Here is a 121,896-nt window from a genome sequence, read left to right as displayed (position 1 = left end):
TAGGAGGCCATTGCAATAATCCAGATGATAAAGTTGGCTTGACAAGGGTGGTAGCAGTGGAGATAGTGGGAAATGGTTAGATTCTGACAGATTGGATGTGGGTATGATGAAAGAGAAACAGAAGAGTCAGGATGACTACAGGTTTTTTTCTTAAGACCTGGAAGAATGGAGTTGTCATCTACTGAGCCAGCAAAGACTATGAAGGGACTATTTTTGGAGGAATAGGTATTAGAAGCTCAGTTTTGGACATGCCAAGTTTGCTATGGCTAGCTGAAATCCAAGTGGAGATGTCAAATAAAGAGGTGTATTATAGGATTCTGGAGTCCAGGGGAAAGTGTGTTGGAGTTATAATTCGGGAGTTATTAATGAAATGGCCAGCCTCTTTCACATTCACTATTATTGTGGGAGTGGCCAAGGAGTCATTTAATAAACATAGAGGTGAGCGTCTGCTTGGTGTGAGGCATGGCCCACAGGTTTTAGGCTTGGATCGTTGACAGGAGAGGGTGCCATTTATTCACAGAGACAGGGAACACAGGAAGAGGTGCGGTTCTGGGAGGAGGTGATTGGATCCGTGTGGGACGTGTTGCATTTGCCCTGTCTGTGGAGGTGTTCAGGAAAGAGTTGGCTTTATGGGGGCTGGAGCCCAGGGGACAAGTCTGGGCTGGAGACTTGGCATGTAGTTGGCAAGCGAAGCCATAGGAATGGTCGAGATAGGCCACGGGGAGCGTGAATCTCTCGGCTGCCGGGAATAAAGACGACACATCATCCCACATCCATTTTTTTCTCTTTCCCTTAAGCGTCTGCCGTCATCACACAAAACGCCCTAAATGGACGGCAATCAAAGAATACTTTTTATTCCCCATAGCTCCTCTTCTTTCCAAGGCAGCGAATAAAGGGAGGTGCTAAAAACCACTCCCGCCGGGGGCGAGCCCTCAAGGGCGATGACGTCACCGAAGAGGAGAGCTAGGCGGCGGCCCCGCCCCCTGGCGCTGGCAGCCAGCGCGGAGGAGTAGACTCCGGGTGGCGCTCACCCCGCGCCGGGGCGCTACGTGCCTCGCCGGTCCCGGCAGCTGCTGGCTTCAGGCCAGCTGGAGCAGGCCGCGTTCGGCCAACAAGCCCTGGGTGCGGTTGTAAACATCTTCCAGGGTGCCCGCGGCCCGGGCCAGCGCGGCCCGTGCCTCCGCCTCTTTAGTTCCCGGACAGGCCAACTCCAGCAAGCGGCCGCGACCTGGGAAGGCGAGGAATGCGAGTCGGGCGGCCTGACGGATGACCCAAGGGTGGTACGGGGCCAAAGCTGTGTCGTAGGCGTCGCTGCACTGCACACCGGCGTCCGGGCCTCCGAGCGTCCCGGTCGCCACCCGGTGGAGGCAGAGCTGGGACCACCGTAGCGCACGGTGCAGCAAAAGCATCGTTCGCGAGCCTGAGGACTTGGCCAGGTCTCGAGGGGCGATCCCGGGCGGCTCCAAAAGTCCCGCCCGCCGCTCCCAGGTCACCATGGCTGCCAGCGACGTGTAGTGCGCGGCATCTGGCCCGTGCACGCGAGCCTCCAGGGCTGTCACTTTGATGAAGGCCTCGCTTGTGGCGAAGGCGAAGATGGAGCGGAGCGGAGTTAGGAACCTGTGTGTTTGGTGGTGGGAAGAGTGAGATGGTTTGAGAAAGGGCGATGGAGCCACAAAGAGGCGGGGACTGGGTTAGGGGAGGGAGACCACTCACTTGACTAGCTCCCTCCATCCTGCCAGGTACTGCGACAATTCCACATCCCCTTCGGGGTTCAGACTGGCGCGGAACGGCCTCATCATGCGGCCCAGCATCCCCTGGGGGCCCAGACACTGAGGCTCTTCTCTCTCCGGGGCCTCCAGGGGTCCTGACTGTTGCCGAACCTGGGGAGGAAGATGTGAGGGGAAGGGGGCGGGAGCAGAGCCCCTCGCCTTCTGGGCCTCCTTGCTGGGCAGCCCAGGTGGGCTCTGAAGAAATTATTCCTAAGGTCTAGCTCGTGTCCCTCCTGCTGTACTCTCAGCTTCTGACAGAAGAGGGGAGACGAGGAGGAGGACCTGCCTTTGACCAGATCCTCAGCTTAGCTCCACTTCGCCCTGTTCAGAGTCCCAGTTGGAGCTCCAAGTCCCAGCCCTGCACCAGCGTACCTGGAAAGGCGGCAGTCCCTCGGGAATGCAGGACTGTGCTCCGGATGGGCAGCCTGAGAGGGCGCCAGGGGAGAGGCGAGGTGGAGCGGTGAGGGCTCCAGGAGGGGGCTTAGGTCCCGAGGTCCTGGATTCCTGGGTTCCTCCCAGAGCAGGTGAGGGAAGGGGCCACGCACGGAGGCTCCGAGCGCTGAGATAAAGCAGCAGCAGCGTGAAGACAGTGAGAGGAATTACACGGCAGAACCAGCGCCGCGGGACCTGCAGAGGCAGCATGACCCTCATGGCTGCTGCTGGGACCACGGCCCCCTCACCAACCGCTAGCCAGTCCTTATCCCTTCGCCTCGCCTCCAGGAGGGGAGAGAAGCCTGCGGTACTCTGAGGTGCTAAGGGTTAATAATTAACCTACTAAGCCCCCTTCCCCTCTGCCCTTTGCCCCTAAGAGCAGCATCCCGGGGGTGAGGGACTGGATGAAGAGGATTTGGGGGATTTGAGCAATGACACGTCTCTGCATTTCCCTTCCCTATATGGCCATGTTGTAGGAAGAGGCAGCCTGGGTATTGGGAAGAGAGGCTGGGGTCAGAACCAGCTCTCCCACTGAGAAACGGTGTCGGCCCTAAATTAACTCTGGGCTTGACTTCACTCACTGTAAATTGAGGCCAATAATAGGTACTTTGCAAGCCTCATGTGAAGATTAAATGATAATGTTATGTGCAAACACTGTAAATGGAAAAGCTTACCACAATTGCTCCATAAATCTTACCTATTAGGTTCAAGCGTGGGGCACCTGGGCTCCAGGGAACACTCACTTCTAAATTCTCCATTGTATCCCCAGGGGGCCTTGTCTTAACCTGGTTGCATGACTTCTCGATTAGGTACTTTACGCTTTATCCTTTTACATTTTTGCGGTTTAATGTTTGAAACTCCAGATTGGTTCCTCAATCGTTCATCAAACCAACCTTTATTAACTACTTCTGCATCCCAGGCCCTGTACTAGGCCTCAGGAAGACAAAAGTGCCCTCACAGAGTTCAAGGTCCACTGGAAAAACTTATCATCTGTTTCCCCGACTGGAATGTGAGCTCTGAGGAAGACAGGGGCCTTGTTTTTCTTTGTTGCTGCTCTATTTCCAGCACTTAGAATATCACCTGGGTCAAAATACATTATTGCTAAATAAATATATATTGAATAAGCAAAGGAATATGTATGAGGGGCAGGCAAATCAGGGGTGGTGCTCCCCAGGACAAATTTGAGCCAGGTTTTTTTGGTTTGTTTTTAGCAAATTAGGAGTCCACCTGGTGGTCATGGGGGGAAAAACATTCAGGGAAAGGATACAGGAAGCAATGGAAGAAACAGCATCTCCTGTCCGTAAACTTCTTAGAATTGTTCCTGTCTCTATGTATATTTTCTTCTAGTGGAGAAGGGGTATCCAAGATTCTCAAGGAGTCAGGATCCCAATCGCTAAGAAGACCGTTCCTAGCTGCCACAGTTCATGATTCTTGCCCTATCTCTCACTCTGATGCTCCCTCACATCCTAGAGATCCCTAGGCTGGCTTCTGACCAATCCTGTCCAGTGGGATTCCCGAGCCATCACTTCCATCCCTAGACTTGGGCTCGCCATTTCCCAGTGTTAGACCCTTTCCTGGCTTGCTGTCTGTGACCTTAGGCAAGTCACTTCCCATTTCTAAACCCCAGTTCCCTCCTCTGCAGAATGGGAAGGGTAATTCCCACCTCCTAAAATTGTTGCAATGCCTGCAAAACGCCAACTACAATTCGTGGCCTATAGTAACCCTTCAGCAGGTGATGGTTACTTCAACTTAGAGGCTCTCACCGCCCCCCTTCTGGCTCTGGGAGCCTGTTTGCCTGAGCGACAACTGGTCTGCAGGGTTCCAGGAGTGGATTGGTTTTGGGTTTCACTTAATCCGGGTAGCGTTTCCGCAATCCGAGCCTCTAGGAGAGGTGGTATAAACCTGCGTAAGGGGCCCGGGCTCACAGAGGCTGCGAGATGGAGCGGGTCGCGGGAGCCAAGTTGCTGCTGCTGCTGCTGTCGGCGACTTGCTGGGGACGTGCACGAGCAGATGGGCTGAGAGGCTACAAGTCGGTCATCGAGGTGACCAACGGAGGCCCCTGGGGCCACTGGGCCTGGCCCGAGATGTGTCCTGACGGATTCTTCGCCAGCGGGTTCTCGCTCAAGGTGTGGGCTCAGGCCTAGGTCTCGGAGGGGGGCGGAGATGAGCGGGACCCCAGAGCAGAGGTTGGCGGTCTTCTGACTCTCCTTACCCCGCCTCTTCTCGCCGCCAAGGTGGAGCCCCAGCAAGGCATTCCTGGCGACGACACAGCTCTAAACGGGATCCGGCTGCACTGCGCGCGCGGAAACGCGGAGCTCAACACGCATGTGGTGGAGTCCGAATCTGGAAGGTGGGGGTCAGGGGCCACGGATCCCCTAGGGTGGGCGTATGCCCCTTACTCTGTTACACACACACCCTCCCCGCAGGCAGGTTCCTCCACAGCTGTGGGGCAGTTTAGACCTGCGGAGTGGCTGGAAGACCTCCCCTCCGCACCTGGGAGGAGGTCAGGTGACTAGAACCAACCCACCCAGGTCGTGTGGCACCTGGCCGGGAAGTCCCGAGGGCTGGGGCAGGCTGGAGGCGGGTAGAGGGACCCGCAGAGCCAGCGAGTCTCCTCTCCCCTCACAGGTGGGGCGCGTGGAGTGGGCCGCTGTGGTGTCCCGGCGGCGGCTTCCTGGTGGCTTTCTCGCTTCGCGTGGAGGCACCCATGACCCCCGGGGACAACACGGCTGCGAACAACGTGCGCTTCCGCTGCTCCGACGGCACGGTGCTGGAGGGGCCTGGCCTGGCCTGGGGAGACTACGGAGACTGGAGTGACCCATGCCCCAAAGGCGTGTGCGGCTTGCAGACCAAGGTCGAGCGGCCTAGAGGCCTCCGCGATGACACCGCGGTTAACGACGCGCGCTTCTTCTGCTGCCAAAGTTGACGCTGCAGCCTCCCTCTCCCTGGCCCCGAGCCTAGTCCCACATCCCGCCATTAAAGCTTCTCTGTCTTGGCTTTGGTCTTGGTTGTTTCGGGGAGGGACACTGCCCTCCTTGTCTTCCTCCTCACCTCGCATTGGGCCAGGCCCAAGTTTGGGTTTGGTTTCAGGAGTCTTTCACAGACTACTGAAAGTTACGAACCCATAGTCCAGAAAAACAAACACATGCTTGCGTGCAAGCTAAGGAAGTTTCTGGCTTCCTGAGGGCGTCTGCAGACACACTGCCCCCATTCAGAGCCCTAGTTGTTTCCTTTCTCAACCACTCAGTGACCTCAGATTAAGAAACTTCTACCAAATTAGGAGATGACAATGTCATAACGCTTTAAGGCTTTTCTAGAGTTTAAGAGGCTAATATGTCTTTCCTATAGTCCTCCCTCCTCCCCTTTTTCCCCTACAAAACTCAAACAGTGGCTTTTCTCTATACTGATTCCTTTTAGGATCTTTGTTCTTGTTGTTCTCTTTGCCTGGAATCCCCAGCTTTCCAGATGGTTAGCCCATCCACCAGATTTCAGCTCCAATTTCACTTTCTCAGACTTTATCTTATTTTTATTTTTATTTATTTATATTTTTTTGAGGAAGATTAGCTCTGAGCTAACTGCTGCCAATCCTCCTATTTTTGCTGAGGAAGACTGGCCCTGAGCTCACATCCATGCCCATGTTCCTCTGCTTCATATGTGGGACGCCTACCACAGCATGGCTTGACAAGCAGTGCCATGTCCGCACCCAGGATCCGAACCCTCGAACCCAGGGCAGCCGAAGAAGAACGTGTGCACTTAACCGATGAGCCACCGGGCAGGCCCCTATCTTATTTTCAAAAGTCCCTCCATCAGTCAATGTCTATCCCATTACCAACCTGTTTTTAAAAAGTGCTTATCACCAACTGAAATAATCTATTGCCTCTTTTATTTATTTTTTAATTTTCTGAAGAAGATTAGCCCTGAGCTAACATCTGCCGCCAATCCTCCTATTTTTGCTGAGGAAGACTGGCCCTGAGCTAACATCTGTGCCCATCTTCCTCTACCTTATATGTGGGACACCTGCCACAGCATGGCTTGACAAGCGACGCATAGGTCCCTACCGGGGATCCGAACTGCCACACCCCGGGCAGCATAAGCAGAATGTGCGAACTTAACTGCTGCACCACCAGGCTGGCCCTTATTGCCTCTTTTAAAAATTGCCACTCTTTTAAAAATCTTCCACTCCTAGAATGTTAAATTCTTTGAGAGCATAGAACTTGCCTGTCTTGTTTACCGCTGTATTCCCAGGGCACACTAAGAGCTCAATTAACTATTTGTTAAGAAAATAACAAGCCGGGTGTAGGAACCCCAAACACCAGAGTTCCAGCCCCGGTGGATGCAGAGGGCGTAATCTGAGAGGCGCAAGAGAGCTCAAAACAGTTTATTCCAGGGCTGGGGCGGGCCAGGTGGGCGTCCAGGAGCGAGCAGGGCAGTCCGTGGAGCCTCAGTGAGGGGCGTCCTGCGGAAAAGAGAAAGTGAAGACACAGCCAGGAAGCAAGTAGGTTCCCTCTACAACTCCACCTCACGCCGTCCCACCTCCTTCCTGCAATCGCCACAGAAGACACCAATGGCCGCGTTCACCAGCTGCACCCCACACAGCACGATCTCCAGGCACGAGGCAGCCACCAGCAGCGAGAAGAGCGTCACATTCCAGTAGACCACACCAGGCGGCTTCTCGCACAAATCCCACTGGGTGCGGTTGAGCAGGTAGGAGCCTCTGTGGGCGGGGCAGGGTCACGTGAGAGAGGGCGAGCAGGCAGAGCGCCCCCCTCCCGGTTCCCCGCCCCGCGCACGCGCCAAGGGGAACTCGCGAAGGGCTCGTTTGGCCCACGTGGTGGAAGCACTCTCGAAGGCGAGTCCCACCGAAGTTTCCCGGTCCACGTGAGAAAGGCAGGTGAGAGAGACAGAAAATGGAGGGGCGCGAATACAGGCTAAGCCTTACAAGGTCTCTTCGAAGTGGTAGTCCCACGTGCCGTTCACTAAGCAGTAGGGTCCACTTCGGAGCCCAGTTCCCGATACCGAAAGGCAGTAGATGGCACCTAGCACCCCGAACGCCGAGCAGAAGACCGAGCGCAGCATCTGGACGCAGAGTGGAAAAAGAGGTGAGTAGGTCCCTCCGTCCCCACCTGTGGGCAGATGGCGCCTAGTTCCGCCCCTCCACATTAACCGCCCGCCTCTGGAGTCACCTTAAAAATACATTTCCCGTCAAACCTCGCGGCTTGGAGCTCTGCTAATCCTAAGACCCAGAGGCCGCGGAGGTTCATGGGGGTTGTAGTCCTCTGTGCTCAGGCCCACTGAGGCCTAAGATTTGCTGGTGGGAGGGAAAGTGAGGGGGAGCCTGGGACTCTGCCAATGAGCTCGTGTAGCTAGGAATTCTGTAGAGTGGGCCGTGGCTTTAGGCGTGGCTCTTCGATGACCTGTTCAAAGACAGATCCAGAATCCCGTCTTAATTTGGAGCTTACCCTGCAGCGGTTTCCACAGCAGCCTGCCCCACAGCAGCCCTTGCCCCCTGCCCGAACGGCTGCGATTCCTGGACACAGTACCTGGGGGAAGAGAGTCAGTGTGATAGCGAGTCGCCCCAGATCCTCTGGCCCTTACTTGCAGCAGTGCCTACCTCCTCCTGGAAGCTACCTGTGATGCCCTCATCCCTTTGGACTACAGGAAGACCTTATCTCTGTTTCTCCTGGAGCGCTGTCGGGCTCTACCTTAATGTATCCTTATTTTTTGTGCCTGCTTATCTCTGTCCAGATTGTAGCCTCCAATGTAGGGTAGGGCCCAATATCATTATGTCGCCTCTAAATCTGGGCACACAGTAGGTGCCCAACTGAAGGAGAATCAGGAGACTTGGGTTGCCTTGTGCTCACTTCATGAATTGATTTATCTCTCTGGGTCTGTTTTGTCCATTGTAAAATGAGTCTGCAAGCTCTACCTTATACAGCTGTTCTCAGGATTTAATGAAATAACAGGTTGAGCTGATGTCAAGACTGGCTCAGAGTAAATGCTCAATAACTATAAATTCCCTCAGCAGCAGGAAGGAACGGTGGTGTTGGAGTGTCTGGTGAGCTGGGATTATGGTGGAGGATAGAGGAGAATGTTAGTGAATGCTCTGATGGGCAGTGTAGGAATCCCCCAGGTACAGCCCTGATCCTCTTTGTCTTTCTTTCTCCCTATGGCCTTCCTCACAGAGCCCATCCCCTCTCAGGGCATCAGCTGCTCCCTCTAACAATAGTTGCCTCCTAAGTTGATGCCTCCGGATTCATATCTAACTGCCTGAAGGATATGTTCATTTTATTGTCTTGGTTTTAGCTCACATTCAGCCAACCTCATACTGACCTTACAATTTATTCCCCCCCAATTCATCTCCCTTTGACTTTCTTGTCTCCGTCAGTGGAAACATCTTCCAGGTCACCCAGGTTGGAAAACTTGAATCCTCTACACCCAGCAGGACCTCATGTCCTTAAGATTTTTCCTTCAATGGCTCTTGAATCCGTCAGTCCTTTCTCCTTCCCCATCGTCAATCCATAATCATCTCCCATGAAGATGATGTTCTCAACCTTCCTACTAGATTTCCATGTCTCTTGCCCTGTGCCACCCCACACTCCATCCTACATTGCTACCACCTGATTAAACTTAGCTTTCAACTGGTCTTTTCCCTGTTCAAATCCTTTAGGTTCTCCTCAAAGAGTAGCCTGTCCAGACTGAGCTCTGGGAAGCCATTCGAGGCTCTTCACTTTGGCTCCAGCTTTATCTTTGCTGCACCAGGCCAGGTTCTTTGCTCACCTCCCATCTCTAGAATTCCACAGCTGTCTTTTTTTTTAAAAGATTTTATTTTTCCTTCTTCTCACCAAAGCCCGCAGTACATAGTTGTATATTCTAGCTGTAGGTCCTTCTAGTTGTGGCATGTGGGACACCGCCTCAGCATGGCCCGACAAGTGGTACCATGTCTGTGCCCAGGATCCGATCCGGTGAAACCCCAGGCCGCCTAAGCAGAGCGTGAGAACGCAACCACTCGGCCACGGGGCTGGCCCCTCCACAGTTGTCTTGATCTTTGCCTTCCTCTGTGTAGTGTGTGGCATACACCGTACAAGCCAGCATTTTGCTCTTCTCCAGGGGAGGGGCTGAGAGTTTTAGTTCTGTTATATTATTCACAGCAACCTCACAGAAACACCTGCAGAGTTGGACAGACTTTCCACCAGACGTGTCTCTTCTCTTCCACGCCGCATGGCAGGTCTAGGACCAGTGCTGATCCCCTTGCTTAGCCTCTCTGGTTAAGTCACTTACTGGGAAGCTCCTAGACCCAAAGACACCGAGAATTTGGATTTATCTTTTAGATTTACCAATTTTGAATGATCTACCTGTTTGAGATTTTTACTTTTTTAGTCAAAGTGTTTGTTTCCTTCTGTTGTCTGAGCTTCTCTGTCTTGCTCTCTGCCATCTACTCATCTTAAGGAGAAAGAAAGGCCATTGTAAATGCAGGAGGAAACATTGAGTTTATAGCTTGAATCTGCTTACTTTTCTCCATCTCCATGGCCACTGACCTACTCCAAGCCACTATCATCTCTCCTGGACAACTGCACTGACCTCAGTCTGGTCTTCCTGCATCCACTGCTGACTTCCTGTTATCCGTTCTCTGCACAGCAGCCAGAGGGACCTTCTTAGAGCCAAAAAGATGTGGAGCGGCTAGAACTCTCATACTTAGCTGATGGGGATGAAGTTGGTATAAGAAGTTTAGAAAACTATTTGGCAATACCTGTCAGCACTGAATATTTGTACACCTTAAGAATCAGCAGTTTTGAGGGCTGGCCCCATGGCCGAGTGGTTAAGTTCGTGTGCTCTGCTTTGGTGGCCCAGGGTTTGCTGGTTTGGATCCTGGGCGCGGACGTACACGCTGCTCATCAAGCCATGCTGTGGCAGCATCCCACATAGAAGAACTAGAATGACTTACAACTAGGATATACAACTGTGGACTGAGGCTTTGGGGAGGGAAAACAAAAAGAGGAAGATTGGCAACAGATGTTAGCTCAGGGCCAATCTTCCTCACCAAAAAAAAAAAAAGAAGAAGAAAAAGAAAAAGAAGAAGAAAAAGAAAAAAGAAAAAGTATACCTTAAAAAAAAAGAATCAGAAGTTTTACTCTTCAGTATATATCCAAGAGAAATGCAAGCATATGTTTACCTAAAGACATTTAGAGGAATGTTTATAGCGGCATTATTTGTAATAAACCCAAATTGGGAATTATCAAATGTCCATCAGCAGTAGAAAGTTTAAATAAACTGTGGTATTTTCACACAATGGGATGCATAAGAAATAAAAAAACAACTGCACACAATAACATGGATGGCTCTCACAAACCTAGTGTTGAGCCAAAGAAGCCAGACACAGCAGTGTCCATACTGCACGATTCCGTGTATGTAAAGGGGGAAACAGGCAAAACTAGTCGATGGGGTAGAAGTCAAGATAGTGAGGACCCTTCTTGGTGGGGGGTAGTGCCTGGTGTGGGCGGCACGTCTGGGATTCTGGTAATGACCTGTGTCTTGATCTGGGTGCTGGGTCCCTGGGTGTGTTCACTTTGTAAAAATTCATTGAGTTGTATACTAAGGATCTGAGCACTTGTCTGTATGACTTAAATAAAGTTGGAAAAAATTTTTAAATTCAGAAAAAGGTTAAAAAGTCCTTCAGTAGTTTTCTGTTGTCCTTGTTATACAATTCGAATTCCTCCCTGTGGCTTTCTGTGCAGGCTCTGGCCTCTGCCCAGCTCAGCTCTCATCTCATGAAACCTCAGCCGCACGGCCGCCTGTCCAGTCCTCAGATGTGCGAGCCTTTTCCTGCCTCAGGCTTTGTGCTTGCCTGTCCGCCTGTCTGTAGCGCTGATTCCTTCTGTTTGTCCTTAGGGTCTCAGTTCAGACATCACCTCATCGAGGCCTTCCTTGAAAATGCTGTAAAAAGTGGCCTCCCACATTACCCGAGGAGCTCTTTATGATGGCCCCCTGCTTTGTTTTCTTGATGGTACCTACTGCTATCTGAAATCACCTTGCTCATTTATGTACTTTGTTCATTCACTGACTATTAATCGAGTGCCTGTTAATTGCAAGGCACCGATCTAGGCACCTGGCACACAGCAGCCAAAGAAACAGGCAGTCCTTGCTGTTGCAGGCTTATGTTCTTGCTTTCTTGATGCTGTGCATTTCCCCAGCGGGAACACGAGCTTTGGGGACAGCAGGGACCTCGCCTGTGCCCCTGTGGTGTAGCACAGGCTATGTGAATACATTTGAGAAAGTCTTCTTTCTCAAGAGGGGCTCTGGGCATGGAGGTGGGAGGAAGGCACTGGGAAGGGGCATGTTGGGAGGGCATTCTTAGGGGTCTCCTGGAAACATGCTGGTTAGACTGGGGGTGGTGGGTGGTTTAGGCTGCAGGATGAGTGGCATGATGCGACACCGGGTGAGTGTGTTGGCCTGGGTGGAGTGTGAATCTCAGAGAGAGCTGAGGTCAGAGGAATGGAGTAGAATCCAACAGCCACGACTCCTTGCAGGAGGGGGAGCAGTAGAAAAGATCCCAGAGAGTAAGAGGGGATTGTTGGGTAAAGCAGAAGAGGTGTGACCAGCAAAAGAGCGGCAGGTGAGACCTCTCCAACCTTCCGGAGAGGTGGGGAACCATGCCGAGTGGATCTTTTGTCTTCATCCCTTGAAGATGTTAAACCAGCTCCACCTTCCAAAAATCCCCTTAAATGGGGAGGGAGATGGAGGTTGGGGGTTAGGAAGTCCAGCAAATCTGTGTCTCCCCTTCCTCCTGACAGATCCTAGTCTCCAGAAAGGCGTGGGGACACCTTCTCTGTCATACTGACCTAGGTTCTGAGTTTATCTTTAGCGCCAAGCACAGAGTGGGCATCCAGAAATGTGGGCTGAGAGTGAATGGACATGGAGGTGGGGGAGGGTGACACCGAGCTGATCCGCGACGTCTCTCCCTGGCTCCAGACATTGCCACTGCACCCCAACCCCCATGCCCATTGTTATCTTGCCCTGATAACCTCCCACATAACCAGCTGCTCCTTCTGCATCTACCCTTCTACTGAAGTGTTCCCGGCATCTGCTCAGCAGTGGGGGCAGTGAGTGGCAGGGAGGACATACTCCCTCCCCAGAAGGGGAGCTGTTTAGAGCAGTGGGGCTCCCTTCCTTCTTGTTCCCCTCAGACATTCAGCTCAGGATGCTGGAGCTCCTCCAGGTCCTCTTCAGAGTGCTTAGTGTTTGGAGGCAGATTGGGAGGGCTCCAGGTCCCCACCACGCCACTGCCATCCCTTCCCAGGCAGCTGTCCTCTTCCCTCTCTCTCTCCCTCCATCCTATACAGAACCCCATAGAGTGGCGCCCAGACCCCTGGTTTGTGCTCCCTTGCCAGCCTTCTCACCATCAGGCCCCCACCGATGAAGCCAGCCATGAGCCAGACTTGCAAGCTGAGGTGGTTGGTCCAGGCAGTCTCCCCGTTAGGCACCAGCAGGAGGGCGTTGGCCACGATGCAGACCAGGGAAAGGGGGATGAGGGTGAGCCCCAAGAAGCGGGCGCACTTTCCCGTACACATGGTGAGGCAGTTGAGAAGGACAGGCAGTCAGTGAAAGTGAGCCCGTGGTTTCCAGGTCCAGAGGAAAACAAGCCTGGAGCAAGGAGCAAAGGTCAGGGAAGAGGTGTGGCAGAAGCAAGCAGGATCGATGATAAGGGAGAGAGGCCCGAGACTGGGCAAAGAGGAGGTGAAGTGCAGTGGAGGATGTGGTGGAGGAGGAGGGGGAGCTTGACACACAGAGGAAGTTGCCGGGGGGTCAGTGTTTCATCCTCTTGTTCTGCACTCACCTCTCTACAGCCCCTCTGTTGGCTCCTTACCTGCTCTGTGACTCAGCCAAGCCCTTAATATCTCTAAGTCTCAGTTGCCTCAGCTGTTTGAAGGGTATGGTGATGCCACTTGGCTTGTGGGCTGGTTGTGAGGATTAAATGGGACAATGTGAGAAGTATTTTGTAAACCAGGATGCACTAAGCAGAGGTATGGTGGCCTCATCGTTCCAATTAGTCCCAAAGGGAGGGTTCCTCCTGGAAAGAAACTAAGAAGATGGCAGTGGACATTTGTTGTCTTTTCATTTCTTCTTGTCACTATTTGTTTAACAAACCCATCTCTGGCTGAGGCCACCGCCTGTCTTTCAGGGTGGGCTCTGGACTGAGGCCTGACCGATTAGACTATTCCATCCTCTGACCTCAGTGTCTGATTCAGCAAGGGCCACATGGTCTAAACCAGTCTCCTGAGAATCAATTTCTGGTTTTTTATGTTGATGATCTGAGGTCAAAGAAGTTCTGTTTTTGTTGGGGTGCTGAAGTTGCTGGTGGCATATTGTCGTCACGAGGGAGGGCCTTCCTGTTGGAGAGTGAAGTCAATCCAGAGGAAAGAACAATCAAGAGATGGAGAGAGACTAAGTCCTGATGACATCTTTTGAACTTGCTGATCCAGGTCATTCCTTGGAAAGTTTTGATTTTGTAAACCAGTTTGAGTTGTGTTTCTGTCAACTGCATTGTAGAGAGTCTTTTCTGATACGGAGTTAATTCATTAAGCCCTGGATATGGACAGAACCTTGTGCTGGAGACTGTGGGCGTTCACATTTGTATGCATGAGAGCTAGATCTGGGCCTCCAAAACAAAAAGGAGAGCAAAGGCCCCAGTAGGATGTGGTAGTGCCGTGGAAGAGATGAGGGGGCAGGAAGTGCTGCAGGACTTCAGAGGCATGCGATGAGAATGTCACACAGAGTGGTATCCAGCCAGTGGCCTTGGTTGTAGCTTGTCCCAACAGCCCACTCAAACCACTACAGAGACATGGAAAATGGAGAAAACTTACCACTCAAGATGAATGCCAGAATCCGGGAGGGATTCCTACTATTTATAAGACAGAGGAGCTGGATTGAGAAAAATCTACGAAGGAATTTACCTCTTGAATCAGAGGATATCTGAAAAACAAAATACTTTGAACCTCCCCTAACTGTCTGCCTCTGACTCATAGACAATTATTGTGATAACTGATGCTTGGTTTTGCTTCTGTCGTCTTGTTTAATGCTTTAAAGATTTCCATGTTGTTTTTCATGTCTCTCTCATTAAATTTTATGCCTCTTTGCATGAGAATTTTTGCATTCTCCTGTGTTTTAGAAGGCATATTTTAAATCCTGGAAGTGGTTGCTTGTAAGTGTTGCAAAGGCATCCTTTAACTTGTCACCCTCCCTCTTTCTGAGAAGCGTCAGACTGCCTGTCATCCCTGCAGGCTCCTTTGAGGGGTTCTGTACAGACGGGTTAGCACACTGAGCTTTATAGCTTATGGCTATGTGACCATGTGATTCTGTAGTAAAAATTGAAAACTGTTTGTTCTGATTGTTCAGTCCTCTTTGCTCTTTGCTATCTCATTTTGTAGTCACTCCCACTAGAGGTAGATTGTACCTCCCATAATATGGGCACAGTGGAATGTGGGCAGGATCAACAATATCTCAGTTTGAGCCTGGGCCTTAAGAGGCATTCTCTGTTGCTGCGTGAAATCTTGTGCCCCATCACTGCCGTGGGAAGAACATGTCCAAGTTATCCCACTGGTAAAAGGAAGGCATAACATACAAGGAAAAGGCCCAGATCAGCTGACCCCAACAACCCAGACATGTATGAGTGAAATAAATGCTTATATTTGTATGTCACTCAGACTTTGTGGGCTTTTTTGTTGTACACCAATAGCTGACTGACACAGACCTCATTATCTGGGCCACAGCTGACTGATCCAGGAATGAGTTGCTGACCCAAAGGCAGACATGTAGCCAGAGACCTATGAAGTAGCTTGAGCACTCTGCCCAGCAGTGGTACCCTCTCTGCGTGATGACTGACCAGTGATGAATTCTTGGGAAACTTGACTTCAAGACAACTTGAGAGAGTCATCAGAGGGAAGAGTGGCCCAAAACTGAGAGAAATATGAAAGCAGGGAGTGAGCAAAAGTCACGAGGTAACTGAAACCACAAATAAGCAGAAGCTGTAGAATTGTGTGGAGAAGCAGTTCAGGAGGAAGAGGCACAAGGACTGGGAAGTGGAGATGGAAAATTTGGGTCCTAGGTGAAGCGGCTGACAAGAGGTTCTGCTGCGTCACCAGCAGTAATGTTGAACTGTTAGAGCAGCTTTCATGCTGAATAGTGGGCCTTCCCACTGCAGGCCTGGCGAGGGATCCAGCCATTGTCCCGAGGGACAGAGAGCGGGGCCAAGAGCAAGCCACATATCTGTGCAGAACTCCGTCAATACTGAGTCTGAGAGATGGTACTCCTTTTCAGGATAAAGAGGACAAAGAAGTCGTGTGTGGAGGGTCGTCCAGAGGTACTCATTATATTACATTTTATGCAATTCTGTATGCATGAAATAGCATTAGTAATGTTAAAAACATGGGGATTCTGAAAATTTTTCTCAAAACAAGGGAAGGGGCACATCATCCTGAAGACTGAAAGAAACAGAACTCTCGAGACATGTTTACTGGAGGATTTGGAAGGAATTTTCAGGAAGGTTTTCACTAGAATTCTCCTGGAAGTAGGAGCAGAGTACTTGAAGAAAGAAAAGGCTGAGATGACAAGGTGCCAGCATGTATCTGGGGGAGAAAACAGAGAATTGCACGGAAACTCCAAATGCACAAAGAGAACTGAAGTCTGCATCAGCAGTGCTAAAGAACAGAATGGAAGCCACAAAGCGAATGAGGGTTGCAGAGGACAAACCTGAGAAAACTCTTGAATTCACAGGCAAAGGACCAGAAGTTTAGCAAAAAGGACCTGCAATTAAAACACTGGAAGGGGAGATGATAGAGAGAACAGAGATGTCAGGTAATGTTGAGATGAACGATGAACAGAGATGTCAGAGTTGTTGGCTGCTCCCAAAGACAAGAACGGGGCTGGTGGACGTGAAAGCATCCCTGGGTGTATTAGCAGAGTGAAAGGCATACTGTACCCCAGGTAAATTATTAAAAGTGAACTGAACCTAGATTCCCCCCAAGAAAATATGTGAATTAAAAGGCTACGTAGAAAGGAACAGAAGTTGGTCTGGCCTGAGACTTCTCTGCAATATGACATTCTAGAAGACAAAGGAGCAATGTCTATAGTTAGGACAGGAAAAGAAAGCTATGACTCAATCATTGTGTATATATCCAAGTTGCTTTTTGTATGTGAAGGGCAACAGAATTGCATTTCTGAGAATGCTTGGGTTTGGAAATACCACTGTGTCTCCTTCTTCTTCTTCTCCTTTTGTTTAAAAAAAAGTGTTTTAACTCACCAAGACATGTAGTAAAATAAAAACTCCAAATTGGGGAAGTCTCGGCAAAACTCTAAATAATTTCTATAAATCTGGTTACGAAACTCAGCAGGAATTTCAACAAAAAAAATCCCTTAAGGAGAAACTATATAAATTCTAAAAATTATATTAACAGTAGTAAAGATGTCAATTATTTCTTGCCTGCCATGTCCAGAGTCCATTTTAAGGAAATATATCAGGTAACAGAAAACCCAACTTAACTGAAATGAAAAGGGAATTTATTGGTTTAGGTAATCAAAACGTCCAAAGATAGAACTAACTTTCAGGCACAATCCATGAAAGAAATAATTGATAAGCTAGGCTTCATTAAAATTAAAAACTTCTGCCCTGTTAAAGACACCATCAAAAGAATGAGAAAAGAAACCAGCCTGGGAGAAAATAGTTGCAAAGGACATATCTGATTAAAGGACTGTTATCCAAAACATACAAGAACTCTTAAACTCAAGAATAAGACAAAAGAACAACCTGATTAAAAAATTGGACAAAAGACCTGAATAGACACCTCACCAAAGAAGATGCACAGATGGGATGGCAAATGAGCATATGAAAAGATGCTCAACATCACATGTCATCAGGGAAATGCATATTTCCTTACAAAGAGGAGATATCACGACGCACCTATTAGAATGGCCAAAATCCTAAACAGTGACAACGTCAAATGCTGATGAAGATGTGGAGCGATGGGAATTCTCATTCTTTCCTGTTGGGAATGCAAAAAGGTGCAACCACTTTTGAGGAAAATTTGGCATTTTCTTATAAAACTAAACATACTCTTTCCATACGACCCAGCATGATATTTACCCAATGGAGTTGAAAACGCGTCCACACGAAAACGTGCACACGGATGTTTACGGCAGCTTTATTCTTGATTGCCAAAGCTTGGAAGCAACCAAGGTGTCCTTCAGTAAGTGAGTGGATAAATAAACTGTGGTACATTCAGGCGATATTGTTCAGCACTAAAAAGAAAGGAGCTCTCAAGTCATGAAAAGACATAGAGGAAACTTAAATGCATGTTACTAAGTGAAGGAAGCCAATCTGAAAAGGCTATACACTATTGATTCTAACTATATGACATTCTGGAAAAGGCACAACTCTGGAGACAGTAAAAAGGTCAGTGTTTGCCAGTGGTTTGGGGATGGGGAGGGATGAATAGGCAGAGCCCAGAGGGTTTTAGGACAGTGAAATTATTCTGTTTGATACTATAATGGTGGATCCGTGTCGTTATACATTTGTCGAAAGCCATAGAACGTACACCACCAAGCAGGAACCCTGATGTAAAACTATGGACTTTGGGTGATACTGATGTGTCAGTGTAGGTTCATTGATTATAACAAACATACCACTCTGGTGGGGGTTGTTGATAGTAGGGGCGGCTGTGGGTGTGTGGAGGGCAGGGGGCATATGGAACCCTTGTGCTTTCTGCTCAATTTTGCTGTGACCCTAAAACTGATTGAACAAAATAAAGTCTATTTTTTTAAAAAAGTATCCAAGTAAAGAGAGTACATCTTAAAAGTTCTCATGACAAGGAAAAAAAAAATTGTAAATACCTGAGGTGGTGGATGTTAACTAGACTAATTTTGGTAATCATTTTGCAATATATACATGTAGCAAATCATTATGCTATACACCTAAACCTACACAATGTTATATGTCAATTACATCTCAATAAAAAAAAGTCTCCAAAAGGATTACATTGTGTTTTAAAATTGAAACGGGGCAAGCCCAGTGGCACAGTGGTTAAATTCACATTTTGATGCTCAGCGGCCCGGGGTTCTCCGGTTCGGATCCCGGGTGCGGACATGGCACTTGCACTCATCAAGCCATGCTGTGGTAGGCGTCCCACATATATAAAGTAGAGGAAGATGGGCATGGATGTTAGCTCAGGGCCAGTCTTCTTCAGCAAAAAGAGGAGGATTGGCAGTAGTTAGCTCAGGGCTAATCTTCCTCAAAAAAAAAATAAGTAAAATAAAATTGAGACAAAAAGCTAATGCTGTATTTAGATAGTCATGGAAACAAAGTAGTGGGACAAAAATTTGATGTGAGTGAAGGTGTCAATTCTGTTGATACCATCTGGTAAAATAAGAAAGTGCCAGCAGTTTGGGAGAAAATCTCGGAGACAATAGGGGAGGACTCTTGAGAAATGGTGCATCACCAGTGCCCTTGATGGCACAGAGGACAGTATTGCATGGGAAAACACAGAGATTGATAACTCAGTCAGAAAGTGATTCAGGAGAATCAGACTCTGAAGAAATTTTGGAATATTTTATTTTATTTTATTTTTTATTTTATTTATTTATTTATTTTTTGAGGAAGATTAGCCCTGAGCTAACATCTGCCACCGATCCTCCTCTTTTTGTTGAGGAAGACTGACCCTGAGCTAACATCCATGCCCATCTTCCTCTACTTTTTTATATGTGGGATGCCTACTACAGCGTGATGTGCCAAGCTGTGCCATGTCTGCACCTGGGATCTGAACAGGCCACCAAAGTGGAATGTGTGTACTTAACCCCTGAGCCACCAGGCTGGGCCAGGAATATTTTCTTTTTTAATTTTTAATTTTTTTGGTGAGGAAGATTGTCCCTGAGCTAACATCTGTTGCCAATCTTCCTCTTTTTCCTTGAGGAAGATTGTCGCTGAGCTACCATCTGTGCCAATCTTCCTTTATTTTGTTTGTGGGTCGCCACCACAGCATGGCTTGGTGAGTGGTGTGTAGGTCCTCGCCTGGGATTCAAACCTGTGAACCCTGGGCCACCAAAGTGGAGCGCACGAGCTTAACCACTACACCACTGGCCAGACTCTGGAATATTTTAACCAATTTATTTTACTTCTTGTTTTCTTTTCATGTATGCACCAGAATGATTTTCTTAAAAAGGACCTAAAAAAGCTTTTAAATTAGCAAAAATTAAAAATTTTATGTTAAAAAAAGCTGCTACAAAGCAAAGGAAACCATCAACAAAATGGAAAGACAACTCACCAACTGGGAGAAAATATGTGCAAATCGTTTATCAGACAAGGGGTTGATATCCAACGTATATAAAGAACTCACACAACTCAACAAAATACCCAAACAACCCCATCAAAAAGTGGGCAGAGGATATGAACAGACATTTTTCAAAGGAAGATATACAGATGGCCAACAGGCACATGAAAAGATGTTCAACATCACTAATCATTAGGGAAATGCAAATGAAAACTACAGTGAGACATCACCTTACACCAGTCAGAATGGCTGTAATTACCAAGACCAAAAACAACAAATGTTGGAGAGGGTGTGGAGAAAAGGGAACCCTCATACACTGCTGGTGGGAATGCTAACTGGTGCAGCCACTATGGAAAACAGTATGGAGATTCCTCAAAACACTAAAAATAGAACTACCATATGACCCAGCTATCCCACTACTAGGCATCTACCCAAAGTTGAAATCAACAATCTGAAGTAACATATGCACCCCTATGTTCATTGCAGCTCTATTCACAATAGCCAAGACATGGAAACAATCCAAGTGCCCATCGATTGATAATTGGATAAAGAAGATGTGGTATATATATATACAATGGAATACTACTCAGCCATAAAAAAGACAATATAATCCTATTTGCAACAACATGGATGGACCTGGAGGGTATTATGCTTAGCGAAATAAGCCAGACTGAGAAAGACAAACACCATATGATTTCACTATGTGCAGAATATAAACAAACACATGGACAAAGAAAACAGTTCAGTGGTTACCAGGGGAATGGGGGTGGAGGGTGGCCACAGAGGGTAAAGGGGAGCACTTGTGTGGTGATAGATAAGAAATAATGTACAACTGAAATTTCACAATGATGTAAACTATTATGAATCTCAATTAAAAAAAATTTAAGTGTAGGGGCTGGCCCAGTGGCACAGCGGTTAAGTGTGCATGTTCTGCTTCTCGGCAGCCCAGGGTTCGCCAGTTCGGATCCCGGGTGCCGGAATGGCACCACTTGGCGAGAGCCATGCTGTGGTAGGCATCCCACGTATAAAGTAGAGGAAGATGGGCATAGATGTTAGTTCAGGGCCAGTCTTCCTCAGCAAAAAAGAGGAGGATTGGCAGTAGTTAGCTCAGGGCTAATCTTCCTCAAAAAAAAATAAAAATTTAAGTGTTAAGAAAGCATTGTGTTATAATTTAACTGGCAGCATTTTTTCTTAGTGGTGCATAAAATAATAGTGTGTGTTACAATTGAAGGTGTCTTAGATTCAGTGAAATTCAGTATTGAGCACTGTCTCTGTACTGGCTCACTTCTGGACCCAGGGGATACAGGACTAAGCCTGACAGACAAGGTCCCTCCGTGTAGTTTATATTATAGTTTAGGGAGACAGCCGGTAAACTAGAAATTAGAGACTATGCTAAATTATATGAAGGAAGGAAACAGGGCGATGTGATAGAGAGTGTCTGGGGCGGTAGCTGCTCTAGATTTGGTGGTTAGGGAACCAGACCCACACTTAGACCTGGGCAGGAGGGGCCCCTCCCTGGCTCTCTGCTTAGTTCAGTGCTTCTCAAACTTTAACTTCATGAAGATCTCCTGGGGATCTTGTTAAAATGGAGGTTCGGATTCAGTGGAGCTGGGGCAGGACCAGAGAGCCTGCGTTTCTACCTGGCTCCCAGGTGATGCTGATGCTCCTGTTCCAAGGACCCACTATAGGTAGCAAGGCTGTAGGGGGCCCTGCATATCACAAATACTGAAACGCAAATCCCCTTTTGGCCTTATTTTGAGGAAGATTAGTCCTGAGCTGACTACTGCCAATCCTCTTCTTTTTGCTGAGGAAGACTGGCCCTGAGCTAACATCCATGCCCATCTTTCTCTGCTTTATATGTGGGACGCCTACCTCAGCATGGCTTTTGCCAAGCGGTGCCATGTCAGCACCCAGGATCCGAACCGGTGAACCCCGGGCCACGGAGAAGCAGAACGTGTGAACTTAACCACTGTGCCACTGGGCCGGCCCCTGTGAGAAAGTTTTTGAAAGTTCAGTAACTGACTGAGAAAATGGGAATTATGAGAGAGAAATGTGTCAGCTGGAGTGGATGGGAAGCTGAGTGTGCAGGTGTGTGCGCTGTGACATGGGAGTCTGGGCCCAGAGCAGCTTCTGCTCACCCTGCCCCAGCAGTTCTGGGCTAACCCTCAGGCTTACAGGAGGCAGCCCTGGTCCAGGGAAGAATTTGGCTCCTTTAGCTTCTGGATTGTGAGGAGGTGAGCAGTCCAAGGGTGAATGTGGGCCAGGCCTTGGGCATAGCTTGATTTATACATTAGAATATTTAGACTTCCAGTATGTGGGCCTTCATTTCTGCTACTGTCCTGGGCCTTACAATGTTAGCAGTGGGCTGCAGGATATAATAATAATAATGATAACTAACAATAATAATGGCTAACCTGTATGCCAGGCTCTAAGTATTTAACATATATTAACTCCCATAATTCTCAAAACAAACCCACAAGGAATTGGAACAATTATCATCCTCCCCATTTTGCAGATGAAGCAACTGGATTCAAATCTAGGTGGTTTGGCTCCAGGGTCTGTGCTCTTGACCACGATGCTCTGTGGCCTCCACTCAGAGGGGGAAGCCTCTTGGAGCCTGAAGGACAGGGGGAGATAGTCACATGATGAGCTGGAGGCAGAGAACATTCTGGGCTGAGGGACAGGCAAAGGCTGGGGGAGAAGCATTGCATTAAGAGACCAAAGAAGGCCAGTGTGATTAGAATGAGGGGGAGGGGTCCAGGATGAGGGCAGAGAGGTAGGCAGGGGCTAGATCGTGTAGGACCTTGTGAAGAGTTTAGAAGCCTTTGGAGGATTTTAAGCAATGGAGTGACATGATTTTATTTATTCTTCAAAAGACTGTTTTGGTGGTGTCTGGAGAACGGATTGGCGAGGGGAAGGGCGGAAGCGTGGAAGCGTGGAGACCAGCGGTTAGGAGGCCCTCGCAGTAGACCAGGTGAGAAGTTTCAGAATGTAACCTGGGGCAGGGATGGGGGTTGAATGCTCTCTTAGCTTGGTAAGACCAGGGTTTTCAGCTCCTGAGAAGTAAGGTCCAAATGAGGACCAGATGGAATCTTTAGAAGAGAAATAACCTTCAGATGGTGAAGAGTGTTTGAATTCAGATTTTTCAGTAGAAACCCTGCAAATACTATAGCCCCTTGGCATTTCTCTCCTCTTCCCTCTCACAGCTGAGACTGCTGGAGACCTTGGGACCCAAGCTCACTGGTCCCCCCTCGCCCTCCACTATATGTTTGTGGGGAGTAGACACTGAGATACCAGGAAAAAAATGCATTTGGCTTCAATATTTTCAAGACCAAAGAAAGTATTGAGAATAGATTCTTCCCATAGGCAAGAATGGTGGCATTTCCTGAGAAGAAGGCACCAACTCAGCAGGGGTCAGGAAAGAATTGTAGAAAGAGGTGGAGTATTGGGAATGAGGGGCCGTCCACGGGTCATCTGCAAGCGAGTCACAATCTGGGGTGTAGGGCAAGGAACAAGCTGCTAGAGCAGGAGTTCTAGGCCTGGTGTCTCTCTCCTTTTATCCTCAGGAGAAGACATCTAAATGGAGTGGTAAAGACTGCTTAACTCCAGGGCCGGCCCGGTGGCACAGTGGTTAGATGTGCACATTCTGCTTCTCGGCAGCCCGGGATTCACTGGTTCAGATCCCCGGTGCCGACATGGCACTTCTTGGCAAGGCATGCTGTGGTAGGCGTCCCACATATAAAGTAGGGGAAGATGGGCATGGATGTTAGCTCAGGGCCAGTCTTCCTCAGCAAAAAGAGGAGGATTGGCAGCAGATGTTAGCTCAGGGCTAATCTTCCTCAAAAAAAAAAAAAATCCTTCTTAACTCCTTATACTGGGAGGCTGGCAAGGCAGAATCCTGAGCAGGGGAGGGTCACTTCCTGCTCAGTGTCACCTAAGAGGTGTCAGTCACCACATCCTTCCTAGGGACCACTAGTGGCAAGGAAGAGCTTCCAGCAGATGGCAGCCTAGCGGGGAACACGTCATGCTGGGTCCCCTCCATAGGTTTCTTTCTAGAGGGTCCTTAGAGATGCCCTGTGGGAAGATGTGAGGGGGCTTGCCACATGGTCCCCTTTTCCTTGAGTTATTTCGGGTGATGCACTCATTTGCTGGGGCCGCCATAACAAAGCAGCACAGACTAGGCGGCTTCAACAACAGAAATGTATTTCTCACAGTTCTGGAGGCCAGAAGGCTGAGATCAAGATGTCCCAGGGCTGGTTTCATCCGAGGCCTCTTACTTTGGCTTGTAGATGATGACATTCTCCCTGTGTCCTCACATGACCTTCCCTCTGCATGTGTCTCTGTCCAAATTTCCTCTTTTTATAAGGACATCGGTCATTTTGGATTAGGGCCCATGTGACGACCACCCTTTAACTTATTTAAAGACTCTATTTTCAAATAGAGTCACAATTTGAGCTACTGGGGATTAGGACATCAACCTATGAATTTCCAGGAGCCAAAGTTGAGCCCATAACAGGGGGGTAAATCTTCCTTACAACCATAAGGCCAGACTAGAACAATAATAACAATCTATGTCTGTAAACCCCTAATTTCATCAACATCCTCTGAGGAGGGGAGGAAAGGGATATGCTCACATTCTTGATTTAATTGGGCAGACTCATAGCGTGGTATTTTACTCTTGACTCCAAGTCAAGAAATACAGGTTAAGAATACTTTTGAAAATGTTAAATGGAAACATTAGAGAAATAAAAAATGGGGTATATGCCTTCCAAAGCACCAGAGAAGATAGAAAGAAGACTTAGCCCACACTGCACAAGACAAAGCATCAAGGGAGCGTAAACAACAGAAAGCGTAAAATGACTCTGCCACATATATGGCTCAAAACAATTCACGCAGATATTTTAGACTCCTCTGTGAAAAAAAGTAATGTTTTCAAATTGAGCTAGTCAGAAAAATTCTGTTAACTGGTTGCCTCAGGGTCGGGGGAACTGGGTGACGGGAGATGAGAGGAAGGGAAATTACTTTCCGCTTTTGTGAAAAGATACTTTTGTACCTTTTGAATTTTATTATTGTGTTGCCTATTCAAAATAATAAATGCATAATAAAATGAGATCATATAGTATAGTGTTTTGTTAAATAGTCATTTTATATTGATAGAGAGTATATTTATAATGATTGTATAACAGCCATAAACTCTCAGGCACTGAATCATATTGTATTGAAATATATAAAGCCAAAATAGTCAGAAATACATTGGGAAACAGTCAGAAATGTAAGAGTGGTGGGAAATTGTAACAACTCACCAGTCTTTGGCAGGTGAAATAAGAAAAAAATATACAAAGGTACAAAGGTATCGAGAATCTAGATGATAATAAGGTTGATTGATTAATTAGCCGCTCATTCAACAAATATTTATAGAATGTCTATGACGTGTGCCAGGTCCTTTGCTGGAGACGAGGAATCAGCGGTGAACGTAGTGTCTCCATCCTGGAGCATTTCAAATGTTATTTATTGAACTCTGTATCTCATAAATGGAGAACACACCTTTTTCACTGCCAATGAAACATTTACAAATATTGATAAAATATTAGGCTCTGAAAGAAATACCAAATTCCCCAAACCTGAAATTGTACTGGTCACGTTCTCCAGCCACAATGCAATAAACCAGAAATCTACAAATGTTTAAGTAACAAAACCCAACCTCTTAATAACCCCAAAACAGTCCTAAATAATGATTTGATCAATGAGACAATCCAAATTGCAAACACAGATGATTATAAACAGACAGAATGTCTCGTGGCAAAACTTGCAGAATGGGCATAGATAATACCAGACGACTGAGTATTATGATTAGCTAGGCTTGGTGCCAGAGACTCATCATACACTGTCTTATCTAATCTTCACAACAGACATGGCACAGTGCCCCTGTTGTAAAGTAGGCACTCAGTAAATGTTTGCTGAATGAGTGTATGCGGCCCAGAGAAATTAAGTAACTTGCCGGAGACTGCACAGCTGAAAGTAGTCAAGCTGGGACTTGCACTCAGGCCTGTCAGACTCAGTTCTCGTGCTTGAAGTTCCTGTGCTGTGTGATCAACATGCTTGATGACATATGCAGAGGGGAAGAGCTGATGATTTAGCTGGCTTTATCCAGAATCAGTTTTCTGAGGCTTTTTGCTCACCTGCTTGTTATTTCTCTCTTTCTTCTCTCTCTCCTTTTTTTTCTTTCGTACAACAAAGATTTATTGAGTACTTACTTCATACCAGGCATTGTTCGATGTGCTGGGGATTCAGTTGGGAGAAGCAGACAATAAACAAGTAAATGAATAAATACACAACTTTAGGTAGCGATAAGTGTTATGAAGAAAAACAAAACAAGTGAAGGAGATAGTCTAAGAGGTACTGAGGGCTGTTTTAGTTGGGGAGGTCAGGGAAGGGCTCTCTGAGGCAGTGCACTCAGGAAGGAAGGAAGGTTTGGGAGGAAGAGTGTTCCAGTGAAGGCAAGAGCAAGGCCCTGAGGAAATGACTGTGGCCTGCTGTAGGCAAGGCAAAGAATGGCCGAGTGGCTGGAGTTTGGTGAGTGAGGGAAGAGCTGGAGGGGTGATGTAGGGCCCTGACCGGTGTTGGTCATGGTCAGAGTCTGAGTGCTGTCACAGGGGTCATGGGGAAGCCCCTGGAGAGTTTGGAGCAGGGGCTTTGTGATCTGATTCAGGTTTTACTGTTACCCTTTGTTATGAGGAGAACGGACTGTAGAAGGGCAAGACGGAAGTAGGGAGACAGTGAGGAGGTTATTGCAGTTAGCCCGGGTGAGGGATGGTGGTAGCCTGGACCAGTGTGGTAAAGGTGGAGGTGATGAAGAGTGACCAGATTTGGGAGAGAGTTTGAAGATAGAGCCATTGGACTGGCTGAGGGGTTGCACGCATGGATGAACCCTAAGATTTAGACCCAGTGATGGGATGGGTGGTACCATTTATAAACATGAAGCAGCACAGGGAAGACAGTTAGTTGTGTGGGGCAGGAGTGGGAGAGTGAGCGTAGTCAGAGAAAAGAGGGTAGAGGATGGAGAGACTGGTAAGAGGAGGAGAAGCCAGCAAAAGGATCCCCTGGCAAGGTGGGAGGAGAACCAGGAGAGTGTGATGTCCTGGAGGCCAAGACAATGTTTCAAGAAGGGAGTGACAACTCTGTTAAATGCTCCTAAGAAGGTGAGTACTCACCATTGGATTTGGCAAGATTATCTCCAACAGGGTGCTTTCATTGGACTAGTGGGGATGTGAAATGGAGAAGAAGGGATGACCAGACATTTGGGGAATGCATTCAACATGACAGACCAAAAAACAACTAGAAAAAAGGAATTTGCAGGGTGTAGATATCATAAGAAGCACTGGTAGAAAGATGAGGAAGTTCTTTTCAGGCTGCTTCTCTTTTCTCTGTAAAATAAGAATTAAGATCACTAGCCGAGGATGGCAGGGTGTTGCCACTTGAGGAGAGAGGGGTATGAAGTATTATTTCAGAGAGCAGCGGAGAGAATTGAGTAGGAAAAACCATAGGATTGTTGGGCAGTGCCAAGAGCCTACTTATGATTCATCATTACAAATCCAAAGTGAGACCTGTCAGCACAGTCGTTTATCTTTAGCCGTGCTCAGCAGCTCAGGGAAAGTCTCATTGTTGGTGGAGCTTGGTTTAATCATGCTTGCAGGGCCAGCCGGGTGGCGTAGTGGCTAAGTTCGTGCACTCTGCTTTGGTGGCTCGGGGTTTGGATCCCGGGCATGGACCTAGCACTGCTCATCAAACCGTGCTGTGGCAGGTGTCCTGCACAGAAAATGGAAGAAGATGGGCACAGATGTTAAATCAGGGCCAGTCTTCCTCAAAAAAAAAAAAAAAAAAGTCATGCTTGCAGTTTTGCAAATAAGATGTAGGAAGAAGGACAAGAGAGTTGAGATGTACACAAAGGAATGATTATAGTAATGGATAATCAGATCTAAACTGGGTGAGGTGAGATGTGAAGGCTTGAAGAGGGTAATGGACAGTGAAGATGTGGACTGGTCAATGGACTAAAGAGCCCAAAGGGTTGAAGGATTGTTGAACTGAGGGGATCAGAAAGGGGACTGGAAAGATGGAGAGTGGAGAGATGTTTGAAATCAGGAGATTGGAAGTGGTGCAGTTACTGATAATGGCAGGGTTCTAGGGTTTGGCCTTTGGAGTGTGTGGCTGAGGTGGGGTGGAGGAGATTAGAGTGCAGAGGACAAGGGAACTGAGAGATTGGGGTGTTGGGTGGACTGTCTAGGTAGATATCTTAGTCTACAAGAATGAAGACATGATTAATGGTGAAGAAGTAAACATCAGCCAAATGCTTAAGTCCTCAGAGAAGTTGGCAGATGTTGGAAGATGCCTGTAACAAGGAGGGGTAATGGGTGATATATAGTCTGTTGCTGTGTGCTTCAAAGAGGCTGGGGTTTTGAAATTTTTTGGAAGCAACAACAGCGAGTTGCCTCACCTCAGAGTATGTGGAATGTGGGAGAAAAAACACCTCCCTCTTCAAAAGGTTGCGAGGGAGCAGTGGCTTTGGAGGAGAGCCAAGTTTCTATGAGAGCAAGAAGGCAAAGGGAAAACTGAGAGAAGAGGTTGACGATTGGGGGAATTTTGTCAACCTAAAGTTCCAGAAGGTCCAGTGAAAGGATTTGGGGCAGGGTGCGGGAGGGGTAGACATTGAACCCAAGAGCAGATGGACAGAGTCATTCGGGGCTAAGTCAAGGTGACAGTGGATGCCCTGGCAAGTGTGAACTTCTAGCATGGTGCCTACAATGAACAGAGGTGTAAGGCATGGTATCTCTTTGTGAAAGGTAGGATGTTAGTTTTAGTTGTCATCTCTGTCTTAGAATGGGTCTCTTAGGCAGTTTGCAATAATAATAACAACAACATATAACATCTATTGAATACTTACCGTGCTGAGAACTCTCCTAAGCACTTACATTTGTCACTTTCCTTCATCCTCACGACAATCCCGTTACTATCCCCATTTTGCAGGTGGGGAAACAGGCACAGAGAGGCTGGGTAACCTGCTCAAGGTCAGGAAACTAGTAAGTGGGAGGCTCGGATTCAAACTCAGGCTATCTGATCCCTAAATCTTGTTTTATAAAAAAATTTTAATAATATATTTTATTTAACCAAATATATTCAAAATGTCTTTTCAACATGTAATCAATATAAAAAGTTATTAATGAGACAGTTTACATTCCTTCCTTCATACTAAATCTTCAAAATCCAGTTTGCATTTTGTACTTGAGGCCCGTCTCAAGTCAGACTTGCCAAATTTTCCTGTTCAACAGCTGCAAGTGGTGAGTGGCACCATGTTCATTTTCATTCCTAAGCTGTGGCTTTCATCATATTCCATTCCATCTCCCGCTGGCGTGGTGAGATGGGCAGTATTCAGATGGGGGAGTAGTGGTCTTACCAGGAGCTCGTGGATCTATCTCTGCGGCCTTCCTTAAATCCTTCCATGTATTTCAAAGAAAACTTGACAGAGTGTTTCTGATTCTTTGTATGGCCAATCATCAAGGGAAAAATGACTTTCATGGCAAGCCTTTCGTATCTGTCCTGGGAAATTGTGTCGTTTTCCAGGAAGCAGTAGTATAGAGGTTAAAAGCGCATATTCTGGAGCCAGATTGCCTAGGTTTGTTTCCAGGCTACCCCTCTTGACCTTGGTTAAGTTACTTAACCTCCCATTGCCTCAGTTTCCTCATCTGTAAAATGGGGGAAAATAATAATACTGACTTGCAGGTTTGTCGTGAGGATCAAATTGATATAAAGTGCTTAGAACATAGTCTGGCACAGAGTAAGCGTTATATGAATATTTGCTCTTTGCGCTTTCCATCCTAGGCCAATAGAGTGTGGCTCTCAGAAGAGTTTCTCCAGGGTTCTGGATCTGCATATGCTTGGGTTCAAACCAAGTTTCTCTAAATCCATAACCCATGGCCTACCTTTCAGTAACTGATTGAACAATTAGGCAGAAAATCAGCAAGGATATAAAAGAACTCAACACCATCAACCAACAGGATGTAATCGATTCTTGTAGATGACTCCACCCAATAACAGCAGAATACACATTCTTTTCAAGCACTCGTGAAACATGTACCGAGATAGACCGTATCCTGGGCCATAAAACCGACCTCAGCACATTGAAGAGAAGTGAAATCTTACAGAGTATGTTCTCTGACCACAACAGACAGAAACTAGAAATCAATGACGAAAGATAATGGGAAAATCTCTAAACACTTGGAAACTTAAAAAACCCATGACCTCACTAGCAGGTGGGTACTAACTGAGGCCATTAATAATAACAACCTGTAGGCTGGCCCGGTGGCATAGTGGTTAAGTTCGTGTGCTCTGCTTCAGTGGCTCAGGGTTTCTGGGTTTGGATCCCTGGCATGGACGTACACGCCACTCATCAAACCATGCTGTGGCAGCATCCCACATACAAAATAGAGGAAGACTGGCACATATGTTAGCTCAGGGACAATCTTCCTCAGGCAAAAAGAAGAACATTGGCAACAGATGTTAGCTCAAGGCCAAGCTTCCTCACCAAAATAATAATAATAATAATAAAAAATAATAATAATAACAACCTGTAGCTTGCTGGCTCTTGTCTCAACTGTGTAATGCTCCCAATGTGAAAGTGACAGCTTCCAAACCTGCCAGTTATCCATGTACCACAGCCATTCTTTTGGGTTCTTTGGAGTTCTCAGTGCCCCCCAAAGCCACACTGTGTCCACTGAGAAGTAGGAGGAGCCCTTTCTGTGTGTGACTTTGTTTCCTGAGATCCAGGTGCTGTGCTGTGCTGTGCTCTTTGTGCCCCATGGCTCCTTTGGCCTCTGCCTATGGTTCCTCTCTTGTAGATGTCAGACCTTAGTCCTTAAGGCCATAGGGGTTGGGACTCACACGCCACACAGAATCATGTTGCCTTCCTCACCCCATGCTTCTACCCAAGAACCTGCAAACTGTCTTCCTCCTTCCTTGGCCAAAAATGCCATGCAAAGCATCTCAGGTAAATCAACTCCCCAGCTGCCAGGGAGGCCCACACTATCTTGGGTCCCAGTTTGGTTCCAAGCTGGGTCACTTTCTGCTTCTTTCTTCATTTATAATAGAGAAAAATTAGAAGCTGCTTAAATGTCCAAAAGTGGGCCAGGGTATGTTACATTCATAAAGTAGCTAGTGTACAGCCATCCATGAATAGAGACTGTCTAATGATGTGAAAAACTATTCATAGCATTGTTATATTAAAAAAAGAAAGCTAGTTAACATTATGTACAGTATGATAAAAGTTTGTAAAAATATGTACATTCTGCTCAAAAAAACTAAACATACCAAAATGGTGATGGTAGTTATCTCTGGGTGTTGAAATTGAAGACCACTGGAATTTTCTTTTTTGTGTTTTCTGTATTTTCTAAGTTGTCCGATTCTTGCCCCGCCAATTTGCCTCTCTCTCACTTATCTGCCCTCTCCAGTCTGCCACCACCACTCTATTGAATACAGTTGTCCCCCTCTTATCCGTGGTTTCACTTTCCACGGTTTCAGTTACCTGCTGTCAACCACGATCCAAAATATTAAATGGAAAATTTCAGAAATAGACAATTCATAAGTTTTAAATCAAGCGCCATAGTGAGTAGCATGATGAAATCTCACGCCACCTTGCTCTGTCCCACTCGGGACCTGAATCATCCCTTTGCCCAGCGTATCCATGCTGTAGTCATTACCCGCCCGGTAGTCACTTAGTGGCCATCGTCGCAGTGCTTGTGTTCCAGTCACCCTTACTTTAATTAATAGTGGCCACAAAGCACAAGAGCAGTGGTTCTGGCAATTCAGATATGCCAAAGAGAAGCCACAAAGTGTTTCCTTTAAGTGAAAAGGTGAAAAGTCTCCGTTTAATAAGGAAAGAAAAAAAATCACGTACTGAGGTTGCTAAGATCTACAATAAGTTTTATTACAGCATATTGTTTTATAATGGTTGTATTTTATTGTTAGTTGTTGTTAATCTCTTACTGTGCCTGATTTATAAATTAAACTTTATCATAGGTGTGTATGTATAGGAAAAAACATAGTATGTATAGGGTTCAGTGCTATCCGTGGTTTCAGGCATCCACTGGGGGTCTTGGAACATATCCACATGGATCAGGGGGGCTACCGTACTCTGTGTCCTTGTTGCTAAGTCCAGGGGACTCTTCTTCACTCTCATCTTACCTGGTGTAAGCAGCCCCTGACACAGCTGAGCACGTGTTCTTTGTTTCTGAGCTCTCCTGGGTTCCCTGCTGCCCTTGGAACTCTGCCTCTCCTTGCTCTGACCAGCCTTACATTTTGGCCTTCACCAGGATTCTGTTAAGGCCTCTTCTCCTTCTCTCTAGGGCTCTCACCCACTCTCCTAGTTGTATGAGTTCCATCTCACATATCCGCTGCCTGCCAGAATCTCCACCAGGAGGTCCCACAAGCATCTCCAACTTCACAAGTCCCACTCTGAATTTATTACCTTTCTCTCTCATCCTCTTCCAACTAGTCTAACTTCACTCCTCTTCTTCTTGTGTCCCCACTGCGAGCAGATGGCCATTCTTCTATCTAGTTGCCCTAACTAGGAACCAGAGGTCATCCTTCATCCCTTCAGCCGGCCCTCCCCTTGCCCTAACATCTATTCATTTGATCACCACCTGTTATTTTTACCTCCTCACGAGCCCGGGATCTCCCTGTTTCTCTCCAACATTAAGGCACCATCAGCTCTTGCCTGTATTATTACCAGAACTTCCAAACTGGTCTGTCTTCTCAGGTCTTACCCTCCCAGAGTCCGTTTTCCCCCCTAGTATAGCAGGAACATCTTTCTACAGTTCCTTTAGGAAATGCTGAGTGGCTATGACACCCTAGGCACTGTGCTAGGGCATAGTTATAAACAAGGCCGACAAGGTCTCCCGTTTTGTGGATTTTACTTTTTCGTATGTGTTGGAGGAGCAGGGGTAATAAACATACATAAATGATGGGCCAATCAAATAACTGTGATAAGTGCTCAAAGAAAATAAAAGAGTAATGTGATGGAGAGTGAGGGGGTAAGGGAGCCTCATCTCATCCTAAACTCCCACTACGTTGAACTTCTGGTAATTTTTCTCAGGGCTTTGCTTCCTTTTGCCCCAGGGCCTCTGTACATGCTGTCAGTCTTCTTTTCCTGGCTAACTCCTACTTGTCCTTCAAGTCACTGCTTAAAAGTCATTTCTTCCAGGAAGCCTTCCCTGACACCCTGAGGCTGTCTTAAATGCCTCCTCTTTGTCTCTAAGAGTCTCTAACTCTGTCATCATCACACCAATCCCATTGTACTATAATTTTCCTGTTACTCCTCTGTTTCTTTCAGGCCTCCCTCTAAGCCAGTGGCCTCCAGATGTTTTGACCATGGTCTACCGTAAGAAATGCACTTTATATCATGATGCAGCACATACATGCGTATGTTGTATATAGAAGCAAAACAATTGTTTCACACAATATTTACTCTTACTACATGCGATACGCCTAATATTTTGATTCTGTTCTATTTCATTAAAAAAAGAATGCTATTTGAGGGCCTCTAAATGGACTTTACAAGCCACACAAAATCACAAAATCACAGAAGTCCGCATTTTGAAAACCTGGCCCTAGACCAGGGGTCAGCAAACTTTTTCCATGAAGAGCCTGTTAGTAAATATTTCAGACTCTGCAGGCAGTATGCTTTCTGTCAGTAGTGCTCAAACCCTCCTGTTTGTATCACGAAGGTAGCCACAGACAACACATAAAGAAATAGTTGTCAGTCTATTTCAGTATAAATTTATGAACACTGCAATTTGAATTTCATATGATTTTTACATCATGAAATAGTCATCTTCTTTTGATTTCTTAGCTTACAGACCATACAAAACCGGCGGTGGGCTGGATTTGGCCAGAGGCCGTAGTTTACTGACCCCTGCCACAGCCTGGAAGCTTCCTGGAGGCAGGGACCACTACCTGTCTTTTTTCCCCATTGCATCTCTAACATAAAGCCTGTGTGCATTCAATCAGTATTTATTAAATTATTAAAGAGAGAAATTTATAAATTAAACATTTTTATTACAAAAGTACTATGTATTCATGGAAGAAAAATGAGCAATATAGCTAAACAAAATCAATAAACAAATCCTTAGTAATCCTATGGCTCAGAGGTAACCATATCCTTTCATATTTTTATCCAGTGGATGGCAGGAATTTAGGGAAGGGTTATTTTCCAGCCAAGGGAGTCATGCAAAGTTCTATTTCCCCGTAACCTACCAGGGACCTAGGCTTCTCTTTTATGGCTGTAGGGGATGTCCAGGGCGATATGAGGGCTTATCTTCATCTGGGGGTCCAGGAAGTCCTCCCTCCCTAAGGAAGTGATGTTTAGGTTGGAAAGGAATGTGTTGAGCAAGAAAGCAGGGAAGTTCCACAGTGAGAGAGTGTGATGTTTTCATTTAGAAGCAGCTGGCTGCAGGGTAGAGAAGGGGCAGGAAGTGGCATGAGATCAGCCTGCGGAGGCTGGCGGGGACCGCATTAAAAGGGCCTTGCCATCTAGGTCTAACTACCAGTTTTCAGGAACTAGAGGAGATAGATGAGCAAATTAAAAAACACCCTGAGGAAGTAAGCGGCCAGATCCAGACGTGAAGAACATTCGACAGGACAAATGATTCAGTTTCTCATTGAATCAGTGGCATAAAAATAAAAAAGAAAGAAAAGGGAGGGGGGTCCGTTATAGAATAAAAGAAACATGGGACACATAACAACCAAAAGCCATGTGTAGATCTGATTTATTTCTTGATTAGAACAAACCAACTGTAAGAGGCATCTTTGAGATAATTGAAGAAATTTGAATATGAACTGAGTATTATAAGATATTAAAGAATAATTGTTAATTTTATTGGGTATGATAATGGCATGGTGGTTACATTTTTAAAAAACCCGTTATTAGTTACAGATGCATATAAGTGAGATGACTGATGTCTGGGGGGCGCTTTAAAACAGTCTGGAAAAAAGCTGGGGTGTGTGATATTGTGATATAAGAAATATGTATTTGGTCTCTGTCCCAGGTTCCTGGCACAAGTGTTTCTAAAACCCTTGGCATCTCCTGCATGATAGGGGTAAGAGGAGCAGCTCTTGTTAGTGATCATAAGCCCCTTTCAACCATACCTGAGTTTATGCTAATGAAGTGACTCTTACTGGGCCCCTAGATAGCTTCTGGATTATTCCCCAGGAATAACCTTCTGTGTGTCTGGATTGTGTACAGCCATCTGTGATTGTTTAATAGGGAGCTGTGGGTCCTGTATCAACCCAAGCATGTTTTTTCACCCTGCAGCATTCAAAACCAAAGATATTACCCCTAAATTAGTCACTCTCACAATCCATTTTACTAAAGGGTCTTCAGGAAGCTGATGATACCAATCTGCAAAATGAACTCCTTCACACTCTACACCCCCTGGTTTCAGTAGTTTCTTGGTTTTGCTCTCCCCTCATGTTGACTACCTTCTTGGTGACCAGATGCTTTTGAGACTTTCTGTTGTACCTACATAACTTTTCAGTTTTTTTTTTTTTTAAAGATTAGCATCTGAGCTAACATCTGTTGCCAATATTCTTTTTTTCTTTTTTCTTCTTCTTTTCCCCAAAGCCCCCCAGTACATAGTTGTATATTCTAGTTGTAGGTCCCTCTGGTTGTGGCATGTGGGACGCCGCCTCAGCGTGGCGGGATGAGTGGTGCCATGTCCGCCCCCAGGATCTGAACCAGCGAAACCCTCGGCCGCCGAAGCGGAGCACATGAACTTAACCGCTTGGCCACGGGGCTGGCCTCAATTTTTCACTTTGTAAACAGCTTTGAGGCTAGTGGCCGAAGCTTAAACTGCCCAAAATTTGAGCTTAGTCTAGCATCAAAGTACAACCAGAACTCTTTTAAAATTTCATTTTAATATTACAGATAATAACCAAGAGATTATGTGTTTCACATTTTTCTTATTAGTTTGCATTTCCTTATACATCCAGTGAACCAACTCCCTGGGGGTTTGATCCAATTCTAAATTCCCCTGGTAACTTTTACCTTTAGTAACTGATTGCCGCACAGCTGCTGTTCCATACCATGGGTGACCACATGGCCACCCGGAATCAAAGGTTTCTCACCTGCTACCCTTTCATTCTTTCTCTTCCCAAACCACATATTTCTGTGAGCCAGGGCCAGTCTAGCAAATCTCACTTCTGACACCAACTATTAGCTGTTTATACTACCAGCACTTCTGTACCAAATTTGTGGGTTTTTTCCCCCCACACCCACCAATTCTCCAACTGAGTGTCCTGCAATTCAATTAATTCTGATACTAAATACCCAGAGTGAGCTTAATCCCACAAGTCTGTCCCCACTTCAGATGCCAATCACAAGTCCTGGGCCTCCTTTTACTTCTGACCACTGACTATAAATCAGGGGTTTCCATGACCCCTCCTCAGGTTTGATAATTTACTAAAACGGCTCACAAAACTCAGGAAAACAGTTTACTAACCACTACTGTTTATTATAAAGGATACAACTCAGGAATAGCCAAATGGAAGAGAGGCATAGGGCAAGGTATGGGGGTGGCAGGGTGGGGTGGAACTTCCATGCTCCCTCCAGGTGCACCATCCTCAGTAGCTCAGTGTATTCACCAACCCAGAAGCTCTCTGAGCCCTGGTGGCTGGGATTTTTATGGAGGTTCCAGTATGTAGGCACGACTGATTGAATCTTGGTGATTAATTCGATCTCCAGTCCCTCTGCTCTCCCCATGGGTTGAGGGTTAGGCCTGAAAGTTGCAGCCCTCTAATCACATGGTTGGTTCTTCTAGCAACCAGCCCTCACCCTGAAGTTAAATAAGGGCCCACCTAGGGTCACTTCATTAGCACAGACTCAGGTATGGTTGAAAGGGGCTTATTATGAATAACAAAAGACACTCACGAAATTCCAAGGGTTTTAGAAGCTCTTGTGCCAAGAACCAGGACAAGACCAAATATATATTTGTTATTATATCACAATATCACATAGGATAATACTAAAAAGGGAAAAATGTTGATAATTGTTGAAGCTAAGTGATGGGTACATAGAAATTTATTATGCTAAGCCTCTGGGCTTTTGTGTATATTTGGAAACTTAGATACTAAAATATTTATAATAAAAGAGAATGACAGAGAGACACCTCATAAGCCATACTAAGGAGGCTGAACTTGATTTTTAACTTTTTATTTTGAAATAATTTTAGATTTATAGATGAGTTGCAAAGATAGTAGAATGTTTCTATATACCCTTCACCCATCTTTCTTTCATGTTACATCTTAAATATCCATGGCACATTTATCAAAACTGAGAAATTAACATTGATACAATACCATTAGCTAAACCACAGACTTTATCTGGATTTCTCCAGTTTTTCCACTAATGTCCTTTTTCTGTTCCAGGATCCAATCCAGAATACTGCGTTATATTTAGTTGTCCTGTCTCCTTAGTCTCTTCCAATCTGTCACAGTGATGAGGATCAAGGCTGCCCCAGGGAGAAGCCCAAGGCTTCCTGGCCTACATACCGATCTACATCATCCTCCGGGAAGCATAGGATGTCCTGACCTGATTCGACCTGATTTGTATCCAAAGTTATAGGACCACCCAATAAGCAGACCCCACCTACACTGATGCCATTTTAATGATTTTTTTCATGATCTTTCCTTTGTCTTGTAAAGAAATAACTCACATACCTATGCCTTATAAATTTAGCCCTACCCTCAACCCATTGCAGCTCTTACTGCCCATGGGTCCTGTCCCCATGCTACTCTATGCTAGTCTCTGAATAAAAGAGCACGACTGCCAGACCTTGAGAGTCCAAGAAATCTTTCTTTCAACTCTTTGGCTCACCGAGCCCGCATCATTTCTTCTGGTGGCCCACATGGGGGTCTTGCTTCATGGGCTGGTGAGCTTAGGTTCTGGTAAGTGCCCTTTTATTCCTTGTGCCTTCCTCTTTTTCAAGGATGGATCTAAATTCACTTCTCCATCAGGAACCTTCTCGGACAGCTGTATGAATCCACATTTTCTGCCCATGGCTACTCTATGGGGCAAACCATGGCATTCAGCCTGAAGAGAATCAGTACCTTAAGCCTGAGGGTGATGAAGAATGAATTAATCCATTCCTTCCTAATCCTATCTCTAATATACAAATTTTACTTGGGCACTTGTTGACCGCTTAAGTCATTAGGGTGATCACCGATCTCCAAGACTCCCATGGAAGGTTTCTTTTCCTAAGGCTGGATTGGAATCCCTCCCTATGGCTCCTGACCACACTCTGAACTGCAGGAAAGTCCCACTCGGGACTCCAGTTTAAGGGAAGTACCAAACGCTAACCTTTGGTTGAGTATGGGAACCCTTTCTTGGGAGAACGGCTTCAGGACGCAATTGGGTAGAATGTCCCCCAGACCAGCAGAAAATTCTTCACTGTTTTTCTCTATTCTTTTATCTCTGGGACCGTGCACCAGGCACCTATTACTACCAGGCATAATAGGGAGGGTATACAAAGGATGCAATGCCAGGGGATGCCCCCATCACCCCTTGCTACAGGAACCCCACAGGAGGAACAACGGGTAGGATGCTGCCCTAGGTTCAGGGGGGATTTCAAGGTAATGGACCCTTTTCTTTCATCTCAAAGTTAGAGTTGCCATTTTGGGTTCCTTTTGAGCTTTGCAAGCAAGAAACAAAGAAATCTTTAAAGAGTCAAAGGCTCTACCCCTGGGAACCCCCACTCTGGTTTCCAGACCTGATCACACTGGTGACCCCAAGTGGGATCCCCTCTCTTGGTGGTTGACTCGTTGAGTATTTTAGACACCTACTGAGTCAGTTGTGAGGATAGGAGACCAGTGATTTATTCTGTGAACTGTCCTGCTGGTGTGGTGTGCTCTGGCACGAGAACTGTTGTGTGACCCTTATGTTGATAATCCTCAGGAAGAGGCCATGAGGGAGAGGCCTGATCTCTTCTTTTCCTTTCTTTGTCTGTTTTATTTGTCATCTCCTCTCTTGTCACCGAGTCAAGGTTAAGTTCAGGCTGGACCTGAGCAGAACCTGGACCTTCTGTAAAATCAAAAACTTAAACCTTTTGCCAGGGACTTAACTCTTAGCTCCAGTATTAGGAGCCCCGGCCCCCACCCAGCTCCAGGCCTCTGCCTCTTGCCTCCCTGGCCCACCTTGTGCTTGCTCAGGGACTAAGTGCCCGGGCTGAGTGGGACTTGACTAAATCTTTTAACTATATTGATGCCTGCAGTCCAGCTCTGCAGCCTTCTCTGGCCCGCCGTCAGTCAGACACTGGCTTTACTGCCATGGGGAATGCCCCAAGCATCCCTGGAGACTCACCCCTTGGGTGTATTTTAACTAATTGAAACTCTTTCAATTGGATGGGTTATGCTCCAGAAACTCCATCTTGGAGAAAACTTGAGGGGTTTCTCTGTGCCTTTGTGATGTAGTTGGACAGGTAGATCAACCTATAGTGTCATTTGAATTACAACCCAATTTCTGAGAAATCAAGAGCAACTGTCTTTGGAAAATCCTTGCAAGGCTGGAAAAGCAGTTCTAGGGGTGGTTCAGGTTCCACTCATTTCCCTTCTCTCAAAGAGCTTGCAAATCCTCTGGGAACTACCTAGCCCATCACTAATTCCTAAGACTGAAGGAAAAAAAAAAAAAAGGAAAAGGCCAAAAAAACGGCCATAAGAGCATCCTTGCTAAAAAATCTAGCATCTTGAGTGTCTTCCCTACAAATATTAATAAAAGTCTCAAAAGAAAATTTGGATTCAAAACTGGTGAGCTTTATATTACTGTACCTGTATACAGGTTCATGGCAGTAATTTTAAAACAGTTGCTATGGAGATTCTGTGTATGTGTACATTATATATGTGTGATATTTTACCTCCGGATGGTATGGCCAAAATCAAGAGCTCTGTTTAATTGGCCTAAAGTAAGCACTTACGTAAATTCTAAATGCAGTAGAAATTAACCCAATGACTTTCAAGTTAACGTGATGTGAATCAACCTTTGGTAAATGAAAGCTTAAGTTTGTTCGTTTGATTGAAATAGCCTTGACCTCAGAGTTGTCGGTATTTGGATATGATGCAGGCATGCAGCCTGGGTTTACTAGTGAAATAAGCTCATGTTGTCCATTAGAAATTTGTCGGCAAAATAATAACTTTAAATGATAGCTAATTTTGTCTAATGACTCATGAAGGTTTTGTGGGTAATATGAACATAATTGTTGGAAACAAATCATTTAGATAGATGAAAATGGGTAAGAGTTTGTGGGTATAATAATTATGTTTTATGGTCTGTATACTTGGGGAAAAAAACAGCTTCCAAATTCTTTTTGGTAACAATCTTGAGTTTTGCCAAGTTAAGTTAAATGATAAAAGCCTGTTGAGTATCTGGGTCATTTTTGGATAAGATGAAACACTGAGACATTATTGCTAAATGCATCTAATTCATCTTCTTTTGGCTTCTTATTGTGGAGAGGCTAAAGGATGTTTGGGTCTATTAGCAACCTGTGTTTTACTACCTTGAAGTAGCGTGTTTCCTAGAAATTATGAAAAGTGTTTAGAATGCTGATATAAAAGGTGGTTCATAATTGTTTAGTTTTTTAGTTTTTATAGGGTCTGTTAAGGGTTAAAAATTCTAATTAATATATGTAATTAAAGCTACTGGAAATTAATAAGGAAAACAGCTCTGTATTAAAGGAAAGTAAAAATGTATGTTTTCAGTAAAGAGGGTATAAAGAATGGAAGTATTTTTGTTTGTTGGGTTAAGAAAGATAAATTTGTCCTAAAGTACTAAAAGGGGAGAAAGCAAGCATGGGACAAATTCTGAATGTAAAAAGAAAGTTGTAGAAGGCTTGTAAAAGAGAAATTCAGGAAAGAATTTTATGCCTGGTCAAGTTGGCTAAGATTAAAGTAAATCCAATTAAGTAAATGAGTTTTTGTTTGTTTATTTGTTTTTCCTCAAACCCCCTAGTACATAGTTGTATATTTTCCTTGTGGGTCCTTCTAGTTGTGGCATTTGGGATCTGCCTCAGCATGTCCTGACGAGTGGAGCCGTGTCCGCACCCAGGATCTGAACCAGCGAAACCCTGGGCCACTGAAGCAGAGCGCACAAACTTAACCACTCGGCCAACGGGCCTGCCACAAGTAAATGAATTTTAATGTTAAAAATAAGCTGGTGCAAAAATTAAAATTTGGTTTTCTCTCAAAGGTTAATTTTCTTGAACTTTTGGGGCCTGCTCTAAGGCTACCTAAAAGACAGAAAATGTTTTGCTAAAATAATTTCCTATGTTCAGAAGGACTGAGGTCTCTCAAGATGTTTTGACTGTTTCTGTTGTCACTTTGAATAGATACCTGAGCATTGTTTAACAGTGAGTGTCGTTTCCTATTTGAAGAAGTGTTTTAAAATCTTTTGATATTTTTGACAAGCTTCTCCCTCAAAAGAATATTCAAATCCTGAATGAAGGCTTTCTTTTGACCTGGTAGAAGGAAGAACATATCTATGAGGATTTTCAGAGGGCCCCTGAGACTTCTCAAAGAAATTTGCTCTCTTCCTGTAAGGAGGAAAATACTAAACTAATTAGGCTTATTTAGTCTGTTAAATTACATGGGAAGCATTGTCAAATAAGTGATGATAAACTTTTTTAGGTGGTATTATGTAGGTGAATGTTATTGATATAAATGTTTTAAAATTATATAGCATTCCTAAAATTCTGATCCATCCTGGCTGTTAGCCATAATTCTAGTTATTATCTTGATGTCGCAGAAGTAGCGAAATTTCTTTGTCAGTTGCCCTTTTGAGTCTTTTGTCATTTGCAGATAGTTGCTGTTTTACTCTGATGCTTTTTCCTTTTGCAAAATATATTTCATCTTCAGAGACATTCATGAAAAGGACTCTGGCGCTTACTCTAGAGTACAGCTTCCTGATAAACTTTCAGATCGTAAAACTGAACTGGGTAAGAAATTACAGAATTCTAATGGAGAAACTGATGACTTCATAAATCTGCTAACAGAAGATTAAGATCAAGAATCGATTAAACAGGACTGTATGAACTGATAAGGGTAATTGTAATTTTTTATAACCTTTCTTTGAAATATTGTTGAGTTTTTGATGTTTTGTTTTCTTGGATTTAAGGAAATCTTTTTCTCTTTTCTCTTATGCTAACTATGACTTATAGCAATTTGGTGAAATTATACCTTTGTGATCAGAACTGAAACATTTATCTTTTTCTCCCTACCTGATCCCTCCAGAACTTGGAAACTCTTTGTGAGTGAGTATGGTTATTTCATGGCAATATAGTTATTTGCATAAGTTCAATATGAATCTGTTCTCCTTATAACAGGACACATCTGGAAACATTGGTTATCTTACCAAGGCTTTGACTGGAATGTCATATTTGAGAGAAACATACAGACTCAGATATGACAATACTGCCTTTGAGGAATAAGGTTGACTTTCTGGACTAAAGCCACTTGGAAATATTGGCCTGGTACCTTGTTTACAGAGATTCCAGCAATCTTACCTTGTAAGTAAGGAAGCTCACTTATCTGGCAGGTGCAAGGAACCTCGAAATATTTTGGGGGACTTCTAGAAGAGAGGAGTCCACCCAAATCTGTAGGTATTGCAGGCAAAATCTGATGGAAAGTCCTTGGCTTGGTTTTTCTGGCCTCGAGAGGCCTTTAAAATTCAATCTGAGATTCCTCATTAAAAAATCCAGCAAAGCAGATTTAAAAGATATGATCAATTGCTATTCTTGCTGCACTTATGTAAATACTTGGACCAAGTTGTATTGAAACTACACTTATTTTTCAAACAAGTTTATCTTAATTTGGCTATCTTTGTAAAAATGAGGGTGATTTTAGAGAGAAAAATTATGTTTCAGTAGAAGCTATAGTACACATTCATGGATATATTTCTAGCTCTTCTCTTCTACAAGATTCATGTATTACTAATCATAATGTCTCCTTGTGGCCATCCGTCTCTGATGCCTGGGAGCTCCCTGGCCACAATTAGACCTTTCCCTTCAACTCTATTGCCCAAATACTGACTAAATTTGCCTTGTCACAGGTGGATCATAAACAATGAGTTGCAAAGGTAAAGTCCCCAACCTATTAATACACACAGAATGGACTATATCAAATTTGGGACAAATATATTCGGTACATTGCTATTAGTGGTCAACTCAGTCGAAAGGCCACTCTGTGTTGGAAATAAACCAATCACACTTGTGATACGTGGCCTAATAGCACCGAACCTATGGGACAAATTCCCCATTATATGTGTTCTCATATCATAGCCTTAAAAATGCTGATTGGTTTGGGACTGACTGGGATAGATGGCTCAGCATTCATTGGTTAGCCCCTAACGGCAGTCAGTGGTTATGTGGCTCCAACTTATGGCCTTGGCTGCTGCCTGGATGGACTGGACGATGCACCCTAGGCTTCATCTTGATACAAGGTAGAACTACGTTTGCTATATCTTCTCCTGCTAACCTACCCAACCTATGACAACGCTGGACCCGTTCTGTCTTCCACTGGTATGATCACCTTGCCTCAACTTTCCTTCCCCAATTAGGAATCGAAAGTATCATCTGGCACGTGGAAGCCCTAAACAAATTTCCTATCTGATATGAGCCACCAAATTAAATCTGTGTTTGACCCTGCCTTATCCCTAAATGATTGGTTAGACTCCTGGTCAGGTCCAGGTTTCTTGACTACTATCAAAGCCATATTCATTGGGTTAATCATACTGCTTGTATATCTTATTATAATTTGTTGTCTAATTCATTGTTTGTCTTCCTCATGTCAACAAAGTTTCACCTCCTGGACCACTTCTCATCAAATGATTCTCTCATCTCCAGAGGATCTGTATACCTTGTCAGCCTTGGACTCACAACCTTCCGGTCCACTGAACTTCCTGCCTGTACCCATATGGCCCCATTTAGGGACAGCTCTACGACCTTGTACAGCTGGAAGCAGTTACAGAAGATTGACCATCATCCATATCCCCAAAAGATTTCGGGGCCAAATGGGTTCAGGGGGGATTTTATGATGAGGATCAAGGCTGCCCCAGGGAGAGAAGCCCAAGGTGTCCTGCCCTACATACTGAACTATATCATCCTCTGGGAAGCACAGGATGTCCTGACCTGATTCAGCCTAATTCATATCCAAAGTTATAGGACCATCCAATAAGCAGACCCCACCTGCACTGATGCCATTTTAATGATTTTTTTCATGATCTTTCCTTTGTCTTGTAAAGAAATAACTCACATACCTATACCTTATAAATTTAGCCCTACCCTCAACCCATTACAGCTCTTACTGCCCATGGGTCCTGTCCCCATGCTACTCCATGCTATTCTCTGAATAAAAGAACACTGCTGCCAGGCCTTGAGAGTCCAAGAAATCTTTCTTTCAACTCCTTGGCTCGCCAAGCCCACATCAACAGTGTCTTGGTCTTTCCTTGCCTTTCATGACTCGGATACTTTTGAAGAATAGTGGTCAGGCGTAGACTGTCCCACAATTTGGATTTGTCTGATGTTTTCTCATGATTAGACTGAAGTTATGGATTTCTGGGAAGAATACTACAGAGGTGATGTGGCTTTCTCATTGCATCATGTCAGGGAGCACATGATGTCAACATGACTTACTATTTCTTATTAACCTTAGTCACTTGGTTAAGGTGGTGTCTGCCAGATTTCTCTGCTATTTTTCCGATCCTATACTTAATGAGAGTCACTAAGTCCAGCCCATACTCAAGGGGACTTTAGAAGTGGAGAGTCACGGAAGGTATTTAAGCAGGTAAATTGAATGTTTTAGAAGGAATATGCTGGCTGAAATGTGGAGACTGAGGTATGGTGGAGTTTGCAGTGGGACTGGGCATAAACTGGTGGATGGGAGGGGCTTGAGGAGTCTGACTCAGCAGGAGTTGGTTCTTCATTGGATATGAGGGATGAGAGAAGGTGGACTCAAGGATGGCAGCCAGGTTTCTAACTTGGACAGTTGGGTGGCTGGGGCCTTTCACTAAACCAAGAGGTCTGTGTGCCCCTAGGAGGTTGTACGCTTCCCCTGCCCCCCCAGTGAGAAGCCACTTTCTGCTTCTTGGTCTTGGCTTGCCTTGGTGCAGGTCCCTGAGGGTTACTGGGGACGGAAAATGACTTATCGACATATACATTAGAAGAAGTTTGAGATTACCAAGGAGGGTCAGAGTCCCAAGTAAGAGTGGGTAGAGCCGTCGAGGGGCTGAGGGAAGCTGGAGGAAAAGAAATTATCTGAGTCCGTTTCTCCCTTCCCCGTTTAATGACCCAATTATGAGCGTCTGACTCAGTGGTTTCAAACAAGTAATTTTATTTACCGTTTCGTGTTCCTCCGACCGGCTACTCCCCGGCCTTGAGTATTTTCGTATTCCTTTCAGAGGCGTGCTGGGGGACGGGTGGACTGCTACCTCTCTGCCCTCATCTCCGCCGGCGGGCCCCCCGCCTAAGCTTCTTTTCTCCTCGGCGCCTTCGGGCGGGGACGGGAGGAGCGGCGGGAGTTGGGGCTGGGGGTGCGGGCCTGGGCGCAGGGCGAGCCCCGTTCCCCTGCGGGGGCTTGTAGACCAGGTGGAAGATGAAGGCGTTGCAGTACCTGAGGGGGCGTGGCCGTCAAGGGCGGGGCCAAGAGGCCGGGATTCCCAAGGGGCGGGGTTTGTGGGCCCCAAGTTCCAGGAGATGAGGCTAGATTTAGGGGCTGGCCAGGCAGAGGGAAGCGGGGTCTTTTAGGGGTAGGAGGTGGGAGAGGAGTTGGAGAGATTTTGTGAGCTGGATCTAAAGAGGGGTGTGGTGGGGTTGTCGAGACCCGCTAGTGGGGCGGTGAGTAGTGGAGGCAGAGAAGGCGGGTTGTAGGGCTGGGGCGAGGAGGGTCTCAGAAGAGCAGAGACGAGGGTCGAGGTGGGCCTTTTAGGATGCACAGCCGGAGTAAGAAGTTAAAGGTCAGGAAGGAAATAAGGAGGGTCTCTGGCCCTTACCAAGGCATGCAATTGTCACCCGCTCTGAGGCGAAACGGGGAGCGGAAGGGGTTGGGCTGTGGAGGGCTGGTGCCCCCTCCTGTGGCCACCGCCATGGTCTGGTCGTCCATCACACAGCCGTACTCGCTGCTCTCGGTGAAGAAGGCCGGCACTCGGAGGGACTGGGGGTGGGGCGGGGCCTCAGACAAACTTCAAGAGGCTCCTTCCCCTCAGGTACCTCCCGAGCCACGGGGATCCAAGACTGGGTTGAACACTGAGGACCCAGACGGACAGGGATGAGGGAGAAGCACCAGACAGACACAGAGAGGGGCAAGAGGACCCGTGGGCGCACCCCATGTCTGTGGAGCAGATGATGGCACGGAGAGACTTTCAGAAAAAGAGGAGGGGCTGAGCAGGAGGTGAAAAGTTCCTTTTTGCCTCATCCCTCACCTGTAACCGGGGCAGTGAGCTCAGCCAAGTGTCCTTGAGACCAAAGCCAGAGTTAAATCCTGCAGACCAAGGGAGAGCAGGGAGAAGCTGGTTCCTATGGTCTTCTTCTCTCCCACCTTCCCCACACTCATACTCCAGGCTCTTACCGATAACCAGGTCAGGCTTAGGCCCCTGGAGCAGGTGGTAGGGCCGGGCAGACACCTTGATCTGCAGGTCCCTGTGGCCCCCCTTCTCTTTAGTCCCAGAGTTGAGCCGTGCTGATACCCCAGGACCAGAACGGGCAGATACTTCGGGGCCATTCTGGGGAGCCAGGAGTGGGATGGAGAAACCACTGGAAGTTAGGGTACTGGCAGATGCATTAGGTAAGAGAGGGAAGAGGGATGGGGAGAGAAGAAGCGGAGGGCCCAATCAGGATGACAGCAGGATGAGAGCCCCCCTCAGCCCTCACCCTCTGCAGGGTAAAATGCTGCTGGTCACTCTCAGGGGGCAGGCCGTCACCCACAAACTGCAGCTCCAGGGCCACGTGGGGGAGCAAGACCAAGAGCTCCTGAAGGACAGAGAAGACAGATCTGGGTCCCACCCTGCGTCCACCCCCACACCCAAATGCCCAACCATCAGGCCTGGAGGGACTTACCCAAAACACCATGACAAGGTCAAACTCCTTCCCGGCCTCCACCACATGGATTTTCAGTGACTGTTTGTTCTGGATGTTGAGCTCAGGGACTGGGTGAGAAGCTAGCCATTTAAGAATACTGTCCTCCTCCCTCTTGTTCCCTACCAGCTCCCCCTCCTCCCTGCACTCCTCCCCCTGCCTTGGTTCTCCTTACAGGACTGGGGCACCAGGTGGGTGATGACGTAGTACACAGTCAGTGGGTAGGTGAGAAGCACAGCCACGGGGGAGTCCAAGCTGAGGCCCCGCCATGTGTAGTAATCCTGCCAAGAACCTGGGGAGAGTGGGTTACTGGGGACCTGACCCCAGGCCTGGACCCCAGCCCCTTCTGTCCAATAGCCCCCTTTTTCTCAGCCACCCAGACTGCTGGCCCTCCAGTCCCTGTCCCTACCCCTAGCTCTCTCAGGGCCCCTCCAGCTCACCAAAGAGGCCTCTGGGTGGATCTGGGGGCAAAGGAGGCATCAGGGCAGGCCCATCCCCCTGGAGAAGCTGGTAGGGATCTCCTGAGAGGATGAAAAGAAGAGGAGCCTGGTGTCAGGGAGACCCCGCCTGGCTCATCTGTCTCTTCCTTCTAAAGGATGTGTATTCCCTGAGGGAGAGCCTGGAGCTGCAGCAAGAGGAAATGGGGGGTTCCCTATGGAGGGGGCTTCTGGATAGGGTGGGTGGGGGTGACTTCTTTGAGGATCGGGGAAAGGCCTGAAATGGCCCTGGTGGTGTGACTGTGGAGGGGTTCTCTGGGACCTGGACAACTTTTTTCTCTCCCATCCTTCCCTCTAAGCTGAGGGGCCCACGCCTGAAGAGAGGCCCCACGCACCACCGAGAAGAAGGTTGAGGGATGGCGTGCTGCCCCAGGGGTGCCTCGGTGTGCCCGGGCCGGGAATCAGCATGCTGAGCTGGGTCCAGTAGCCACGAGTGAGGCCCCGCGAGGCCAGGAAGGCCTCCTTGTTGAAGGTTTCACTGGTCACCTCTGGAGGGGGGGAGGGGAGGGATTGAGGGCCTGGTGGCTAGGAGCTCAGACTGTAGCTCTCCTCAGCCTCTCCCAGGGACCCTGGGTCTGAGTCTGGTTCTGGTCATGGAGCCAACTAACATTTCTGAGTGTTTACAATGTAGCAGTCATCAAGCCCACAGAATCCTTATAGCAGTTCCCTGGGTCTTAACATTTGTTACTATTCCTATTTTACAGATGAGGAAACTGAGGCTCTGAGAAGTAGTTTGATTAAGGTCACCTGTTTGTGGTGGAGCTGGGAAGTGAGTGTTTGAATCCCTACTCCCAAATCCCTTAAGCTCTCAGGGACCCAGGCCTCAGTCCTCAGCTCCAGAGACCCTGTCTTCAGCCCTAGGGGTCTAACCCCCAGCCCCCAATACCCCACATCCAGCCCTTAATCCAGGAATCTAGACTCCAGCCCCAGGCACTTAGACTTCAGCCCCAGGACTCTGTTCCCAGGCACCCAGTCCCCAGTCCCAAACACCTGGTCTCAGTTTCCCCCACCATCCTGACCTCTTTTTGGTACCTGCGGTGTAGGTAAAAGGCAGGGTTGCCAGTTCTTCAGCTCGCTCCATGAAGGCTGCAAGCCTTGGACACCAAAATCGGTGGCTCACATCATCTGGGCATCGCTGCCAGTCGGCCCGGAGACAAGCCTCTCCACAGTATAAGACAGCACTACACTGGGGGCTGGGATCACAGGGATGGTGGGCACCCAGTGTTAACCTCTGGAGGTCCTCTGTCCACTGTCCATCTGCCCTGCAGCTGCCCATAGGTCACGCAGTCTGTTTTTCCTTATACTCTGCCTGTAACAGCTTATTATTTTTTTTCATCTTCTTATTTCCCAGTCCCTCTCTTTGTCTGTCTGCTGGGCCCCCCACCGGCCTGTTTTCTCTCTATTTGCCTAACTATTAGGGTCTTCCTCCCTCTCACTCCATCTTTGCAGGCTGCTCACCAGGGTGTCAGCTTCACTTCAAAGCTGTGCCTGTGACAAACATGGCAGGTTCGGGCCCGAAGGGAGGCAAAGGTGAAGCCTGGCTGGGGACCCCATGTCCGCATTGGGGTCTTGGCTAACTTCACTCCCAGCCTTGGGACCAGACTCTCCAGCTCTCTGAATGGGGGTAGAGACAGCATCAGGCTGGAGGGTTCAAGAGTCCAGACCCCCCGGCCTCCTCCCCCTCAGATACTGGATTTCTGTACCTGTGCAGCTGAGCGTCTCCCACGGTAAGCTGTCGGGGCTTTCGGGGGTCTCCAGAGCCCATGGGGCAGGTCATGCTGTGGCAGAGGAGAGCATAGGCCCGAGGAGCCAGGTTCTCTGTCCCTGAGACCCTGCCGGCACTCCCCTGGGCTCCACCCATTAGCAGGTCAATGCCCAAGATGGTGCCATATTCATCCGTCACCAGTAAAAGGCAGGAAAGGTGCAGGGGGGCAGCCTCTGGGGAGGAAGGGAAAAGTCAGGGGTGTGGGTACCAAATTCAAATACCTACAGGGGTGAGGCAAGTAAACTAAGTGAGTAAAGGGGACTAGGTAGAGAGGGTGTGCCTCATCTCAAGGGGACAGCTGCTACATAGTACCAGCATTTGCTGCCATGTAGAAATGTGGGCCTGCTGTCAGAACTTTATGTTTTTCTTGAGAAGGTATAAATCCAGGCATCTGGAATTTTTTTCTTTCAATGTTTAAATGTTGGCTCAAACTAAAAAATAAAAATCACTGAATGAAAGGTCAATGAAAACAGCTTTTCAGGCCTGTTGGCCTGAAGGCCACCTGTTTGAGACTCCTAGCTGGGTTCTGAATAGTAGAGGAGGGCGTCAGAAGGGGAGGATGCCTGGGGGGCGGGGGGGGCAGGGCAGGGCCGGCCCCTGGTTCTTACCACTTCTCCGTCCCTTCCTCCTCTCAGGCCCCGTTTCGTCCTCTGCCCTGTCCTCTCGGCAGCCATCCTCGCCACCTCCTGCCTCCTGCTCAGCCTCCTCTGGCTCCCCTGGAGGGTTTGCTTCCTGGGGGGTCTCGCTGCTGACAGGGGCTGGCTCCCCACCCTCCTCTGGTTCTACCTTCTCCATGCCTGCACCCTCCTCCTCAACATTCTCTTCCTCTTCCTCGTTCTCCTCCTCCTCTTCCTCCAGGCTGACAAAGCTGACATAGGGGCTTAGGTCTCGAAGGTGGAGTGGGGGCTCATCTCCTAGGAGCCGGGCAGCCCCCAGACCTGGTCCAGGGCCTGGCTCTGCCCCTTGCCCCAGGCTGATGCCCACACTATGGTTGGGCAAGACGTGGAGCACCCAAAGGGCAGGGTCCTGGGGCAGCCTTCTGATCTGAGTCTCCAGCTGTTGCCAGCGGCCATCAACGCTGGCCCCTGCAGCCCCACGTTCTGCCACAAACTTGCGGAACCAGCCAAAGAGGAGGGCAGCAAAATCAAGGAACTCATCCCGGTATCCAGACACAAACTCCATGTCTTCAGGGGCACAGGGCCTGGGCCCAGATTAAGCAGAGGAAGGGATATATGGTGAGGGAGAGGGTAGCGGTTAGAGTTTGGAGCTGGGTGACAAAATTGGGAAGGGTGTGAGTTTAAGGGTCACAGGGTGGAGCCAACGGATGAGTGGTATGAGCGGAGAATAGGGTTTTCAGGGCTGAGGATGGGAGTTCGGGATGAGAATCGGGACTAGACTTGAAAGCGGGAGATTAGGGTTAAAGATGAGTAGTCAGCAGTCAGATAGTATTTGGGCTCAAAATTTGAGGCTCGAACGCTCAAAAGTAGGATTTGACTTGGGGATAGAGATGAGGGAGGGTTAATCCTCTGGAGAAGGGTTTAGTGAGGAGGGAAGAATTTGGGATCAGTCTCCCGGGTGTAGGAGGAGGGAATAGGAGCCGAGGCATCCCTTTGGCTTGGATCGGTTTGGCCGTGCGCCCCAGTAGACCTAGTCCCTTCTGGCCGCTCCACTACTCCGGTACCTGCAGCCGCCACCACTTTTCGAAGGTAAATACCTCGGGGCGGGGCGGTCGTGACGTCAGGGCTGCCCGCGCCCACGGCCCGCCCCTCGGTGGCCACGCCCCGGTGGTGAATCAAGAGTGAGCTGAGCGCCTGGCCAGCGCGCGAACTTTCTCGCGGGCATCACCCCGGCCATGTGACAGGTCCGGTTGCGCCGGGACCCCTACGGGGGAAGTGAAAGCGGCTCGGAGGAGAGGCGAGGTGAAGCGGCTCACCAGCATCCCCAGGTCCGCGGAGTGACCTGGGGCGGGCGCACCGGCATCCCTGAACCCGACTGCAATCGGCCGTCCGGCCACTGGCCGCCTGTCCCGCCTCGCTCCGCAGCCTGACTTTTCTTTCGCTTTCTTTAGACATTCCTGGCCGCCCCGTCGACGAAGGCTCTGGGCCCGACGTGGGCGAAGGGGCTCCGCCTCCGGCGGTTTCCCCGCCGCGGGAGGCGGGCGGACGCGCGGGGTCCCCAGGGCTGGCCGCGCTGTCTGTTCTAGGCGGCGCAGCTTGGGGACGGAGGGCGCCGCCGCCTCGCGCCCCCTCTTCGGCCGAGACTCGGTGCCCTTGGCCGCAGTCGGCCCCGGAATCTCCGGCGGAGCGGGGGGTCGAGGCGAAAGCCTGAGAAATCAGCTGGACATCTTGCTCTCGAGCCTGTCTGAGAGTCAGACGGCGAGGCGGCGCCGAGATGAGGCGGCGCCGGGGACCCCTGCCCTTCGAGCTCCTGCTCCTGCTAGCGTTGCTGACTCTGCATGGTTCGTCAGGGGCGGGCTGGGGCCCAGATCCCCAAATCCCGGGAAGGCAATGAGTGTTTGCGTGTGTGTGTGTCGGGGGGGGGGGAGTTTAGGGCCGCGAGGTTGAGTTAAATAAGTGGGGAGCCAGGTACGCCAGAGTCCCCAAGGCAGCTGGGGCAGAGAAACAGAGGCTCAAGGACGCCGGGGTCCGGGTGGGATTATGGACGTCTTTGAGGGGTGTGATGTGTGGGTGAGCCTGGGAACCAGACCCTGGTCTAGGTGAGAGGCTGCGATGGGGCAGTGGGTTGGAGGCTAAGTAATAGCTGGGGGAGCCCTTTGGCGTGGGAACCTGTGCAGACCGTCGCTGTCTCTCTCAGGGGATGGCAACGAGGGCAGCATCGCTGGAAGTTGTCGCTGTAATACAAGATTTCCGTCCGACTCCCCTCCGGCGGTTCACATTATGAAACATTTCCGAAAACAACTGAGAGGCTATGATCGCTGTGGTTCGTACGTCAGGTAATCTTAACCCCCCACACCCCCCACCCCGGGAAGACAGCGCCTCTGGGACCCTCTCTGGTCAAACTTGAACTCCTTCTGGGAGGACCTAGCCCCCACTCCGGCTTATGATTGCCCTGATTCTCCCAGTTCACCTTCGTTTCCTTGTCCCAGCTATCTGGAATTGCCCAGCCCCAGCAGAAAGGGCTCTATCTTGGTGGTGACGTCACTCCGTCGGTATGAGGAAAGAGCTGGGGAAAGGATGGGGCGGGAGGTGTAGCTGAGAACAGGTCGTTTCCCGACAGGTTTCAGCTACATTCCCGGAGTGTGTGCGGGGGCAGCAAAGACCAGTGGGTTCATGAATTGATAAGCTGCTTCGATCGCAAAGGTGAGCGTTTGGCCCTCGTCTCCAGGCTCGGTCTCTAGGGCTCATCTGCCTCCGCCTTACAATTTTCTTTGCCTCAGCGCTTTCCCCCAGCGCCCCTGACGTTCCTAGAACCGTCTGACGCCAAGGCCAAAGGACTTTCACTTAAGTCCCTCTTTACCAAACATCATTCACCACCACTTTCATGAGTTTTTGCCAATTTATCCTAACACCCGTGCTATTATTTACTTAATGTTTTTCTTAAAATCAAGGGCACTATTTTTTTTTTTTTGAGGAAGATCAGCCCTGAGCTAACATCTGCTGCCAATCCTCCTCTTTTTGCTGAGAAAGGCTGGCCCTGAGCTAACGTCTGTGCCCATCTTCCTCTACTTTATATGTGGGAGCCTACCACAGCATAGCGTGCCAAGCAGTGCCATGTCCGCACCCGGGATCTGAACCGGTGAACCCGGGGCTGCCAAAGCGGAATGTGCGCACTTAACCGCTGCGCCACCGGGCTGGTCCCTCAAGGGCACTATTTTTGTTTTCCAATATTTTGTTATGGAAAGTTAAAGACATATACAAAAGTTGAAGGAATTGTACGTCAACATCCATATACCCACACCTAGATTCTACATTTGATTTTATATTTTTATATTTTACATATTTTATGTAATATGCACATAATGAAAACAAATATATTTTATACTTTACTGAGATTACATTTTAACTATCTTTGCTTTATTGCACCTCCGTCTGACTGTCCATCATGAATCCCCCTTCTTTCTGATGCATTTCTAAGTAAGTTGCAGGCGTGACTATACTTCATCCCCAAACATTTCAGCATGTATATTATTAAGTAGAGTTCAATATTTTATTCTTCCTTTTTTCTTTTGAGGTAAAATTTATATACACTGAAATGAATAAATCTTAAGTGTACACTAGCCACGTTTGAAAAACTTAAGTAGCAACTTGTCCTAAGCAATAACCTCTGTGAAGTCACAAATTTGATGTGCTGGTTGTATTTTCTCCTAAAATAAACACACAGCTATTAAAATACGAAATATCCCTCCGTGCCCCACCTAAAGTTGTCTTGTGTTGCACCAGTTGTGCATACTGCCCCTACGGCTGCACAGATCCACATTATTTCATTGGATCCTCCCAGCTACTCTGGCCCTTGGTACTAAAGTTATCTCCACTTTACACCTAAAGAAACGAGTCCTAGAGAGGTTAAGAGACAAGGGGTAAGGTCATACAGCTACTTTGTAATAGAGCCAGGGTTCTAACCCAGGTCTACTTACTTCCCAGTTCAGAATGCACGCTGGTCCCAGTGGTTCCATGTTGTGGTTTGCTCACTTCTTGTCCCCCAACTTTCCCCTCCGCCTCTGCCTTCCTCTCCTGCCGTTCAGCCTTTCTCTTGATGTTCTCCTTGACCCACTACCCTTCCCTCTATCTGCTTCTTCACCTTGTCCCCTCATAGCCCTGATTCCTCACTTCTTGCCTCTCCAGAATGTGGACGTGGTAACCTTGGGAGAGTGGCCCACCGGGAGCATTTACCTCCCCCCAGCACTCAGGCTCCTGAACCCACAGAGAGGGCATCTTCAGACGTAGTCACCCCTGCCCAGACATACCTGCCATCTACCCTGCAGCCTATCCAGCAGTCCACCCGTCCAGCAGCAACACCATCCTTGGACAAAAACCTCATCCATGCCAATGAAACCACTGCCTCCACTTTGGGCCACAGCCTAGTGTCTGCGCCCGAGGCTGGGGAGAACCAGAAGCAGCTGAAAGAACATGTGGGTTCTGCAATTGGGACATCAGTTACAGTGGCAGTGCCGTCCCTCTTGGCCATCGTCTTCTTCCTCACAGGAGTCCTCCTCTATGTGTTATGTAAGAAGAGGGAGAAGACACTGCGGCCCTCTCCAGGTAAACTGGGCCACTGAACCCTTTCCCCAGGGACCCAGACTCCCTGGCAGGGATCCTACCCCCAGTAGCTCCCAGGTGGCTGGAAACTTACCCTCGGTGGAGAAATATGAAAGCTCTCTGCACTGTGGACCATAAGCTGTGAGAGGAGTCAGCCAGAGACTACGGAATGGGAAGGGAGGGAAGCCACCACTGGCCCAGGGACCCAGTGGTTGGCCTCCAAAGCTGGGCAGTGCTTGGAGTAACAAAGTGGCACCTAGAGTAGGCTGTGAAGGAAAGTGGGAGCCATTCATTTAATTCACAAATCTTTATTGAGTACCTACTGTGACCCAGGTCATATGGTTAATGTTTGGGAGTCTGATTCCCTAGTTCAAGCTATCACCGCCCACCAACTTCCCTTGATCCCAGAGCTTCTCTCTCAATTTCTTTATCTTTTCCAGATTTGCAGGCTCATTATGAACGTGTGGCCCCAGACTGATGCTTGAGCTAAGAATGGAAGCTTGTGACGGTAGAAATTGTGACTTATTCAGCACCATATGCATTCAATACACTCTAAGTCTCTAGCACATGGCAGGCACTCTGTATGTATGTTTAATGTTAATACATTAACACTATGTATGTATCTGTATGTATGTTAATGTTTAATATACTTACTTCCCTCTCTTAGACCTTACCTGTTTGATTTTTTTCCTGTGCTATAATGTGAAATCGTCTTTTACACTGGGTAATATCTTAGACAAGTTTTCTATGTGTTTTTTAACTACTAAAAATTATTTTTATAATTATTGACTCTTCTTTCTGCAGACATTGGCTTCATGCCCTTGCCCCCTGACCATGATTCCTGGCTTCAGCTTCTCTGCTGATGGTCCCCCCCTTGTCCCAACTCTCTCTTCCTACTACACTAGTTGTTCCTCCTACATCCAGCCCTCTCCTGCTTCCTCTCCTGACCCCACAGGGAAGGCCTAGGCTTTCCCACCCTCCCTCAGCAGACGCCATACAGGCTGGTTTTACTTCCTCAATCCTCTGCGTCACCCATATACGCCCCAGTGAGAGTCTGAGCTCCTTGTTTTTATTGTTATGTTTTTATTACTAAAATCCTTAGTTCTTGTTTAGTCTTTTTCCAATGAAGAGGAATGTCTTCAGTGGCCCAAGTCTGCAGGAAGCCTGGGGTGGGGACATGAAGCATATGAAGTGGGTTAGGTATCTGAATCTCCATCTCCTGTCTCAGCTTGTCAGTGCTTCTGTCAAGTGCAGAGCAGGAGCACCCTGCTGCAGGAGCCTGGGCATAGTTGTGGGCAGGCTTGGTCTTTTAAGTTTCTCCATTCCCACCTTTTGCCCCTTTGTCCTACTATACTCTAACCGGGAGAGCATGTGTGTGGCAGCCCATGCTCCCATCCTCCGGGTCTCCAGGTCCTGTCCTGGGATGCAGACGGTGGTCTCCCGTGAAGCTCTTGCTCCACGGGCTCCTTGGCTTAGTTTTCCAGCATCTGCTCACAGGTCCGGGCCACGTCACTGAGCTTGAGGCGGGCATAGTCCACTCGTTTCAGGGCCATCTGACAGTCCTTCCTTGAAGAGTAGCTGGAGCCCTCATGGGGCTGCCCTGTGGCCACCTACAGGACAGTGAGATTGATCAATGAAGCACCCCTTCCCTTACCCATCTCCCCAACCAGGCATCCCATCTCTTGTCTCATTTCTTCCCTGAGTGTGAATCCATTACGCCACATGGTAGCTGGATGACCTAGGGCAAATCACTTACCTTCTGTTAACCACATCTGTAAAATGGGGGCGACAATAACTACTTTCTAGAGTTGTAAGATTAGATAAGATAATGCAAAGTGTTTGGCACATTGTAAAACTTTAGTAAATGGTGGCTGCTGTTGCAATGACTTCAAAACCCTCTCAATCCTGTCCCTTTAATCAAGATGTAGCCATCTGGGCTTCATGCCCCTGATGTCAGCAAGTTTCTAAGGGCAAAGTCCTGTGGCTTTGGCATTGTTTACAAGCCCTCTCCCAGGGCTCTTCCATCCAGTGGCTCATAAGATGCAACCCAGTGAAGTAGGCAGGGCTACCTTTAATTCTAAAGGAAGAAACCGGCCCTGGAAGAGAGGGGTCCTGCTAGGGTCATCTGGCCCGGTAGTGCCGGCTTGGGAGGTCTGGTCCTGCCTGGCTCCCAGGGCCAAAGCTCCGCCTGGGACCGCCAAAGGCTAAGGCAGAGGGCTGGGTGGGCGCGTAGCACCTCCGCCACACACACACACACCTGGGTGAGGTAGCGGATCTGAGCCGACAGCTCCGCCTCAACGTGTTGCACGGACGCCGTGAAGGCCGCCGCCTGCCGGTCTAGGAGCCGCTCATTGGTTTTTTCCTTGGACAGTTCCAAGATCACTGTACCTGCCGGGGCGGAGAGAGGGCGGGGTTACCCGGAGACGGCTAGTACAGCCCCGCCCCAGGGCCAGCCCCTCCCACCCCACACGCGCCGCGCATGCACCAAGGATCCCTCCCCAACCCCCTTCTAGTCTCCGATTGGCGCATGTGCACGCGGCTCGGCCTTACTCTCGCTCCCTGCCCTTTGGTCGTCGTATCCCGAACCTGCATTTTGAAGAATGGCGCCGATTTCCCGTTCGATGTCTTCCAGGGCGCGTAGACGCTCGTTCGCCAGGCTGTAGGTAGCCATTGTCACTCTGGGAATCCTCCACGGGATTTTCTCGTTTTGCGAAACGCTGCGCTTGAGCCCGGAAGTGGCTGTCGTTTTGCGCCTGCGCGGCGAGCGGTCTCTCGCTGACACTACAATTCCCAGGGCGCTCAGCGCAGTCTCGCCTATCTCGCTTCACCTGGTGAACTACAATTCCCAGGGTGTACTGCGCACGCCTAGGTCTGCGCCGCTGCTAGGGGAACACCTGTGGGAAGAGGCGATATCAAACATTCCCTAGGTTGAGGCTGTTCAGACCTGTCCACTTTCACGACACCATCTTGTGGTCTATATTTCATTTCTTCTACCAGAGCTTATTGAGCGTCTGCTGGTGCTAGGTGATGATAGTGGGAGCTCTGGGGTGTTCCTCCAGACTGGACAGCCGTGGACCCTCTGTCTGCCTACCCGGCTCCGCCATCTGTCGGGGCCTGGGGAAAGCTTGACTTCGTGAGTGTTATATTATTCGCCCTAGCGCTTCCTGCTCAACAGGAGCCCAACCAAGACACAGACTGTCAATATATTGTCAGACGCTCGCTCCTTTCAGCCTTTTCCACTTTCCCTTCCTGGCTGCCTATTTCGTGTGCTCTGGGGATACAGAGATGAATGAGATGGACGCTCAGGTGGTAGTGGGATAGAATTTTCTTAGAGATATGCCCGAGGTGTGTCGCTGGGAGCACAGAGAAAGGGTTCTGGGAGGAAGTGCTGCTTGAACTGAATCTTAAGGGTTAAGCAGGTGGATGAGAGGTTGCAATGGAAAAGGAAACCAGCACAGGCAAGTGCATGGTGCTGTGAAAAAGCCTAGCAAATTTGATGTACAGCGAGGGATTCAGTTTGACGGGAGTGAATGGAGTGTGGTGGTGTTTAGGTGTGACAGTGGTAAGACGAGTGGGGAGCCAGATCAGGAAAAGGCTTGCAAGCCAAGTAGTTTGCACTTTGTTCTGAAAGCATTTGGGAACCTTTGATGAAGGATTTTCAAGAAGTGTGTAATGAGCAGATTTACCTTTTTGGAAAGATCAATCTCAACAGCTTATGGAAGATTGAGAATGAAGTCACTTTGCTCAGGGTTAGCAAATGAATAGAGACTTTCAGTTACACTCGAGGAATCTAGCACTTAACTTCACTCCTTTCCTAAATCATAATAAAATTGTTCTTTTATAAAGGGGTCAAAGAGAAAGAGAGGAGTTATTAGCAAAACTTTAGATAGAAACTGGAAAACAGAAGGCTAAGTGTAAGTGATTTAGCAGTGAAGTGGTAAATAAGCCAGCAGTGAAGAAAGCTTAGAAGCACCTTGATGTACCCTTAAATTAGTGGCATCATGTACAACTGGGGTGTAGGTACTAAAATTAGGGGGGATTATTTGAAGTAGTTAGACCCCCCCAGATCTCCTCCTTTACGCTATATATCTTGACAACTACTCACCCCTAACCCATTAGATTACTGGAAGTTTGTTTGTTGGAGATGGAAAACAGAGGGTCTTTGGCATGGAGGGCACCTGGGCACGGTTGTATTGAAAACAGAGATTAAGTGAAAGTTTAATTACTGAAGCGTGGTTTCTAGAACTCTGGCAACCAGGCTTATTCCTTCCAGGTCAGAGACTGGAAGACTTATCTGGGGAATTTGATTAGTCAGAGAAAAGACCTAGGGGTATTAACATCAGGAGTTCCCCAACAAAGCAGTCAGCCACATCACCCTATAGTGAAACCCACAGTTGAAGTCCCAGCTGTTTCCATAGATCTTCTAGTCAACTTCTTAGCATCTCACCATTATCTGAGCAGACAGAAGATAAAGGATTTCTGTATATTTGAAGAAAGTTTTCTAATGAAAGGTAGAAACCAAAATAAACACGATAAAACAGAGCAACACCTTAGACAACACGGAGTAAAACTTAAGGAAAAAAACCCTATTGATTCTTAGGTAAGAGATTCTATAATAAAAGATTGAATCCAAGAAAGCACACTTGAAAAATAAAACCATGAGGGAAGGAATGAAAAATCTAGCAGAAGAGTTGAAAGAGAAATTGAGGAACTCTCCCAGCAAGTAAAGCAAAAGAAAAGAGATGGTATACAGGAAAGAAAAGATGAGAAAATTAGAGAATCAGTTCAGGGGGCTTAAATTCAACAAAGAGACAAGAGAAAATGAAGAGGAAGAAAAGACTTAACTTCCATATGAAAAGGGCCCATCAAGGCCCAGCATCAAGGTACATGATGAAATATCAGAACATTAGGCTCAAAGGAAATGGTCTTGCAAAGGCTTCCAGCGAGAGAACAGACCACATGCTGAGGATCAGCCTCTTAACAGTAACACTCCACAGTAGAAGAGGGTAGAGCAATGGCTTCAATTTTTTTTTTTCGAGGAAGACTGGCCCTGAGCTAACATCTGTGCCCATCTTCCTCTACCTTACATGTGGGACGCCTGCCACAGCATGGCCTGTCCAGCGTTGCCATTTCTGTACCCGGGATCCAAACTGGCAAACCCCGGGCCGCTGAAGCAGAACGTGCAAACTGCTGCGCCACCAGGCCAGCCCCTGCAATGCCTTCAATTTTGTGGGAAAGTGATTTCCAATCTAGAATTCTCTACTCCAGCTGTGCTAGGGTGAAGGCTAAAAACACAATGACTCAACAAAATAGAACTTGATTGTTTCTCATAAAACAGTTCAGTCTGAGTAGTTCAGTGTGCTCCACAAATCTTATAGGGACCAAGGCTAGCAGTGCAGCTCTGCCATCCTTTAGGGTCTTATACTCAAAAGTGTGGTCTGTAGGCCAGTAGCACTGGCATTACCTAGAAGCTTGTTAAAAATGCAGAATCTCAGGCCCCACCCCAGACCCACTGAGTCAATTTGAAGATCCCGAGGTGATCTCTATGCATGGTGACATTTGAGAAACATTGCTCTAGGGCCTTGCTGTCTGCAGTGTCAAAGCTGGGTTGCTGCCATCTCTGGGTCACAGCTGGCAAGAAGGGGGAAGAGAAAATGTGGAGGAGGCACACCTGTCTCAGAGGACTGGCTAGGAAGTGGCCCATATAATTTTTACTTACATTCCATTAAATAAAACTTAGTCAAATGGTCTCACCTAACTCAGGGGTTCTGGGAAATCCGGTCCTTACCTAGTTGGCCAGGTATTGTCCTAGCACCATGGACGGGTAGATTTAAGGGGATATCTGGACTCACATCAGCCAAACTGTCAGTAATGAAGATAGCATTTTGATAGGTACCAGGTCTCAAATTTTTCTCCCAAGAACCTTTTCTCAGGAGCTTATTAGAGTTAGACCCAGAAGAGGAAGATGCAGGAACTAAGGCCTTCAACTTGCAAGAGAGGTGAACAGGAACCCCCAGCTTTGGGTGAAGGGAGATCCAGGGTGACAGGCGTGAAGAACATCCAGTTCAGAATGGAGCAGATTAGAAGGCTCCCGGAGATATTTCTTCAAGGAGATGAAAGAGATGAACATCTGTTTGTTTTGAATGCATTGAGAGGATATATAGACTTCTGGAGGAGTGTATAGACAAGAATTAGTGATAAATTCAGAGAATAAGCAAATTCTTTAAATGTCAGTTATTCAGGGAAAACAAGTTTGTGCAAGAAGAGAAAGGTAATCAATATGCTACATGAGTCAGCCATAGATAACATTTGCATCAGCATAATGTAAAAATTGAATATTGATCTAACCCCAATGGATAGAATTCTCTTGGGAGTATAGGATCTGAGGGCAGTATGGAAAATGTTCCACGGTGGGGCACGGGGGTGAAAAGGAGCTCAATCTTCGCCCTATATGGCAGGAAGCCAGTAGATGATACTTAAAACAAAAATCAAGAAGTAACAAAATAATCCTGTTATTTAGAGATATGGAGGTAAATACTAAAAGAAACATCTAAAGGAGGTGAAAGTAGTTGCCTCTGAGAAGGAAACTGGAGAGGGAAGGGGTCTACTCTTTATTGTCATAGGCCTTGCAGTATATCTGACTCCTTAAACTATGTGCCTGTGTAACTTTGGAAATAAAAACTAAACAGAAATAAAAAGTGAGAGAGGAGATAGAGATATACTTCACTGTGAAAGAGAGCTGAAGTGGAGGAGTGGTTTCCTTCCCTCCTTCCTTCCTCCTCCCTCCCTTCCTTCCTTCCTTTAATGCAAGAGACTTGTGTGGGTTTATTTACCACGGAGGAAGCACCAGGAGAGAGGCAGGTTGAAGAGGGGGGTGGTTTGATGATTCAAGGTCTCAGAGGAGGTGGGAAGGGAGCCATCTGAGCGCAGAGAGAGGGATTAGTTTTGAACTGGAGAAGGCATCCTAACCTTGGTGTGTAGGAGAATTGGTGTAGATGTCAGCGTTTGTCGGTAGGAGGTGGGAAATCGAAATCATTCATCCCTCATAGCCTAATCTCTGTGAAAAATGGGAGGAAAAGTCCCTGTGAGTGTGAGGAAGGTTTGGAAAGTTAGCGAGTAGGATGGGAGCAGGAGCGGGAGGTGACTGAGGACATGGAGAGGACAAGGCGTTATCAGGTATTGAGAGCCCAGCTGAAGTTAGAGACCATAAGTTTGTAGGGGCCCCAAATCTATACCCAGCATCTAGCACAGTGTTGGCACCTAGGGTACGTTCAGAAATATTTGTTGAGTGAACAAATAAATACGGTGGTGTGATTCTTCTCTGGTAGTGTTGAAGTGGAGAAGGGCGGGGTGGTGGTTGGATAGAGTTAAGGGTGGGGTTGAGAGGAGGTATTGCGAAAGGAGAAGTTGAGGGTGCTAATGAGATACTGGTTGATATGATGATCTTGAAGTCTAGCCTGGAAAGAAAAGGAAGTTGTGAGAAATTGTGAGAAATTTCTCAAATTGTGAGAAAACAGAAGGGCCAAGAGATTTGTGACAAAAAACCACGAAGCCATCAAAAAAGTAATTATAATTGACTACATTAAAATAAAAAATTTATGAATTATTAAAAATACCAGAAGCAAAATACTTTGACACTAGAAGTGATGGTTACACAACATTGTTAACGTACTAAGTGCCACTGAATTGTATACTTTAAAATGGTTAATTTTATGTTATATGAATTTTACCTCAGTTAAAAAAAAACTAGAAACAAATTCAAAAGGCAAATGACAAACTAGGAAAAATATTTGCAAAATATATGACAAAGGGCTAATTTCTTTACCATATAAAGAGCTCTTAGAGTGCATTAAGAAAAAGAACATTGGGGCTGGCCCTGTGGCATAGCAGTTAAGTTCACCTGCTCTGATTTAGAGGTCCGGGGTTTGCTGGCCCGGATCCAGGCACAGACTTATGCACGGCTTATCAAGCCATGCTGTGGCAGGTGTCCCACATATAAAGTAGAGGAAGATGGACACAGATGTTAGGGCCAATCTTCCTCAGCAAAAAGAGGAGGATTGGCAGTGGATGTTAGCTCCGGGCTAATCTTCCTCAAAAAAAACAAAGGAAAAAGAAAAAGAACATCAACTCAATCAATCGGGTCATCCTCACTCATAATCAAAGAAATGCAAATTAAAACTAGGATGATACCATATTTCACCTGCTTGATAGGCAGGATCAAAAAGATGCTCACCTTCATTTACCCAGCAATTTTACTTTTAAGAATTTGTCCCACAGATATATTTATATGTGCAAAAAGACCTATCTTCAAAGATAAATATTGTTTGAATTAGCAAAAGAGTGGACATCCTTCACGTCCATTGGTAGGAAATGTAAAAGCAAATGACATCTAGGCAATGGAAAGTTATGCAGCTCTGTAAAGGAATGAGGTAGAGTTAGAGTATTGTTAAAGGGATGCTCTCCTAGCTACACTCTTCAGGGAAAGAAGCAAGGTGTAAAGAGTGTGCACACATGCTGCTGTCCTGGGGAGACAGAGTCCTACATGTGTAACTGAGTCTGAAGAATGTCTTTGGCAGAATAATCAAGCAACTGGTGATGGTGGTTGCCTGTGGGACTGTGAACTGGGAGGCTGGGGATCAGGAGCAGGACGGAGCCTTCTTTTTAGTTTACTGTTTGGGGTTTTTTTTTTTTTTTTTGAAACTATGTTTTTTAAAAAGCCTTCTTAAAAACATTAAAAACATAAAAAGCTAAAAGGAAAAAGGCATTGTCTTTCAAAGTGTGCAAATTCAAAATCCAGATTCATGGATTCTTCCTGGGACCTACTGAATCAGAATCTGGGAAGGTAGAGCCTGGGACTCTGTCTTTTTCGTGCCTCCCAGAGGATTCTGATTCACCTGAAGAAGTTTGAGATCCATGGGCCAAGAGCTCAGAGGTCAAGGAACAGGTTCACGGGAGTCAGAGGGATGCCAGTGGTTACTCCACGTGATAAAGACCAGGGTGTGCAGGGTAGGCTGCTCCTGTGATGGAGTGGGCAAAGTCATTGGCATTTTGGCAGCACTTAAAGCCTGTGGGTAAATAATGATTTAATTAGATGTCATGAGCGATAACATAGACTAAAGGCCTATTTGAGCTGCCCCGTCTGCCTTCCCAGCCTCATCTGAAACTACTTTACCCATGGCTATCTCTGTCCTAGTCCCTCTGGCTTCTTTCAGTCCCTGAAATGTGCTCTGTTCCTTCCTGCCTTCACACATGGCGTTGCCATTGCCCGGAATACTTGCTCTTCCTCATCTTCCAGTTCTCTGCTCATAGGTCACTTCCTCCAGGGAAATCTGCCCCCAACTCAGCTTAGGTCAGAACTCCCTGTCATGCCTTCTCATAGCTCCTGTACTTGTCCTCTGGAGCACAGTGCAATTAAATAATTAGGGAATCACTTAATGTTTGTTTTGGTCACTGCTGTGTTCCTATACTGTGTCTGGCACATAATAGGGACTGAAAATCAAAAGTGATCATGGAATGAATGAATGAGCCGTAAGAGAAAAAGGAGAGAAAGCTTGGGCCACAGGAGTGGGAGTAGGGGGTAGAGGTGAGGAATGTCAGTGGAGTGTTGCTGCCTCCCTCCCTGGGGCTTTGGCCAAGCCACAGGGTCCCTGAAAAGCGTCAGAGGAGCAGCAGTTGGATGGAGGTTCTCACACTTGCCCAGCAGCATGACTCTTTGGATGCCCAAAGCCTTGGCTTCTGTTTTAGAATGTAAGTACCAGGTTCCGTGGAGATGTCGTGTGGCTTCTGTCTGGTGAGGCCTCTAGCTGTGGGTCGACTGAGCCCCAGGAATGGACTGCTTGAGCAACCACAGGAGCGGTGGAAATGAACACAGCAGGTCATCATGCAGTCATGTGTGTTGGCCGCAGCAGGTAAGAGCCTGCCCTGCCCAGCTCCCAGGGGCATCTAGTCTGCAGGCAAGTGAGTTCTTATTCCCCTTGTAAAGGAATAAGTTTACTTTGCAGCTTTACCCAACCGTACCCTTAACTGTGGACTGACCAAATCAAAGTTTTGATGTTTACGTTGGAACACAGGTATAGCCCAGTCATTCGGTAAACACTTATTGACAGCCTGTGGGCTGGGTGCCATGCAGGTGCAGAGTAGAGACTGGGTCCTCACCCACAAGCTAACAGAGTCACAGATGAGCACGCTGTATTCACCTTAAATGCTACATAGAAAACACACACCCTCAGGCCTATTAAAAGGTTTATTTTCTTCTTTATGTTCAGAAACAAAGAAGTGGCCTTGCCCCCCAAAGGGTCTCATCTTGAAGGACTGGGAGCAGAGATAGTGACAGGAGGGGATGTTGGTGTGAGGTTGAATGTGGGAGTTCTTTCTCCCCTCTTTCTCTACTATCACTCCCCTTTTCAGTGTCCCTCTCCAGAATACTTAGGTGTGAACACAGCTTGCCACCCATTGGGGGGTTGGGGAAGCAGAGCTGTAGTCAAAAAATTAATGCCCACGTTCAACAAGAGATGAGTCCAGTGTGTATCTAGGGGGGATGGGGGAGGAAGGAAGGGAAGGGGATGGTTGAGGAAGCCGCTGGATGGAGGGGAAGGGAAGAGAGGCTGGGACCCCTCCAACAACAGTGGGGATCTTGGTCCTGCCCCTACCTCTCCCAGCACCATCCACTCCCTTCTTCCAGCCCCCCTTCCTAGCAGAACTGGTCGTCGTAGTCCTCATCCTTCATCCCCTTCAGCCGAAGCCGGGCAAAGTCCTCAAACACAATGTCGTCATCTGTGGCATAGCTTGGTGACAGAAAGGAGGGGGTGAGGTGAGGGCTTCGGACCCTCCTCTCAACCTCCCACTCCCCTCCTAGAGACCCAGGTATCAGAACAGCAACAGGACTGCTGGTTTTGCGAGAAGGGACAAAGAGGGGGCAGTAACCAGCAGCTCACAATGCTCAAAGTCATCGCGATTTGATGTTTCAACCATCCCTCCCCCAAGAGAAAAAAATAGGGGGTAGAGGGTAGATTGGAATGTTACAGGAATCTTTGTGCAGAGGGTCAAAGGTCGGAAGACAGGGGATGAGTCTCTTACTTGGTATCAAATTCAATGAGGTTGGTGTCCACAGGGGCATCTGTTTCAGGAGCAGCTGAGGGGAGCAGGAGAGGGGGTGGGTGGGTGGGTGCTGGAAGGCCAGCTTTTCTGCACTGGCCTTGCTTCAGGCCCTCCGTCCGGGGGCTTAGGGTGGATGGCATGCTCACCTGACTGGGGTCTGGGAAGGGTGATGTGGTCATGGGGCTTGGGGTGCATAAGAACAAAAGGTAGCTCCACAGAGACATCCCTGGGGAGGGAGAACGGTGGCATGAAGCGAGAACGACAATGCAGAGCCAGAGGAGAGCACTGCAACCCCCCACCTCAGGCTCCCCGACTGCACTCACCCGCCGCGAGACACCACCAGCTTCACCTTGACCCTGTAGGACACCAGGATTCCCAGCACCTCCTTGTTGGCACCCTCCTTCACACTGCAGTTGGGGGGAGGAGTTGGACCAGGCCCCATCGCCTTGCATCCCAGCCCACGCCTCCCATCAGGACTCTGAGCAGGACCACAAACTCGCTCCTGCAGCATAGGCTGTGCTCTTATCACGGTAAAGTACCTCATGGCATTCTTCCGTGCAGAACCCTCCCGTGGCTTCTCACCTCTCTCACGGTAAAAGCTGAAGTCCTTGGGACCTAACAGCCCTGCAGTGCCTTGCTCTCATTTGGCCCTCTGACCCCACCTCCTACGCCTCTCTTTGTAGTTCATTCTCACCATGCTGGCCTCCAAGCCTGCTGTGTGTGCTCATGCAGTGTGTACTCTGTACAAAGGTGCCAGTGGGGCTGAAATCCAGCCCTTACTTTGTGAAGATGTGGATCTCTGGGGCTGCTCCTGCTCTAAGGCACAGTGGCCCCACAGAGGCCAGGAGTCACTCTGAGGCTCTTCCTCAAACACACGGGGCCCGGTCCACCTCTGAGTCTTTGTGCTTGCCGTTCTCTCTGCTTGGAGCACTCTCCCTGCTTGTTCACATCGCCTGCTTCCTTTGGATCCTTACTCAAAATGCCCCTCTGGACTATGCCTTCCCTAGTCACCTTATTTAAAGTTAACGTACCCTGCCACTCTCTCTAAACTTTGTATCTTCCTCCCCTGCCTTGCTTTTCCTCCTTGACACTTGTCACAAGACATGCTGTATATTTTACCGTTTATCTGTTTTGTCTGTCCTCCCTCCCCTAGAATATAAGAGACTTTTTTGTCTCTTCTGTTCACTGATAGAGCCCTGGCACCTAGAACAGAGGATGGCACACAGCTGGCACTGAACGAACATGTGTCTCCTGGGCTGCAGGAGCCCCCCGCCCCCCCAGATCTAGCTCCCTCCCTCACATGGTGCTGGAGGCCAGGTTAGTGTCCTCGTGCTTGAGCTTCCCATCCAGGGCAAGACCACGCTTCTCCCGATTGTTGCTGAGCAGCGGAGTTATGGTGTACACCTTACAGAACGTGGAGCTGGGAGATACCTGGTCACTGAGGGTGGGGACAAGACGACAAGACTCTTGGAGGGCCAGGCTGGGCAAAGGGGCAGCATCTTTCCCACCACTAGCCCCTTCTCTCCTTGGGAATGGGTCACAGGGAGTAGGTTTTGTCTCAACCTGCTTATGAAAATTCACAGCTCAGAGCCACTGGACTGTGGAGGGAATGCCCTTGTAAGTGGAGAGTTTGGGAAGAATTCTGCCCCCACCTCACATTCATCTGGGCCTACTCTTTCCCCGAGGTTGGGACCCAGAGCTGTTCTGATACTCACTCTTGTTCGATCTGAGCCACAGGACACTTGTACTGGGCAGTGCTGAAGAGGCAGATGTCAGCATACTGTCTCACTGTGGGGTAGGGTGGGGTGAAGCAGCTCTGCATGGAGCACAGACTACTGCCCCACTGCAGACCATGTGGCAAGGGCTCCAGGCCTCAGCCCAGCACCACCCCCACCACTGTGACACTTGGCCCTTCCCATAGTGGTAAACACAGGGGGGCGGGGGGGGGGGGGCAGCCCAGTATCTCATCCTCTGACAGCCTGAATTCTTTGAGCTCTGGGGGGCCTCCCGCACTGGGCTATGTCCTTGGGGCTGAGATCTCGCCAGAAGCCACATGTGCAGCAACTCCCTCCCCTGAGACCCCCTTCCGACCCCCACCTCCTACCAGAAACTTTGATCTTCTTGACAGTCTTGGTGGAGTTGTTGGTGACATGGACATTGACATTGAGGGGCTCCCCGTGGTAGTACAGCTTTTGAGGGGAGGGGCGTCAAGTTAATTGGATCTGTTTTCACTGGTCCCATTATTACTATTGACACAGACACGCTGCTTGGCTTTCCCCCTCTAAACCCAAGCCCTCAGCAACTCTCCATACCCAGCTAAGGCAGCCTCCTTTAAAAACGCCATCCTGACACGTGGCTTACCCCCTCCCCCCAGGGTCTGGCCTGCACTGTAGCACCTGCATCACCCTCTCACACCCCACCTCCTTGTCCAGGGAAGCCTCAAGGTGCAGGGACCGGTCAGACATGAGGAAGTGGCGTGTGGTTTCAGCTGAAGGCTGGGGGCCAGGTTTCTCTGGGGCAAACTGCACCTTTCGGATCACCAGACGCACAGAGTTCCTGGGGGTGGAAGGGGTGAGTCCTCAGACACCCAAACACCCGCTCTCACCTCCCACAGGGGCCTGGGGCTCCTGGGAGCAGGGAGGGAATGGTCAAACCACAGGGGAGCTTCCTTCCCTCACCTTTTGTGGCTTTTCTCTTCTATTGATTTGGCACAGAAGGCTCGAATCTCAAAGTCTACCCCACAAGCCTTGGGAGGGGGAGGAAAGGTCACATCTTACATAAGGCCCCTGCCGCCACCACCACTCCCTTCCTTCCCTCTTCTGCCGTCTTGGGCAAGGACTCTCGCCCCATCATGGTCTGAGGAGTACAGGGCCTGAGTCTTGCTCCTCTGCCTCCCTGAGGCCCAGCACCTGGTAGAGGCTCTGTCCTGGCTGTGCAAGGTGAGCCCCTAGACCCAGGTACCTGCAGGTCGGGAGCAGGAGGCAGTGTCACATGTGAGCAGTGACCATCCCATACACATGCCACTTCCACTGGGGACATTTCCTACCCTTAGTTCCACCCTGGCTTCTCCTCACCAGCCCACTCCCCTCTCAGATGTGCCCCTGGCTCCTGCTGGACCCTGTTCTGCCCTAGGAGCTCGCAGAGCCATTCCTCCCATACCTTCCCTGTGTCCTCTGGGCCCGGCTGCAGTGTGACGGAGCAGGGCAGATTCTGGGGTATCTGTGGCAGGGGAAAGGGGAGGCTTCAGTTCCTCCAGAAAGCCCCCAAATCTTCCTCCCAATCTCAATTTAAGAGGCTGGGGAAGGACTCCTGGGGATGAGAAAGGAAGAAGGAAGGGGTCCCAGGGAGGAGGCAGAGAGGCAAGGGCTTCTGAGTGCAGGGTGACCCTGAAGGGAGGTGGGTCAGGGCCCCTTCTACTGTTTCTTCCAGATCTGCCCATAATAGGTGCCTCACCCCCCAAACAGTCCCAGACCCCTGGCCCTGCAGATGGTGGGGGGCATCCTCACTGTGAAAAAAAAGGGGTGGGCATGCTGGCCCAGCTTCCTCAGCAGCCGGTCCTGCAGGCGGGTGGGGGGCCGGGGCGGGTTGGGCATTGGGGGGAAGGCCTGGTAGGTGGCGATGAACAGGTCTTTGCGGAAGGACAAGCCCAGCACATCCAGGTCCTCGCGGCCATAGCGGAAGGCGCAGGTGAGGGTCACAAACACTGGCAAGGGAGGGCAAGGTGAGGTGGTCAGGAGCCCCTCTTTCCCAGTACCCCAGTACCTAGCAGCAGCTGCTCCCTCCTCAGCAGCATAAAACCTGCCTGAATCCTACTCCTGGCTTCTGCCTCAGCCCGCTACCTCTCTGGGGCCCCTCTCAATGCCAGTTCCCTTCTCCAACTCCCTACCTCCCCTTGGGCCTCTGGACTTGGGGCCAGTACCTTTGCGATCCTTCAAGTAGTCGGGGTCCACAAGCACCACACCATCTGGAAGGAGACACATGAACTCATTTCCTGTCCTGGCCTCTCCTCCATTCCTGGGCCCAGGAACTTCTTCCCCTCTTGGGGGACGTGATGCCACTTTCTGGGCACTTACCTACAGGATCCACTTTGTCCAGGTGATCTACAAAGTCCCGCTTGCCCAAGTATACGGTAAGCTGAGGATGGAGAGGGGTCACAGGGAAGATTGGATAGGAGGGTGGCAGGGCATCAGAGCCCTCAAAAGTGGCTGGCCTGCCCTGTTCTTCCCAGGCTGGGGTATTGGAAGGATCTTCTCCGGTTTCCTCGCAGTAGGGTTGGAAAGGGAGGGTGGTGGGGCTTTTAGCCACCTTGAGGCTTTTTAGCTGCTCCCTAATATCTTTTCACACCTCTGCCCAACAGTCAGGTGTGTGAGTCCTCAGGGAGAACCCAGTCCTAGGCAGCCAGTTAGAGAGGGGCTGTCAGCCTCACTCATTCCCCTCAAGCGGTTCTGGGATAAACAGGCCATAGCCTAGGAGACTGTTCACCGTTCCAGCCCCAGGCACCCTGGGTGGCTCCTAAGAGGGCTACAGGCATGGGCTTCTGGCTCCTCCCCCTTGGTCTTGCTTAGGGGCCCAGGCCTGTCCCCACCCCGCCCTGTAGCTGGCTCAGGCGGAGCAGCCTTTGTGGCAAGGGGCTTCAGGAGGGGAGGAAGTCGGCTCTTAGCTGTCACAGGAAGTGGGGAGCTAGGGGTTGGGGATCGGCTGGGGGCAGGCTAGGCTTTGCAAGGGCCTAGGGAGGGTCAGGAGGAGAAGCACTGTGGGAGACTCACCTTGCAGTTAGGGCTCGACTTCTTGAAGACCCTAACAAAACAGAAAGGGAAACCCCACTGCCTCCCTCAGACTCAGCAAGGACCCCCGCGCCAGGACCTTGTCCCTCCCCAGCCTGAGCAGAGCTCACCCAGGAGTCCTGTCTGGAGGCTCTGGGGCTTTGCCCAGCCCTACCACCTCCCACTGCTTCTGGGAAGGAAAGGCAACCACAGGTCCTTAATATTTCCAACATGGCAACCCCTCCTTGGTCCACCCTTACTAGTTCCCCACCTCCTGTGCCACTGGGTGCCACAGGAACCACCCAGGTTCCTCCCAGAGAACCTCCCCCAGGGAGACCCGAATGGGCAGGTCGCAGCAGTGTCTGTGTAAGACCTAATCAACCCTCTTTCCATCTTCTCTGGTCTCCAGCTCCAATGACAGCTGGAGTACTTGGAAGAGCAATGGCCCTGGCCTTTGCCTCTAAAGTGCTCTACTGTAGGCGCTACCTAAGTGTGACCCTACTCCATTAACCTCCAACTGTCCTCATCTCTGATCTCAGCAGCTTAAAAGCCTATTTGTCTTTCAACGCCCAGCTCAGATACCACTTCCTTTATAAAGCAGATCCACTGGTCACCCCTTTTTTTGGGCTCCTGTCACACCTTGTTTATGCTTTACTTGTGGTGTGATAGCACACAAGGGCAGTTAGCTGTGTATCATCTGTCTCACCAGACAGAGTGTGAACATCAGAGGCCTTATTCATTTAGGCATCCCCAGCACCATGCCAGCCATACGACAAAGATGACAAGCTGGCTAACATTTATTGGGTGAATACTGTGTGCTCAGCACTGTTTCAAGTGTTTCACGTAATTTAATACTCTTAATAACCCAATGCTGGAAGTCCTAATATTCCTATTTTACAGTTGAGGAAACTAAGGTACTGGAAAGGTCAAGTATCTTGCCTAAAGTCACAGTGTAAATGGTGGAATTCAGATAAAAACAGAGCCAACCCGCCTCCAAGTCCATGCATTAGTCACTAAACCATTATACAGTTGTCCCTTGGTATCTGCAGGGGATTGGTTCCAGGACCCCTGCGGATACCCAAAACCGCAGATGCTCAAGTCTCTTATATAAAATGGTGTAGTATTTGCATATGACCTATGCACATCCTCTCAGATACTTTAAATCATCTCTAGATTATCTATAATACTGAATACAATGTAACTAGCATTGGTATTGTTTAGGGAATAATGATAAGAAAAAAAGTCTTTACATGTTCAGTATAGACACAACCATCGTAGGCCTTTAGATCCATGGTTGGTTGAATCTGCGGATGTGGACCCTACAGATACAGAGGGCCGACTGTACTACCCTGCCTCTGTAATTGACATCAAGTTTGTTGAATCGAAGGAGATTTGCTTTCCAGTTGCCGAAACAGTTTAAGGGAGCACTCCACCCATTAGGAGGGTGGGGAAGTGTCTGGCTGCTCCAATGCTCTGGCCACTCGTGGGCTTGTTCTTTGCTGTACCACCTTACAGTCCACTCCCAATTCACTGGCTTGGCAGTGATCCCTGGGAAGGGTCCCCAGATAGTAGAAACTGAAATCCTGCCAACTGGTCCATCCCTTCTCCAACCCCACCACTTGTTTCTGCTATAACAACTTCAATTGCCCCTTCTTCCCAGAAGGCCAAGCTATCCAAATGCCATAAGGCAGAGGGTATGGAGGTCCCCAGGTATTCCCATTCAATAAAGGAGAGTAAGCACTGATATGGTGGCAGCTAGAAAAAGCACCCCATCTCTTGTCCCAACTTGGGGGATGGTTACTATGGCATCATCCAGCTCTCCTTCCCCTTTGCTTCCGATTTCCCTCTTTGTCCCAGTGTTTCTTCCAATTAGGAGCCCTGGCAGAGGGCTGCAACAGCCACAATGAGTTGGCCAACTGGAGTGTGGCTTTGGAATAACTGCCTTGGAGCAGCTGCAGGGCACCTGCCCTTTGGATCCTAACCCAGCCAACACCCTGCCAGGCTAGGGGGGAGCAGCATGTGTATACTGAGGCTGGCCAAGGAGGCAGAGTGTTGGGGTGACCATGGAGGTGCCCAATGAAGGGGGGCAGCAGAAGTAGATGCCCCCTCGCACTTCCTGCTATTCTCTTCATTTTCTGTGGCCCAGAATTTGATGGGGGTGGCAGGAATTGTGCCAAGTCAGCAGTCCCCCTTTGGTCCATCAGTCCTCCTCCCTGAACCACATAACGGAAATTGGGGGCCTCCCTCAAGTTAGCGACTTCCCCTTTCTCTGGGGGTGTTTAATCTCTAATCTAGGACACCAATCCTCCTTCTGATCATCTCTCTCCAATACTAGTCAACTTGGTGCTCAGAAGCCTGGGTTCTCCTACTCTATGGGTGGAGAGTGGTGGGCTGATATGATAGTGTTTTGTAGAATAAGTGACAGCTTAGGACCAGGGTCCCATTCCTGATGCCCTCTGGATAGAGACATACAGCCCCAATCTTTTCCTCTTTTGCTCCTGCTCCCCAGGGACTCAGGCATGCACCCACTGTCCCTTTAGGGGTGTTGGGTCACAACAGGAAGTGGATTTTGCTAGAGACCAAAAAAGAGAACTCGAGGTGTCAGTGGAAGGAAAGAGCCTCGATTGCACAGAAAACATCCGGGGAGTGGATGGCGTGCCCAGGGCACATACTGCCTCCCCTCACCCCAGGGAAGAAGGGCAAGGCCCATAATCGAGGAGGGTCGCCGCGCACTCTGCTCCCCCAAGATGAAGCTGTTGCTCCTAGCAACCCGGGGGAAGGCAGAAGTTTGGAAGCGGAGGCGGCCCTCGGGACAGTGGGGGCAGCCCAGCTGCCTGTAGGGTATTGGACAGGAGGCTTTCCAGTGGCTCGGCACGAGTCTAGGGGGGGATCCCCCTCCCGGCACCCAGCTTGCCCATACCCGACCCCTTGGGACTGGCCACCTGCTCCTCCTTCCTCCGCCCCTGCATCGCAGCCTGCACCGGAGAACCCAGTCGTCCGGCCTCCACATCCCTGCGAGAACCCAGATGCCGGTTTCCTGATGCCCTTCAGCCCTCGCTTTCTGCAGGGTTCCCAGCATGCGTCTCCCTCATTATCCTCGAGGACCTAGGCGTGCGGCCCCGAATGGCTGGCCCCTAGGGACCCAGGCGTCCGGCCCCCAGATTCTCTCCCGGGTGGCCTTGTCTGGGGACCGTCCCGGCACCCGCCCTGGGCCGCCGCCCACGTCCCGCCGCGTGGCCCCACCTCCCTTACCTGGTCCCGGGTTTCTCCCCCATGGTGCGCGCGCCCGCCGCCCGCCCGGTTCGCGGCTCGCTTGCAGCCTCCAAGCCCGCTGCCAAGTCCCTGCTCCTCCCCGCGCCACTGCGCAAGCGCGCCCTCGGCTCTTTCTCCTCTCCCCCTCCCCTCCGGGCCCCCCCTCGATCCCGGGGAACAGGGGCCAGACGCGTCAGCCCGGATCGCGCGCGCCGCGGCGCTGCCCGCCTTCTCCTCACAGACACGCGCGGCGATTGGCTCCGCCCCCGCCCCCTCCGCGCTCTATCCCCACCCTTCCCGAGGGATCTCTCCCCGGCGGGCGCTGTCTGTACTCTCTGCTCTTCCCGCCCATCTCTCCGCCCCTCCGCACTCGGTTAGAAACTGATTTGGTTCCCTTAAACGAAGGCTCCCGCCTTCCAGAAGATTAGAGCCCTTGATTGGCTCCCTGCATCCAGGACCCTGCAGGGGTTTCCACCCCTTTGTTTGCTTTCTCTGTGGCGGCGGAGGCGATTAGAGTGTGGGGGCGGTGCAAGCAGCTCGAGCACAGTCTGAGAAGGAGGATGAGGGATAACACACGTGGGTGAGCGGTTCCACTTGCGTGGTGCTTGCCTTAGCGCGCGCCGCTCACCGGCTCATCCCAGAGCTTGCAGCCTTCTTTGGACCGCCCTCCCGCTTCTTTCTTGTAGCGTGTCAGCTCCCCCTGGTGTCTCTTTTTGAGCTTCGCAGGGTTACTTTTCTAATTGCTCCAACTACCCATCTCCTCCGTCCACTCACCGCAACTAATGTCCATCCACCCACCCACTCACCCATCCGTTCATTCCTTCCTTCCTCCCTCACTATCATCCCACCCACCCATCCACCCATCTATCCATCCGTCCATCCATCCATCCATCCTTCCATCTATCCATGCTTATTTTGTGCTAGTCACTATGCTAGGCGGTGGGTACACAGACATTAGTTAACATGGCCCTTGCCTTCCGAATAGTATAGTTGAGGAGACACATAAAATGGTATTATGATCCCAGGAATGCTATAATAGAGGTATGACTCAGAAGACAAAGCAACTACCAGCATTTAGCTGGGGCGGGGGTGGAGGGAGTGCAGGCTGTACAGAGGAGGGGACATTTGAGGACAATCTTTCTGAATAGTGGGCAGAAGTTGAGAAAGGGTATTCCAAAGAGAGAAAGGTGAGGCACATCTTGTTCTGAAGTGTTTGTGGGGATAGATGGCAGGAGAGAGAAGACTGAGGAGGAGGCTGGAACAGTTAAAAGGGAGATTTTGTATAGCAGGTGAGGGAATGAGAGTGGGGCCCTGCCCTGGAGGAGGACACATGGATCCAGTAGTAGTTTTTTAAGCAAGGAAGTGGCATCATGAGATTTATCTTTTAGGCAGCTAGTTCTGGGCAATGAGGAGGGTGGAGGGAGTGGGGCAAGGCTGTTGCAGATTAAAACTAGTCAAGGGGAGATGATAAACGATAGAGTGGAAAGGAGAAGAGGTTGAAGAGTCATTTCTAGGGCAAAATTGACTGGACTTGGGGAGGATGAGGGATGACTGATATTTCTGGATTGAAGGAGTTAAAGAAGTTTTTCTTCTTCCATCTCTTTTCTCATACTCGCTGTCTTCCCCAAATGAATTAACTGTACACTTCTCCCTCCACTTTTCTATGCACACAAGACAGCTTCTGAGATCATGTTTAGGGTTCAAATATGGATCTTGCCCACCAGCTGCCACTTCCCCACCCCTCAGTTCTTTCACCACCTTCTGAGTTCACTCTTCACCCCTTTCAAGTTTAGATCATACATTTCTTTTTCTTTCTCCTGAAGAAGATTTGCCCTGATCTTATATCCACTGACAATCTTCCTCTTTTTGTATGTGAACTGCTGCCACAGCATGGCCACTGACAGATGAGTGGTGTAGGTCCATGCCCAGGAACCAAACCCGGGCCACCGAAGAGAGCGCACCAAACTTAACCACTAGGCCACCTGGGCTGGCCCTAGATGATAAATTTCTTTTAGACTCATGAATCGCTTTTGTCAAAGGGTCAGCATCAGAAGGTAATGAGATCTGTATTGCTACATATCTAAAGTGCTTTTGGAACTGAAAGATAAGTGGTCTACATGGCATAAAAACAACTGTATTAAAAGATATTAATATAAAGACAGCTTTAGAAAGATAGTAAAGAAGGCAAGAAAAAAGGAAAGAGATACACCATATTCTAGGTGGGAAAAACTTTCATTATAAAGATGTCATTTCTCTGCAAATTGTCTGAACATTTAATGCCACATAAAATAACAAGACTTTTTGGGGGAACTTGATTCTAAACATAATCAGAAGAATTAACTTTCAAGTATAGCCAGGAAAATTTTGCAAAATAAGAGTACAGCAGGCATTTGTCTTACCAGATAAGAAAATTTATGTTACAATAATTAAAATTGTATTATTGGTGCAATAATACTAAATAGAGCAATGAAACAGAATAGAGTCCAGATATAGACCCATATGGTAGCATTTTGAGTCATTGGAGAAATAATAGCAGATTCACTAGGGTTGCGACAATCAGCTATGTGTTTGGGGACAACAAAAGTTATATCTCTACCTCATACCTTAAGTAAATTCCGGATGGGTTAAAGATCTAAATGCACAGGGTAAAACTATGAAAGTATTAGGAGAAAATACAGATGAATATTTTTATAATCTGGGAGGTTAGGAAAAGCATCTCAAGATATCAAACCCCACGGCTAGCACTTTATAGTATTTACCATGTGCCAAACATTGTTCTAAGCACTTGACAAACATCAATTAATTTCGTCCTCACAACTGTATGAGTTGAGGGTCTATAATTATCCCCTCTTTATAGATGAAGAAATGGCGGCACAGTTGAGTAACCTGCTGGCTCACATGACTGGAAAGAGGCGGAGCTGGTGTTTGTACCCAGCAGTCGAGCCCCAGAATCTGTGCCCTTAATCACAACACCTTACTTCCAAACGACTGAGATTAAAAATTACATAAAATAAAAAGACAAATTGGAAGAAACCTCTTGCAACCTTGCAACACATATAACAATCAACAATAGGGGCCGGCCCCGTGGCCGAGTGGTTAAGTTTGCAAGCTCTGCTGTGGTGGCCCGGGGTTTCACCGGTTCGAATCCTGGATGCGGACATGGCACCGCTCATCAGGCCACGCTGAGACAGCATCCCACATGCCACAACTAAAAATACACAACTATGTACTGGGGGGCTTTGGAAGGAAAAATAAAATCTTTTAAAAAAAAAGTAATTTCTTAAATCTACAAAGAGTTCCTACAAACTAATAAGATAGAGGTGAAAAACTCAATAGGAAAATGGGTAAAGGGCATGAAAAGTAAAGAAGAAATACAAATGTCTATTAAACATATGAAAGTTACTCCATTTCACGAATGATCAGGAAAAACGAGTTAAAAGAAGGAGATATTTTTCATGTTTCAGACTGACAAAATTTAAAAAGATAAATAAGCCTAGTATTGGGATGATGTCTAAGGCATAGAGCTCTACTTTACATGGTTGGCTGGGGTTTAAATCGATGGAACTTCTAGAGGGCATTTTGCCATTTCTTGTCAAAATTAAAAATAGGCATCCTCTTTCATCTGATACTCAATCATTTATTCACTCAACAAATCTTTACTGAGCACCTTTTACGTGCCAGGCACTCTTCTAGTGATGAGAATAAAATAGGGAAGAAGACAAGACACCTCTCGTGGGGTTTGTATTTAGACAGAAGAGAGTCAATAAATAAGAAAATGCGTAAATTTTGGATAGTGCTATGAGTTATTAAAAAAAATAAGGGTAACGTGATAGAGGGTGATGGAGGAGGGAATGGGGACTTCTTAAAAAAAAGGCGCCCTCTCTGAGGATGGCAAGATGGTATCAGTCATGCAGAATCAAAGGATGGTTTTTCTAGGCAGAAGCAGCAGCATGTGCAAAGGCTCTGAGGTGGGAATGGGCTTGCTAGAGGATAGAAAGAAGGCTAGTTGGACTCAAGGATAGGCAAAGAGAGGGAGAGTGATACATCTGGTACATGTTGAGGTCAGAGAGGTGGTTATGGTGGGGTCATGTAGATTACAGAAGGCCAAGCTGAAAGATGGGATTTCATCCACACATCTCCAGGACACTGAAGGGCTTTAAGCAGGGAGTGACAAGAACTGACTTAGATTTGGAAAGACCTCTCATTGCTGTGTGGAGAAGGGACAACCAAGGGCCAAGAGGGAAGGAGGGGAGCAATGAAGGGGCCTTTGAAGGAGGCTATCAAAAGAGGCCAGGTGAGGGAGAATGGTGACTTGGACTACAGTGGTACTGAAGGTGGAGAAATAGAGAAAAAATAACCCTACTGGGTTAATATATTTTGGAGGCAGAATGCCAGGACTTGAGGAAGGATTAGAGGGCAGTAAGAGTGGAAAAAAGATGACTCTTGGATTTGCCTTTAATTAGATTAAAATTATTGGATTATCTTTGTGCACAAAAGCACACATAGAAGTATTTGAGTGTCCACTAAAGTGTATTAGTGAAAAACTGGAGCAGCTGGAAGTATTCAGCAATAGAATTGTTAAATCACGGCGCTCCCATTTCATTGTACCATGCAGCATAAAAAACAGCGTAAAGGCGCCCGCGATATATATTGAGGGAAAAGAGTCAAGTGCAGACCCTGCTCTTGTCAAATATGCATCTTTGTTTTTGTGCATAGACTAATATTAGGCAAGTATACACATTACTGGGAGAAGGATTTCGGGGGAGAGTAGATTTCTCTTTTTACTTTATGCCCTCTGTATTGTTTGAATTTGTTTTCGCAAGGCGCGTATATTGTATCATTTCTGTAGTTGTAAATGTAGTTAAAAACGTCTTATTTCAGACAACGGGGCCAGTTCTTTAGGTATCAGTGATGTCTAGAAGGAAAGTGTCCGGGGACTCTCTAGGCTTAAAGGATAGCTTTCAGACTCGGGCGCCTTTTGTTCTGATCACGTGTTCTTCAGGCGCCACTGGCCCGCCCCCGGAGGACTGAATACCCCACGCTCCGGCGCCCAGGCAGCCCGGCCCCTGCACACCGCGCATGCTCCCTACCAGCCAGAGCCCGAAGTCCAACTTCCGTTCACCAGTCGCGCAGGACCACAGCCCCCTCCTCACGCCCACTCCCCACGGGGCGTCCGTCGCGGTGTGTTTGCGTCATCGCGCCACGCCGCCACCAGAGCCCCGGTGAAGATGGCGGCAGCCGTTCTTAGTGGGCCCTCTGCGGGCTCCGCGGCTGGGGCTGCCGGCGGGACCGGGGGTCTCTCGGCTGTTGCCTCGGGCCCGCGTCTCCGCCTGCTGCTGCTGGAGAGCGTGTCTGGGTTGCTGCAGCCGCGAGCCGGGTCTACCGTTGCTCCCGTGCATCCTCACGTCCGCTCGGCCGCACACTTGCCCGGACTCATGTGCCTGTTGCGGCTGCATGGGACGGTGGGCGGGGCCCAGGTGAGTCTGTGGCCCGCGTGCCTGAGGCTCTGTTGGAAGGTTGGCGCCGCACCTGTGCGCCGGGTCACGGTAGGGAGGTGGAGGGAAGGAGAGTTGGGGGCAGAAACCGCATCTAGGTGTCGTGCTGGATGAATTTCACGCATTTCTCCTTTATCAGCCCCGAGTAGAAACTCAGGGAAAAGGAAGGGCCTCATTTCTCTGTTGCTGGGCTGTTAGTAGTCACGCGGGAATGGATTCGATTCCAGGTCCCGTCACTCACTAGACGTATGATCTTTAGCTTCTTTTTCCTCCGGTGTTATCTGTTTTTTGGAGTTGTTTCGACTGAGTTAATGGACATATTCAACAAATATTTACTGAGCTCTTACTGAGCGTCAAGTACTGGGCGCTCCAGTTACAGATGCGATGGCGATGGCCAAAATGTTAGGAAACACTATGAGCGTTGTATATTACGGAGCTCTAACCTGATCTGGAGAATCGCAGAGGTTTTCCTGATGTACCGGAGTTTAAGCTGAGACCCCTAAGGATGAGTAGGGGTTGGCTAGGGAAAGAAAATGAGAGGGTTGGTTCAGTCAGTGGAAAGCTCATGTGGGAAGGCCCTGTGGGAGGGAACAGCTGAAAAGAAAGGCATTGTGCCTTTAGCTCAGAGGTGGAGGGGAAGAGAGTGGGTGTGATGAGGCTGGTGAGGTAGGGTAGGCAGTGGATAGACCATACAGAGCTTTGTAGACTAGCTTAGAAGGGGCGTTTGGATTATACTAAGAGTAGTATCTGACATCTATTAAATTCTGCAAGCTAGAAACCTAAGTGTCATCCTAAATACTTTTCTTCTTGTTCACACACCTTAGTATGCAGTCTATCAAGTCCTGTTGATTTTTTTCCTCTGAGTAGCTTTCTGATCTGTTCATTCGTTTCTATATCTTTCCCGTTGTCCGCATCCCAGCTTGAGGCTCTATCATCTTGCCTAGGTGAAGGCACTGATTTTAACAAGAAATAACATATCTCCTCCCTCCGTCCTCTTCCCTAACCCTCTCCAAAATTCTGTGCATCCTCCAACCCTCATTACTTGAGGTCTTCTCTGTCTCAACCTGTATTAGTGGGACCCTCCCAGCTCTATGCTTCCTTCCAGGAAGAGGATTGTTACAACCTGCTAGGTGGTTCAATAATCTTAGCCCCAAATTTCTCAGGGACAACCTCATTTATTATTTATATTAACATTACTCCTCATTGTTGAGGGTGGCAAAACTATCTGCTTTCTCAGCCCAGTTTCAGAAGCAGGAGCTGATTTGTATATTTTCTCTTCCCTCTACATCTTCCTCCTCTAAATTCATGTGGTTCCTAAATATTTCTGAAATAGTATCTATTCTGCCCATAAATGTGTGATTTTCTTCATCATCTCTTTCAGTTCTTCCCCTCCTTCTTCAAGGGGAGCTACATGAACTTAATGTCTTGCTTATTTCCTCTAAGTGTCTACAGTCGAGTAGGATTTTGAGTAAAGCAGCTAGGGGTGATGTGGGAAACTAGACTCTCCCTTTAGTATTGCCAGAACCACATTTTTGGGTATATCTTGCCTTGAAATTTTTTCTACTTGTGTCTCTTGCATTGGGTCCTCAGTAAATGGAAGTGTGTGGCGTGTTTCCTTCCCTTCCCTGGAGATTTTCATTCAACATTTACTGAGTATTTGTTATCTGTTAGGTACTATTCCTCATCTCCAGGTAGATAAATAAGACATAGTCTTTTCCCTCGGAGAATTTCTAGTCTAGTTGAGAGGAGTAATCAAGGTAAGTAAATAGGTTTGGAGCTTGAGAGAAAAAGAGATCCACTGATTGGTCCCTCTATCTAGGCTTAACCACCAACTTTGCTTTCGCACAGATACTGCAAACTCAGCAGTTCCGAGATGGAGCTACCTTAGCACAGTTCACAATTTCTAGCTTGGGTTATAGCAACAATCTCCTAACTGGTCTCCTTGCCCTCAGTCTTGCTCTTTTTAACCCATTCCCCACACAGCAGCTGGAGTGAACTTTCTAAAGTAAAATTCGAATCCTGTTTTCTACCTTTTAAAGTCCTTCAGTACCTGGGCTTTCTTGCCTCAGGGTCTTTGCACTTACTGTTCTCTGCTTGGAATCCCTCCCTGTGCTGCCTCCCGGCTCCCTCCAAAAATCTTTTCAATTCTCTGCTTATTTGTGGCTGCCTTTGGGAGACCTTCCCCAAACAGGTGTGATTAGCTGCTCTTTATTACACCATATTGAAATGATCCATTCATTTATTTTATGTATACGTACAACGTCCTTCTACCACACCTACACAACTAGGCTTTGATTTGTTTTGTTTTTGTGTGTAATTAAAAAAAAAACTTATGGAAAATATCAGATTACACAAAAGTAGAAAAAATAGTGTTTTGAACCTCTCCACCCTGTGCTGTCCCCATCACTGAAATTTAACAAGAAACATTTTACCAGTCTTGTTTCATTCCCACCATCCCAACTCTGCCCTCGGGGGCAAAAATGCCCCCAGGGGCATTTTAAAGCAAATCTCAGATCTCATTTCCCCTATAACTGCACGTGCTTTAAGGAGCAGGGTGTCTTGTTCTGCCTTGTATCCCTAGGGCTTTGTACTATTCCATTCCCCAGCCAGTAACCAGTGAGCTTTTATTTTATTTATTTTTTTGAGGAGCATTAGACCCGAGCTAACATCTGCCACCAATCTTCTATTTACTGAGGAAGCCTGGTACTCAGCTAACATCCATGCGCATCTTCCGCTGCTTTATATGTGGGATGCCTGCCACAGCGTGGCTTGACAAGCAGTGCGTAAGTCCGCACCAGGGATCCGAACCGGCAAACCCTGGGTTGCTGAAGCGGAATGTGTGAACTTAACCGCTGTGCTACCAGGCCGGCACCCAGTGAGCTTTTAAAAAATATCAATAAGATTACAGCATTCTGCTTAAAATCCTCCAGTAACTTATTGCACAAGGCCCTATATAGTGTGGCCTCTGCTTACCTCTTGACCTCATCTCGTAAGACTCCCTGTCTGTCTGAACTGTACTCCAGCCACCCAAGCTAATCTCGTTTCTGGAGCATGCTGAGGCCCTTGCTTGTTGTTCCTTTAGTCTGCTGGGATCTCATGGGAAGGTGAGCTTCTCATTTAGGTCTCAACTTACATGTCACCATTTCCGAGGAGCCTTTCCTGACCACCCCGTCTTGAAATAAAGTAGTCCTTCCCGTTCCAGTCATTCTCTGTCACATTATCCTGTTCTGTTGCTTTCCTAGCATTTCTCACTATTTGAAAGAAATTAACTTATTATCTGTCCTGTTCTCTCTTCCCTTCTTACCCAGTTTAAGTTCTGTTATGATCACTTCCTTGCCCTTCTCCCTTCAGTGTACTTGCCTCGCAATATCCTGTCTATGTTAAATCCAACTCTGTTTATTCTGTGCCCGCACCTGCACAGCTCAGTATATCTGGAGAAAAACATGTATCCTTGCTGACTAGTCTCACTTTAAATTCATGGCCATCATCATCTCAAGTGGACGCTTAGTGTTGCCTAGCAATCCTGTTATATTTCCACTTTCCTCGACAATCTCTGATTACTTCTCTCCATCCTCACTCTTAGCTGATGACCTTGCTTCCCATTTGCTGAGAAAGCAGAAACAGTTGGATGGGAATTCCCATAGGCTCCAACCACCCTATCTGCTAGTTACCTGTGTCTGTGCCCATGTGCTCTGCCTTGCCTCCCACCACTAGGGCTGAGCTAGTCATGCTCCTGTTTAAGGCCAACCCTCTGCTTGTGCGCTGGCTATCCCCCTCCACTTACACAGGTGCACCGCTTCAGCAGTTCTGCGCCACTTCTCCATCATCACATTTTCCCCCTCTGTTGGGTCATTTTCATCAGCATACAGCTCAAAGCTGCTTTTAAAAAAATCCCCCTCCAGCTCCTGCCCCACTTCTCTACTTCTCTTTATGGCAAAACTCCTCAAAAGAATAGTTTGCACTTCTGTCTCTGATTCTTCTCCCATTCTTCTTCTTCTTTTTGTAACATTACTTTGAAATAATTTAAAGTGTATAGAAAATTTGAAAGAATATAGCCTTCACCTAGGTACTCCAAATATCAGCATTTAAGATGCATATTTGTCTTCTCATTCTGTGTATGTTTTTTTCTGAGTCCATGTCTGAAGATGTTGCAGACATAATGCCTTTTACCTCTGGATACTTCAGTGTGTATTTCCTTAAAAACCAAGGACATTCCCTTACATAACCACATTCCGTCATCAAAATCAGAAAATTAACATTGATGCTATGAAGCACCTGATCTATAGGCCTTATTCAAGTTTTGTCAGTTATCCTCAAAGTGTCATTTTAGCAAAAGAACAATTTCTAGTTCAGGCTTCACTGTAGGATCACACATTGTATCGAGTTGTCCTGTCTCTTTAGTCTTTAACCTGAAATAGTTCCTCAGTCTTTGTCTTAGGATCTTGACATTTTTGAAGAGTACAGGTTAGGTATTTAGAGAATGTCCTTCAGTTTGGTTTATCTGCTGTTTCCTGATGATTAGATCCAGGTTATGCATTTTTGGCAGGAATACTGCAGAAGTGAGGTGACATTCTTGCTGCATCATATAGGAGGCACATAATGTCTCTGTTTCATTACTGGTGATGTTAACTTTGATTACTGGGTTAGGGTGGTTGCTTCATTATAAAGTTAGAATTTTTCCTTTTGTAATTAGTAAGTGTCCTGTGAGGAGATGATATAACTGTCTGTGTCTTGTCAGCCTTTCTCTCTCCTGTTTGAGCATCCGTTAAAGATTCTTCCCTGAATGAATTATTACTATAATGGTTGTCCCATAGAACTCATTCCATTTAGGCTTTCAGCCTAACCACTTCACTGAAATAGCTTTTTGCTGGGTCATATGGTAATTCTTGAACGTCAGCAGTGACCGTCAGGATATCAAGTTCAAAGGTCAAATTTGGGTCCTCATATTCCTTGATCTGTCTGTAGTATTTGATACAGTTGATCACCCCTTCTTGCATAATTTTCCTCATGTGGCTTTTGGGATACCACTCTCTCTTGATTCTCCTCTTACCATACTGGTCACTCCTTTCTAGTTGTCTTTACTGGCTCCCCCCCTCACTGTTCTGAACTCTAGGTGTTTGAGTACCCAAGAACCTAGTGCTCGTACTGCGCTTTTTCTCTGTTTACACTCACTTCCTGGGTGAGCTGGTCCAGCCTCATGACTGACAACTCCCAAATACTCTAACCAGGATTTCTCCTAATTCTGGACTCATCTACCCAACATCTACTTGGCATCTCCATTTTGATGTTAAATAGACATCCTCGATTTAACATATGTGATTTAACATTCCTGATTCTCACCTCCAAAACTTACTCCTCCTGCAGTATTCCCCTTCCTAGTAAATGGCTAGTTGCTTCAGTGAAAAACCTTGGAATTATCTTTGCCTTTATCTTTCACGCGTATCCAGTTTGTTATCAAATTCTGTTGGCTGCACCTTCAGAATATATCCAGAATTTGATGCTTTGTGTCCCCAGAATTACCAGCCTCTTTAAGCTGCCTCATCTCTCTCCTGGATTATTATGGTAGTCTCCTACTTCTCTCTGCTTCTGCCTTCTCAACAAGGCAACTCAAGTCTCGTTGATGTGTTTTAAAAAATAAATCATAAGTCAGGTAATAGCTTTCCTCTGCCCCAAATTCCCATCTCCTCCCATGGTTTTTATCTCATTCACAGTAAAACCCAGCAGTTGCCTCTATGACTTTACAAGGTTTTGCCCTGCTGCTGGGACCTTCACCTTTATTATTCCTCTCTCTCTCGCTTCTTCTTCTCCTGTGACAATTTGCCTCCTTGCTGTTCCTCAGATATACCAAGTGTGCTGTCATTTCACGACCTTTGCCTTTTCCCTAAACATTTTTTGTTGTTGTTAACAGTATGCCTTTTTATAAACAGCTTTGTTGAGATGTAATGCACATGTATAATTCACTCTTTTGAAGTGTACAATTCAATGGTTTTTGGTATATTTACAGAGTGTGCAACCGTCACCATGATGAGTTTTAGAACATTTCATCACTCTGAAAGGAAACCCTGTACCCACTGGTGCTCAATCCCTCTTTGCCCCTACCCCCTCCCTGCCCTTCAGCCCTAGGCAGCCACTAATCTACTTTTTGTCTCTATAGATTTGCCTATTTGACTATTTCATATAAATGAATCATACAAAATATGACCTTTTGGGTCTGGCATCTTTTACTTAGCATAATGTTTTAGGTTCATCCATGTCTCAGAACTTCATTCCTTTTTATGCCTGAATAATATTCAATTGTGTGGCTGTACTGTGTTTTGTTCATTCATCAGTTGATGGACATTTGGGTTGTTTCCACTTTTTGGCTTATTATGAATAATGCTGCTATGTGCGTTTGTGTACAGGTTCTCATGAGAATGTATATTTTCACTTCTTTTGGGTATATGCCTAGGGTGGAATTGTTGGGTCATGTGTTAACTCTATGTATAACCTTTTGAGGACTGCTAGACTGTTTTCCAAAGTGGTTGCACCATTTTACATTCTTACCAGTACTGTATGAGGGTATCGGTATGTCTTGCTCTCACTTTCCTTTAGGTCTCTGCTCCAGTGGCCTTTTAGGGAGGGCTTTTGTGTCCACTCCACATAAGATACTACTTCTCTTCCCTACTCCGGGCTCTCCTTTTCTTTCTTACTCTGCTTTTCTCTTCCCCATAGCACTTAGCACCATCTAACATACTATTTGTTATTTGGTCACTTGTTTATTTTCTGTCTCCTCTAACTAGAATATAAGCTCCCCAGCACCAAAAACAATGTCTCACCTGATGAAGTAGGTGTTACATAAACATTTACTGAATCAGTGAGTGAACATTTCCCTTTGTGAAAGCAGGGAGTTCTGTATTTATTCAGCTCTGTATTCCTTCATCTGTCCCAGTGCATAATATGGGTTTCTTGAACGAATGAGTGGTGAGTACGGTTAGGGTGATACAGGGGCTGTAGAGGAGTCTGGCCATTCAAGGGATGGAGAGATTACTTGTGAGAGGACCAGGGAGGAAGCCTCTTTCAGGGCTCCCAGAATGTGAGAGAAGGAGAGGGTTGGAAGGAGGCTCTGGTTCACTAGTCTGTGTTGGCGTTCTTAACAGCTCTAAGGAAGCCAGGAACAGGAGGAGGAGGATTTGTTTGGGGGTGAAGGAAGAAGCATGACGGCTGAGTTCAGCATCCTTTCAGCAAGCATTTATGGATGTCTCCTTTGCGCTAGGTGCTGTCTTGGCGTATGAGGTGAAGGACATCTGTCCTTGAAGTCTGGTAGCTGAATGAGTTGGGCTGTTCTCTGCATAGCGCTAATTTGTTGAGTGGGAAGTGAAAGAAGGGGTCAGGCAAGATGGAACTTGAAGAAAGCTTCTGGGACAGGCTGCTGTGTTTTTTTCACCTGCTGAAAATAGGGCAAAGGCTGAAGGCCTCTAGAGGAATGGGATTTTGGCCTCAAAGGAGGCGTGACTTCAGAAAATCCTTCATAGATGGTGGGGCAGGGAAGGGCTTGGAGAAGTTCTCCTGTGTCTTTAGAATCCTATTCCTGACTCACTTCCCTGTTTGCTTTCTTCCAGAACCTTTCGGCTGTTGGGGCGTTGGTGGGTCTCAGTAATGCACGTCTTGGTTCTATCAAAACTCGGTAAGTCTTTAACCCTGTTTTTTTCCCAGGGGTGTTTCCTTAGGAAGTGGGCTGTACATCTGTCCATCCGTTGTCACACCCTATGGATTGAGGAGAGCTCTCCATTCCCAAGAGGGTGGAGAGTTCATTCTTTTCATGAGCTCACTTGAGTTGAGCCCGACCTGTTCCAGCTCCCGAGCTTCCTGTGCCTCACCTGGGATGCCACGGTTCCCTTCTTTCCTTGCTACCCGCACCTCACTTCAAGTCCTCCAAGTATTTCAGGAGTTAGAAACCACAGTGGATCTGGACGTGACGTGTTACTCTAGCCCAGTGAGAGTAAAAGAGCGGTAAATAGCTTTTTCTGAAGTCTGGCCTCCACCCACTTATCATCACTCACTTCTGTCTTACAAGGTTTGAGGGCCTATGTCTGCTGTCCCTGCTGGTGGGGGAGAGCCCCACAGAGATGTTCCAGCAGCACTGTGTCTCTTGGCTTCGGAGCATTCAGCAGGTCTTGCAGGTAAGGATTCAGCTGCCACCCTGCCTCCTCTCCCTCCCCCAGTCATCCCTTCATTCTGGATGTGGTGTGTTCTTGCGGCTTGGACATTTAGCTCTGAGGATAGAATAATTAGAAGCAGTTTCCTGATAGCAGGAAGGATAATCTTCACATAGAAATGTCCTTTTAAACCTTTTGTTATTTTTGTCTACTGGGTGATTTTAATTCATCCGACCTTTAACACACTGTAACCTCTGACTGTTTCACTTCCTCGTTAGCTTTTCTGATGAGTGACATCTCTGTTTTTTTTTTTCCAGGTGTTTGGGTTTTTTTCCTACTCTTTTTTTCCTCTTTTAACATTTTAATTTACCTTCGTAAAATTAAAAGGATTAATTAAATTAATTAATTAACTTAAAAGGATGTAACTTTTGTATCCTTTGATGGCATCTCTACTCAGTTCGTCAACAAGCATATTGTGAGCACATGTGGCAGGCTGTCTGCTAAGCTCTGGGGAGACAGTGGTAAGATGTACGTGGACCCTGCTTTCACGGTGCTTAGGGTCTAGCGCAGAGATTGGGACACCTTCTGTGAAGTAAATGTTTACAGACAGTAAATGTTTTAGACTTTGCAAACCACATATGGTTTCTGTCGCATATTATTTCTTTGTTTGTTTTCCAACCCTTTAAAAGCCATTCTCTCGTGGGCCGTACAAAAACAGGCACCCATAGACCATAGTTTGCTGATCCCTGTTCTGGTGGAAGAAGCTTTAATCGAATAATTATACAATGAGTGGGAAATGATAAACGGTGGCATGTTCTATCGAGGTAAAGAATACAGTGCTCTAAGGACATTTAACAGCAAGAGAATCTGACCCGGACTCGGGCGGCGTGGGCAATGGTGATAAGGGTCAGTGGCTCAGGGAGGGCTTCTCTGAACTGATCAATAAGAGTAAATTGGGCTGAGAAGGTTTTGTAAGTGTTGTAAGTGTGCAAAATCCCTGAGAGAAGAGGAGTTTGGCTCATCTGAAGAATTAGAGGCAAGCTCATGTGGCTGGGGTTGATGAGAAGCAACTGGGGAAGTAGGTAGATGGGGACCAAGACATGTATGGTGTTGTAGGCATGTTAAGGAGTTTGGCTTTTATTCTTGGAATAGTGGGAATTCATAGATGGTTTTGAGTAGGGGTGAGGAGGTGGTCGTGATGGTGGTGGTGGTGACATGATCAGATTTTCATTTGGGAATAACACTGGCTGCTGTGTGGAGAAGAATTAGAAAGGAGCCAGACTGGAAGCAGAAAGACCATGTAGAAGCCTACTGAAATACCCTCAGAGAATGTTCCCAGTAGCTTGGACTAGGATGGTGGAAGTAGAAATGATGAGAAGTAGATGAGTTCCAGAGAGATTGAGAGGCAAAGTGGACATGTCTGGATGATGGAATAGGGTCAGGGAGGGGATGTGTCCAGGAGGACTCCTGGATTTCAGAACATTGGAAGGCAGCCAGGGTCGGGGTGTGTGTGTGTGAAAGTACTGTAAGCGTGGCCTTGGTCATTGAGTGGGAGCCCTCTTAGTAAGCGTGCCTCTGATCTGGTGCAAGTGGAAGTGGCCCGATGTCGTAGGGTACAACCTTGAGGGTTCAGTGGGTAGGGGCTTCAGTCAATGTGTTTTACAATGGAGGAGTGTTCAGCGTTTAGATGGCAGTTGAAGCTGAGGGTGAGGATGAGATGATCAAGTTGAGTACGTGTCCAGACTAGATTTAAGGCACTCCACGTTTAATGGTCGGGTAGAGGAAGATGAGCTTACAAAGGAGACTGGGACAGAGCAGCAGAAAACCAGGGCTGTGGGTTGGATGGAATCCGAGGGAAGAGTACTTCAGAGAAGAGAGGGGACTCCCTTCTGTTTATGCCCCTCTGAGGTGGAACAAGACCAGGACTGAAATTTTTTTTTTTTCTCTTCTTCTCCCCAAAGCCCCCCAGTACATAGTTGTATACTTTTTTAATTGTGGGTCTTTCTAGTTGTGGCATGTGGGACTCCGCCTCAGCGTGGCCTGATGAGTGGTGTCATGTCCACGCCTAGGATTTGAACCAGTGAAACCCTGGGCCGCCACAGCGGAGCACACAAACTTAACCACTCGGCCACGGGGCTGGCCCCTGAAAATTGTTTATCAGATTTAGGAACTCAAGGGTTATAAGACTATAGTGAAAGTGTTTTTGGTGGAGTTGTGGACACTAAGGCCAGATTGACCTGAATGAGAAGTGAGTGGGAGAAGGAATGGGAATAGCGGAGATAGGCAATCCTTTCAAGATGTTAGGATCTCTTCTTGGTGACCATGAAGGTGAGGTTGAGAACTTGGGGTGTTGTTGCTCTTTAGTCCCAGGACTCGCCCCCCACAATGGAGTTGGCTGTGGCCGTCCTGAGGGACCTGCTTCGATATGCAGCCCAGCTTCCTACCCTCTTCCGGGACATCTCCATGAACCACCTCCCTGGCCTTCTCACCTCTCTTCTGGGCCTCAGACCAGAGGTGAGACACCTCCCTCCCCCATCCCCCCGACCCTTGGCCTCTTGTGGTGCTTGCCCTCACTCACACCGACTGGATTAAAGAATGTGATGGGAAGTGATTAAGGAATAGGATTGAAGAAGTGAGAAGAGGGAAGGGCCGAGGAAAAGTGTATGGAGAAGGGACCTGAGGGGTGGCGTGGTGGAGATGGGGTCTGTAGGGGTGTCGGGCTCTTGCCTTTGCTTACTTTCTGTTTTTCCCACAGTGTGAGCTCTCAGCACTGGAGGGAATGAAGGCTTGTATGACCTATTTTCCTCGGGCTTGTGGGTCTCTCAAAGTAAGTATTCGTGGACACTCCTCTTCCCACCTACGTAAACCTTGATGACTGTCTTACTTCGGATTCCATTACTGGGATTTCTAAGCACTTGTCTTCTGATTGTTTCCTCACTTAGCTCCACAGCTACAATTGTACCACCTTGTAGCATTTTAAATGCATTCTCATTTAATCCTCACAGATAAAGAAATTGAAATTAAGTAACTTGTACAAGATAAGTAGAGATCAGAACCTATGTCTGATGCCAAAGCCCAGGCTCTTAACCCTGAACTCCTCCTTTCTGCCCTGCCTTCCCTGTACCTCTAGAATGCCCTATCCATTGTTCTACCATCCTGTTTTACTTTGTTTCTAAAGCTCTTGTAATTTCCTCCAGGAAGCCTTCCTGATTTATTGCTTCCTTATATCAACTTCCTCAACGCTTCTCTCTCCTTTATTCCTGACTAAACTCCCTCTGTCACTTCCCCACCCTTTCCCCCAGCTGTCATGACCCATACGAGGTGGCCATACACCAAAGCCTTGTTAGGTCGCACAGGCAGGCTGTACGAGGGTCAGGTGAGGGAGGAGGTCAGTGAAAGAATCAGTTTCATTTTCAAGGAAATACAATAACAAATATGAATGGTTAACAAATTCTGCCAAAGCAGTAACAGTTAAAGGGCTATTTGTAATCGGCACGTCTGTTTGCAGTATGATTGGATGCCACCTAGTACCTAAGAACAGGCAACTGTTTTCCTGTAGATTGCATATTCTCCCTTGTGTTATTCTCATTATTGCTTGACAAACCGTTGGACATCCTCTTACTCAGATGGAAGCACAAGTCTATGGAGGACTGGAATTAGTGGCAAATTAGTAATTTTTTTGTATAAGTGGTGTGGTTAACTGTACTGGTCATCAGTATTATCAATTAAGGGGAAGTTTGCCATTCAAATGATCTTGAAAGTAAGATCCCATGGTCCTATGACCAAATCAAGAAAGTAAAAGAAAGGGAAAGGGAACTGGTATTTAGTGGGTACCCGCTATGTGCCAGGCACTCTGCTGAATGTCTAAGATGTGTTGTGTCATTTCATTATTACAGTAATTCTGTGGAGTTAGTGTCACCGAATTAAATGGAGGAGGAAACAGGCCCAGAGTGGTTTAACTAACTTAACCCAACCCAAGCTTAGGTATCAGGTAGCTGTAAAGCCAGGGTGTGAGCCAGATCTGTTTACGCTTCAAGCCATGTTTTTTCCACTAAACCAGGCTCCCTGGACACTTTCAAGAATGTAGACAGGATCGGCAGATAGGCTTCAACACTCATGCCAGCTCTGATCTGTTGTCGGTGACTAGAGAAGCACTGTAAGCCAGACGTGGAGTTCCGTGGACGTGTGTGCTGTGATCTGGGGGTAGCGTCTGCCGAGGCTTTAGTAACTGGTTACTTGCAGTATTTGAAAAGTCCGAGAGCAGATGTTCCTCAGTGAACATGGCATTATGTTCTTTGTTTTCATGTGATTGCCACTAATGAAGGTAGTAGAATCTTTGGGTAGGCAGGACAGAACTTTCTCAAGAAGGCATTTGGAGTAACTCATGGATTTTAGTAGTTTCTCTACTAAAATTTTACTAAGTTTAGTAAAAAGTGCATTTCTTCTAAAATGCTCTGTAAATTAACTTCTCAAATTATACAGGCTAGATCTTTGTCCCTGACCTCTCATTGGTCAAAGTTTGTGAGGTTTTACTGCAAATGTCTTTTTGATTCAGCTCACTCTGGGGTTTGCTGTATCTACCTGAATCCTCCCACGAAAGTGGAGGGAGAATTGAGTGTTTCCTGCAGGATCAAGATGTGAATAGTCAGGGAGACTAGAATACCAAGTTTTTCCTCTGCTAGTGCCTCTTAATTTTCGATCTGAGGGGTCAGGAGAATTCATCTGTAATTCACAACCTTTTGTCAGATGTGTAGTTTTTGAACTTATGACTGGCATTTTGAGTACCCTTTCCAAACCAAACAAAAAAATTTTCATATGTTGTTACAGGGTGTGTATGCCTTTTTTCCCCTAAGAATATAGGGTCATCTGGAGAATTTGCTTCTCTTGATGATTTTGGCTTTGTCTACTGCCAACATGTCAGATAAGACTGTTTTGTGCAGAGGCCCCAGGAGCAATTTGTACTTGGAAAATCCTGGAGACCAGTACTTAGGAAACTGATAATTGCTATTTTGGAATGTTTGTCTGTTCTCTCTCCCATCCCCCAGAAGCTCCCAGGACAGTTGCAGTCTCCAAGCTCAGAATTACTCCTCCCAAATGATATTAAGCATTCTGAGTTTCTGAGGTCTGTCCTCTAGAGGCCTTACCTCCTCCTCCTCGCCAAGTTGATTACTAGTTCCTTGGAATAAGTGGGAAGACTAACCTCACTCTTGAGAGTTACCCAGGATGTGTGTGTGTGTATTTGTGTGTATGTATATATGTGTGTGCGTGCATGTTTGCATGTGCGCTTGCGTTTCAGGTGAAATGTTCCAAGTGAGCCATTGCTTTGGTTTGCTTTGTGGGTCACCTGCGATAGACCTGTGCTCAGAGCCGTGTCCTTGTACTCTGCTTTACTGCTGTCATATAAGCAGACTTCTGTTGGCCTCAGGCCAGCTTTTTGAGCTAGAGTCTCAAGGATAGCTTGAGCAGTAAGTTGGCCAAAAGGACTGAGTGCCACTGTAGTTGGGCTTTGGCAGCTCACTAAGGAATATTGTCCTTGGAGAAGTTGGTGAATCAGGAGACCTGTGGGTGGTTACTGCTTTTGGTTTGAAGTGTTCCAAACCCTAGCACACCAGACATGAAAGTGCTTTCTGGATCTCAAGGGAAATGCTTCTAGGTCTTCTACCCTGGGATCAGCTAGAACAGTGCTTGTCTGCTGGTCAGTGAGAACCCTGGAGTGTAACGGGGGAAACCAAATGTGGTTCCTGCCGCAAGGTGGATGAGAGGGAGTCCTTGGAGGGTTGGTTTCTGAACCACACACTGACGGCTTCCGCTCCTCCTGTGCTCCCCTAAGTCCTCTGCCGAGTCCCTGGGGCTCCTGCCAATTTGTCTTCCCGAGGTTTTCCTGTTCAAGTGATGCACCTGCCCCCATCACGTCCATACTCACTAGCCTGGGATTTAAGGCCTCAGCCTGCTTCTCTGAGCATCTCCTGAGTCTAGTTTTCCTCACAGTGTTTTTCCCTCTCTAGTCTTGTTGACTGGATTCTCTCCTTTCTTTTAAGCTCAGCTGAGTCCTGCCTTCCAGCATCAATGCCTCTTGACTCTCCCTCTGCCTGCCTCTTGGTGTGGTGCCACTGTTGGTTCCATACACTGAGCTTGTCTTCCTCAGTAACTCTTACATCCCACTGAAGGTGGGAATCCTGTTTCCTTTCTCCAGTTCCACTTCAGTCTTCTTACCCTTGTTTGTGTCATGGACCCCTTCTCAGAATGTTTCTAAATTCATAAAATACAGAGAGTTGCAAGGGAAACTGATTGTGTTGAAATGTACATTTAAAAAAGTTGTGATAGAGTAGTATGTTTTTTTATTAACATGTCAAATTACAAAATCTAGCAGCAGGTCTGATACCTACTGAAATTTCAAATTGGTGATGCATGTGAATGATATTTCAAGATACCTGTTATAATTCTAATGTGAAATGAAAATAAGTGACTTCTGTTGGTGATGGTCAGAGGTACTGTAATACTACTGTAGCTTTTTGTCTGAATGTATAATTGAAAGAAACTCTACATTTCACTTATGGGTTAGTGAAAATGAAAAAACGTTTCATTCACATCCCTATTTACAGTCCCCTTTGATGCTACCCCCGAATAAATTATAGCCCCAGGTTAAACACTCCTGTGCCAGCACCTTCACATAGCAGGCAGAGGAAATGTGTGCCAGTAGACAGGTCACTGCTCTGAGATGTGCTGTCTCAGTCTGCTCCACAGCCTTCCCTTTTCTCTTGACTTGTCCTGCCCTCACACCTCTGGTTAGTGCCTCAGTTCCCAGCTTGGACTCTCCCTTCTTGTCTAAGCTGGTAGGGAGTTGGGGGATGGGCTTGCTGCTTTTCAGTACTCTCTGTCCTTTTAAATTGGCAGGAGGGAGCCCAGTGTCTGGAGCACAGGCCAGACCCTTTCCCCCCGAACAGGGAGGCTAAGGACGAGAGCTGACATTCAGGATGTCTTTCTACCGTGAGAGCATGTCTGCTCCCAGGCTTGATGCCTCTTAGAGTGCTTTGCTTCCTGTGTCTGCAGGACAGAAAAAGGCCTGGGCTTAGATTCTGCTGCTGGGCATGGGCAGGGTGTCCGTCTCTGGCCCTTGGAACTGACTCAGCAGCCTCTTTCTCTCTTTCCCCCTAACCCAGGGCAAGCTGGCCTCATTTTTCCTGTCTCGAGTGGATGCCCTGAGCCCTCAGCTCCAGCAGGTAAAGGGGAAGGGGGAGATGGCGAGCCTGGGGTATCTGAGCTGGAGTTTCTCTTATCTATTCTTCTTAGCTTTTCTATTATTGCTTTTGGGCTGTGTTCCCGGTTCCCTCCCTGTTAGCATACACAAAATACACAAGTCATGACTTCTGCCTCCTTTTTTCCACCTGTGTTCTTCTGCCTTGTTGTTCCTTTATATCTTTCCTCTGAGATCTCCTTGCTCTTCGTCTTTCTAGGCATTGGTGGGTCAGGGTGTTTGGTGGCCTGGCTGGATTCCTGTCTGACCAGGTTTCTGACCTTTCTTCTGCAGTTGGCCTGTGAGTGTTATTCCAGGCTGCCCTCTCTAGGGGCTGGCTTTTCCCAGGGCCTGAAGCACACCGAGAGCTGGGAGCAGGAGCTCCACAGCTTGTTGGCCTCACTGCACAGCCTGCTAGGGGCCCTGTACGAGGGAGCAGAAACAGGTAGGGTGGTTGGAGACGTGGTAGGAGGGAACTGGGAGGGTGACCCAGAGAGGCGGGGCAGTTGATTTCTGGCAGAATGGATTAGAATATAGGTGGATCATCCACCACAAATGAAAAAGGAGGGGATGGTAGGAAGACCTAGAGTGTGAAGGTGGTTGTGTTTCCGTCCAGCTCCTATGCAGTATGAAGGCCCTGGAGTGGAGGTGCTGCTCTCCCCCTCAGAAGATGGTGATGCCCATGCCCTTCTCCGGCTTCGGCAGAGGTTTTCTGGACTGGCCCGCTGCCTGGGGCTCATGCTCAGGTGTGTGAGTGAGTGTGAGGGGAGCAAGGGCCTGGAGCAGGAAAGGTTGAGATGGAGTGTTGTCTTCATGATGAAGAAGGAGATTGAGGTTGGGTGTGGAGTTGCACTGGGGAACCTGCGCTGAGGGTCTCCCTGCTCTGATTCTCTTTAGCTCTGAGTTTGGGGCTCCTGTGTCCGTCCCTGTGCAGGAAATCCTGGATGTTATCTGCCGGACTCTCAGCATCAGTGCCAAGAATATTGTAAGTGGAGTTTGTCCTCTGTTCACAGCCCTTCCTCAAGAACCAGGACAACCAGGAAAGCAGAGTAGGATCTAAGGCGCCCAAAATGATGTCCTCCCTGAGGTTGTCCTGGACATCTCCTTACTTTCGTCCAAATGCCATTATTCCCTGTGCTTCTCCTGACACATGTATACAGCAGAGTGGATTCTCTCACATGTTGCAGGAACACTTGTAGCAGATGCTACCCTGGGGTCAGCTGGCGTCGGCTGAGTCATTACTGAGAGGTTCAGCCATCTTTCCCCTCATGCTCCTTTCAGGATCTGTTTTAGAGGATGGGGGTTTGATCTTGTTGGGAGAGCTGGGGTCAGCGGTGGGCTCCGTACCTTTGTGTACACGTGTATTTAGTCACACACGGCTACTCTGCCTCTGTTTCTCTCTGTGTGTCTCACTTTCTTTCTCCACTCCTTACTCTTACCGTTTTTTTCTGCAGAGCTTGCTTGGAGATGGTCCCCTGCGGTTGCTGCTGCTGCCCTCTATCCACCTTGAAGCCTTAGACCTGCTCTCTGCGCTCATCCTTGCGTGAGTGGGATCGGGCAGGGTGTGGTGAAGGGACTGGGACATGCTGGGAACGGGGGTCACTGTCCTGTCTTTGCCCCTAGGTGTGGAGGCCGGCTCTTGCGCTTTGGGGCCTTGATCAGCCGCCTGCTTCCCCAGGTCCTCAATGCCTGGAGCATTGGTAGGGATACCCTCTCTCCAGGCCAGGAGAGGCCTTACAGGTGACCATCACGGAAGGGTGAAGGGGTGCAGGTGGGCTGGGGGTTCCGAGGAGCTGAGAGTACCAAGGAAAGAGAGGCAGGATCTGGCATGTCAACTCCCTTTCACGAACTGTCCTCTGCTCACTCCACAGCACCATGCGGACCAAAGTGTACGCTGTATTAGAGCTGTGGGTGCAGGTGTGTGGGGCTTCGGCAGGAGTGCTGCAGGGAGGAGCCTCGGGAGAGGCTCTGCTCACCCACCTGCTCAGTGACATCTCCCCCCCAGCTGATGCCCTGAAGGTGAGTGAGGCCTCTGCTCCTGTCTCAGGACTTTCATCCTGCGCCTCTTATCCTAATGACCCTCCTCACCAAACACTGTCTCCTGCCTCTGTCCTGCCTTCCTGTTTGCCCCTGTATGTGATTTATGTTTCCCTCCATCACCAGCTGCGCAGTCCTCGGGGAAGCCCTGATGGGGGTTTACAGTCCGGGAAGCCTAGCGCTCCCAAGAAGCTAAAGCTGGATGTTGGGGAGGCTATGGCGCCGCCCAGCCACCGGAAAGGGGAGAGCAATGCCAACAGCGATGTGTGTGCGGCTGCCCTGAGAGGTGGGTGAGGCCTGTGTTTCTGTACTCTTGGGGCGCTGGGTTGGCCTGGGATATAGCGCAAAACAAGTTGTTGAAGTGGAGGGCGTCAGTAAATTGCAGAATCAGCTAAAACTCTGCAGAGAAGCCAAAGGAAGGAGCAGAAGCAGCCATGCAACCACCAGGGCTGCAGGTAGAATCTTGGATCCTGCTGTTGGATGGGGAGTTCTGGGTCTACACTGCTTCTCCAGAGTCTCATTTATCTTTGTTTGCATATCCTCTCTACATGCCAGGTACTATTCCAGCGTGGGGGAAAATGAGCCCTGTGGAGCTTACATTCTGCCCAGGCAGGTTGCTCAGTGGGGCTTTCTGCTTCCAACACAATCGCTAATCTGAAAGCAGAAGTATAGTCAGATACTGTTCAGTAGATGGGTGACTTCCAATTGGGTCCCATATATTTCACAGCCCGCCAACTCTCCCCGGATACATAAACGCAGATTTATAATGTAGTACCTACATCATCTCATTTACATGTTGTCAACAGCCCCATGTAGTAGAGGTGCTTTTATGATCCCCATTTTATGGTTGAAAAAACAGACTTAGAGAAATTAAGTGACTTGTCCCAGTTAGGCAGGGCAGAGCTGTATGCTCACCTTGGGCTGAGTGCTTCAGAAGCCCTTGTTCTTAACCCTGTTGGTAGCCTGCCTCTTAGACACCATTCTCCTTCCCCAGGCCTCAGCCGGACCATCCTCATGTGTGGGCCTCTCATCAAGGAGGAGACTCACAGGGTTAGTGGAGCCTGGTCCCCATGGAGATTGGTGGGGGCCACTGCTCTGTACGTGTTTGGGGGTGTCCCCAGAGGTGGGTCCATTCAAACTTGGTGGTAGGCCCTGGAGAAGGGTTGGGTAGTCTCGGTGATGTCTCTAGGTGTGCCCTGTGTCCTTTTCAGAGACTGCATGATCTGGTCCTACCCCTGGTCATGGGTGTCCAGCAGGGTGAGGTTCTAGGCAGCTCCCCGTATACCAGCTCCCGCTGCCGCCATGAGCTCTACCGCCTGCTGCTGGCTCTGCTACTGGCACCTTCTCCCCGCTGCCCACCTCCTCTCGCCTGTGCCCTGCAAGCCTTCTCCCTTGGCCAGAGAGAAGACAGCCTCGAGGTACCTGCTGACTGGGACTGAGTACCTCTTTGGTTTTTGGATTCTCTTGTTGTTGATGCTGGTGGGCTCTCCCTCTCTGGTGCCGCAAAACCTTGTATTCTTATATGCTTACACTTACTCCTCTTTCCTCAGGTCTCCTCTTTCTGCTCAGAAGCACTGGTGACCTGTGCTGCTCTGACCCACCCCCGGGTTCCTCCCCTGCAGTCCATGGGCCCCACCTGCCCCACGTCTGCCCCAGTTCCCCCTCCTGAGGCCCCATCTCCATTCAGGGCTGCACCCTTCCATCCCCCGGGTCCCATGCCCTCAGCAGGCCCCATGCCCTCAGCAGGCCCTGTGCCCTCAGCAGGCCCCATGCCTTCAGTGGGCCCATTGCCCTCAGTGGGCCCAATGCCCTCAGTGGGCCCAATGCCCCCAGCACGTCCTGGACCTCCAGCCACAGCCAACCACTTAGGCCTCTCTGTCCCAGGCCTGGTGTCTGTACCCCCCCGGCTCCTTCCTGGCCCTGAGAACCACCGGGCAGCCTCAAATGAGGATCCTGTCCTTGCGCCTAGTGGCACTCCTCCACCTGCTATACCACCAGATGAAACTTTCGGGGGAAGAATGCCCAGACCAGCCTTTGTCCACTATGATAAGGAGGAGGCATCCGATGTGGAGATCTCCTTGGAAAGCGACTCTGATGACAGTGTGGTGATCGTGCCTGAAGGGCTGCCATCCCTGCCGCCCCCACCCCCCTCAGGCACTACACCCCCCCCTGTAGCCCCAGCTGGGCCGCCAACAGCCTCCCCTCCTGTGCCAGCCAAGGAGGAGCCTGAAGAGCTTCCCGCAGCCCCAGGGCCTCTCCCTCCGCCTCCACCCCCTCCTGTGCCTGGCCCTGTGACACTCCCGCCACCACAGTTGGTCCCTGAAGGGACTCCTGGTGGGGGAGGACCCCCAGCCCTGGAAGAAGATTTGACAGTTATTAATATCAACAGCAGTGATGAGGAGGAGGAGGAGGAGGAAGAAGAGGAAGAGGAAGAGGAGGAGGAGGAAGAAGAAGAAGAAGATTTTGAGGAAGAGGAAGAGGATGAAGAAGAGTATTTTGAAGAGGAAGAAGAAGAGGAAGAAGAGTTTGAGGAGGAATTTGAGGAAGAGGAGGGTGAGTTAGAGGAAGAAGAAGAGGAGGAGGACGAGGAGGAGGAAGAGGAGTTGGAAGAGGTGGAAGAGCTGGAGTTTGGCTCAGCAGGAGGGGAGGTAGACGAAGCTGGACCTCCACCCCCAAGCCTGCCTCCAGCTTTGCCCCCTGCCGAGTCCCCCAAGGTGCAGCCTGAACCGGAGCCGGAACCCGGGCTGCTGTTGGAAGTAGAGGAGCCAGGGGTTGAGGAGGAGCGTGGGGCCGAGACAGCCCCCACGCTGGCTCCTGAGGTGCTCCCCTCCCAGGGGGAGGTGGAGCAGGAAGGGGGGAGCCCCCCAGCAGGGCCACCTCCTCAGGAGCTTGTTGAAGAGGAGCCTTCTGCTCCCCCAACCCTGCTGGAAGAGGGGACTGAGGGTGGGGATGACAAGGTACCACCCCTACCAGAGCCACCTGCAGCAGAAGAAATGGAGACAGAGACAGAGGTGGCAGCTCTCCAGGAGAAGGTGAGTGGGCCAGGCAGGGAGGGTGGTTCTGGAGTGTGGAGGAAAAGGGATTGCAGTTACTTGTGTTTGTCCCCAGCCTGACCCACTCACTCTTCTGTGTATGTGTGTTAACTGTTTTGAATCTTATGTCTTTGTCCCTAAAAGGAGCAGGATGACACAGCTGCCATGCTGGCTGACTTCATCGATTGTCCCCCTGATGAGGAGAAGCCACCATCTGCTACAGAGCCTGATTCCTAGTTTTTTCCTACATCCCCACTACTTGTTTCCAATAAAGTTATGTCTTTGGATATTGATTGCTGCTTCTGCCTTTTGCCACAGCTGTGGCCCCAGCCAGAAGGCCCCAGGTCTCCTGGGCTTTTCAAGGTATCCATAGTTTTCCCCAAATGTCTGTATAGCTGTCCTGTTGTCTCCATTGTACAGAGGAGGAACCATTGACTTGCAGGAGTAATGGACTGTCCTGTTGCTCAGGAAGTCAGTGCCAGAATTTTAGAATTTTCACCCTCTGCTCTTGCTGATGCTGAATATGTGTTGAGTTGCCTGTGTGGTTAAGACTACAAGGAGTAAGAAGACATAGCCCTGCTTTTGAGTTGTAATCCAGGTGTGGGAATGTGTGGGAAATTTCTGGGATTAAGTGTCCTAGTGAGTGAATCTCTGTAAACATGCGTGTGCGCGCACACACAGGCCCTTGGTCTGAAAGAGTAGGCTGAGTGATTGTGATGGAACTTTAGAAAAATATGAAGGGTATAGAGGAGTTTGGTCATTGGATTCTGTGAAATTTGAACCTTGGGTGTCCCAAAGTAAAGGGGCATCCACAGTGGGTATGGGGAATGAACTCTGTTCTGGGGCTGGTCCTTCCAGTGACAACATCCCAGTACCACCCCTCTTCTGTGCCCCCCTTCCTGACAGGAGTTTGACAAGCTCCTCACCCCAGGCCTTCTTACCTGCTCTTGAGATCTGGCCATTTCCTAGCCGGTGTTTGGTCCCTTTAAGCACTTAGACTTCTAGGCCTTGTGGGGATGCACGTGTGAGCGTGAGCCTAGAGGTGTATATATGAGAGGATGTCGAACTCATGGCTTCAGGGAGATGCCCTGTGATTTTTTTCACTCAGACTCTTGAAGTATGAACATAAGTGCCTTGGAAATGCAGAAAAGGGAGTGATTTCTCCCAAATGTGTGTATCCTGAAGGGCCTCTTTGAGGAGACATTTGAGCTAATTTTTGGAAACTTAGTAGAGTTTTAAAAGAATTTCCCCCAACTTGTTATTTTGAAAAATTTCAAACCTGTAGAAAAATACTAGAGTATATAACCTTTGCATGGATTCCTCAGTTGTCAACATTTTGCCATGTTAGTTTTCATCTCTGTATAACTGTCTGTAACTACATATAGACATATGTATTTATATATGCACATATATGTCTGTAATCAATACATTTATAGTTATCTATACACATTTCTTTTTTTGTGGGATCATGTAAAAGTAAGTTGTAGACATTATGGCCCTTCACCTCTAAATTCTTCAACATCGTCTCCTCCTAAGATTAAGGACATTTTTCTGCATGGTCACAATACCACTATCAAACTTAAGAAAAGTACAGTAGTCCCCCTTTATCTGCAGGGGATAATCCCCCAGTCCCCAGTCGTCCCCCAGTAGCTGTCTGAAGGCACAGATAGAACCAAACCCTGTATATACCATGTTTTTTTCCTATACATACCTCTGATAAAGTTTAATTTCTAAATTAGGCACAGTAAGAGGTTAACAACAATAACTAATAAAATGGAACAATTATAACAGTATACTGTAATGAAAGTTACCGTAGATCTTAGCAACCTCAGCATATGATTTTTTTTCTTGCCTTATTAAGTCAAGAACTTTCACTTTTTCACTTAAAGGAAGCACTTTACAGCTTCTCTTTGGCGTATCTGAATTGCCAGCATCACTACTCTTGTGCTTTGGTGCCATTATTGAGTAAAATAAGGGTGATTCGAACACAAGCAGTGCAACACTGCGACGGTCAATCTGATAGATGGCTAGTAAGTGACTAATGGGTGAGTAGCTTGTACACTGTGGGTATGCTGGATAAAGGGATGATTCACGTCTGGGGTGGGACTGAGCGGGATGGTGCGAGACTTCATCACGCTACTCAGAACCATGTGCAATTTGAAACTTAGGAATTGTTTATTTCTGGAATTTTCCGTTTGATGTTTTGGACCACAGTTGACCACGGGTAACAAACTGCAGATAAGAGGGGATGCCTATAACAGTAATTCATATTGTATGTGTATTGTGATATTCACATTTCTCTATCCTTGATATTTCTTTTCCAGCTGTTTTTTTCTCTGATTCAAGTTTAAGGAGTTTCTTTTAGGTGGAGAGGGCCATGTAAGGCCTAAGGATCACTGCAGGGACAAAGATGCACAAGTGAGAAAACTCCTATGATAGTTATTTTTCAGGAATGGAAAGAACCTGAACTCTAGAAACTGTGGATGGGTGAAGCTGACGTTCACCCTCAGGAAGGGGCTAGAGCAGAAATTTTTCTAATTTAAGTTGTATCCTGAATAGATAATCTATTCACACGGTTCAAAACTCAAGAGGGACAAAAGGTTGTCTTCTCACCCCTATTCTCCAGTCACCCAGGTTTTCCACCTAGAGCAGCCAGTTTTATCAGTTTTTATATATTCTTCCAGAGATAATGTGTGCATATACAAGCAAATATGTATAAACATCCTTTCCTTTATTTTTCACACAAGTAGTAGTATATTATCACTTAATATAAATCACTTGGGGCCAGCCCTATGGCGTACTGGTTAAGTTTGGTGCACTCTGCTTTGGTGGCCTGGGTTCCCAGGTTTGGATCCTGGGCAGACATTCACCATTCATCAGCCATCCTCTGGCAGTGACCCACATACAAAACGAAGATTGGCACAGATGTTAGCTCGGCTAATCTTCCTCAGCAAACAACAACAACAAATATATGTGAATCACTTAATTTCATTAAGTCATGGGATTTAGTCATTCAGTAAATATTGAATACCAATTGTGTACTAGGCAGTGTTTTCTCAATAGATATTTTTTGAAATAATTATAGATCCCCAGGAGATGGCAAAGGTAGTTCAGAGAGGATGGGAGTGACATGGCACCTTTCACCTCATTTCCCCCAGTGGTTACATCTTACATAGTTATAGTGCACTATTAGAACCAGGAATTTGATGTTGGTACAGTGATAGGCAGTTTTACAAGCTGGAGATAGAGCGGTGAAGAAAACAGACAAAATCCCTGCCCTGCTCTTAATGGAATTTATATTCTAGATGTGCGGTGGGGTAGACAATAAATAAGTAAAATGTATGTTAGGTGGTGACGAGTGCAGTGGGAAAGAAAGGACAGGAATGGGTTTGTGTGGGTGTGTTTTTTCCCACATTTTATTATGAATATTTTCAGACATTAAGAAAATTTGAAAGAATTATGCAGAGAACATCCATGTATCTACCATGGTATTATGTATGTGTGTGTGTTTGTGCAATTTTAAGTAGGATGGTCAAGGAAGGTCTTGCTGAGAAGGTGATAGTGAATAAAGACCGGAAGGAGTTGAGGGGAGAGCAATGCAGAGTTCTAGGGGAAGAGTTTTCCAGGCAGAGGGCACAGCAAACAAAAGGTCCTGAAGCAGGAGCGTTCTTTGGGTGCTGAAGGCAAGTAGACCATTGGGGTTGAAAAAGAGATGAGGTCAGAGAGATAATAGAGTGCGAGTCAGAATGGGGGGACAGGGATGTAGGCCATATGGCTTCTATTCTGAGGGAGGTGGGAAATCACGGGAGGGTTTTGATCAGAGACTTGACATAACATGATTATATTTTAACAGGATCTCACTGACTACTCTTGGGAAATAGATGAAGGGGACAGAGTAAGGGTGGTGGCAGAGACACCAGTCAGGAGGCTAATCCAGCTAGGAGAGATGATGTCTTGGGTCAAGTGGTGGAGAAGTGGTTGGATTCTAGATAATTTTTGAAGATAGAATTGACAGAATTTGAAGATCATTCCATTTCAGTTCACACTGAGTTTCCTCGTTCTTTTTTATACAGCGGGCTAGAATTTCATTGTCCCATAATTTATTTAACCAGTCCCTGACCGATGAATATTTAGGTCAATTCCCTATCTTTTGCTGCCACAAACAAGCAAACATATGTATTTGTATACAAGTGACGTATGCACGTGTTATTTTGTCCATAAGTATAATTAAGAGAAATTCCTAGGTATAGAATTGCTGAGTCCTTTCTTGCATGTTGTACCAATTTTTGCCCCATCAGAAATATGAGTATTTCCTGAAACCTTTATCAGTGTGTGTTAGCAAACTTTGTGATCTTTGCCAATATATTTGCCAATATATTAGATGGAAAATGGTGGCACATCAATGTGTTTTCATTTATATTTCCTTTAAGAGAGAGTTTGAACCTGTTTTCATGTGTTTAAGATCTCTCTGAATCTCCTGTTCTGTGAAATGTGCATATGCTTTGCCTATTAAGTTGTTGATCTGTTTCCTTATTGTTTCAAAGCTCTTTATGGAAAGTTTGCTCTTTGTCTACAATAAGAATTGCAATTTTTTTGGCTTTATTTTTGTCTTTTGACTGCTTATAGTGGGTTTTTTTTTTTTAAAGATTGGCACCTGGGCTAATAACTGTTGCCAATCTTTTTTTTTTTTTTTAAAGATTTTATTTTTTTCCTTTTTCTCCCCAAAGCCCCCCAGTACCTAGTTGTATATTCTTTGTTGTGGGTCCTTCTAGTTGTGGCATGTGGGATGCTGCCTCAGCGTGGTTTGATGAGCAGTGACATGTCCTTGCCCAGGATTCGAACCAACGAAACACTGGGCTGCCTGCAGCGGAGTGCGCGAACTTAACCACTTGGCCACAGGGCCTGCCTGCCTATCTTCTTCTTCTTCTTTTTTTTTTTCATCTGCTTTTTCTCCGCTAATCCCCCCAGTACATAGTTGTATATTTTTAGTTGTGGGTCCTTCTAGTTGTGGCATGTGGGACAGCGCCTCAGTGTGGCCTGATGAGTGGTGTCATGTCCGTGCCCAAGATCTGAACCAGCGAAACCCTGGACGCTAAAGCGGAGCGCACGAACTTAACCACTCGGCCACGGGGCTGGCCCACCTGATAGTGGTTTTTGCCATGCTGAAAACTTTTGCTTTTATTAATTGTATTTCTTTTTTTTTTTAATTTTTTTTTTCCTTTTTCTCCCCAAAGCCCCGCGGTACATAGTTGTATGTTCTTAGTTGTGGGTCCTTCTAGTTGTGGCATGTGGGATGCTGCCTCAGCGTGCTCCAATGAGCAGTGCCATGTCCACGTCCAGGATTCAAAGTGACAAAACACTGGGCCGCCTGCAACGGAATGTGTGACCTTAACCACTCGGCCACAGGGCCGGCCCCTAATTGTATTTCTTAATACGTCTCGTAAAGCTCCTGGGTTTTGAGTCATATTTTTAAAAAGCCTCACCATTCTGAGATTGTTAGAAGATTTTCACTTTTTTCCTAGTATTTTAATGATGCCATGCTTTTATAATACTAATTCTTTTGTAGTTTTAATTTTTATGTTTAAATCTTTCATCCATTTGGAATTTATCCTAGTATGAGATGTGAAGTACAGATCTGACTTTACTGTTTTGTCGAAATGTCTATTATTAAACAATCTTTTCTTGATGGATTTATGATACGTTCCAATATTTGATAGGAAGAGTAGGTTATTAAGGTGTGTTTTGGCTTGGCTTTGGGAAGAAATAATTGAAAGGAGCCGGAATGGGCTCACAATTCAGAACAGGGCCTGTCAAACTAGTCCTTTTGGGTTTCTGGATGGAGAATTGTAGAAATGGGGAGAGCTCTTGACTTTAGCAAGCTCTTCAGTGGTCTCACAATACACTGTGACCATGTAGAGAATGTTGGCTGAATGTTAGGATAGTAAATTAAATTATTCAAGCAGTTAATAATCATATCCAAAGGATAATAGATCAGGGTTATTCTGGAGAAGATTTCTTGGAGTGTGGTCCAGACCTTGCTCAAAATCACTATAAGTAACTTGGATGTAGATCTGTTGATTAAATTTTCATAAGACACAAGGTTGGAAGGCTAGCCTATATGTATTTGGAATTGTCTGATAAGGATTTTTTTTAAGTTGCATGGTAGAATTTTATAGGGATCAGAATGTGGTTCTGTCTTTGGGCTCCTCAAACAATTGCATAGTACAGGAAGACGACGTGGCTTTAGCAGGACTAGGAGGATTCAGAGATGGGTGGAGGGTGAAGACAGCTTTCCATCAGGTGCTTAAGTAAAGAGCTGGAGCTGAGCTGGTGGTGATTAAAGGTGGCATGGGGGTGTGGTTGGACGGGTTGTGGAGGGCCTTGGAAGCTGTTCTCAGGAATTTGGCTTTGTTCTCTAGGTAGCAGGGATTCCTTTAAAGTTTAACCTTGAGGAGGAAAGTGACTATTTCTGTTTTCCATCAGCTTTGGCAGCCTGTGGAGAAGAGCTGGAGCCCAAGAGGTGAGAGGAAATGTTCACTGGTCTAGGTGGAGAATTCTGAAGTGGGACTTTGGGCGGTAGCCACAGGCAGGGATGGGGAGGTCAGGCCCTAAGTCCTTTTGCTTTTCCCCAGGAAGAGCTGGCTGCCTGGCCTAGGCCTTTAGTCTTCTGTTGTCACTCACTGTCCTTATTGCTTTGCCCTCTAGAGATGGGGTTTTGGGAGAGTAAATAGCTGGAAAATTTAGATAATCCCCAAATGGCAGGGCCTATAGCCAAGATAGGAGTAGTTTGGGGTTTATTGAGTGCTTATGGTGTACAAGCAGGGTAGCAAGCATTGGGGAAATAATACATCTTTCGAGATCTTTCTCTAAAGGAATTCCCAGTCTGGCAGTGATGCAGAACACTTTGAGCGAGCATTACCTCTAGGAGAGCGAGCAACTGGATCTGTGGGGTTTGGAGCTCAGAGAGGGTTCAGGGCTGCAGAGATTTGGGAGGGGGCAAGTCATCCAGGGAATATGAGCAGAGTGAAGAGAGAAGTGGGCTGAGTGTGGAGCCCAGAGAACACCAACATTTTAGGGGCAAGAGGGGCCTTTAAAGGGGAGTGAGGAGAACTTGGAGAGGGCAGCGTCCAAGAAAACAAGAACTTCAAACAGGACAGGAAAAACATCAGTGCTGTTGAGAAATGTCCGTTGCAGTCCGTTGGAAAGCAGTCTGAGAAGGGTGGTTGGGGCCGAACTCACTGGGAGGGTTGTGAGGCCAGAAAAGGGGAAATACACAATTCTGAGTGTGAAGGAGGAGAGAAGATGGGGTAGTGAGGGCGCTGCCCGCCCTCTGCACCTCCCTGTCTCCACCCAGGGACCGGCCACTGTGCTGCCTCTGCAGCCACCCGCCATGAGCCCTGCTCAGTTCCGGGCATGTTCCTTCAATGGTTTCTGACTGCTGGGGCCAGGCTGCTGCTCAGCCTTTTGTGTGGTTCCGGTCATAACCTCTAGGGGAGGCAAAGCTCCCAAAAGATCTCGGGCTCTGATCCCTGACCACCCCTAACGGGCAGAGAGCTGATGTTTTCAGAGGGGCTTTGGCCGGCCTATCTAAAATCACCCCTCCCTCCGCACCTCCCATCATTAAGCCCTTACCCTGCTCCCCTCTTGGTAGCACTTAGTAGCACCTGATGTATATTATGTAGTGTGACTTTATTGGAGTTTTCTCCTCCCAGTAGACTCTAAGCACCAGGAGAGCAGAGACTGTTTTGTTTTTGGTTGGTTCACTGCTGTATCTCCAGTCCCAAATTCCTGATTCGTAGCAGGGGCTCAGTGACTATTGAATGAACGAATAAATGAATGGGGAAATGAGTAACTGATCCCCGCTCAGTCCCTCGAGGGGCTGAAAGTGGGAGATAAGCAAACCTTATCTACAACTGGATAAGCTCTCTGGGGAGGCTTCCGGTCCACCTGATGCCGGGGGAGTGCATATTGCTGGAGGAGATTGAGAAACTGAGCTCAGCAGGGGTATTTAGCCTGTCAGACTGAGGTCTCCAAGCTGTTCTTCCTTTAGCTGTCTGAAGGGGTCACTCAGTGTTCATCTCACACGCTGTCTGTTCCAGCCCTCTCCCTCTTACAAGGCTGAACGCAGCAACAACAGAAGAATGGCCCGGGGCAGCAGGCTGTCCCTGGAACTGCACCGCCCTTTCCAAGCCAGGGAGACTTTGAGGGGCAGCTCTCAGAGCCCAGCAGGTGCCACTCCCTGGCCTGTTTCGGGGGTCACACTGATCTCCAGCCCGTGTGCCTGGTTTGCTTTCCCACGTTCAGTCGCTTCCTGCCTGGGCCCAGGCAGAAATCTGTTTTCAAACGCTGGCCGAGTGACTTCCCTATGATCTGCTCTGGGATTCCCTCAATAGATATCTGTAGCACCCTCTGGACAGGGACTGTGTGTTAGGTCCACGAGAGGGGTGGGGTTAGTGGGGAGGCAAGGGATCAGAGGCGCTTTGGAGAGAGTGCCTGTGGGCTGGGCATTACGGGACGGGCGTTCTGGAGGGAAGGTTGGGGAGCCCACCGGTCCCAAGTGATGAGCCAAGAAGCAGGACATTTTCACATTTACACTGTAGCAAACAAAGTATTTCAGTTTTTAAGAAAATTTTTAAAACTTCCTAACTTAAAAAAGTTTTTTCAAATCTGTAGAAAAGTTAACAGACTAGCAGTACAAATTTCACTTCAGATTAATCCAATATTGGTATTTTGCCACATTGCTTTCTGTATGTCTTGATTCGAGAGTAAGTTGTATCATCGTAATACTTTACCCTTAAATACTTCTGTTACCGAACCTGAAGTGAGTTCGCTCACCCGTTGCACAGGAAGCAAATCTCTGACACCGGGGGTGGTGGAAGAAAGTAGGAACTTTATTTTTGCACAGCGCTGAGCAAGGAGAGAGGGCAGCTAACGTTCAAATCCCAAACTCCCCGAGAAGCTAAAAGGAAGGGTTTTTATTTGGGGCTTTAGGTAGGGGAGGGGGAGCATATGGCCTTGCTGGTCGCAGCTTTCCCACCAGCCTGTCTTGGGCCTTGAGACACTTGCAGAGAGGAGGGAGCTCGTGACCTTGCTGGTCAGCAGCTTTCCCACCAGCTCGTATCTCTTTGTGGGGAGGAGATGGTCCAGGTGCTTGTCCTTGACGGTGTCTGTCTCCATGGAGGATAGCGGATTCTGGAGGCAGGAAGCCAGAGAGTAAGCAAGGAATGAGTGTTTTGGTTTTAACCCCATATATGTTGGGTTTAACCTGGGGAAACTGATACCAGGGTCGGTATCACTTCCACGCTCCTAAATGTTTATACAGTATTTCCTAAGAATAAGGACTTTCTGTTACGCAATCACGAGGTGATTATCACTCAAGAAATTTAACAATTGAGAGAATACTATTACCTAATATGTTGCTCATATTCAAATTTCCTCAGTTGTCCTGCTAATGTCGGTTACAGCTGTTTGTGAATTTAGCTTTTTATGTCACCAAGTCACAGGTACTTTTGTCCCATCTGTGGCCTGAACTCTGTTTCTTGTCCTGTTCCCAAGCCTCATCCCTTTCCTCACCCCCACTTAGACCCCTTCGTGGCCCTTGGCTGGATCTCTGTGGCCTGGGCTGCCTCTGCTAACTCCTGCTTCGCTGTTAAGGCATTAGTTTCTAATTAGTATTTACTGCTGCTTTTCTCTCCAGTCAAAAGCAAAAATAAATAAGAGATTGATAATTTTTACTAAAAAGATGCCTGTTAAACAGAAATGCCATGCTTGTCAGGCAAAAATAAGGGCCAGGTTGTGGGAGGATTGATGGACTCTCAGGCTCCCGCCAAGGATCCCTCTCCTCTCATCTGGCTACAGTCATTATGGGGGGCCCTTGACCACTGAAATGCAGCCACACACACACACACGAAATTCCAGCCTCGTTTTATTGCTTGCATCACTTCTTCAGTTTCCACAGAACACTGAGGCCGGCACTCAAAAAGACCTCTGAATGTGTGGGTCAGGCTGAATACATGGTAGAGTTGCTCTTCCAACAACATAGTAGGCGCTCATGTTTTTGTGGGTTGAATGAAACATAAAGGAACGCTTGGGGAAGCCAGAAATTGACTGGATAGCAGGCAGCAGAAAAGAAGAGTTTGGGAGTGGTTAGAGCCATGTCATTGATTGGCATCATAAGTGGGAGTAGGAGAAAACAGTGAGATAAGCTGAGAGAAAGCAGAGAGGATTTAAGGGGAAAATTCATCCTATTGCTTTTGTTGTGACATCGTAATAACTAAGAATATTTCTACATCTTAAAATTTTAATCTATATTTAATTAAAGTAAACATTCATTCTTTCTTGGGAACATGCTTCTTGCTTTACTCTGGCTTACTTCTTCTCTAGACCTACTATCTGTTATTCTGGAACTTCACCATCTTCCTTGGAAATTCTCTTTGCCTCTTCTCTGTTTCCTGGTTCCCACGCCTTCACTTTTCTTGGCTTATTTCCTTATTTCAGTGGGGCACACCCTCTAATAGCTTCTTGCGAAAGGGTGCTTAAGAGGTAAATTGGTTTACTTCTTGCATGTCTGAAAATAACTTTATCCTCACATTTGATGGGCAGTTTGGCCAGGTACAGGGGTCAGAAATTATTTTCCCTCTAAATCTTGTAGGCATTTTCCCATTTCTTCTAGTTTCCAGTGTTGCCATTGAGAAGTCTGATGCCATTTGGACTCAGTTTGTATGTGAACTATTTTTAAAAAAATTTTCTCTGGAAACTTTTAGGATTTTTTTCTTTGCAGCATTCTGAAATTTCACAGTGGTATGCCTTGGTGTAGGTGTTTATGTTCATTTTGTTGGCACTTGTGGGTTGTATCAATCTGAAACTAATACTTTCTCAGTTCTAGAAAATTTTCTTACATATTTTCTAAATTTTCCTCATTTTTTTTTCTCTCATTCAGGACATCTTATTATTCTTTGTCTTTTTCTGGGAGGTTTCATTTACATTTCCTCTGGCTCTTCTTTTGAAATTTTAATTACTGCTATCATATTTTTATTTCCAAGGGCTTGTCCTTAGTCTCTGAATGTTCCTCTAAAAATAGGTTCCTGTTCTTGTTTCATAGCTACAATATCTTCTCTTATCTTTCCTTTGATGTTAATGGTAATTTTTTAAAAAGTTTTCTTCAGGTCCCCTTATCTCTCTTTTCTCCAAGTCCCCTTTCTGTTTGGTCTCTGTATTTCCCACTAGAAGCTTTCCTCAGATATCTGGTGATGCTTCACTGTCTTTCATATTTAAAGCAAGAGCCTATGAGATGCTCATTGGAAACTTTGTGTGCATCAGTGGGACTCTGCTACTGGAGGGCTTTGCTGGGCATGATCAGCTGGGGACCTGATTATTTTGTGGGAGGACCCCAAATGCCTGTGTTTGTAGATCATTTCACTTGGTTGTGCTCAGTTTCTTTGAACAGGAGTCCTCTTGTCTCTTGCTTATCTCTGCCTGGCTGCTGGTGTTCAGGGAGCTTGGATGGGTGGGGGACTGGGAATTCCCCTCTCCAGTATGTTGTTTTCAGCATAAAATTGCACCCTGGCTCTCAGCCATGCCTGGTGTTCCCAGGAAGGAAACTTCTACTTTTCCTCCAGGGCTGGGCAGAGGTAGTTGCCTGGCTGCACAGACTGGGGGAAGAGATATGCTGCCTTTAAGGATTTTTAGCGAGTTTTCCAGTGTTCAGTCCTGCTCTGCACCTGTGCCTTCAGAGGTATCTGGTGCCTTCAGTTACTGGGCCTTTTTGGCGTTCTGTGTCAGGAACTGGTTTGCTCCTTGGAGTTTTCTAACGCCAGCTCTGCCCCACTCCGTGTCTCTAGTTTTTCCTGGTTTTCCAATCTCTTAAGGCAGTTATCACCTGATTGCTTCCAGGTGACAGAATTTGTTGACATCTCTCATCTGCAGTTGTCACCTTTTCTGCTGTCTTTATTGTTTTTTTTTTTGAGGAAGATTAGCCCTGAGCTAACGACTGCCAATCCTCCTCTTTTTGCTGAGGAAGACTGGCCCTGAGCTAACATCCGTGCCCATCTTCCTCTACTTTATATGTGGGACACCTACCACAGCATGGCATGCCAAGCGGTACCATGTCTGCACCCGGGATCCAAACCGGCGAACCCTAGGCCGCCAAGAAGCGGAACATGCGAACTTAACCGCTGCGCCACCGGGCCGGCCCCCCTGCTGTCTTTATTCTTGTGGGTTTATATGTTTTAAAAAATTCCTTTATTGCCATTAGTGTGGGGCTTTAGGAGAGAGTGGAGGTAAAGGTGTGTTTGATCATCCATTCTTTATCAGAAGTGTCTGCAATATCTCTCTGGACTGAGAAGTAGTCTCCTCATCCTGGTTATAAGGGCCAGCTTTCTCAGGAAAAGTGTGGAGTGGATGGATGTATCATTTTAGGAATAACAAATGGCAGATGCTAAACCTGTTTACTTTATGTATTGTGTGCTCCGTGTTTGAGGTAGGCTGTAGGGACCTCTACACAACCCTATTCCTTGGCCCATCCTTGAGCCATAATCTGCTCTTCACCATGGGGAGAGAGGCGCACTGGTGAAGAATGCTCCAATTCTTCTTGGGTTCCCTCCCTTCTAGGCTCATGGACCACAGATTGGAGGCATCACACTGGGGTGTGCTTCAGCTCAGCCTAAGTCTTGTGAGAACTAAAGTGGGGACTATCTGGGGCTTTGGAGACAAGGTTGTTGGAAGCAGCAAGATAAAACTTTCCCATCAGTTGAAGTATGATGTTCTCTTCAAGAATGAGGGCAGGCTTAAAGGAGAGAGCTCTGTGGCAGGTCCCTGGAACCCTCCAGGTTAGGGGGCTCCCTTTGGATGTCGTCATTCTTCAATGGAGAGCTAGGCCCTTATGGAATGGGATGCACCTTCTGTACATTGAACTCGAGGTACCGTCATAAATCAGTGGCAGAGGTATTTCAGTCAGTTAAACTAGTGTGCTTTTTCCTTCCAATCCCCGAATAGAAAATCCTAACATTTGTGAACGTGTTAGAAATGCTCCCAGCACAGAGGCTGTCACCCCATCTCTCTCATCTCCAGGCATTTCGGATAATGACAGCTGTCAGGTGTCCTGATGATTGTTTGACCTCACACGCTCTTGTTCTTCAGGCTCCCCTTTCTGTTAACATACTCTGTCTTCAATTAGAACATTTACGGGTGTTTTTCTTTTCTTTTCTTTTTCTTTTATTGAGGTCATGTTGGCTTATAATATTGTGTAAATTTCAGGTGTACATTACTATATTTCAGTTTCTGTATAGACTGCATCGTGTTCACCACGAATAGTCTAGTTTTTATCCATCACCCTACATATGTGCCCCTTTACCCCTTTCCCCCTCACCCCAACCCCTTCCTCTCTGATAACCTCTAATCTGTTCTCTTTATCTATGTGTTTAACTTCCACGTATGAGTGAAATCATATGGTATTTGTCTTTCTCCGTCTGACTTATTTCGCTTAGCGTAATACCGTCAAGGTCCATCCATGTTGTTGCAAATGGCACAATTTTGTCTTTTTTTTCTTTTGGTGAAGAAGGTTGGCCGCTAGCTAACATCTGTTGCCAATTTTCCTCTTTTTGCTTGAGGAAGGCTGTCGCTGAGCTGACATCTGTGCCAGTCTTCCTCTATTTTGTTTGTGGGAAGCCACCACAGCATGGCTTGATGAGCAGTGTGTAGGTCCATACCCATAATCCAGACCTTTGAACTCCGGGCTGTTGAAGCAGAATGTGCAGACTTAATCACTACATCATGGGGCTGGCCCCACAATTTGTCTTCTTTTATGGCTGAGTGTGGTTTGCTTTTCTTAATCTTGTCTCTTAGAGTCTTACGGCTCAGATGACCTTATATTGAATCTGAGATGTTTCCAACATTCCACAGTCTCCCACTCATAAGGTCATAAGTGTAGAAAATTTTCCAGTGCAGTTCCAAGTAATACGGTGTCACTTGAAAAATGATACTTGATCTTTTATTCGATTTCCAAGGAACTGTGTATTTTCAGTTCAGTTAGCTTACTTTGGACTTAATGTAGGTGTGGATTTCAAAGTGAAGGATTAAGTAAGAAGCTTGGGCTACCCAAATGATTTAATTAAAAATGATTCAAGAGTTCTCTTTTTTTTTAATTAAAAAGTTTTTTATTTTTCCTTCTTCTCCCCAAATCCCCCCAGTACGTACTTGTATATTTTAGTTGTGGGTCCTTCTAGTTGTGGCATGTGGGATGCTGCCTCAGCATGGCCTGATGAGTGGTGCCATGTCCACGCCCAGGATCCGCACTGGTGAAAGCAGAGTGCGGGAACTTAACCACTTGGCCGTAGGGCCAGCCCCTCCACATATATCTTGACATCTACAAAGTAGAACACCATTGGGCAGACATATGCCCTGTTTGTCCTCCATATGCCTTGCCTATAGGGTTCTGTGTCCTGTAAGGCAAGGGGCCTGCAGTTTCTGTCAACCCTTTTTGTTACAAGGATTGGGGTAGCTCATCTCTGTAGGCCTTCTGCTTCTTGTCCTTGGTTTCTGCATGTCTGTTCCCATTATCTATTGTTGCATAATGAATCATCCTGAAACTTAGTGACTCAACACATCAACCATCATTTTGTTATCTTTTACAGTTCTGGCCGTTCATGGGCCTCGGCTGTTATTCTCACTTGGGCAATCTCATGTAGTTGTAGTCAGGCAGTGGCTGAGGTTGGAGTCATCTCAAAGGCTTCCTCATTTGCCATGCTGGTGGTTGATATTTGCTGTTGACTGAGATCTCAAGTTAGGGCTGTTGGCCAGAACATCTCCATGTGGCCTCTCCATGTGGCCTGGGTTTCCTCACTGCATGGTGGCTAGGTTCCAAGAACAAATATCCCAAGATAAGAAGATGTAAGGCAGGGGGCCAGCCCCGTGGTGCAGCAGTTAAGTGCGCATGTTCCACTTCGGCGGCCCGGGGTTTGCTGGTTTGGATCCCGGGTGCAGACATGGCACCACTTGGCAAGCCATGCTGTGGCAGGCATCCCACATATAAAGTAGAGGAAGATGAGCACTGATGTTAGCCCAGGGCCAGTCTTCCTCAGCAAAAAGAGGAGGATTGGCAGCAGATGTTAGCTCAGGGCTAATCTTCCTCAAAAAGAAAAAAAAAAGATGCAAGGAAGAGCATGACATTTAACCTAGTCACATAGCATCACTTCCATCATATCTAGTGGTTGAGGCAGTCACAAAAGTCCACTCAGGTACGCAAGAAGAGGGAACTGGACCCCATCATTCAATGAGAGGAATATCAGTATTACAAAAGAGCATGTAAGATGTTATACATTATTGTGGAAATATTTGGAAAGCACAATCTGTCACAGTCCACCCTCTCACCACAAGTCATATCTGTCCCACATGCAAATTTCACTCAGTCCCTCCCCCAAGTCACATCCCATTATGGCATCAAAGTCCAAGGGCCGTTCCAGGTGAGGATGAATCTTCCTGAGTGTGGTTTCTCAGGTACAGCTGCTTGACTGGGGTTCAGTTTACTGCCTGTGAGCTCACTGTGGCTCTTGGTTGCACCCTCTAGATCTTAGTTTTCTCTTCCATGCCATCCTTCCTTTTCCATAAACAGTAGCCCCTGTTTGTCGGTGAGTAGTTTTCTTAGCCTGACTCTTGCTTGTAGAAATTTGTGGATCCAAAGTCTTTCTTTCTGGGGCTGGCTCTGTACCTGAGTGGTTAAGTTTGCATGCTCCGCTTTGCTGGGCCAGAGTTTTGCTGGTTCAGATACTGGGCATGGACATGGCAGCACTCCTCAGGCCATGCTGAGGTGGCATCCCACTATAACAGAGCCAGAAGGACCTAAACTAGAATATACAACTATGTACTGGGAGGCTTTGGGGAGAAGAAGAAGAAAAAAACAGATTGGCAACAGATGTTAGCTCAGGTGCCAATCTTTGAAACCCCCCCCCCCAATAAAGTCCTCTTTTCTGTTTGTACTGTTTCTGTTCCTTTCAGTTCAAGCTCATATAATTTTTTTTTTTAAAAAAACCTTTTGGGTGTTGTATGTATCAATTATGATCCAATCTATTAGACAAAAATCCATATACAAATCTGTTTACAATAATCCCTTCTCTAGCTTGCGCTACTTGCTCTTAAGATTCTTAAAAGCCTTTTAGTTTTAACAGAGAAATTTTGCCAGACATCCCCTTAAGATCCTTAAAAGGCTTTTGTCTGTATGAAGCACCACCTTAAATCTTTCTGAGGTTTTAACAAATGATTTTACAGTTGGAGATTAACCTTTGCAGTTAAAGATTTACAATAGACCGTGTTTTCCTGAAAATGCCCTGGATTTAATCTCTGCCCAGAAGCCATTTCTCAATTTTGGCACTGTGGGTCATCTGGAGTGGCTGAGAGTAAGAAACAGCTTTATTTTCTTAGTATTTATTTATTTTTTCTTAGCAATTCTTTTTTTTTTTTTTTCTGGGAAAGATTCACCCTGAGCTAACATCTGTTGCCAATCTTCCTCCCCAAAGCCCCTGGACATAGTGGTATGTTCTAGTTGTAGGTCCTTCTAGTTCTTCCATGTGAGCTGCCACCACAGCACGGCTACTGACGGATGGGGCGTGTGGATCTGCAACTGGGAAACGGGGCTGGGGCCACCGAAGCAGGGTGTGTGAACTTTTTTTTTTTAAAGATTGGCACCTGAGGTAACATCTGTTGCCAATGTTTTTTTTTCTTCTTCTTCTTCTCCCCAAAGCGCCCCAGTACATAGTCGTATATTCTAGTTGTAGGTTCTTCTGCTTCTGCTATGTGGGACGTCACCTCAGCGTGGCTAGGTCTGAGCCCTGGATCCGAACCCGCAAAACCTTAGGCCGCAGAAGTGGAGCTCGTGGACTTAACCACTCTGCTAGGGGGCCAGCCCGGAGTGTGTGAACTTTTAACCACTAGGCCATCAGAGCTGGCTCAAAACAGCTTTATTTTAAACTCAGCAAGTCCTGGATTGTTCATATGTAACATTTTGTCTTTAACTTGTCTCTCTCCTCTTGCATTTCATCATACGCAGTGAGAAGTCGGGTGGTCCTTTCAATATTTTGCCTAGAAATTTCACTAGATCATTGAGTTTATTAGATGCATTTCCCACTTTTCCTGTTCTTGCACTATCACACAACAATACTACACACATAAGATTTCACCAGCCCACATAATCTCTTCCTCTAGTTTCCAATAAGCCTTCTCTCCAGTTCCTTTAAGCCTTGCCAACAACTTCCTTGAAGCACTTTAGGTTTTCACTAACACTCTCACTGAGGCCCCTTAGGCTTCTGCCCAACACCTGGTCCTAAAGCCAGTGCCACATGTTTTAGATTTTTGTTTCAGCAGCACCCCACTCTTGGGACCAAAATCTGTCCTAGGTACTTATTGCTACTAACAGGTCACCCCAAAACTTGGAGGCTTAAAATATCGGCAATCATTTTATTGTTATCTTAAAAGATTCTGGGGGTTGCCTGGGCTAGGTGGTTCTCACGTGGAGTGTCTCATGTGGTTAGAGTCAGGTTGTGACTGGAGCTGAAGTCATCTTGAAGGCTTCCTTACTCACGTATGTGGTGGTTGATACTGGTTATCAGCTGGAACAAACGCCTACATGTGGCCTCGCCATGTGGCTTGGGCTTCCACACAGCATGGTGACTGGGTTCCAAGAGCACAAAGTGGAAGGGAGTGAATGAATTTTTTATGACCTAGTCTTGGAAGTCACAGAGTGTCGTTTCTGTTGTATTCCATTTGTCAAGGCAGTCACAGGGTCTGCTCAAGAGCAAGAAGATTGAACGTGAAGTACATCACTCAAAGTGCATCACTCAAAGTCAATGATGTGGCCGTGTCTAGAAAATACAATCTGTCACAATGTCCGAGGGAAGGTTTTAATCACAGGGGCCATCCTTGCTACAATCAAGACCAAGGGGCAGCTGTGTACCTAGCTTGTTTGACATCCAAAGCAGTTCATTTTTAACACCCTTAAATTAATTTTGGTAATCATGAATTGAAAAAATAATTATAATAATCATGGCTAGAAAATAATTTGAGACAGAAAAAATTTTTGTTTTATTGAACTTTGTCTATATAATCATACCATTACAATTGTTTTTAAATGAAAAGTTAAAAATCACAGTAAGAAAAGAAAAAAGTTATGGAGTTTTAATTTGAATTCTGTTTTTGAATTCATTCTTTTCTTTGAAATTTGATTCTCTTTTCTATGTAAAAGCTTATTTTCTTACATTTTGTTGTTGCATGGTTAATGGCCTTCTCCACAATTTCTGTGGTCGGTCTTAATAGTTTAAAGCTTGGTGCTTCACTGTGCATTGTTTAAGGCTGATTCCAGCTGTTTGCAAATGTTTTGGTGTCTGATTCATTGCCCTTAAACTTGACAGCAGAGAGAAAAGATAACTCAGGAAAGCAAAACTGCAGACAGCAGGATCTGAGCTGATCCTCTAGTGTCCACATTTTTTTTTTTTTAATCAAAGCATACTTCAGGGATTGAGATTAAATTTTTAAAAATTGTCTTTGGGGCTGGCCCAGTGGCGTAGTAGTTAGTTAAATTCGTGTGTGCCACTTCAGCACCCTGGGGTTCATGGGTTCGGATCCCAGGCATGCACCTACACATCGCTCATCAAGCCATGTTGTGACGGCATCCCACATACAAAATAGAGGAAGATTGGTACAGATGTTAGCTCAGGGACAATCTTAAGCAAAAAGAGGAAGACTGGCAATAGATGTTAGCCCAGGGCCAATCCTCCTCACCAAAAAAAAAAAAAAAAAAAAGAACTCTGACCTACAACCTCTGGAGCAACCAGTCAGGGAAGCCAAACTACAACCTTTGAAGCAAATGGTCCCATATGGTCAGGACTTGGTCAATAACTGCTAGCTTCCCTAATTTTTGCCCATACTTCCAATTTAGGACCAACCAGAGAAAGACAAATATGCTCCCCTAACCAGTCTCATAGGATGCCCCTGCTTTAGTTAGGCTGTCTAGAGCTTTCCCATGCCAACAGCCTCCAACTAGGAAATACCTGAAGCCGCCCCCTGTTTTCACTGTGAAGCTTTCGAACTATCCCACCTGCCTTTAAGTCTCTGCCAAACACAAGTGATGGTGCCTGACTCCCTTGCTTTATAGCAAGCTCTGAATAAATAGCCTCTGTTTGTTCTCATTTGGATGATCTTTGTTTATTTCCACACTGGTGGAGATGCAAAATGGTGTAACCACTAGGGGAAACTGTTTGGCAGTTTTCTATAAAGTTAAACATAGACTTACCATGTGATCCAGCAATCCCATTCCTAGGTATTTACCCAAGAGAAATGAATACTTTTGTTCACATGGCAACCTGTTTGCAAATCTTTATACCAGCTTTATTTGTAATCACCAAAAAAAAATCAACAACCCAGTGTCCTTCAACTGAATAATGGAATCCTGTTTCGGCAGAAGGCTTAGTGTGGAGGCTGATCAATTTCAATCATATCATATATGCTTCCTGAGAAACTCCGCTTTCTTAAGCAATGGGATGTCTGTAAAGGCTGGGAAACACGAGATGTTGAAGTCTTCTGCCACTAGTTATTTCACCAGAGAATTTCTTAGGCTCAGTGGCTCTAAGTTCATGTAACAGTGTATACATGACTTACTATTGAGACATCCAATTCGAGATTGTGCATCCATTCCCTGAAGGTTATAAGGCTGATTTCAGTGTAGTTACACAACTTCCCTTTGTCTTTGAAGTGGATTTCCTAGGACCATAGTGGCTTGTGTGCGACTACCATTAACAGCCTGGCATCAATATGCACGATTCGGCAGTAGTGAGGAGGGTGCGCTGCTTGCTCAGGATCAACATGTAATTGGCTATACTATCTTAGTTCAAACTGTCCTGGATGGGAGCTCAAAATATAGCAAGATGGTCAATTAGGGACACCGTTGTCCCTTACATTCTAGGGGAAATTTCCTCATACCCCCCAAATTTTCATAGCCTAGAGAAATGCAAAATGTTCCCCCAAATTTCTGTGGAAGTCTTCAGGCTAGTGGCCTTAGTATATCTCTTGCCTCTAATCCCAGTTCCCGGGATGGTATCTCTGGATGGCTCTTGAGCAAACTTACTTGCAAAATTCAGTTCCTCCACTCAAAATCACATCACATCAAGCATTTCATAATATTTATGGAAGGTCCAGAAGGTTTGTTGGAGGAACTGTATCATGCAGCACAGAGCATTTGGCAATCTCTTTGCCCTCTCATATCCTCTACCTTCCTCCCACGACTGTTAGGGGCAATATTTATAATCCATTAAATTACATTCCTAGGCCCCACTTTGATGGAATAATACTTGTAAAAAACAACATTAACATATGTGTTTTTGTGGTCCTGGTACTTCCTTCCACAATTTCAGCTGGGCCTGCTGTGCTTAATCCTCAGTTTTGGATTTTTGAGTTTCAAATCCTGAACCTAAGGGGATTGGGAATGACTCCTGTGCATAGACGATGACGGTGAGAAAAGACTACTGAGTGAGGACTGGGAGGGGCCACAGAGAGGAGCAGGGTCAGCATCCAGGGTCCTCTCTGCCCTTCATTCAGGGAACCTTCTGTTGTCAGTGCCCAGGAGCCACATGGGGACAGAGGAGGGCACACAGAAATGACCAGTGGACATCACCTGCATAGAAAAGCTTTGCTGGTTGCCCATGTCTGTCCCTTTGATTGCAGCCAATATGTCACCTATAGCAGGCCCTACAACCCTGCTTAGCCCCTGTTTGAGTTATCTCAGGTGGGTGGTCTTTATTGCTACATCAACATTATTTGTCAATTGCTTTACTGATTGATCAGTTTCCTGATCAGTTTTCCAATTGGTGAAGGCTTCTTTTTCAACACTTGAAGTTCCACTCTGCGGCCAATTAAATGGGCAAAGTTGGTAGCTGGTACTCATAAGGGAGGAATATCTGAGTAAGGACTAATTTTGTAAGTGGTCAGTTCATCATGAATATTTTTTGACATTACATAACCTTATGTGTTTGGGGACTCAGAAAAATATGTAGACCATATTAATTATTTATTGATTTATTACCATTACCTCAAAACTCAGTGGCTTAGAGCAACAAATGTTTATTGTCTCACACAGTTTCTGAGACTCAGGTGGGTCTAGCTCAGGTCTTTCATGATGTTTCATTTAAGATGTTGCCTGGGGTTGTAGTCATCTGAAGTCTTGATTGGGGCTAAAGGAACTGCTTCCAAGATGGCCCCCTCACATGGCTGTTAGTTAGAGGCCTCAGTTCCTCACTGTCTTGTGGCAGAGAGGCTCAGTTCCTTGCCATGTGGACCTCTCCATGAAGTTTCTTCATTATCCTTATGACATGGCAGCTGACGTCTCTCAGAAAAGCAGTTGAAGAGATGAAGAGAAGAAGAAAGAAAGAGAGGGAGAGGGAGAGAGAGGTGTCTTTTAGGACCTAGCTTCAGAAGTCATATGCCTTCCCTTCTGCCATATTCTATTGGCTATGCTAACCTGATACAATTTCGGAGGAGACTGTGCAAGGGCATGAATACCATGAGGTATGGATCGCTGGGGGCTGTTCTGAAGACTGGCTGTCACTGTAGGCCCTCTGGCCCCCAGTGATTCATACTCCTCCCACAGGCAGAATACACTCACCCACTCCAGGGCACTCCAAAGTCTAATCCCATGACAGCATCAGTTTGAAATCCAGAATTTCATCATCTAAATCAGGTTCAGCTATGGATGAGATATCTCAATTGTGTTTCCATAAGTATGACTTCTTCAGTGAAATTCCTCTCCTTCTGAAGACCTGTGAACTAAAGAGAAAGTCATCTGTCTCCCTCCCCCTGCCATACAATGGCGGAACAGGCCTAGGATAACCACCATAGATATTCCTATTCAAAAATGGGGGGGGGGGTTGGACGGCCTGGGTTTTACCTCTCAAGGTCACAAATGCATCATAACCTAATCTCACTGAATCTACCCAGAAGTTACTGTGAACAACTTTTGGGTGTCTTCCTAACTCTTCAACCACACTTTTAATCTGTAAGAAAATCATTAGGTTTGTGCCATTTCTATAGATAATCAGTTTTATCCACTACATTTTGATTTTTCTGAATTTCATTTATAACAGAAAACTTGAACTTCAGTTTTGGGGCTTCTTTTTGCTGAGGAGGATTGGCCCTGAGCTAACATCTGTGCCCATCTTCCTCTGCTTAACATATGTGGGACGCCTGCCACAGCATGGCTTGATAAGCCGTGCTAGGTCCTGAGCCTGCGAACCCCCCGCCACTGAAGCAGAGCACGTGAACTTAACTGCTGCACCACCAGGCAGGATCAGGCCTCCTTTTATAGCCACACACGATTATAGTTAATGCTTTTATAATAGGATTTATAGCCTTGAATTTTGTTCAAGATTACATTTTTGAGATTACTAAATAACTTATGTTTCTGTAGAAAGTTTTAAAAATTCCAAAGTATGTAAAAAATGAAAGTCCCTTCCCCACCGTCGCCCACTCTCTAGAATTAATCATTGCTAAGACTTCAGTGTACACTTTTTCAGGTATTTTTCTATGCTTACTGTTGACAGAGTTTATGTTTATTATTGGTAAAGTTTTGAAAGTTTGAGGAGATTTTTGTCCATGGAGAGAACACCCTAAAAATATTTGTATTTTATTTAATGCTCAATTTATTAAACATATCTATAAACAGAACTTCGAAAAA

The 121,896-nt window shown here is 47.2% G+C and overlaps 8 protein-coding genes and 1 long non-coding RNA gene across 25 annotated transcripts; 4 read left to right on the top strand and 5 right to left on the bottom strand.

Annotated features, from left to right (window-relative positions):
* Nucleotides 1-994: 994 nt before the first annotated feature.
* VMO1 (vitelline membrane outer layer 1 homolog) lies at nt 995-5,196 on the top strand. Its single transcript, XM_014861456.3, has 3 exons — nt 995-4,327; nt 4,436-4,551; nt 4,830-5,196. Exons 1-3 carry the CDS (start codon nt 4,139-4,141, stop codon nt 5,125-5,127), a joined length of 603 nt encoding a protein of 200 aa, XP_014716942.1. The 5' UTR covers nt 995-4,138; the 3' UTR covers nt 5,128-5,196.
* Nucleotides 1,080-2,420, bottom strand: GLTPD2 (glycolipid transfer protein domain containing 2). The gene is made up of 3 exons (XM_014861455.2): nt 2,142-2,420; nt 1,714-1,880; nt 1,080-1,617 (listed from the first exon to the last, which is right to left on the bottom strand). The coding sequence occupies exons 1-3, from the start codon at nt 2,418-2,420 to the stop codon at nt 1,080-1,082; spliced, it is 984 nt and encodes a 327-aa protein (XP_014716941.1).
* Nucleotides 5,197-6,564: 1,368 nt separating the features above from the next.
* TM4SF5 (transmembrane 4 L six family member 5) lies at nt 6,565-12,944 on the bottom strand. The gene is made up of 5 exons (XM_014861459.3): nt 12,596-12,944; nt 7,661-7,741; nt 7,141-7,277; nt 6,735-6,915; nt 6,565-6,657 (listed from the first exon to the last, which is right to left on the bottom strand). The coding sequence occupies exons 1-5, from the start codon at nt 12,764-12,766 to the stop codon at nt 6,643-6,645; spliced, it is 585 nt and encodes a 194-aa protein (XP_014716945.1). The 5' UTR covers nt 12,767-12,944; the 3' UTR covers nt 6,565-6,642.
* Nucleotides 12,945-15,416: 2,472 nt separating this feature from the next.
* LOC106844154 (uncharacterized) lies at nt 15,417-43,968 on the top strand. Its single transcript, XR_011493604.1, has 4 exons — nt 15,417-15,555; nt 22,390-22,487; nt 40,590-40,726; nt 41,456-43,968. It is a non-coding gene; the product is annotated as an uncharacterized lncRNA (long non-coding RNA).
* Nucleotides 43,969-44,911: 943 nt separating this feature from the next.
* On the bottom strand, nt 44,912-50,233 carry ZMYND15 (zinc finger MYND-type containing 15). Of its 2 annotated transcripts, XM_014861462.3 has the most exons (13): nt 49,536-50,233; nt 48,866-49,100; nt 48,621-48,776; nt 48,195-48,355; nt 47,498-47,650; nt 47,106-47,186; nt 46,841-46,957; nt 46,648-46,736; nt 46,462-46,560; nt 46,160-46,313; nt 46,014-46,072; nt 45,585-45,745; nt 44,912-45,205 (listed from the first exon to the last, which is right to left on the bottom strand). In XM_014861462.3, exons 1-13 carry the CDS (start codon nt 50,107-50,109, stop codon nt 45,034-45,036), a joined length of 2,211 nt encoding a protein of 736 aa, XP_014716948.1. In that variant the 5' UTR covers nt 50,110-50,233; the 3' UTR covers nt 44,912-45,033. The 2 variants fall into 2 exon arrangements, with proteins under 2 accessions (XP_014716948.1, XP_070338585.1); XM_070482484.1 differs by having other exon boundaries at nt 46,014-46,313.
* Nucleotides 50,234-50,684: 451 nt separating this feature from the next.
* CXCL16 (C-X-C motif chemokine ligand 16) lies at nt 50,685-54,811 on the top strand. Of its 3 annotated transcripts, none has more exons than XM_044746242.2 (6): nt 50,690-50,872; nt 50,996-51,385; nt 51,742-51,880; nt 52,165-52,247; nt 53,730-54,146; nt 54,584-54,811. In XM_044746242.2, the coding sequence occupies exons 2-6, from the start codon at nt 51,319-51,321 to the stop codon at nt 54,619-54,621; spliced, it is 744 nt and encodes a 247-aa protein (XP_044602177.2). In that variant the 5' UTR covers nt 50,690-50,872; nt 50,996-51,318; the 3' UTR covers nt 54,622-54,811. The 3 variants fall into 3 exon arrangements, with proteins under 3 accessions (XP_070338583.1, XP_044602177.2, XP_070338584.1); XM_070482483.1 differs by having other exon boundaries at nt 50,704-50,846; XM_070482482.1 differs by having other exon boundaries at nt 50,685-51,385.
* Nucleotides 54,812-55,206: 395 nt separating this feature from the next.
* Nucleotides 55,207-57,037, bottom strand: MED11 (mediator complex subunit 11). Its single transcript, XM_014861465.3, has 3 exons — nt 56,730-57,037; nt 56,401-56,531; nt 55,207-55,753 (listed from the first exon to the last, which is right to left on the bottom strand). Exons 1-3 carry the CDS (start codon nt 56,812-56,814, stop codon nt 55,616-55,618), a joined length of 354 nt encoding a protein of 117 aa, XP_014716951.1. The 5' UTR covers nt 56,815-57,037; the 3' UTR covers nt 55,207-55,615.
* Nucleotides 57,038-64,372: 7,335 nt separating this feature from the next.
* ARRB2 (arrestin beta 2) lies at nt 64,373-78,447 on the bottom strand. 14 transcript variants are annotated; one of them, XM_070482471.1, is made up of 15 exons: nt 78,346-78,447; nt 70,007-70,037; nt 69,314-69,374; nt 69,160-69,204; nt 68,747-68,943; nt 68,400-68,459; nt 67,919-67,986; nt 67,661-67,796; nt 67,345-67,429; nt 66,956-67,028; nt 66,541-66,678; nt 65,564-65,647; nt 65,387-65,466; nt 65,220-65,274; nt 64,373-64,927 (listed from the first exon to the last, which is right to left on the bottom strand). In XM_070482471.1, exons 5-15 carry the CDS (start codon nt 68,831-68,833, stop codon nt 64,834-64,836), a joined length of 960 nt encoding a protein of 319 aa, XP_070338572.1. In that variant the 5' UTR covers nt 68,834-68,943; nt 69,160-69,204; nt 69,314-69,374; nt 70,007-70,037; nt 78,346-78,447; the 3' UTR covers nt 64,373-64,833. The 14 variants fall into 14 exon arrangements, with proteins under 14 accessions (XP_070338572.1, XP_044602174.1, XP_044602173.1 ...); XM_044746239.2 differs by lacking the exon at nt 78,346-78,447 and adding an exon at nt 73,256-73,617; XM_044746238.2 differs by lacking the exon at nt 78,346-78,447 and adding an exon at nt 72,946-73,215.
* A 36-nt stretch (nt 78,448-78,483) lies between these two features.
* PELP1 (proline, glutamate and leucine rich protein 1) lies at nt 78,484-99,481 on the top strand. The gene is made up of 17 exons (XM_014861461.3): nt 78,484-78,732; nt 86,349-86,413; nt 86,804-86,909; nt 89,250-89,399; nt 89,641-89,712; nt 94,046-94,105; nt 94,414-94,564; nt 94,736-94,865; nt 95,017-95,104; nt 95,574-95,662; nt 95,743-95,859; nt 95,991-96,138; nt 96,283-96,442; nt 97,151-97,206; nt 97,368-97,574; nt 97,707-99,188; nt 99,333-99,481. The coding sequence occupies exons 1-17, from the start codon at nt 78,484-78,486 to the stop codon at nt 99,423-99,425; spliced, it is 3,423 nt and encodes a 1,140-aa protein (XP_014716947.1). The 3' UTR covers nt 99,426-99,481.
* The last annotated feature ends 22,415 nt before the right edge of the window (nt 99,482-121,896 follow it).

Source organism: Equus asinus, chromosome 13, assembly GCF_041296235.1.
Source record: "Equus asinus isolate D_3611 breed Donkey chromosome 13, EquAss-T2T_v2, whole genome shotgun sequence".
Lineage (NCBI taxonomy): Eukaryota > Metazoa > Chordata > Mammalia > Perissodactyla > Equidae > Equus > Equus asinus.
This window is presented reverse-complemented; position numbering and strand designations above follow the sequence as displayed.

Excerpts from the sequence above, each read along its gene's own strand:
- GLTPD2 (XM_014861455.2), bottom strand. The coding sequence starts at position 2,420 with ATGAGGGTCATGCTGCCTCTGCAGGTCCCGCGGCGCTGGTTCTGCCGT. Across the intron at positions 1,881-2,141 it reads AGGGACTGCCGCCTTTCCAG|GTTCGGCAACAGTCAGGACC; the intron begins GTACGCTGGTGC and ends CTTCCTCCCCAG. Across the intron at positions 1,618-1,713 it reads GGATGGAGGGAGCTAGTCAA|GTTCCTAACTCCGCTCCGCT; the intron begins GTGAGTGGTCTC and ends CCAAACACACAG.
- VMO1 (XM_014861456.3), top strand. The coding sequence starts at position 4,139 with ATGGAGCGGGTCGCGGGAGCCAAGTTGCTGCTGCTGCTGCTGTCGGCG. Across the intron at positions 4,328-4,435 it reads CCAGCGGGTTCTCGCTCAAG|GTGGAGCCCCAGCAAGGCAT; the intron begins GTGTGGGCTCAG and ends CTCGCCGCCAAG. Across the intron at positions 4,552-4,829 it reads GTGGAGTCCGAATCTGGAAG|GTGGGGCGCGTGGAGTGGGC; the intron begins GTGGGGGTCAGG and ends CTCCCCTCACAG.
- TM4SF5 (XM_014861459.3), bottom strand. The coding sequence starts at position 12,766 with ATGTGTACGGGAAAGTGCGCCCGCTTCTTGGGGCTCACCCTCATCCCC. Across the intron at positions 7,742-12,595 it reads TCATCGGTGGGGGCCTGATG|GTACTGTGTCCAGGAATCGC; the intron begins GTGAGAAGGCTG and ends CTCTTCCCCCAG. Across the intron at positions 7,278-7,660 it reads GCTGTGGAAACCGCTGCAGG|ATGCTGCGCTCGGTCTTCTG; the intron begins GTAAGCTCCAAA and ends CTCTGCGTCCAG.
- ZMYND15 (XM_070482484.1), bottom strand. The coding sequence starts at position 50,109 with ATGGAGTTTGTGTCTGGATACCGGGATGAGTTCCTTGATTTTGCTGCC. Across the intron at positions 49,101-49,535 it reads GAGGAAGGGACGGAGAAGTG|AGGCTGCCCCCCTGCACCTT; the intron begins GTAAGAACCAGG and ends CTTCCTCCCCAG. Across the intron at positions 46,561-46,647 it reads ACCTTGTCATGGTGTTTTGG|GAGCTCTTGGTCTTGCTCCC; the intron begins GTAAGTCCCTCC and ends TCTGTCCTTCAG.
- CXCL16 (XM_070482482.1), top strand. The coding sequence starts at position 51,319 with ATGAGGCGGCGCCGGGGACCCCTGCCCTTCGAGCTCCTGCTCCTGCTA. Across the intron at positions 51,881-52,164 it reads CGCTGTGGTTCGTACGTCAG|GTTTCAGCTACATTCCCGGA; the intron begins GTAATCTTAACC and ends GTTTCCCGACAG. Across the intron at positions 52,248-53,729 it reads AAGCTGCTTCGATCGCAAAG|AATGTGGACGTGGTAACCTT; the intron begins GTGAGCGTTTGG and ends TTGCCTCTCCAG.
- MED11 (XM_014861465.3), bottom strand. The coding sequence starts at position 56,814 with ATGGCTACCTACAGCCTGGCGAACGAGCGTCTACGCGCCCTGGAAGAC. Across the intron at positions 56,532-56,729 it reads CGCCATTCTTCAAAATGCAG|GTACAGTGATCTTGGAACTG; the intron begins GTTCGGGATACG and ends CCGCCCCGGCAG. Across the intron at positions 55,754-56,400 it reads AGATCCGCTACCTCACCCAG|GTGGCCACAGGGCAGCCCCA; the intron begins GTGTGTGTGTGT and ends ACTGTCCTGTAG.
- ARRB2 (XM_044746238.2), bottom strand. The coding sequence starts at position 73,082 with ATGCTGGGAACCCTGCAGAAAGCGAGGGCTGAAGGGCATCAGGAAACC. Across the intron at positions 67,430-67,660 it reads AGGCTTCCCTGGACAAGGAG|CTGTACTACCACGGGGAGCC; the intron begins GTGGGGTGTGAG and ends TCCCCTCAAAAG. Across the intron at positions 65,467-65,563 it reads CTGGTGGTGTCTCGCGGCGG|GGATGTCTCTGTGGAGCTAC; the intron begins GTGAGTGCAGTC and ends CTCCCTCCCCAG.
- PELP1 (XM_014861461.3), top strand. The coding sequence starts at position 78,484 with ATGGCGGCAGCCGTTCTTAGTGGGCCCTCTGCGGGCTCCGCGGCTGGG. Across the intron at positions 89,713-94,045 it reads GGGCTTGTGGGTCTCTCAAA|GGCAAGCTGGCCTCATTTTT; the intron begins GTAAGTATTCGT and ends CCCCTAACCCAG. Across the intron at positions 95,860-95,990 it reads GGCCAGGAGAGGCCTTACAG|CACCATGCGGACCAAAGTGT; the intron begins GTGACCATCACG and ends CTCACTCCACAG.